Source organism: Euleptes europaea, chromosome 13 (genome assembly GCF_029931775.1).
Source record: "Euleptes europaea isolate rEulEur1 chromosome 13, rEulEur1.hap1, whole genome shotgun sequence".
Lineage (NCBI taxonomy): Eukaryota > Metazoa > Chordata > Lepidosauria > Squamata > Sphaerodactylidae > Euleptes > Euleptes europaea.
The window spans coordinates 43757860-43902038 of NC_079324.1; the positions used below are offsets into that span (position 1 = coordinate 43757860).

Below are 144179 nucleotides of genomic sequence, written 5' to 3' on the forward strand. Positions count from 1 at the left end.
TGGCACAAGGGTGACCTTCGCTTGTTAACTCAGATGTCTTAAGAACATAAGAAAGGCCATGCTGGGTCAGACCAAGGCCCATCAAGTCCAGCAGTCTGCTCAAACAGTGGCCAGAAGGTGCCTCTAGGAAGCCCACAAACAAGATAACTGCGCCATCAATACCCCTCTTCTCCATGAACATGTCCACTCCCCTCTTAAAGCCTTCCAAGTTGGCAGCCATCACCACATCTTGGGGCAGGGAGTTCCACAATTTAACTATGTCCCTAAAATGCACATCACATTTGAGCCTCCGCTCCCACAAGTGACACAACGTTTGCAATGTACTTCGAAGCATTTCAAAAGATAAACCCTAACAACAACAAACACCCTGTTCTCAGTTTAGTGCCAATGCTTGGGCGGGGGGAAAGTAGCTACAATTAGGGAGGGAGGGGGCCACATATGACATCTATGTACAATTTGGCTTCTGTTTCAGAGGCATGGTGCCAAGGCCCTCCTGCACAAGTTGGCAAGAGAGGAGAGCCCTCTGAGCACTCCGGAGCTTGCCTTTCCTGTGCTGTGGTCACCACAGCCAAAGAGTCCCGCCTGGGGGTTGGAAGCAGGACTTGGGCCGCAATGTCCTGCTCCAGATTAAGCGGCACGCATGCAGCTGGGGGCAAGACAGCAACCCTGGACTCTTGGGAGTCAGCAGAGCCCACACAGCTGTCAAGAGGATGAAAGCCGGAAGCCTCGAGATGGTCGTGCACGGCCAGTTCTCTTGTGGTAGAGCAGCTCTGCCATGCTGGGGGGAGAAGGGGGCATTGTGCAGGCTACGAAAAAAGAGACTTCTTAAAAGGAATAACTTACACAGTAAACAACCACGATAAGATAAAAAAAAGCACGTGTGAACAAGGGGAGGCCGAGCCCTTTTGTGTTCTCAGAACAGTGCAGGCCTGGGCCGGCATTTGCCAGCTAGCTTGAATTGCCAACTGCCCAGCCTGCTACTGAGGGGGGCGGGAAGGCTGCTGCTGGCCCCCACCACTCTGAAGACAGAGTGTGTGTGTGTGGAGGGGGAGCTGGCTGCAGGAACGCATCAGGGCGGGTGGAGCCTTCCTCTGCTCCCCACAGCCCTCCTGTGGGGCCAGGCTAGGCTGGATGCTTCGGGGGCAGGGCGGCTCCCAGGAAGAGGTGAGTGTGATGGGTGGGTTGGGGACAAGGGGGGGCTAGAAGTGTTGCTGCCGCATCCGGAGCTCATGGCGCCGCAGGTGGTTGTAGAGGGACTGCACGTACGTGAACACGCATTTCGCATCTGGACGCTTCCCCATGATCATCATGTCTTCTACGTCCACCAAGGGCACGCAGTCCACGAACATCCTGCAGAGGGAGAGCACGGTCAAGGCCCAGCCGCAGGCGAGAAAGAGGGGGAGCCTGCCCAGGGTGCCATTCGTGGCAGCCAATCTGATCTGTGGGGCACTATCCACTAGGATGTTCCGCTGTGCTCTTGGCCGTGCCTCCTGTTCATTTCAACGTGGTTCACGGCAAGATTTCTCAGTGGCCCTCATTTTCCAGCATTTGGGGTGGGGGGTGGGGACAGGAATTGCCTTTGGATTCTTGACCTCACGTAAACACATGAAGCTGCCTTATACTGAATCAGACCCTTGGTCCATCAAAGTCAGTATTGTCTACTCAGACCGGCAGCGGTTCTCCAGGGTCTCAGGCTGAGGTCTTTCACATCACCTGCTTGCCTAGTCCCTTTAACTGGAGATGCCAGGGATTGAACCTGAGACCTTCTGCATGCCAAGCAGATGTTCTGCCACTGAGCCACGGCCTCTCACCTGCAGGACCTCAGGCAATGAGGCCAGGCCTGAAGGAGACACTGTGGGGGTCTTGTGCCTCTCCCATCATCTTATGGTGTATCAGTATAGGGCTCAGTACTTTCCTGCACGGCTGCTTTTTGTACCACTAAAAAAACACTGGTGTATGCCCTGACCTGGATAGCCCGATCTCATCAGATCCCAGATGCTAAGCCCTGGTTTGTGCTTGGATGGGAGACCACTAGAGATGTCCAGGGTCACTATGCCAAGGAAGGCAGTGGCAAATCACCATTGTACGTCTCTCGCCTTGAAAACCCTATGGGGTTGCCGTAAGTCAGCTGTGACTTGACGGCGAAGGAAAAAAGGAATATGGGGGGGTTTAGTGAATTAGTGCTGGATGAACCCTGACTCATGTTTGGCCACAGAGCTCATTGGGGAGCCATGCATGAGAAATTATTCCGCCCAGCCTACTTTGCAGGGCTGATGTGAGGATATGTGAATTAAGCAGTTTGTTTGCTCAACATATGCTATTAAAATAGATTCTGGCAGGGTATGAGTTTTCGTGAGCCACAGCTCACTTCTTCAGATACAGCTAGAATGTGAATTCATCTGTCTCATACCCTGCCAGAAAATATTTGTGTTAGTCTTTAATGTTTTACTGGACTCTTGCTCTTTTCTACTACTGCAGACAGACTAAAACGGCTACCCACTGTGAATTATTAAAATAGATGTACATTTAAAAGCAATCTTTCACTCCCCACACCCCAATCTGGTTTTACACTCTGGAGCCACAAGACACCAACAGCAGCTGAGAAACAGCCAATTCTGTTGTGTCCCCCGTCCCCCCCGGCTGGTGTGAAAATTACTTTAAGTAGAAACACTGTATTTATGCCATGTATTTGTGTGAAAATTATCTTCTTGCCCTAGGTTAGGGTGACAACTCAATTAGGGTTTTAAACCTCTCTGCCTCTTCGAGAACCATTTTATAGGGCACTGGAAAAAGCCCCCCCCCCAAACTTCTTCCAAAGAATTGCTGCAGGGAGCACAAGCTTCCAAGTCAACTGCTGCAAAACGGACCACAAAACAATTGCTCAAGGCTCCGGCTGGGAGAACTCTGAGCAGGCACACAGCTGGGTGGGGGAAGAGAGGTTGCGGATGTTTGGCCGAGTTTTAAAAGCCGCCCTTGTCCAGCTGCACGATGGCGGATGTTTACGTGGAATGCTGCTGCTTAGAAATACAATCTTTTGCTAAAGCCAACTGGATGTTTTTTTTAAAAAATGGAACAGTATTATCCTTAGGGATTAACCTGTTAGAGCAGCAACCTGTTTAACGTCTTTGCCTCTAAATCTGAAATCAATCACAAGACTCTTCCAGGAAAAAACAACATCCCAAGCCCCCCTCCTTTCCCCCCGTCAAGTCTTGAAACAAAATGGCAGAAGAAGAATTGATTGGAAGCTATCTTCACCCCACTCCCCTTAAGAAAAGATAGTGAACCACATATGGCTGGGCCACTGAGGGTGCAAAGTTCCCCTCCATCCCCCATCAATCACATTGCAGTCATTTAGAAGTGGGCAGAAAGCATCTGAAAGCCACACCTTTGCCCAATCATGGTGCACTTAGCCCCAAAGGATGGGTGCATTTAGCCGCAACTATCCAGGATAGCTAAACAGACTTTACAGGTCTGGAAGCAATATACCTGTATCGCAAAGCCCATCAAAGCTAATTTTCACTTCCCTTTAAATCCAGTGCTGCCCTCTGAAGAGTCTCCCCCGACCCCCAGGACCCTTTTCCTTCAACCAAGTACAATTTCCCAGCCTTCCCCAATGCTTAGCCTCAAGTCAAGCCCATGCAAAGTAGGGCAGAGAGGTCATTTTGGAGGCCCGGCACAGCCTTGGTGATGGAAAAACCTGGGCAAGCCCCCAAGAGCCAACCACACTGCCCTTATAAAGCCTTTGTTTAGCCTGCTCAGTATGCTGTGTACCCAGCGTCCCAGGAGAACGAGGCCCCAAGGAAGCAGAGATGCTCTCGAGACAAGCGGAGACATTAACAAGCAGGGACTGAGTCACATTTTCCAAGCTCTCGGTTCCTCCAAGACTTATATGGTCAGAGCCAAAAAGAAGAGGAGAAAAAATCCCACCCAAATCACTCCATCACCTGGGTCTGCTTCTTTCTCTGCACCTCAGCCAGCTGAAGCAGGGGATTCTGGAAACACAGGCTGTTGCTAGAAAGCCTAGCCACCAATACTGGCATTGTAAAACAAAAACAGCTGGTGCCTCGAAATGAGGGTTGTATGCAAGAACCTGCTGAGCCAGTAACACACTACACACACCTTAGAAATCAATAAATATGGGAATGCCTTCAAGCAGCGGTCTTCAAGCCAGGGACTGGGACCCCCTGGTGGGTTGTGGTACCCCACCTGCAGGGTCACTACCTCCCAGCTGGCTTCATGTGGCGGAGTGGGGAAACAAACCCAGTTCACCAGATTAGTCTCCGCCGCTCATGTGGAGGAGCGGGGAATCAAACCCAGTTCTCCAGATCAGAGCCCACCGCTCCAAACCACCGCTCTTAACCACCACACCACGCTGGCTCCCAACGCCAAAGCCAATGTGCACCTGGCCCGCTCAAAAGATGCAGAGCAGGCGTGCCTTTATGTGCCCTGCTGGCGTGGAAATGGCTCATAACTGAGTGTGGGCAATGGGAGGGGGGGAAATAAAAGGATTCTCACCATAGCTCCGCAGGTGGGGAGACTAGGACTTTTTGGTTTTTACCAGCCCCTTCTGGACCAGGCAGCGATAGAATTCCTGGATGTACGTATACACACACTTCCAATCCGGCTCCCGCATCCGGACCATGTCCTCCACATCCAGCAGCTGTGGGCATTCCGCGTGCTTCCTGGGGGGCGGGTTGTGAGGGAGGAGGGAAGCCAGTGATCACAGCCCACACGGGATGGGGGGGAGGGAGACAGAGAGAGAGAAACGGAAAGAGAACGAGAGAAAGAAAAACACAAGAGATACATAAATCCAATCGACATTCCCAGTGTCAAGACCCGCAGCAATGCATGCTCTGGGGTGCCAGGCACGGCTCTCCATCATGCAATGCAAACAAAGAGGGTTGGAGCCAACGGGGACTCATTCCTCGCACGGTGTGACCGGCAGGGCTGGGCTACGGAAGTGGTGCCAGGCCAGGGGGAGGAGAGGGGGGTGAACGGGCGTGGGCAGGTGCAGGGAACTCTTAACAGCAAAGACAGACCAGACAGACAGAAAAGGACAGGGCAGGGCAAGAGGTGCGGTGCTCTTGCGCCAATTCCAACCGGGAGAAGGCCTTCTATATGGGGGGCCATATAGAGAGCAGCCGGAGCCTCCCTTCCCCCTTTGGAATTGGGCCACGGCACAGCCGAGGTGCCTGAAAGTTCAGGGAAGACACGGAAGGGAGAGGAAAGCGGCAAAAGAAAGGCACCTGGAGTCCAGGACGTGGAAGGAGGGGGGGCTCAATGGCTCTCATGGTCCACGCACCAGGTCTCCCCCCCGGGGGGGGGCAGGCAGAGGCAGGCTAAGAGGAAGCCAGGAACCACCAGCGCACGCAGCCCTGCAGGCTAGAGAAACAGCTCCTCCCCCCCCCCCGCCCCCAGCTCTGCCTGGGCCTTTTGTCAGCTGGCACTCAGGAAGCCCTGCAGGCACAGAAGCGAGATGCGCCAGCCCCACCAGGGTTGCGCTCCCTGGAGCAGTGGTGGGCAAGCCCTCTGGGTAACGAGATTCTTCCAAAGCAAAATCTGCTACTCATAGGAAGGCATAGGAAGGTCTATAATGAAGGGGGAAGCTACCCGCAGATTGTCTACCTGCATAACTTTGCCCGTCTTCAGGGCCTTGCCACAATCTAGGAGGAGTTCAAAAGCGGGGCAAAATCCCTTTGGATTACAACCCAGCCTGCACTCACCCCCAACCAATGGCTCCTGTGGAGTAAGGGCAGATTGTACCGTCTCCACACGGCAGGGATTGCACAAGGAATGCATTACAGAGGTGCCCTCTTTGCCTCATGCACAGCACATGACTAGTAAAGCCAGAAAGCTCCAGCTGAATACCTCCCCCCGCCCAAAAAGAAACATTCTGATCATGGGATTGGACTCATAAGTGATTTTTCTGAGTGCAGGTGGGATAAATCCACAACTCCTTTCAAATCACAGTGACGTGTGTTCAGCTAGCCATGCGCCAAAAGGCTAATTTAGTTTTCCTGTTTTCTTCTTTGGTTCCCAGTGCTGACCCCTGGAAAGATCGTTCCTGGGGCTATAGGAACAGCCGTGTGGGTCAGTGAGCTGAACTGAAGAGGGACAACGGGGTAAAATTGCTCCCCTTTCCTAAGCAGAGCTGTGCTCATGGAATAGGGAGAAGGAGCAACATCACCCCCGTGTCCTTCCTCATTCCATCCTTCCCCAGCCAGTGCAGCAATTCCTCTGCGTGGCGTCCCAGGGAATGATATTTCTGGGGTCAGAAGGGGCTGCAGGAACAGAAAGGCAGAAACACTCTGAACACTCCACATTCCTCGCCAATGAGGGTCTGCCCAACACTGCTCCTAATCCAGCTCAGGAAAGGGGGGAGGCAGTTACCCCAGAGACAAAGGTAGGAAGCATCGGAGGAGAGAGAGCGAGAGAGAAAGCGGTAGACTTTTCTTCCAGGTGCCTCTGCTGGACCTGCTCCCAATGCAGAACCCCATAACTTCAAGCTACAAAAAGCCACCTAGCCCCCGCCTCCCCAGCTGCAAATGCACCCCAAGCCCCATAATGCGGCTCTTGCCCAGTGCTCCAGCCCCACCCCCACCCCTCCACCTCAAACACTCTCAGCATTCAAGCTCCCCACAGAGGCGAAATGCATCAAAGCAACCGCGAGTCACCCACACCAGAGAAAAAGATTCCGTATTCCACAGCTGCGCAAGCAATACCCCCTCCCACACTATCCCTTTGTGCACAAGAACACTTCAGTGGCCATATTTTTTGTGACATTCTTGCCCTGGAGGAAATGGAATGTTATCTGCCCCGCTTCTCCATGGCAAATACCAGCCCACTTAAGTCAGACAGCGGAGGGAGGGCAGGTGCCTGAGCTAAGAACGGTCACCATCCCAGGTTCGCACACGAAGGCTGGAAAATTAATGTAACTTAGGAAAACGTCTGAAATTTGTGGCTTATAAGAGGTTTCTCCTGGTTGTTGAATTGCTTTTCATGTTGCAAGCACAGAGCATTTGCACAGCCCTGTCCCTGACCGACTTCCTCTTCCTTGCTGAGATGCTTCCATCGACCCATTCCTAGTACAGAGTAGGGCAGATGGAGCTGAGCACACATGAAGCTGCCTTATACTGAATCAGACCCTCGGTCCATCAAAGTCAGTATTGTCTACTCAGACCGGCAGCAGCTCTCCAGGGTCTCAGACTGAGGTCTTTCACATCGCCTACTTGCCTTGTCCCTTTAACTGGAGATGCTGGGGATTGAACCTGGGACCTTCTGCATGCCAAGCAGATGCTCTACCACTGAGCCACGGCCCCTCTGGGGCTCAGCAGGGAATGAGGCAGGCGGGCCTGGTTAGGTCCCTGCCACAATGCAGTTCAGCAGAGCACTCGGCCTTGGAACAGAAAGCCCCCAACACACACACACCCGGCCAACAGAAGGAAATGCACCCTGCCTCCTAGGAAGCCCTGGAGGGATACGTACTCTGCTGCTGAGAAGGCCATCTCGAAGTTGCGCCGTCGGTCTTGTGGCGAGAGCTGCGCATAGTCAAAGGCCTCGGGGAAAAAATTGTGGACAAGTGCACAGAAGGCCATGCCGTCGCTCCAACTCGAGGAAAAGTTCTGGATGTCAACGTGCTACCGAAAAGAGGGGGTGGGAAAGAGGTAATCAATATACAGGAGGCCTGAAGAAGAAGAGTTGGTTTTTATATGCCAACCTTCTCTACTACTTAAGGAAGAATCAAACCAGCTTACAATCGCCTTCCCTTCCCCTCCCCACAATGGACACCCTGGGAGGTAAGTGGAGCGGAGAGAGTGTGACTAGCCCAAGGTCACCCAGCTGGCTTCATGTGTACGAGTGGGGAAACAAATCCAGTTCACCAGATTAACGTCTGCTGCTCATGTGGAGGAGTGGGGAATTAAACCCAGTTCTCCAGATCAGACTCCACCACTCCAAACCACCGCTCTTAACCACTACACCACACTGGCCTGGACAGAGAAGTGCAAGAAGGTCCTCTCCCCGGGGGCACACTCACCTCGTAGCCCCGGGTCTTGGCGCGGCACCAGTCCAGAAGCATTTGCTTGATGCTGCTGGCATTGGGGACCCCAAAGCTAGCGGAGCGCTGGACAGCCACACGGGAGACCGCCGGGTTGGCCGGGCTGAAGGGAGAACATGCGGTTTCATAAACCAGGCCACACAATTAGGTCATCGCATAAGTCAGGGGGGAGTGGTGGTCCTCAGCCCAAACGTGGCCCCAAAGGCGAGTTTACTTAGCTCCTGGCAAACCAGCCCCCTAAGTTTATCACTCTGCGGGCAAGCCATTTGCCTCCCAGTTTCACTTGGGAGGAAAAGAAAAACTGGTAAGAAATAAAAGTGGAAAGTAATAGCAAGATGGCTCACACTTTTGGGTTACACCTCTCACTTTACACCAGTGCTTCAACCACTGGAAAGTCTTTGATGCTGGGGGCAGGGAGTGGGGCAGGAAGAGAAGCCTCAGTATGGAGTTAGCCGTTCAAGAAGGGAGTTTGTGTCAATGATGTGGGACTCCAGGGGGAAAATATGAATTGGAAAATGTTCTGATTCAAATGTAAATAAATAACTTAAATATTTAAATATTAGCAATACTTAAATAATGTTAGCAAAGAAGGAAAATATGCCATGTAGAAGAAGAGTTGACTTTTATACCTTACTTTTCTCCACCCAAAGGACTCTCAAAGCAGCTCACAATCAACACTCCTTTTACCCTCCCCACAACAGGCAACTTGTGAGGTAGGTGGGGCTGAGAGAGTTCGGAGAGAACTGTGACTAGCCCAAGGTCACCCAGCAGGCTGCATGTGAAGGAGTGGGGAATCAAACCCGGTTGTCCAGATTAGAGTCCGCTGCTCTTAACCACTACACCACACTGGCTCCTGAGCACTGGAGTTTCTCCATGCTTCACATCCCACAATTAGCCCATCTAACACAAATGATTTGCAACTCTAGATAAACAACTCTAGATAAACAACTCCACAAACTAGATTCACATATATGGGGCAGAAAATTTTCCATGGAAAAAATACGGCACCATGAAAATGTTCTGGAAGTTTCCACATCACTGGTTTAAATACAAACTAGATTCACATATATGGAGCACAAAATTTTCCATGGAAAAAATATGGCACCATGAAAATGTTCTGGATGTTTCCACATCACTGGTTTAAATACAACCTCCCCAAACACACAGCAGGAAAAGGATCGTTTCAAACACTGAAAGTCATCTGCAGAAGGGGTTTCCTTCCACTGCGCCACCCCAAAGGCTAACCATTTCTGCCTTCAGTTGTGCCCCCCACCCCCAATTTGTGGTCCAGATCCTCACCTCCCGCCCTCCTTCTCCAGCTTCTCGATCATGGCTTTGCGCGCCTGCGAAGCTGACGTCTTGGGTAAGCTCTGAGACTTCATCAACTCCTTCTTCTTCTCAGCTTGGCGACGCTCCAGAGCGGCCAAGCTACCTGCGCGGCCGGGGCTCTCGTCCTCTCGCTCAAAAATGCTGAGAGGAGGAGGGGGAAGGGGAACAAAGCAAAACAGGGCAAAATGAAGGTAGGAAGCCCCACTTGGCCCAGGGGGAAGGTAGCAAGGGGTCCAACAAGAGTCCAAGACACCCATGGAGTATCTCATCATAACGCTTTTGACATTTGGGACTTTAATTTAATGGGCCTCAAGCAATGAGTGGTCTTTTCTAGGCTATCTGGTTGGAGGGGCTGAATACGGGGCCTACTACATGCACAGCGCATGTTCCACCACGGATCAACAGACTCAGACACACACTTGCACCTGATCTATCAAGCCATACAGAAAAGTACATCTAAAAAAAAAATCACACACAAATCACACTCTCTCAATTTTTAATAACTCTCGTCTCCTTCTTTACCCGCCATTAGGCAGAGGACCGGTGTACAGCTAGCATAGCACAGTGCTTAAGAAAATAGCCAGCGGTCCAGAAGATCCCTGGTTCAAAACTTGCCACTGCCACGAATCCAGCAGATGGCTCTTGGGCAAGTCACCCACTCTCGGTCCCCTCTGTAATGTGGGGACAATGGCACGAATCCAATCATGCAGTTCCTCCAACAGAACAGCATTACCATTTGTGGAAGGGGGGAAGGCAATTTTCACTCTCCCATTGCAGACCCCCACTTTATTTCTGGTGTGGTTTCTGAGGGTCTTTTGACCACCAGGAAGAAAATGGGGATGGGTTCAGTGGGCTGCTGCAGGAGGGAGAAATGGGAAAGTCCCATTCTGCTAAGTCCATGGGTGATTGCATACATGTCAGTAATAGTGGCCTACCTAACAGGGGTGTTGTAAAACATGCAGCACTTTGAGCACTGGAAACTCTACATAAAGTATTTATATAATTCATTTATAGCCTGCCTTTCTTCACAATGGGCACCCAAAGTGGCTTATATCATTCTCTTCTCCTCCATTTTATCCTCACAGCAAACCTGCGAGGTAGGTTAAGCTGAGAGATAGTGACTGGCCCAAGGTCACCCACTGAGTTTCCATGGCATGAGTGGGGATGCGAACCTGATACTAGTCAGATGTTTTTAACCATTACACCACACTGGCTCTCAGTGTCATTATTCATCCAACTAGGGCGCAACCACTAAGAACAGGAAGTACTGCTGCCAACTTCAAGCTGGGAAATTCCTGGAGATTTGGGGGCAGAGTTTGGGGAAGGAACTCAGCAGGGATGCGATGGCACAGAGTCCACCTTCCCAAACGGCCAATTTCTGATCTCTGTAGTCAGGAATTCAATTGGAATTCCAGAACTCCAGGCCCCACCTGGAAACAACATTAGCCCAAAGCAGGCTGCTGATCTGGGGTGCTAGTAAAATCAGTGCAGTGGGAGACCTGACTAGAATTGGGATCCACCAGAAAGTTCTTCCGCACAAGCCTTGCTAAAATGAAGGCAGCTGCATGCAAGAGTACCCGAGCCGAAAGAACATAAGAAAGGCCCTGCTGGATCAGACCAAGGCCCATCAAGTCCAGCAGTCTGTTCCCACAGTGGCCAGCCAGGTGCCTCTAGGAAGCCACAAACAAGACGACTGCAGCAGCACCATCCTGCCTGTGTTCCACCGCACCTAAAATAATAAGCATGCTCCTCTGATACTAGAGAGAATAGGTATGCAGCATGACTAATATCCATTCTAACTAACAGCCATGAATACCCCTCTCCTCCATGGATATGTCCACTCCCCTCTTAAAGCCCTCCAAGCTGGCAAGAAGAAGGCGATCGTTCTCACCTGCCCACTTTCTTGGAGGATGATGAGCTGAAGGACGACTTGGTCTGGACAAAGGTATTACCATCTGCAAGAAGGGGGAGAGAAGAAATTCATACGCAAAGAAGCCAGCTTGCCTTCCACACCAGGTGCTGCACCCACCAGGCCTGGCCAGCAGAGGGCAGCAGGAAAAGAACAGAGACAGAGAAGATCCCCCCCCCCCACCGGTGCCCCCCACGGCCCTCCCCACCATGAGCACCAAGAATCCCTGGCAAAGGCTGAGGGACCTTACGATGGGGACAGGAAAACAGGGTGGTTCACATGGCCTGAGGGATATTCTCTGAGCCCCGCCTCTGAACACTCTTTCTTTTAAAAGAAAGGAGGCTGCCTCTTGCCTTTTGCATACAGAGGCACCATGCAAAACACGCAGGCAGCATTTTGACCCTGTTGCTCAGCCAGTCTACCTGCTGTCACACCACGGAGCCCAAAGGCCCTCAGATGCATCACAGAAACGTGCAATCAAAGTCACCTACGTGCCTGAACTTTTATGGTTTACTCCCCATAGTGGCCCCGTTTAGCCACCTGAATCTTGACACTGGCATCTTTACCCCCGCCCCAATAATATTTTGTTCTCCAGGCCTATGCCTGCCTAGCGGAGGGCGTCCAGGAACACCAGGAAAAGGTAGGAAAGCCCCTTACTTTCGGATCTCTTCACGAAGCTCGACTCCATTGTTGTCATGCGCGAACTTTTGCTGCCATCATCTGGGAGAGAAAGGGGAGGGAGAAGAAGAAGAAGAGTTGGGTTTTATAGGTCAACTTTCTCTGCCACTTAAGGGAGAATCAAACCAGCTTACAATCACCTTCCCCTCCCCACAACAGACACCCTGTAAGGAAGGTGGGGCTAAGAGAACTGTGACTAGCCCAAGGTCACCCAGCTGGCTTCATATGTAGGAGTGGGGAAACAAATCCAGTTCACCAGATTAGCCTCCGCCGCTCATGTGGAAGAGTGGGGAATCAAACCCGGTTCTCCAGATCAGAGTCCACCGGTCTAAACCACTGCTCTTAACCACTCTACCACGCTGGCTCAGCATGGGAGGGAGGAAGATTACTTGGGAAATGCCCCCCCCCCCACACACACACACATCAATAATTCGTCCCAGGAGGCAGAGTTATTGGTGAAATGGAGGTGGGGTGGCTGTCATCAAGCCTGTCTGGACCTTGGACACTGCAATTGGAAAGCATTTCCCACAAAATCCCAGACACGGGTGGGCTGGCTTGTGGGTAGTCGCTGAGGAAAGGAAATGCACTCTGCACATGCTCATAAGCATCTGCTTCCTTGTCAGTTCTGACATTCCTGGGTTGAGCTATGGCTCTGGAAACAGATTCTGGGGCCTGAGTCCCGGCTCCCATTAAGCTCCCCCCCCCCACCCGCAAGAACTGTTCCAGTCCTCTCCCTCTTAAGAATGAAGGAAGAAAAGAGCAGAGGCTGGAGACTAATCCCCCGCCCACCAACAACAACTGCATCAGCATCGCCAGCACTTTCAGATCCATGCCACAACGATCAGGCATCCCTAACAGGTCTAATTGCTCCAGCGGAGCCCTAAACTCCTTTGTGCCTTGCCAATCAGCCGCACGGCAGCAGCAGGGAAGCCCAGAAGTGAAGCTCTGGTGAAGGCTGAAAGACGGCAGCTGCAATCAAGAGCTAGCAGGCACAGCAAAGCGGCCAACAAGAGGAGAGCCATGAGATGAGAAGCCACCTGTGTGCCCCAAGGAGCCGTTCACCCGCTGCGGCTGTCAGGACACAACGACAGACATGGCAGAGAGAATGAGAGGCAGAACTTCTGACTGGATGAACATCGGGCAGATCCGCAGGTGAATAGTAGCAAAGACGGGAGGGGCTAGGCAGCGCGGCGAGAACAAGGGGGCAGAAAACAATCTCCCCAGGTAGTGCAGAGGAGGCAGAAGAGATCCTGGCACAGAAAAGAAGATCTACTAAGAGAGGAGGGAGAGAAAAAAAGACCACTGTACATCTGAATGTAACAAATTATATAATTTTCCAAAAAAGGTGATATATAATTTTAAATATCAGCTTATAATTTCTGAAACACTTCTGTCAACACAAAACAAACCATACAAGGTTTCGAGATTTATCCTTGTTTTGCTTGTCAGCTCCATTAGAAGTCTGTTGCTCTATATCTTGCCATTACAGGAGAATCTTTTTTTTTGGAAAATTATATAATTCATTACATTCAGGTGTATAGTGGTATTTTCCCCCTCTTTATATATATATATGTGTGTGTGTGTGTGTGTGTGTGTGTGTGTGTGTGTGTGCGTGCGTGCTTTGGGTACCACTCCCCTATTGTTATTTTGCAAGAGAGGGCACCTCTCCCCGTGCAAAAGGAAGAACCGGCGTGGAAGAAGAGCGAGAAGAACTGGAATGCCTTCCAGAAGAGAAAGAGGAGAGCGCGTCTCCAAAGGCAGAGGAGCAGCGGAGTAAGAGCAGGGTTGGGTGTAAAACTGGGGGCAACCCAGAACGTAGAGAGCACCCCGGTGCAACCATGCAGTCAGAAGACCCATTGGAGCAGGATATAATACAGGCTGAGAGAAGCGCTGCCCCCCCCCCCCCGTAGCTGCCTGGGAACTCCCACAGGGCAGAGGGCAGCTCCTTACTGGACTGAATGAGGCGCTGAGTCTTGGTGACCGTACTGACGGCTGAGCCGTCGGCCGAGGTGGCGCTCTGCCGGGAGGTGGTCTCCGTGGTGTGGCTGGCCCCCTTGGCCTTGGACTCCTCCAGCCGCCGGTCCCGCTCCTTCTCCCGCTGCTCTGCAAAAATGCACATTCCGCAGGGGTCAGGCAGAACTGTGGGATGCGGGCACGGCCTGGCGCCACTGGTACCGATTGCATGGGTGGAAGCCGCTTTGCCCGAGCTCAGCTGAGATGAGTGGGAATGGCAGGGTTGGGAACAGGGCTGCCAATCGGCCAGGAGAAAAATGACCGGGCCCTTCAACGTGTGGAAATGGGTGGCTGAAGCTTCGCAAGGCATGGAGGTAAACAGCAACACCTGGTGTTTGCTGCAGATCACACAGATATTAAGAGAACAGCTAGAGGGGCCAGTTCAAAAGCTGACAACCCCGAGTGTGAACCAAAGAGATCTAAGAACCTGGTCGCCACATATCAGCACGCGGAATTTCTGCAGCTTGTTCTGTGTGTGCAGAATCCAGCTGCAAATTGGGCCTCTTTGGACAACCTAGTACCACTGGGCACTTGTCTGAGTCATTGCCTAGAGTAAAAAATTGGGTTGTCTGAATCCACAGCTCCCAATTCCTTGAGCACTGCTCTGTTTCCTTAATTTCATTATGTATCTACCTGCTTGCAAAGACAAGACCAACTCTGGAGAATAACTTAGGGAACTTAATATGTTCATCAAGAAATAAATGTGGTAGCAAATTAAAGCAGAGAACACATGGAATGACAAAAAAAATATTTTGGGAATTTACATCTGAAATCACATAAAGTTAACAAAAGCGAAAAAGGAGCCAATGCAAGGCTGCAGTTTCTATAAGTATATATCTAACTCCATACACGATTACAGAAACTAATGTTAATAGTACATTATTTTAGTCTCTGATTGTGCCTACTGGCTCTGGGAGTTAGGTTTTTTTTGTTTCAGTCAACTGAAACCACAACTACTGGCTCAGCTACTGAGGAGTTATGGAATGTTCAACAATATTCCAACAGTTTCAGTTCCAATTAAAACATCGCAGCGGTTTTCAGCATGGTAGAGGAGAGGTTCACTCTTCGCAGCTTCCCATCATTCATCTAAAGTGACGTATGACACGAACGCTCCATCCAGTTGCCTATAGGTTACTAGCGGGTGGGATTCAGCAGAAAAGGGAGTCGGTAACACTATTTGAGTGAATTTCAATATGAATGAGGTGTGTGTGTATATGAGATTACTGTGCGAATGAGCTCAGCCTTTGCCGGGGATTAAGGGAAGGATACAAATCGAAAATAAATAAAATACATAAATAAAATGGTGCTTGTGAGCAAGAGCTTGCTGCTCAGGGGTACTGAGAGCAGGTAGTATAAGTGGAGGGTCATAAGAAGAGGGGGACACATTCGTTAAACACCACCAATTTGCACACACCTTCACGCTGCAATACCTTGACTCGCTCGGTGCAGAATTCCCATTGCCCAGGGGAAAGGCTGCAGAAAGAAGAGCTTGCTGCTTAAACGGTTCCCCTCCCCAGCTCTGCTAGGATTAGTCCTTTCCAAATACCAGTGTGCCGGGGCACGATGCCCAAATGAGGAACCACTAGCTGCCCTGCAAGGTCACCTTTCCCACCTAGCCTTCTGCAGCTGTTCCGACAGCTTCTCACCTTGCAGGGAGGAAGAAAAGAGGGGAAAAATGTGATCCCAGCCCAAAATATGGTCTCACAGAGATCTGGGATTATCGGCAGCTAAGTATCCCATGTATGGTGCTGGGCTCTTTTGTTTGTTTGTAAACAGGGTTCTAGCTTTCTATTACTCCCCCCTCCAATCCTGACATGTTGTTATTTCTTCGAAAGATGCAGAAACAGAACTGGATGGGGCTTCCATGGACAGGGGACAATACGTGTGTGCCTACAACACGGTATCCTGTCTCGGTTTCCCTCTCCTCGGCGCAAGAGGTGGAAGGGAAATTACCAGTTCTACAAAGCACAACTGAGATCAATTTGAACAAAAGACCTGCCTGAAACAGGCCCAAGTTAGTTTATTCCCAACAATGTGGCCAGAAATAACAACTACCCAGCCTGGGCTTGGTGAGTAGAAAACAGCAGGTGAAGCTTTTCTCAGCATTTGTCACTCGCTAGTGTCTGCTGACCAGGCCACTGTGCAATGCATGGGAGCATCCAACTGCAGCCAGCCAGAGATTCCCACGTCCCCTTTTGTTTGCTGCCAGCACCTGGTATTTGAGGGTATATCGTCTCTGTGAATGCTGACAACTGACCGTTATCTAACCCTTAAAAAAAACATTTAAAGCAGCCTTTCTTGCTGCTTGCCACTCTTCCCTGAGACTCGGTTGTCTTTCACGATCCTCTAGAACATCAATTTTCTAATCTCAGAATTTAAGATTTTCAAGTACATTATTTTGAACTTCTCCAACCACCCGCCCGCCAGACCCAGGCGAGTACCTCGCTTCCGCTGACGCAGTTCCCGCATAGCTGCTCGGATCAACCGCCGCTCCTCGAAGTCTGTGGTCCGATCCAGCTGCAGGGATGGAGCGTAAGAGGCGATCTCACATAAACACACAGCTTTTTCTCTCTACATACCATCCCCCCCCAAGACATCCCATTCCCAACATCCACTGCAAATTATCCCCACCACTTGCAAAAGGGGAGGGAAATGCCCATTTGAATACAGTTCCTGTCGTCGTCTCATAGAATCATTGGAAGGGACCACCAGAGTCATCAAGCCCAACAGCCTGCACAATGCAGGAATTTCACAACTACCTCTCCCACACACCCCCAGTGACCCCTACTCCATGCCCAGATGATGGCCAAGGTGCCCTCCCTCTCATCATCTGCCTAAGGTCATAGAATCAGCATTGCCAACAGATGGCCATCTAGCCTCTGCTTAAAAACCTCCAGGGATTTGCAGGCCCACTGATTGTACACATTAACAAGCATGGCATAATAAAATGTGATCACGTGCAGCCAGGAAGCTGCTCGCCCCACAGGCAGAACCCACCCCCTCTTCCAGACTTTGCTTCCATGCAAGGAAGACGTGAGATCAGGTGGCCAGCGGATGCCCCACCTGCCACATACCATCTTATCCAGCACGTCCTCCTCCTCAATTTTGCTCAGCTCTTCGGCGCTCAGTCGGCCTCGCTGCTGAATCTCCTGAGGCTGGGCCTTCGCCTTCTCCGTGCCGTTGGACAACTCCGGCTCTGCCGCCTGGGGCTGCTCCAGCAGCTCGGCATCCATCTGAAACAAGATGGCAGCTGTATATGCTAAGCCAAGCCTGCGGCCCTAGGCTCGCTGCCCTGTGGACCCCCACAGCAGCTACCACTGTGTTCCTCTAACAGCTAAGGCAAGATCAGTTGCAGGGATGGCCCTACCGCAGGACGGGGCAAGGACGGCAGATTTTGCAGCGCTGCTGAAAGGCGGTACCTTGCCCTTTCTCCATGTGGCACTGCAGCTCTGCAGCCCTCACCTTGCCCAATGCCCTGAGACATCAGTGGGCGTGAACAGTAAAGTGAAAACGGAAGTGGATAAGTCAGGGATGGGTAGAAAGTTGAATGCAGCCCACTGACAGAGCACTACACAACAGCCAGCATCCCACTTAATACCTGCTGCTGCCTGAGGGCCGACCTTCACATCATGTTTTTAATAAGTTGGGTCCAGGGAAAATGCTTTCCTTGCAGCCGCTGCAGAGAATGACATTTTAAAGGTCCATGGGGCCAGAGCTGGCTCAGGAACTGTGGCATGGGGAGAGGAAAGGCTCCTACCTCCCCCCTGAGCCATTTTCCTGAAAATACCCCCCAGGCCCATTCCAGTTTGAGAACAGCATGGAGGGGGGGGGTGAAGGCAGGAGCCTCCCCCCTCTGTGCTCCAATCTTGAGCCTATTCTGGCCCCTGCAGATCTTTAAAACGCTGTTCCTGTTAAAAAAACGTAAGGAGCCGTTTGGCCATGAGATCTTTGCCAAGAATGCTGGACTAGGTGGATCTGGACTCAGTCAGGCACTTCCTATACATACTTGAGGTCTAGTGACTGGAGTCCCTGGAGGAGAGTCATGCAAGGCAGAGGCACTCCATCACTTGGAACAGTGGAGCCTCTGCAAAACGTGTGGCCACAAACACGAGAGCTAGAAACTCTTGCTTTAATTTTAAAAATTATATCCGCAGTATTATATATCCTGAGATTTGAAACACTGCATGGCAAATGAGCAGGTCTACCCATATTCAGGGCTGGGTATCTTCTACTTAAAAAAAAAATTTAAATTCTGCACCAACGTAAAACGAGAACGCTCAGCTTTGTAATCCATACACTTCCACGCATAGTAAGGAAATATGTCAAAAAAGACCAATTGTGCCAAACGCTGCAATTTTCCACTACTTTTCATAGTTCATTCTGTCCTTGCTGGTCTTGGGGCCGGGCAAGGAGGGGCACAGGGCAATCGAGAGATTTCAGCAGGCTTCATCCGCGCACTTACAAGCCACGCACTTATGCAGCCAGAAGGGCTAGAAACTGGCTTAAAAAAAAAAAGGACAAGATTCCCAGGAAACTGAATTCTGCATTTAAAACTGATTTCTGTATTCAATATCAAATGCCCCAGGCTTTCAGAAGAATTCCCACTCTGCTTATACCTATGGGCCTAGCAAGGGACGCCCACAGCGGTGTGGAGCGTCCCGATAAAGTGTGTCAGGGGATTTCTAGGAGAGATTAAAGAGCTTATTCGAAAGCAGCTTGCTGATCGGGGATCAGGGTGGACCTGGCATTGCTGCGCGGAGGCCAGGGCAACCTGATGCCAGATCCCTGTCAGCACGACCCCCACATAATGCAGCTTGAGAAGTCAGCCAGGTCAAAAATACACAACAGAGTCAGTGGCATTTCGGGGGAGGGGTGGCAAGCTGGAGGTTGTGGGGCAGCGAGGGCACAACACCCAGAAGCTATCTGCAGCCCTTCCTCCCACATCAAGCACAGCAAGGTGGCAGCCTCTGCTCTCCGGCAGGTCCTTCCGCACCAGGGCTGACTGGGTCAGGCAGGCGCTGCAGATGCAGAGAGACAGCAGAACGGCCCACGGAGAGAGGGCCACCCATTGCATCTCTGTACAACTCACTGCTCTGGTCTAGGCTTCCCCCCTTCCAGGCAGGAGGCATGCCCAGATCAGTGACTCACGCAGATACACTGTGTGTGTGTGGGGGGGGTGGCTTCTCTGAAGGGCAGGTTATTATTATTCTTACACATCCTAAAGTAATTTTGGTCAGTTTTAAAACAAAAGCGTGCCTTAGCTATCAGGCATGAGGGAAGAAGAGAGTTAAGAGGCCTGCTTTCTTTACACCACCATGATCCAGAGGCTATCGACTGCATGTGGCTATCCCCAAGATAACAGCTCGTGCCTAAAAGGAACCAAGATCTTCCAGGGCACCATAGTCACACTCCCCTGATGTCTATCCTGGATCCCTTTCCAGGCGACTCTCTCTCTCTGTCATTCATGCGCTAGTCTTCCAAGTGATGGGTTGGCACCAATAGCTGGGGCACAACCCCAACGTGGATCATGGCAGCAACAGCACTGCCAATCACTTTAGGATTTTTTTTCCCCTGAGAAAGAGACAGAGGAGAAAAGCCAAGGAGGAAAAAAAAGGGTTGTAAAAAAAGAAACTACAAACAAACAACGGGCAGAGATTGGCAGAGGCTGGAGCTATGCATTCAACAACAGCCTCAAGACTCGAGGGCCCTGAGAATTCAAGTCACCAAAGTAAAAGCAAAGTGGCTACTTCCGGCAAAGAAAGAACAGGCCAGGAATGGAAAGGGCACTTAATCCACCCCCACTTCCCCCTGCAACTCACTTTCCTACCAGCTAGTGCCCCATCTGTCCTGACCTGGATGGCCCAGGCTAGCCTGATCTCGGCAGATCTCAGAAGCTAAGCAGGGTCAGCCCCGGTTAGTATTTGGATGGGAGACCACCAAGGAAGTCCAGGGTTGCTGTGCAGAAGAAGGCACTGGCAAACCACCTCTGTTAGTCTCTTGCCTTGAAAACTGCAAAGAAGGGGTCGCCATAAGTTGGCTGCAACTTGACGGCACTTTACACACACAATGCCCCATCTAGCGTTGCCAGTCTGCAAATGGCAACCCCTGGGAGCAATTGGGAGGACAGGGCCTGGTGCGGATGTCATTTCTGATAAAAAGTGGAAGTGACATCATTAGATGCTCTAGTATTCACAAAGACTCTATGGTAAAACCATAGCATTTCTGTAAATTCTAGAGGGTCCATTATGTCACTTCTGGTTTTCACTGGAAGCGACAGCACACTGGTGCACACCCTACACGCACACAGACCATTTCCTCCCGCTGGCGCCTGAGACACTGGCTGACGATGGAACAAGACACCAGGCAGTGCAAGATGCATCTCTAGTCCCACCTCAGGCCATAACAATCATGTGACTAGGCCTCAGCTGCAGGAAAGGAGGTCACAGAGGAAAGGAGCAGGCAGGGGAAGGGTTCAGCCTCCCCCGCCCCTCGGCCACATCTGTTGTCTGCAGCAAGCAAATCAAGCCCCCCACCCTACCCCTTTGCATCAGCTGAGGACAAACCTACCCTCCAAATCTGGGCTTCCTACCAAACATTTAGCTCCAGACATTTACAATAAAAAAAATTAAAAGGATGGGCTGTGTACTACATGCCATTTGGCTAACTCGTCCCTTGCAACGGTTGTTCGTCCTCAGACCAGACAGAGAGCATCCCTGCATGTTCTAGGCCTGCTTTATTGTAAGAGTCAGTAAAGCATCTTGGCAAATCCCAGCACCCAACAACAACAGCCAACAAGACAGCTGCTACAAGCAGGCACAAATTCTGGGGTGCAACCCTAACCTCGGGCGCTCAGAAAAGGAACCTTCCTAACAAATCCAGGCTGGGAGGGATGCTTTCACTGGCTGCAGGGGCTGGACTTGGAGCCAGTATAAGAAGACCCCAGGCAGCTGTCCTGGCTGCCATCTCCCATCCCAGTGGTATGAGAACAATGCCGGAGGAAGAGGGGCCAGGGCTGGTACAGGTAAGGTGCCACGAGACAACCTCTGGGCCAGGCGCACCTGTCACTCTAGCAGGGAGCTGTGAGCCCCAAGCAGAGGAGGGCTCGGCAAAGCCATGGGCGCCCCCCCCCCTTCCCAGGCCTCTGGCCAGCAGCTTCTGAGGCAGGATGGACTGCTGTCCTCCCTTTGCCAGCCTGGAGCAATCCCTACGAGCAGAGTGTTCAAAGTAAGCAGGGGCGGTCTGGCTCAGTGTCGAGATTTGCTGCAATACAGAAACACCCCATAAGACACCAGTTTTAAAGCCTCACCCCACCCCCCAGACAGCTTGGACTGTCCTTCTAATTATGGTGCCATGGGGGTGAAAAGAGAGGTACAGGGATGCAGACAAGCATGGCCACTCTCCCAACCGTCCTGTACGGAAGCCCAGCTCCTTAATTCCAAGGTATGAACACATGAAGCTGCCTTACGCTGAATCAGACCATCAAAGTCAGAACTGTCTACTCAGACCGGCAGCGACTCTCCAGGGTCTCAGGCTGAGGTCTTTCACATCACCTACTTGCCTAGCCCCTTTAACTGGAGATGCCGGGGATTGAACCTGGGACCTTCTGCATGCCAAGCAGATGCTCTACCACTGAGCCACAGCCCCTCCCCCCAACACATGAAGCTGCCTTATACTGAATCAGACCCTTGGTCCATCAAAGTCAGCACTGTCTACTCAGACCAGCAGTGGCTCTCCAGGGTCTCAGGCAGAGGTCTTTCCCATCCCCTACCTTGCCTGGTCCCTTTAACTGGAGATGCCGCGGATTGAACCTGGGACCTTCTGCATGCCAAGCAGATGCTCTACCACCGAGCCACGGCCCCTCCCCGTGAGGGAAGATGTTGCAGTAGCTGAGTGTGGAACGGAGAGCACCCTGCACAGACTCAGAGGGACATTTCTTTATCATGTAACATCAATTCACAGCTGTTTCTTTGAGGAAGGGACGTGGGGATGTGAGAGACGCATGCACACAAGACAGCTGCGACTAAAGGAAGAAGTCAAGCCAGAAAACTGCGACCTGAAATGTAAAACTGGGCGCAGAGGTCAGCATCCAGAAAATCTCTCAGCTTTCGCTTAAGTTTCCAGCCCTCTTGGCTGTGACGATAGGCTTGGAAGCTGTATGTGCAGTGCCTACAAAAATCTCTTAACACTACAGAGAATCTGAGAGGCTCCCTAGTGATGCAAAGAGCTACAGGGCCCTGCACACAGGCAGAAGAAGTGCAATTAGAAGAAGAAGAGTTGGTTTTTATATGCCGACTTTCTCTACCACTTAAGGAAGACTCAAACCGGCTTACAATCACCTTCCCTTCCCCTCCCTACAATAGACACCCTGTGAGATAGGTGGGGCTGAGAGAGCTCTAAGAGAACTGTGACTAGCCCAAGGTCACCCAGCTGGCTTCATGTGAAGGAGGGGGAAACAAATCCAGTTCACCAGATTAGCCTCCACCACTCATGTGGAGGAGTAGGGGATCAAACCCAGTTCTCCAGATTAGAGTCCACTGCTCCAAACCACCACTCTCAACCACTACACCACGCTGGCTCCCTAAACTGAGCTTGTTCTACTTCGTTATTTGTGCCGCTCCCTCCTCTCCCACCCTGTCAAAATTCAGACTGCAATCTCCTCAGGGCAGGGCACTGGTCTTCATTCCATCATAGCATCAATGGAATAATACAGCACTATTACAGAATCCAGCTTTTCTAGGTGCACAATTCTGGCAGGGCATCTAACGCCATGTGGGACTTCAGTCAGACCAAGCAGCATGGGCCCTGGTCTCTTTCCCAGTTCCCAGCTCACCAAAAGCCAAAATCAGGAGCACTGCCCAACTGGCACCGGCTAACCAAGCAGGGCCCTTCTGCTGCTGCTGTGAAGGAAGAAGAGGCAATGCCCACCCTTTGCTATCTAAGAGACAGACCAATGGGAGACAAGGTGCAGGGCCATTTCCGCAAGCAAAAACCCCATCACCCTTCCCTTCTGATGCCCTGGAGCTGGGGGACTCACAAAGCTGCCACTCCGGGACAAGTGCGTTTCCGAGTGCCTCCGGGTGCTAGAGAAAGTGGGCGGGTGGGCCACCGGCTGACCAGGCTCCTCCGTGCCCGCGAAGTGAGCGCACGGATCCTCCGACTCCAGCAGCAGCGTGCTGGGGTCCTTCTCCTCCCCCAGGTAGAGGCCGAGCAGCTCCACATTTTGGCTCAGCTTGGCCTGCTTGGCCCACAGGGCAGCGGTTTCCTCCCGGAGGTCGCTGAGAGCGAGGGCCAGAGGGCGAACCAGGCCGAGGGCCTCCTCCACGCGCTGCTCCACGGCCTGGCGCCAGGTCTGCAGCTCCCGGCGCATCTCCTGCAGCGCCCGCTGCAAGGGCTCCTCCAGCGCTAACTCCGGCATGCGGTCCAGGCTGGGGACGGGCACCCCAGGCATGACAACGGAGCTGAGGGGGCAGGGGGGGAAGCAGGCTTCGCTAGAGACCGCTTGCCGGCGTAACATAAGCCCCAAAGCCGCGAGAGAGGCATGCACGGATCCTGCCTTGGAGGAGCCAGAAAGTCTTTTATAGCTGTGGCAAGACACCCACTCGGCCCCACAGGCGGAGAAGGGGGGTGGGGTCTTTGTGTTGCTAACCAGCTATTCTTATCGCAGAAGAGACACAAACTGGGGGGGGGCTGCAAGCAGCTCAGGAGGCTTCAGAGTGACAGACAAAGACAGAATGATGGAGCTGGGCCAGGTGGTCCGGCGGAGGGGGTGGGGCAGACATGGGCCCAGTGCAACGGAAGGCAGGGGTTGCGCTCTGCCAGGGGTAAGGGTGCCCCCTGGGGTCCACACGGAGCCTCTGCCTTTCCAAAGGCACTGCCTTCCAGCAGCCCCCAGCAGCCCAACACACCCAGGCCTCTAAAAAAGCTGGCCAGCACAATTTGCCACCCTGCAAGCCGGGGAAAATAAAAATGCAGCCCACCAACAATTAATGATGAGCCCGGGCGACTGAAGAAGCCTCCTCTACCTGCTGCCTGTCCTGGACTGCAGAAGCAATGGATGGCGCAGTTGAGGGCCTGGCCGGGTAGGCTGCTTTGGCTTGGGGGGTTCACTTAAGCTGCACTGGCCAGCCCCAGCCCTGACTGCCAATCCATTCCGAGCCCTCCATCAGCAGTTCTCCAACTGGGGCTGAGAAAGGAGCTAGTAAACCAGCTGACCTGGACAGCCCAGGCTAGCCTGATCTAGGAAAGCAAACAGGGTCAAGCCATGGTTAGTACTTGGATGGGAGACCACCAAGGAAATCCAGAGTTGCAACGCAGAGGCAGGCAGTGGCAAACCACCTCTGAGCATCTCTTGCCCTGAAAACCTTGCGGGGTTGTCATAATCAGCTGAAACTTGATGAGGTCTTTCCCTCATCAAGCCATTAGGGGCATCCCCCCACCTTGTAGCCTGTTCCTTGTAGTGATCGCTAGCAGCCCACTCCCATGTTTGATGTTTATCACAAAACCTTTGTTCACAGAAGAAGAGTTGGTTTTTATATGCCGACTTTCTCTACCACTTAAGGCAGAATTCAAACTGGCTTACAATCACCTTTCCTTCCCCTCCCCACAACAGACACCCTGTGAGGTAGGTGGGGCTGAGACAGTGTGACTAGTCCAAGATCACTCAGGTGACTTCATCTGTAGGAGTGGGGAAACAAATCCAGTCCACCAGATTAGCCTCCACCGCTCATGTGGAGGAGTGGGGAATCAAACCCGGTTCTCCAGATCAGAGTCCATCGCTCCAAACCACCACTCTTAAACACTACACCACGCTGGGTCAGGTGCATGAACACATGAAGCTGCCTTATACTAAATCAGAGCCTTGGTCCATCGAAGTCAGTATTGTCTACTCAGACCGGCAACAGCTCTCCAGGGTCTCAGGCTGAGGTCTTTCACATCACCTACTTGCCTAGCCCCTTTAACTGGAGATGCTGAAGATTGAACGTGGGACCTTCTGCATGCCAAGCAGATGCTCTACCACTGAGCCACGGCCCCTCACCTGCTGTTGCTGTGCAGTAGGCCAGCGAAATTCCAAGTCTGCTGGATTGGCACAAAAAAAAACCCGAGACACAGCAGCAAGGACAGTGTGGGAGGCCCACGTGGGGTTCCGCAGGCAATAGCTGCTGCTACTGGCCAAGTAGCCGTGGCATCCTCAGCTTTTGCCCCCCCCCCAGGCCCTAAAGGAAGGGGCAGGCAGGGGACAGCGCCTGGCATCCCTGCCCTCCCCTCTGCTCACCTGAGGAGCCGTTTCCAGACCGAGCTCCAGCCGAGAAAGCAGCTTTCCCTGCAGCTTCCTGAATAATGCACAGCTAAGGGAGATCGGGTTCCCCGGCCAGGCTGCCCATCTCATCCACTGCCGTCCCCTCTCGGCTTCGTTGCCCAAGTTCGTCCTGCCCTTAAGCAGCCTCTGTTCCTCATGCTGCAGACAGACACCCCCCCTCCCCTGGACCCCAACCGTCACTACAATAGCACCTGCACCAGTGCTTGCATTCCTGCCGTGCCCTCACCTGCCTGGGTCAGTGGTGTTGTCCCAAGACCCAATTGGTGCAAGCTGATGCTTCCCTGCTGGGCAGCCCAGCTCCTCCTGCAGCCCACCCGATGTTCTGTGCTTCGGCTAATACTTTAACAAGAACCGACAGGCTTGTACCGCCCGCGGCAGGGATGCCGGACGAGGCATTAGCCTAATTAGCCCGGGCAGGAGGGATTCCGCTTTCTCTGCGCCAGGCAGGGGGCTGAAGCCAGGGCTTGGCAAGGAGAGCCAGAAAGGGCAGGGGGCAGGCGGAGGGGCGATGCCAACAAAGAGTGTGGTGGATAGCCAGTGGGGTGTAGTGGTTAAGAGCGGTGGTTTGGAGCGGTGGACTCTAATCTGGTGAACCGGGTTTGATTCCCCACTCCTCCACGTGAGCAGCAGATGCTAATCTGGTGAACTGGGTTGGTTTCCCCACTCCTACACATGAAAAGCCAGCTGGGTGACCTTGGGCCAGTCACGCTCTCTCAGCCCCACCTACCTTACCTACCTCACAGGGTGTCTGTTGTGGGGAGGGGAAGGGAAGGTGATTGCAAGCCAGTTTGAGTCTCCCTTAAGTGGTAGAGAAAGTCGGCATATAAAAACCCAACTCTTCTTCTACAGGACAGGGAACCCCTGTCGACAGCACCTTCTCTCATTAAGCAGCCCTTGCTGTCTTGACCCAAGTGAACACCCCCGGCCAAACATATTAAGGGGGCTTCTCCCCCCAGGGCACCTGACCTTATGCCAAGTGCTGCAATCTGTCTCCATGCCTTTTGCACCAGCCTCAATGAGCAGAAACCGAGATGCCCAAGAGCACGAGCAACTGGCGGAGGCCCCTTAAGATAAACTGTGATGAGCTGCTTTGTCTCAACCATCTCAGCATCACCTCAAGCTGTCGGTGGGCCAGCTGGAGGAAAGAGTCGGAAGGAGGCGCAGAGAAATTCCTTCGAGGGGGACGGGGACAGCTGCTCAGGCACACGCCAGTATTGCTGGTGCCCGTCTCACCAAGCCGGGGGGGGGTGTTGTCTCCACATTTGCACTCCCAGAAGGATGCCACCTGCCTGGCAGGCAAGCATCACCTTAAATGGATGGACAAAACCCTCTACCAGACCATGAAGAAATACCCTGGGCCTGGTGGGGGTCCCCCTGCCTTCTATGCTTACCGGCCCTCTTCCCGCACTTCATAATATTGGGCACTTTGCTTGAAAGCAGCCTGTCCTGGACACCCTCTCCTTTTGCCCCAAGGAGACAGAAAGCTGGGGACCAGTCCAGAGAAGAGGGTGGGGGGGTCATCTCTAAGGGCACTTTCACACATCCTGAACAATGCACTTTCAATCCACTTTAACAATTGTTTGCCGGTGGATTTTGCCATTTCACACAGTAAAATCCAGATGCAAAGTGAATTGAAAGTGGATTGAAAGTAGATTATTGCGGATGTGTGAAAAGTGCCCCTAACACTTCACAGCACCTGAAGCTGAAAGGCAAGGGGGAGGATTCTTACGACATAAGGTCTTGAGGGTTTATCCACTGAGATGTGCCGGTGAAGATCACTGACATTCAGTGCCTTTTTGGTTGAACAGATCTGTATGCACGTCATGAGGAACCATTTATGTCTAATTGTTTTGTTTTGTTTTCTGCTGCTCCCTGACAACCTACAGTCCCCCCTAATCCCCCATCCCTTTCCTCCGTTCATTTCTTCAGCTTAAAAAAAAAAAAAAAAAACCTTCAAGAATCCAGTTCTGGGAAGTGCCAAATGAGCAAACGGGCAGAGTTCTCAGTACGTTCTGGCAACATCACGAATGGGGGAGAACTCTTCACTGGCAGGCAAACCGTCTGGCCCAGACAGGACTCCTTCGCCACCCCTGATCCAGCTCTAGAAGCCAGGGGGCTGCCTGGTTTCCCCATCTCAACATGTGGCTTTGGAGAAGGAAGGAAGACAGGGGAACGGGCACTCACCTTCTGATGGCTGCTGGCATGGCTGGCGCTACCAGCGTTGCTGGTGGTGGTGATGCGGATGGGGGCGCTTCTCAACCCCAGAGTGATCTCTGGAGGGCGGGGAGAAGACATGAGTGTTAGATCAGGTGCCCAAGAAACTTAGGAAGAGAAAGGCTGAACCCACTTGCACCTCGGGAGTTTGTCCGGATTTTCAGTTTGTAAATTTACATCCTCCCTTTTAGTTCAAACACAAGGCAGCTTTCACAAACAGAAAATACAGCTGATAAAAAAAACAAAAACAAAGAAAGAACAAATGCCTTGAATAAAATTTGAAACCACATAAGAATGACTGACAAAGATAGTAAGATCAACACCAGATTAAAACGTATAAGGGAGATTTTTTTAAAGAGAGAAAAATCAGAAGGCTTCAGAGAAGCACATACAACAGCCAAGTCGTCTCACGATGGCCCCACATTAAATCTATGAAAGATGCAAATTGGAAAATCTTTGGAAAAACAGGATTATTAATCTATAGAGACAGTGTTGCCAATGACCTCGAGAAAAAAATGTCCTGTTCCTTTAACAGAGGCTTAATGGGAAGTTATTTACCTCCATGCCATGAAGGCCTTCAGTTGCCCATTTCCAAACACTATCTATTAAAGGGACACAACATTTTTTTCTCCAGGCTTGTAGGCAACCCTACATGTAGATAACCCCTCAGGTTACTAGTCCACAGAAAATGCACTAGCCTCTGCTCTCTCTCTCTAACAGATTCAAGGCCCTTCCAAAAGCCTGGTCACCCGGAGGGAATTTTGCTCTCCACAGACCATCAGGCAATACATCGCCAACTCTGAGAAAGAGTGGACTAAAAAGGTAAACAGATTTTAAAACAAAAGCTTTGAGCTCTCCTAACAGAGCACTCCACAGTCCACATGCTCAGCCCCCTCCTCCTAGCACAAGACTTAGTGTCAACACACGCAAGTGGCAGAACACCACAAGCACTGTCCAAGATGAACCCCCCACCCACACACATACCAAATCCTCTGCATCAGCCCTAGCAGCAGTAGCCCAACCAATATCATCTGGAATGGTGAAGGGGACCAGCATCCTAGAGCAGTGGACTCTGATCTGGAGAACCGGGTTTGATTCCTCTCTCCTCCACATGAGCAGCGGAGGCTAATCTGGCGAACTGGATTTGTTTCCCCACTCCTACACTTGAAGCCAGCTGGATGACCTTGGGCTAGTCACAGCTCTCAGCCTCGCCTACCTCACAGGGTGTCTGCTGTGGGGAGGGGAAGGGAAGGTGATTGCAAGCCGGTTTGATTCTCCCTTAAGTGGTAGAGAAAGTCGGCATATAAAAACCAACTCTTCTTCTTCTATCAAAGCTGCCCAAGAGGGAATTTTTAAGAACTGCATATTCCCCAGAGAATCTGTCCTGCTCTAAAGAGTAGAACTTAAAAGGGTTCATTCCTGCTGCACGCACACGAAACTTTCCGCTCTATCCTTAAGAGGATAAATCACAGCCCATCCAGCCATGACAGCAGTTTATCCTTCCAGAAATAGGAAAGTTTCCAAACTTCAGGACCACAGGGCAGATGCGGGCTGCCAACACCGATCTTGGCATCGCCCCGAATGCCTCGGTCGCCCTGGAAATGTTTTCCTCCCCATAGCTGCTGCTTCAAACTGCCCAGGAGAAAGCAAAACAACTCCCCTCCCCAAAGTCTCTTTTGGGAGCCAGGGACAAATGCCTTTGTTGATACATGGGCAGAGGTGGCTACGGGGCAGCCCCAGACCACTAGGGAAACATCCCAAAGAAATGACACACCATGCAAGCACACCGGAGCGTTTCGGGGAGCCCTAAAACAAAGGCAGATGGCACCAGCTGGTACATAGATACACCCTCAAGAGAGGAGCAGGCAAGACACTGCCAGACAGGCAGAGATGTCCAATGCTCACTTCCACCCAAGATGTTTTGCCCTCCCTTCAGCAAAATTCATTTAAATTGTCCTCAAAATTCCTAAAGAAGCTTTGCCCACACATGCATTCTCCAGGGGTACAGGGCAGATGGAATTTTACTTGGCTGCCACAGTTTTATGGCAGAAGTACACCTTGTGCCTTTGTCCAGCTCTGTTGCAAGCAAAAATGTTACAAGTGAATGACGTCTAGAGATGAAGGGATGTGGGAAAACTGCCTCATAGGCACAGAGTTCCTGGTCCACTGAAAGGATGAAATCCTCAGTACACAACCCCCTGCCCTTCCTCCAAGAAATAACTTTCATGCGATCAAAATTCTTCTAACTTCTCTTTTAGGTATAGGCGTTTCTTGGCCTGTCCAAATCATCTTGGAATTCAGTGGCAGTTCTACCGAGAAGATGCCAGCCTCCTCCCCCAAAGTCCAAATGGAGAAGAACCAACCATTGTTTGCCCCCTTGAACCAGAAAAGAAAAAGAGACAGAAGAGGGGGCTTTCATGTATTCCCCGACCCAACACCATCCCGAGAACTCCAACTACGAATGCAAATTCATCCCAAGCAGGTTGCACCTTGTTACATCCCCCCGACTCACCTGCCCGCTGGTTACCCGGCGTGCCCACAACGTGGCTTTGGATGGGCTGATGGCGACCGTCCTTGATCTCGATGGTGAAAAGGGTTTTCATGGCGTCGTCGGTGCCGGGGTCGTGCGCTTGGGAAGGCAGGGGGTTGCGGGAGGAGGTGCTCAGCTGGGCACAGGGCTCCTCTGAGCCGGCAGACCTCCCCTTGGCATTTTCAATGGGCTGTCGGGCAGGTGTCAGCTTGCTGCCCTGCCATTGGTTGCTGTAGCTCCTCCCCTTGGGGCCACCAACCTCTTTAGGGCTGGCTGGGCCCTGAGCAGAAGGCCTGACTGTCCCGGCTTTTGCTTGAGAGGAGGTAGGCTTTGCTGCCTGGTCCATGCCAGGACGGCACTCCCCGGCTTGCCTGGTGCCATCCTGGAGCGTGCTGCCGCCACGGACTCCCCCAGGTAAGTCTGTCACACGCTGCGGGTGCAGGAACTGCTGCTGCTGCTGTAGGACACGAGAGCCCCTGCTGGCGCTCTCCCCTTTTTGGGGGGCCGGCGAAGAGCCCGTTTTGCTGGGGGGCTCCGAGCTGAACTTGCGAGCGCGTTCCCACACAGAGCCAGACCTCTGGAAGGGCTGCTCCCGTCGGGAATCTGTAGGAGAAGGGGAGAGAGAAGAGAGATGTGTTTGTTGGCTTGGGAACGGAGACCAGTTGTATCACAGCTGGGAACCCTGCCAAGCTTCTTGATAGAGATTTTGGACCCGGCAGAAGAAAATGCTTATGCTTCCCCACCTCCCCTGTCATTACAGCAACCCTCCCTCAATCAAAACAAACCACACAAAAAAAACCCTACTCAGCTAACTCCCATTGTAGGAGAGCCTTTCCCCTCTTCTGCTGAATTGCTCCAGGAAGAGAAAGAAAATCCACATCTGGGAAGGCAGGCTTCACTCCATTAACAATTTCCCTGGGAGGTGGAGGCCTCCTTGCATGTTCAATAGTGACCAGCTGTTGTCGCAACACACACTAAAATCCTCTCCTTCCTCCTTAGGGGCTCAGTGGTAGAGCATCTGCTTGGCATGCAGAAGGTCCCATGTTCAATCCCCGGCATCTCCAGTTAAAGGGACCAGGCAAGTAGGTGATGTGAAAGACCTCTGCCTGAGACCCTGGAGAGCCGCTGCCGGTCACAGTAGACAGTATTGACTTTGATGGACCAAGGGTCTGATTCAGTATAAGGCAGCTTCATATGTTCATACATATGGTCCCTGGGGCTCATACTCCCATCTATCACGTCCCTCCAAGCAATACCCAACACAGTTGAGCCGGATGGGCAAGCTCAGAGCTGGGCTGGCGGCACTAGGCAAAACTTAAAAGCACAAGACTTGCACAAGTACCACTCCCAGCACCACAGTTTTCTTGCCTGGCTAGGCAACAAAGCAACAGATACGCCAGAACAAGAGTGCACACCTGGCATATCGAAGAGGCCAGGGAGTTACCTGTGATGGCAATTGGTTGAGGGGTAGTCTGTGTGGTGTTGCAGCGGTGGTCAGGGACATCATGCAATGGAGCTGCCGGGAAGGAAGTCGGGAAAGGATTAGTGGAGAACGTCAAGGAGGAAGAAAAAGGGGGAATAAAGTCACATTAGACACAGGGATTCCCAAACTCCCGGCACCTTCAAACATTCGGGTTCAGAAGTGAGCCCCCAATCCTTATTCCATAGTTCAGAACACCCCACCATGTCTTGGGCCACTTAAGCAAAGCTACTAAAAGGCAGCATCTGTACAGTGTGTTTTGGAGCAGTCTGCACACTTCACATTCATAATTTAAAATATTTACATCCTGCTTTTCTCCCAACCAACAGGACTTAATAGCAGCTTGCCTCATTAAAACCAGCTAAAATTTCATTTTGCAGCAATACAAACATGAAGCAAAAGAGTACCCAGTCACTGAAACCGATCCCCATTCACAAGGCTCATCACACACCCACACACACGTGCACAAAAAGACCTTCCAAAAACTGCCAAGTTGAGGCCCTCCCCAAGTCCTCAGAACAGAAACAGTCCACAAGGAAGCCCGAGCAGAAAGAGTTCTCATTAGCCTGAGTACAGGAACTGTTGTTAATCCCCAGTTCATTACTTCCTACTACAGCCATGCAAGGTAGACCATACCACTATCGTCCATGCATTGCATACAGGGGATATGATAACCATGTTCAAGTACTTGAGGGGCTGTCATATTGAGGATGGTGCCGCGTTGTTTTCTGTTGCCCAAGAAGGTCGGACCAGAACCAACGGGTTGAAAGTAAATCAAGAGTTTCCGTCTAGACATTAGGAAGAATTTTCTAACAGTTAGAGCGGTTCCTCAGTAGAACAGGCTTCCCTGGAGGTTTTTAAGAAGAGGTTAGATGGCCATCTGTCAGCAATGCTGATTCTGTGACCTTAGGCAGATGATGAGAGGGAGGGCATCTTGGCCATCTTCTGGTCACTAGGTGTGGGGGGGAGGTAGTTGTGAATTTCCTGCATTGGGACTTGATGACCCTGGTGGTCCCTTCCAACTCTATGATTCTATTATTCTAGGGGGACTAAGACTGAGGGATAGCAGCTTGCCAAATACAAAAGGGGGCGACACATTAGCCTGCTACAGCAGATACGAAAGAGGAGTGGTGGTGGTGTCTGCCAACTCGGAAGGCTTTAAGAGGGGAGTGGACATGTTCATGGAGGAGAGGGGTATTCATGGCTACTAGTCAAAATAGATACTAGTCATGATGCATACCTATTCTCTCCAGGAGCAGAGGAGCATGCCTATTATCTTGGGTGCTGTGGAACACAGGCAGGATGGTGCTGCTGCAGTCGTCTTTTTTGTGGCTTCCTGGAGGCACCTGGTTGGCCACTGTGTGAACAGACTTGATGGGCCTTGATCTGATCCAGCAGGGCTTTTCTTATGTTCTTATGTACTACGGTTGGAGTGGCAGACTACGGACCAGGGTCGGGCAGGTTCAAATCCCAGTTCAACTATGAAGCTCACTGGGCGATCCTGGGCAGCCACACTCTTTCTTAGCCTAACCTACCTCGCAGTTTGTTCGTTTTTGTGAAGTTAAAATGGGAGAGGGGGACCCCGTCGGCCACCCCGAGAGTGAGTGGGACAAAGCCCTCATAAAACAAACAAAAAAACTCCCTTACAACTCTGTGAGGTAGGCCAACGCTAATATCCCCTCACTGAGAGAGAGCAGTTCTTCTGAGTGTTTCCAGTCAAGGAAACGTATGAACTCTGGACTTCCCAGCTTGGATTTTTAGCCACTGTGCCATGGCACTCCAGGGAACACTCCCTGTTCTTGAGCTTTGCCATCACAGTACACACACACACACACACACACACAAACACAGCTGAGCCCTCACACAATCCCTTACATACATATCCAGAAAAATATTCCCTTCCCCACCAGGCCATCTCTCCCACCTCCTTCTAAGGCCGTTGGTTGACTATGAAATTGTTACCAAGAGGAAAGATTCAGATAGAGCTGCACCTGGTCAAAGCCAGAAGCCCCTTGTAGGTGCATGGCTCCCAAAAGCAGAGGGAGAGCACAGGCTAGGCTGCCAGGGAACAGTGGAACAAAAGAACATTGACTGAGCAACAAAAACCTGCATTTAGGCGCCTTGGCTGGGGGGAGTTCCACAGGGAAAATAACAGGTGCAAGAATCATAGAACTACAGAGTTGGAAGGAACCACCAGGGTCATCTAGTCCAACCCCCTGCACAATGCAGGAAATTCACAACTACCTCCCCCCTCCACACCCCCAGTGACCCCTATTCCATGCCCAGAAGATGCCCAAGATGCCCTCCCTCTCATTAACTGCCTAAGGTCATAGAATCAGCACGGCTGACAGTTAGCCATCTAGCCTCTGCTACAGTATGGCATGGCATGGCTCCTCCTGCCTGCCCCCTACTTTGTTATGGCAAATTGCTCTTCCCGCCCCACTGTTTTGCAGCAGGGAACTGCGAAGCTAAGGACCGTCCAGACCCATGTTCACGAAGGGGGTATGCCCTTCTCCAGTTATTTATACCTAATAACTGCCATTCAGAGGTATACTGCCCTTATACAGGGAGGTTAATTTACCTATCCAGGCTAATAGCTGTAGTAGTCCTGTCCTTTGTTAATTCATCTAGTTTTCTTCAAAGCCATCCAGATTAGGGGCCATCCCCAGGTTTTGTTATTTGTGAATTCCATAACAACATTAGAGACTTGCCAGACCGCACCATCTACTGACGTAACTCACAGCGTTGTTGTAACAAGATGAAGGGCCCGAAAGCGCTTTGAGCACATGAACATTGTGTGCAACACCGCTTGGCTAGAAAACTGGGAAGTTCACAAGGAGGTCATGAAGCTGAGGGCCTTCCCCACTGGCCTGTCCTCTTCGGTGCAAGAGCCACAAGAGAGCTAAAGCAACGTCTTAGTGCCAAGTCAGCTCCGCTTCCAAAGGCACAACAGCTCCCAGCCTCCCATACACACCCGTGACTCAGGTTGTGGCATAGCAGCACACCACAAAGCAAAATATACAGCTCCAGCAAGTAAGCCAAGCCACGAGAAATTGTGACCTGAAGCAGAAAACATCAGGCCAACTTTAATTGTCCCAGAGGCCCCTGAACAGGCAGTGGATTCAGCCGGGAGGAAGAGGAAATTCTAAGCAGAGCCCACCCCCCCCCCAATGAATACCCTTCCACCCGCAAAGGAAAAGAAGACTCTCCCAACAATTCACCCCCAGCAAGACTGGGATAACGACAGAGATATGGAACGATCCTTGCTCCCTTGACAGCTGTAAGGCCACAGGGCAAAAGATCAAGAATTCCCCAGCTGCCTGCCTTGTGTTGTTGTTGCGGGTTTTTATATGCCGACTTTCTCTGCCACTTAAGGGAGACTCAAACTGGCTTACAATCACCTTTCCTTCCCGCCCCCCTCCTACAACAGACACCCTGTGAGGTAGGTGGGACTGAGAGAGCTCTAACAGAGCTGTGACTGGCCCAAGGTCACCCAGCTGGCTCTATGTGTAGGAGTGGGGAAACCAACCCAGTTCACCAGATTAGCCTCCACCGCTCATGTGGAGGAGTGGGGAATCAAACCCGGTTCTCCAGATCGGAGTCCACTGCTCCAAACCACTGCTCTTAACCACTACACCACGCTGGCCTCAAAGAACGCTCTACAGCAAAATCTCCCCATGTCCCTGAATTACAAGATGAGGCCGGGGTGGGTGGGGAGAAGAGACCCGACTACTGTCCTAGAATCACTACAGCTGAACTTGGAAAGCGTGTGTTTATGTGCAAGGCGCGCAATGATAAATGACAAGATTTCCTGAGATTTCCACAGTGTCCCAGCCCAAATCCCCTACAGCTGCCTCCTGGGGAAGTAGAAAGGGTCACTCAGGAGAATGGGAAATGTAACAACAGAAGGGGGGGAATAGAGAAGGGGGCAGAGCTTCAAAGGGGTGCCCAGGAGGCACCTTAACCGCAGGGGGAGTCAGCAGAGCAGAGCTGCCAGCCAAGCATCAGCATCAGGGGAGGGGAGGAGAGGGGCCCGGCCAAGGAAGGAGCGAGGAGCTGTTCCTGACCTTATTGGGCTAAAGAATGCAAAAGGTCCAACTCTGAGTAGCGCAGATTCCCTTTCATGGCCCTGCAAGAGCCTCCTGGACAGCACTGCCTCCACCCGTGCCGAGGGAAGGGGAAATGCAGGGAGAGGCCAAGCCCCACCGCACGGGGTGGGGGGGGCAGTGCATGCGAGGAGGCAGGAGCAGCCCCTGAGCGCCAGACAGCAAGACCTTTGAGCGCTCCACCTCGGCACAGAAGGGCCCTCGGTTCGGCCCTAGGGCTGCCTCTGCGCTCCCCTGGACTTGCTGACCACGCCAACAGAGGCTCTGGTTTTCCCTGGAAGCCCCGTTCCTTCCGGGATTTATGAAAACATGTACAGCTGGGGAGAAGAAGGGGTGCATCAATGATCCAAATGCCATTAAGTCCGGCAGGCGTCTGGTGGGGCAGGGAAAGCACAACTCTCGCAAGCGGCTTCCTTCAGACCAGGCAGTCCAGACTCTGCATGCCTCGGTCGGAGCTTCTGCTATGGAACAGCCCTCCCACACACACACACACACGCACAAACTAGTTGCAGGCTCAGTCCCCCAGCTGTGTGCAGAGATTTTCAACCGTCCCTCTCCTCTCTACTATGCCCGCCCCTTTCAAGTTATTCATCAGTATAGTGCAATGGTTAAGAGTTTCGGGCTACGATCTAGGAGATCCAGGTTCGAATCCCCACTCGGCCATGGAAGCTCGCTGGGTGACCCTGGGCCAGTCACACACTCTTCGCCTAACCTACCTTACAGGGTTCTTGTGAGGATAGAGGAGAATGATGTGAGCTGCCCAGGGTCCCCTTTAGGGGAAAATGAAGTAAAACAAACCAGTTTAAAATAATTATATTCCACTTTTCTACCAACCAACTGGGCTCAAAGCGGTTAAAAAAAATTGATCAAATCTCATTTTACACAAATACTATTAAACAAGATGAGAGCAGTCCATTTAACCCTGTCATAACAACAGATTTCTGCTCAGAACCCACGAGAAACAGGCCAGAAAAGCTCCGCCTTTATAAGCTCTGAAATCTCTGCAGGGTTGGAACCTTCCACACATCCTCCAGAATCCCCTTACTTAAAACAAAGAGTGGCCACCAAGAAAGCATGTGCAGAGAGGCAGTTCTCACTAACCTGACTGGAGGAACTGTTAATAATCCCCGTTAATAAGCAAGCGTGAGGATGCTCTTTCATATGGGTGGGCAGAGACGGAAGTACGACTGCTGAGAGATCGACAGCACAATCCTGATAGGGATTGCCAGGCGCAGCAAGCCAAAAAACCTACTTTGTAGAAAACCCTGTGAACCCACTCCATAGGGTTTCATGGGGCTGCACCAGCAATTTTGCAGGCACAAGCTGGTGCACGCAAAAGGGGGCATTCCCAGGGTGAAAGGGCTTAGGGGGAACCCCCCTTCGGCAACGGCATGAGCCCATGCGCTCGGGAAACACTGCTGGCGAGGCTGCGCCGGTGCCTGAGCCTCACGCTGCTGCGCTACTCCCCAGAGCCAGCATAAGTAGCCCTGCACCGGCATTAGTGCCAGTTTAGCCAGCGCAAGTGGCACTAACGCCGGCACAGGGGTCACACTGGTCAGCCTGCCTGCCAACATGGCTGGCATCTGGAGGAAAATTCCCTCTGCTGCATGCCCATGCCAACCTCAAGCACCCCTTACTGTACTGCTGTCTATATGTGCATCAAGATTTGAAAACAGCCTGGAATTTACTGCACTCAAATCTCAGTTTCAATATCTGGGGGCAGATTTGAGAGAAAGAACCATGGAAGAACAACAGGGAAGTAAACGGTCCCCAATGACAGATCCCATGAAAACTGATTGCCTAGATGGGAAGGTGCATGCTGCATCTCCACGAAGGCAAAGAAAGAAAGAAAGAAAGAAAGAAAGAAAGAAAGAAAGAAAGAAAGAAAGAAAGAAAGAAAGAAAGAAAGAAAGAAAGAAAGAAAGAAAGAAAGAAAGAAAGAAAGAAAGAAAGAAAGAAAGAAAGAAAGAAAGAAAAACAGGCGGGGCACTGGGTGCAGAATTCACCTTCCAGAAAATCTCAGCTTTCATTTCATTTTATTTCTTTAAAGCAGGCTTCCAGCCTCCCTCGGTTGGTTGTGCGATGCTGGCTGAAATCTCAGAACCCAGAGGGATGGCTGAACAAGACTGCATGGAAAGGGAGGGGAAAGGGGGGCGGTGGTTCAACAAAGCCAGAATAAATTATGCAGTATATTAAAAGCTGCCAGGCACATGCCATGCCTGTTCGATCCGTATAGTTCTACAGTTTACACTGGTCACAGAATCCAGGCTTTTAGCCTTTTAAAACTCGCGCTTAATTTGTGACAGGTCTTTGCAGAAAGGAATTTGAAAACTAATCCAGATGGCAGGCATTAGCTCCAGAAGGGACAGCAGTAAGAAGAAGGGGCTGGAGCACGTGCAGAGTGTTCCTTGTCACTAAGACACCACATCCAGCAGGTGCTTCCTAGGGTGATGACTCCTAGGTCAGATGGATGCTCCCAGGAATGCAAAACAGAACTTTCCAGGGATGCTTGAGCCCGAGCATCTCTCATCAATTAAGCACCGCAGGGCTTTTGTTTTTAAAAGGAAAACTTGGAACTGCACAACGGCATGCAATTGTAATGCATACGCAAACCACACGTTGCTATAGTACACGCTGCTACAGAACACCTGTGCATTTTCCTTGTGCATTTGCACACACGCTCTGCTGCTTAGGCCACATTCCATGACATTTAGAAGGCTGCAGAGAGTGGGAGAAAATCCTCAGAACTGGTAATTTGACACTACAAATGCAGAACGATTTTTGAGCTGCACAAATGTTCTTTTGGAACTGCACAGTGTGTGTGTCTGGCTGCACATTTTTTAAAAAGACCTTCTCTGGCAGGTGGCAGGAAGAGGGGGAATCGCCACCTCAGAACATACCAAACAGAACGTAATCACCTCTCTCTGCCACCTCCACAACTCCTTCACTCCTCTCTAACTCCTAGAAAGCTTTGCTAGCTTCTACATCTTGCCCCCCGCCCAAGTTGTACTGTTGCTTCCAGCATCCCAAGGAAGCACTCCCTAAATAGGCCCGGCTCCCTCACACAACCCAAGTCCCAAAACCGAAGCAGCAATTTTGGCCACACACACGCGTCCTCCATGGTTAACAGAGGAAGAAAATGGCTTGGCTTTCATGCTTACCATCCGTCATTTTGTGAGTTGCACTTGCTTCCTTCTCTGGGGCTTGGAGCACAACCTAGGGAAGAGAAAAGAGGGAGCACAATGGAAATACAGTCTCTTGCCTAACCATGTGTCTTAGTGGCTCTCAAAACCCAGAAGACGACAAAAACAACATAAGTTCTCTACCAAATGTATCACATCATTTTCACAGTCTTCACAGAATCATAGAATAGAATCATAGAGTTGGAAGGGACCACCAGGGTCATCTAATCCAACCCCCTGCACAATGCAGGAAATCCACAACTACCTCCCCCTCTTCATAGAGGTCTTCGTAGGGGACCTCACTTCTGACCCACAGTGAGCACAATTACATTGTAATGATAGGGATGCCAAGTACCCACTTATGGCAAGAGGGCTCCCGCTGGTGGGCTCACTCTCCCACCATGTTTACCTGACTACTGGGAGAAAGGTCCAGGCTGGAAGTGATGTTGTATGACACAAAGGGTCACACCTGGTCAAAAACCTGGATGAGATGTAATCGTCTCAGAAGATGTAGGAACGACCAGAGTGTCACCCAACGTGCTTACATCACATCCGTGTTTTTGGCCTAGCATGACATCATGCATTGTGCAAAGTCATTTCTGGGCCCCGCCCTAAAGTTCTCGAAGATGCCGTCCACTGGCATCTGTGAAGACAGATGTAATACTTTCAATGTAGTGGGGCCACTCTGGAAAGCATCCTCACCACTTCCAATGAAAACTTGGGGGGGGGGGGAACTGTTCTGCAAGTCTGCAGCATGGCTCAGCTTGAGCCAGCAAAACGTCAGCCGTGGCAGGTACTGAGTGGTTACTATCTGTGACACCGCCAACCACATCCACCCTCTTCCTCAATGCTAGAGAAGTTTTGCTGTTGTTTTTACAATATTTGCATTTTAAAAAAACATGAAAGGTTTAACCAATCAATGTACATGAGCCATTTTTACAAACAATGTCAAAGCATATATGAAGGGGCGGGGGAGAGAGCAATCCTGCAACCAACACACAATCCAAACCATACTAGAAAAAGGTTAAGGAGCAAAGATATAAATAAAAATCAAGTGCACTCTTCTAAATCAATACAATCTAAATTAATTAAACATCCTTTAAAAAATAAACAACATATCTGTAATCTGCAGATTGTTCCTATTGTAAACCATAAAAGACCAAATGCCTTTTGATGTATCATCTTTCTCAGTGATCCCTTTACGAAATTTTATAAATACAACTGCTGCACAATACATTGAATTAAAGTGTCATAACTGCAGAGAAAATGTCAATATGTTATTGAACCATGCCCAGCCAGCCATTCTTTACAGGCTTATTCCCAAGACACTGACTATCAGTGGTTAAAATGTCTTGATAAAAACTAATTTGCCATTTCTTTTAAAACTGACTCTGTGAGGTTACTGGTAAGAACTCCTTTCTCCACATTTATAAGAACCTTATGTTCTTATAAATGGTCTCACGTCTCTAAAAATCTATTTGTTGCTAAAAGTTAGCTTACTTGCATAAGCCAAATCAAGCAGGACATGGCCCCTGAAAATTCAAAGGCAGAGCGGCTTATATAAACTGCACTTTTGAAGGCAAAAAGATAGAAAGTTAAAAAATAAAGTAAAAAGATAAGCCTCTCTCCCTGAGCCAAACAGAATTCATAATCTCTCCGCCGCTGCTCTTCCATGCCATCCTGGCCAGATTTAATTTTTAATGCCACTCAGCTAACAGTGCAGTCCTAAGCAGAGTTACACCTTTCTGCCTTCAAAGGACTTAGAAGGGTTTAACTCTGCTTAGGATGGCCCGGTAAAACTAATAAGATTCCATGCCACATAGGCACAAACCAGGTTGCAACCGAAACCAGGGACTGCCTGAGGGTTTCTGATGACAGCTTCCCTCCCTCCAAGCAACCAGCCCAAGAGAGCCCCGTAAGCTGTGACTCTGCTGAAGAGGAAGTGACATGGGTTTCCTTCCTCAGACCTGTGAGGGAGAATGTGGCCATGTACCTCAGTGCTCTCGTTCTCACTATTCAGAAGACTCGGGTGGGGCTCTTCGGGAAGACCGGCATCTTTTTCAGTGCTTAGCATATCCGGCTGTTCTAGCATGGTATCGCCGGCGGTTTCTTCGGCTGATGACCTCAACGCCTCTCCGTCCTCCCCTCCTGAGGTGCCAAGAGGGCTCTCCTCCTTGGAAGGGGGCTGTGAGTCTGTGTCAGAATTGCCGTCATGGGAACTGGGCTCGGGGCCCTCTGCACTCGACTCGGGGTCTGACCCAGGCTCCGAGAAGGAGGAGGAGGATAGCTGTGGAGAAGGCCGGTTAGGAACTGGATCCAGGAGCAGAAGGGTCCCTGAGGAGATGTCTGCAGGAAGAGAACAAATAACAGGCCATCACTAGGACTGAGAAGTGGCCGAGCCAGGAAAACCCTGGTGCCAAATTTGCTTCTGCCAACAGGCCAAGTCACTCAGCTCCATAACCTGCAGTGTGGCGTCACAGTGCCAGCCTACTTTCTAGGGTTAGCAAACGGAAAACAGCAACAAACTGCAAAGAAATAGCAAACAATATTTCTTTTATGCTACACAGAGCATATAAAGATACAACCAGTATCTAGTACAGTGGTGGACAATGTCCAAAGTTACATGTATGGCCACAATAAGAAAAGAAATCCTAGAACATAAGCTAGGAACATTTCTTTCTTTTCCAAGAGGTAAGGTGATGGAACAATCCTACAGAAGTCCGGTTTCCTTTCTGTTTCGGCTTAAAGTGACAGCCAACGCGGAAGCATTGTAATTTACAGCTAGCGTTGGCCCCTGAGGAAGGCTGTCACTTTAAGCCGAAACAGAAAGCCGAAACACCACTGTACTAGATACTGGTTGTATCTTTATATGCTCTGTGTAGCATAAAAGAAATATTGTTTGCTATTTCTTTGCAGTTTGTTGCTGTTTTCCGTTTGCCAACTATCTAGAGCACGTTAACTTTGGTTTACCATACTTTCTAGGGTTGGCACAAGGATGACGGAAATAATATAAACGTTGACTAAAATTCTAAGTAGGGATTATATCATTAGAATGACTGAGAAGGACCCAATTCTTCATCGTGCTATCTGTCTTGCCACTGGCCTCCTATGCAGAAAACCTGCCTCCTCACACCAGAAGCACATACTTTGAACACGCCCTTGCGAGCGCGCACATGCACACACACAAGCAGTTGGTCACACCCCATGCTGCTGAGGTGCCTTCCATCCCCACTCCAACACCGTCCCCCTCTCCTCAGGTGACACTTCCCTGCCGGAAGAAGGAAGGGGTGTGGGAGGCAAAGTCTATGGAAATAAGCATTTGCATGGACTCACCGGGAATGTCGGTTGGCTTTGCGTCTCTGTGCTGCTCCTTCCTCAGCTCTCGTATCTGGGCTTTGATCAGCTCCCGCTCCGCTAACTCCTGCACCTGAGGAAAAAAGGCAGCTGAGAGGTCAGCCTGCGAGCCTCTAGATTCAGGGCAAGCAACTTTTCCAAGCCGCAACTGCTGGGCTTTGTTAGAAACAATCACACAAAAAGCTGATCCGTCCAGATGGCAGAGGGCGCATGACTCTCCTTTAGCTACCTTAGGGTGGGATTGGAGAAGTTTTTTAAAATATGTATTTAAAAGGGCAGACCTTTTATTCTTTTTAGGCATATAGTGTGGCAATACTGAATTAGTGACTGAGCGCAGAAGCGAAGGAGGTTAAATTAACCCTAATTAAAAGAACCCTTAGAGGGGGAAATAAAGCAAGTTCTGTCAGCCTGTGCCAAGGTGCATCTCAAATTACCACATGCACACTGGCCCATTTGGCAGGGTGTAGCATCCCGTATCAGCTGAGACAAAGGCCTGACTCCAGGCAGCCGGCAGAGGGCAGCATTGCACACCCAAAAAGCCTTCTCACATTTCCAAATCCATCCAGCCACACTCCTCCCGCCCCGCTCTCTGCAATCGGGAACACTCAGAACACCTTGAAAGGAGGGTTCGCCGCATCCCCTCACACCCAATAAGTACACAGAGAGACCCTTTGTACATTTCTGTGCAATGTGGGAGCAGTTGCCAGGCAACAAGAGGCAACCCCAAAACCGCTTTCAGGTTGACCAAGTTGCTAGGCAACCAAAATCGCGGGTCCCTTTTTCCCAAGGCCCAGCTGCTTCTAAGTGTGTTGAGGGGGGGGGGGGGAGGAAGGGTGCGCATACAAGGAAAAGCAACACAAAAGGCATCTGTGCCGTGATTTCACTGGGGTAAGTCCACGCAGACCTGAGCCACACCACTTCAGGCTGCAGCGCAGGCTTGCATGATTCCCTCCGTGCGCCAGCGTGGCAGAGCAGCTGGAGTGTCGGAGAAGGATGTGGGAGACCCAGGTTCAAATCCCTACTCTGCCATGTAAGCTGGCTGGGTGACCTTTATCTTTCACAAACTTGTTGTAAAGACAAAAACAGAGGAGAGGAGAAACGGTTGTATGCCGCTTTGGATTCCCGCTGGGAAGAAAGGCGAGGGTATAAACATAAGAACATAAGAAAAGCCATGCTGGATCAGACCAAGGCCCATCAAGTCCAGCAGTCTGTTCACACAGCGGCCAACCAGGTGCCTCTAGGCATCCTGCCTGTGTTCCTCAGCACCCAATATATACGGCATGCTCCTCTGCTCCTGGAGAGAATAGGTACGCATCATGACTAGTATCCATTTTGACTAGTAGCCATGAATACCCCTCTCCTCCATGGAAGTGTCCACTCCCCTCTTAAAGCCTTCCAAGCTGGTAGCCATCACCACATCCTGGGGCAGACAAACAAAGCAAATAAAACAAACAATTAAGCTTTCTACATGGAGGGTTTCCTTCTGCATGTGGAGGAACATTCCATCACACGGCAGAACTCCCCACAGTTGAAAGCGGTACATTACAGGCCCAGAGTTCTCTTCCTAGGGAGAACTATGTCTGGTGCTGATCTCATTCACAGCAAGCAGTTGCTCTTCCTTATGAAGCGCTTTTGGGATTCTGCCTCATGGCTTCTTTTTAGCAAGCTCTCAGGCACCAGATCCTTCCCCTTGATGGAAGCACTATACAATAGGGATAGGGCTGTGCAAAAAAAAAAACAAAATCCAGTAAATTTCGGGTTCGGGTTTATTGGGCCCGAAATAAGCCGAATACCCATACCAGTAAATATGGGAATTCGGCTTATTTCCCGGTTTACCAGAAGAATTCGGGCCCATTTATGGGGATTTTTTTAAAGCTCTGGGGGAGAGGCATTTTTGGAGGTAGAGCTCCCACATTCACAGCGTAGCTTGAAGGGACTCTTGTTGCATGACCCCCAAAGTTTGGTGAAGATTTGGTAAGAGGGTCCGATTTTATGGGGTCTGGAAGGGGTCGCCTTTTTTTCGGCTTGGGTTTACTGATATGCACAGCCCTACATAAGTAGGGATAGCCCACTGGAGGCCCTGGAGGCTTCCATATGGACCTAGTGGTGAAGAACCTCCCTCCCACATCAACCTCTTTTATCCAGAGCTGGGATACAGGCAAGGAGCTCTAACACCGTCCCTCCTTGTGTGAGCAGCAGCAGCAATTCCGTCACAGTCTTTGTGTGATGCTCCTCCACGTGAGCCAAGACAGAGGCTGAATGGGAATGCGCTGCTGAGATTTTCACAGAGGAAAGTGCTACTAAAGCCACTGCTGCTGGAGAAGAGGGGGCTCAAGGGGTCCTTTGAACCGGCCGCAAGGGGGCGTCATCAGCAGGCACAGTAAATGTTGACGGCACTTTTGAACCAAAAGTGTAGCCCTTGTTAAAACATAATTGCCAATCTGGGCTGTCCAGGACTGGAAATAGGAGATGCCACCAAAAATTTGCCTAAAGTGAAATTCAAAGCACAGATTTGAACACATGAAGTTGCCTTATACTAAATTAGACCACTAGTCCCGCTAGGTTAGCACTGTCTCCACAGACTGGCAGCGGCTTTCCAGGGCTTCAGGCGGAAGAAGGCCTCCCCCAGCACCTGCTACCTGCAGTCCTTTGAAAGGGAGATACAGGGGATTGAATCTGGGACCTCGGTGCAAGCGAAGCAAAGGAAGTGCCGCCAAACCACAGTGCTAGGAGTCCCTCCTCTGGCTAAACAGTGGAGGCATTTCAAATGAAGGCAGGGGTTTTGAAAACGATAAGCAAAATTCCCAAGGGGATATTTTTGCAAGAGCTTGCAAACAAGGGCAGACAGCAGAAGGGACTGGCTTCCTCTTCCTTGGAGGAGACTGCTACCTAGTGGAAGATCTGAGAAGTGCTTTCGCTCCAGAAGCCGCAATTCCTTGTTCGTTTTTTGCACCAAGGAGGGAAAACTACATATCGCAGAAGTCCTGCAGCAGAGCAAGCAGCAGGTCTGACCTCACCCATCTCTTTGCATCCTGGCCTAATGAACTACAACCAGAAGCAGCAGCAGCATCTGCACAGGATTCCATGGTGGTTACATCACTGGGGCCTTGCACTCAACTGATCAGCCACGGAAGATGAGCCCCTTTCTCCTCTCTAGCCATACCCAAGAAGGAACAATATAGAAATAGTGCTCAAAACAGGTGCCCAGCAAAGCATTTTGGAAAACAAATGCTGATTTTATCAAGACATGGACAGCCAGCGTCACTCCAAAGGACTGTCCCTGGGGATACCATATAGCTCAGTACATCTGGAATCTCCCAGAAGCCACCAGCTAATCTTACCTCAGAGATGCCTCCATCTGCAGAGTTTCCCTCCCGCTCCTTGGATTCCAGCGTCTCTTTCTTCTCCTTCCGGTTATAGAAATCCTTCCCAGCCAGGGCCGCAGCTGGGAAGAGGAAAAAGACAGGACATCAGGGAGTTGGTCCATGCTCAGGAGCACCAAAGTCAAGCTGGATTGAACAAATTCTCAGCTTTTCTCTTTCTCAGCCTCTTGATCGTAAAACACACACACACACACACCAGCGCACACACCTCCCAGGAGGCTCGGGGTCATCCCCTTTCACTCTTTTTGCACCGTACCTTCAATTTCTTCAGCTCGCAGTTTGCGGATAGCAGCCCGGATGAGTTTGCGCTCCTCGTACTCGCTGGCTCCTCGCAGCTGAAAGAGGGAAGAAAGACCGTAGCTCAGTGGTAGAGCATCTGCTTGGCATGCAGAAGGTCCCAGGTTCAATCCCCGGCATCTCCAGTTCAAAGGACTAGGCAAGTAGGTGATGTGAAAGACCCCTGCCTGAGACCCCAGAGAGCCGCTGCGGGTCTGAGTAGACAATACTGGCTTTGATGGACCAGGGATCTGATCCAGTATAAGGCAGCTTCATGTGACAATGTGACCTTGTAACCAGTGCCCTCTACCAACCAGCCCAAGGCCAATCAAGGGCTCCGTCGAAAGAGCCGAGTACTGGGTTTGCATGGTCACCCTGGCTTAGCAGAGGGGTTCTCTGTCCATCCCTATGCTAGAGATTTAGTTTTATTGCAGATAATTCTGTTCTTACAAAAATGACATGAAAAAACAAGAGACAGATCATACTCAGACCCGAGCATGCACACAGGGATTGGAACATGTTCATTTCATATTGCCCAAATCATATGCACAAAAGCATTTTTGCTTTCTACTTGTTTCAAGAAGACAACATGCGAACAATTCAGCATCCCCAAAAGTCACTTTTCACCAAAGTTTCAAAACTGGTAGCATCCAAGAAGTCTCTCTTCATAAACTTCCCCAACAGCAGACTTTCTATGGAATTCTGGTAAAGCTCTGCTTCGATTAAAGCTTGTTATCAGAATGTAAAAGTAAGATCGAACATAGGAGCACATTTTTTAATAACAGATGAACCACAGTCTGGAAATCTTGTAGGGACTTCAAAGCATGGAAAGCACTTTTTAGAGGCTTAACGTGACATTTAGGGCTGCTTGATCAGAATTTTCATTGTTAATTTTAGGATGAAAACACTTGAACTTCACTAGAAGCATGCAAAGAGAAGTACAGATTAGATTATGTTGTCATAGTGGTTCTATTTATTTTAAAGGAATATATGCACAAAACCACATAATTCATTTACAGAACTTATCTTTTCTAGCGGTTGAAATTATTTCAGAAGGCTCCGTCACTTGAAAATCAAGGAACGAAGCACCTTGATGGCTTTGGAAGTGGAATAATCTACTAGATGGTTAAAAGCACACACAAAAAAGCAGTTGTGTTTCTAAACCACCAGTCTCTGCTGAGGTTGAAGCCTGTCAAAATGTTTCCACTGAGGTTTCCACTGTCAAAATCATATCATTCATGACAGTATTCCTTATGAAGATGTAATCAAAACTGCACAAATACTGGAATTCTGTAGAAAGCGTGTTCAAGGGGAAGTTTGGGGGGGAAACTTCTTGGGTGCATTGATTCTGAAAGTTCGCTGAACTTTGTGAAAAGCAGGGTGCACCAAATTTTTAATATCTTGTATTTCTGTAACATTAAAAAGTTTTATCAATCTTATTTAGTCACTATGAGATGAGTGTATTATGAAGATGATCTCATGCAATGAACAGCAGCATCAGGGGCCTCCTAATTGGTAGCTCTGTCTCTTGGCCGCTCCGCTGTACTGGCTTTAGCATGCCTCAAGACAACTGGTGCAGGGCACACTCAGCCCTGAAGCACAACGCTACCAGCCACTCACCAAAGTTGTCAGCTCCTCCACATCTTGGATGGCCTCCAGTTTCCCAGAGAGGACATCCAGAGATTTCTGCCGCTGCTGCTCCTCCTCCAGCTGCCGGGACCTGAGGGAAACAAAGGCCATGAGACAAGAAGGACGACGAACAAGAAGAGTTGGTTTTTATATGCCAACTTTCTCTACCACTTCATGGAGAATCAAACCGGCTTACAATTACCTTCCCTTCCCTTCCCCCCCTCATCAGACACCCTGTGAGGTAGGTGGGGCTGAGAGAGCTCTGAGAGAGCTGTGACTAGCCCAAGGTCACCCAGCTGGCTTCATGTGGAGGCATGGGGAATCAAACCTGGTTCTCCAGATCAGAGTCCACCGCTCTTAACCACTACACCACACTGGCCAAGTGCCTCCAGACCATCTGTGGTGTGTAAAGAAGGGGCAAGAAAGTTCACAAATTGCAGCAGGGGGGAGCCCTGGCTGGCTGAGACCCCGGGGACAAAATCCTCTTCCCTTCAGCTGGAAGTCAAGGAAGCAGACACAGCAAGCCCAAGGAGATGCCACAGAAGAGCGGCAGTCTGTGCTCTTCTGTTCAGCTCATGATGCCAAACAAGCCACTCACCACTCAACAAGCCCTCCTGGTCTTGTGGCTTGGCTGGGAGAACAAAAACAAGGCTATCAATGCAGACCTCAATACTTAGGGTTGGGGGGGGGCTAAATTTGGCTCGATGGGTCACATGTTGGCCAGGCCCGGTGCAACTGGTCAGAAAAACACCCAGGAAGCAACTTACCCACAATCCTAGTTCACTGCATTTCCCCAGAAACTTTATAATCAAAGAAACTGGAGAAGGAGGAGTTACCAGAGAGTCCCAAGACCCTAATTTTCTTTGCTTTACATTCACTAGCCAACTCAAGGGTTCACCTCAGCCAGTTCTCCTTGTTCTCCTGCCGTTCCGTCCGGAAGCGCTTGGACGCCAGCGCCTCTTCATCGCGCTCCAACTCCTGCCGCCGTAACTCCCGGATAGCGGAGCGGATCTGCCGCCGTTCTGCCAGGTCCAGCGTGGCCTCCAGCTGTGAGGAAGACAGAGGAAAGGGCGGTCACGTTGGAACAGATAACGTGCATTATTGATGTTGACTCCACCCTGGGGAGTTGCATTCCAGCCCACCTCTTCTGACCACCCCAAAATTCCAAGCTGGCCACACAATGGACCCACTGTCCTGGCACACAGAATGCCCCACTGTCCCCTGACCCACCCACCCCCCTCTCAGTGGCACACAGCCCAATGACTCACACACACGACTGCCATCAAGCCTGAGTAGGGTCAGGAGAAACCCCCTCCCTCCAGATATAGCAAACGGCATGACACACGCCTGGCAGCAAAGAGGCCCCAGCACTCATTGTGTCAACTGGGGGTGACCAAACTGTGGGTCGAGAGCTGCACGCGACTCTTAGGGAGTGAGAGGGGAAGAGAGTCCCTTTCCCATCCCCTCTTGACCACAGGCTGGAACGAATAAGCACAGTCTTATCGTTAATTTATGGAGCCCGTTGGGAAAAGATGTGGTTCGTTTCCGATGGCACCGCTTAAGGACCAGACAAATTCATGAAGGACAAGCCAACTGGCGCCAACTGACAGCAGCACAGCCTTTATATGAAGAGGTTCCATTTAGCCAGGGCTCCAGAAACCTTGACTGGCCTCAATGGCAGCCACTGACCTTATCCCACCCCCTTTGGTTTTCTCAGCTCCTCTGTAACTTGGATGGTCTTGAGCTTCCCAGACAGGATACCCAGAGATTTGCTGCCTGCTACTCTTCCTCAAGCTGCAGGGACTTGAACACATGAAGCTGCCTTATACTGAATCAGACCCTTGGTCCATCAAAGTCAGTATTGCCTACTGAGACTGGCAGCAGCTTTCCAGAGTCTCAGGCAGAGGTCTTTCACATCACCTACTTGCCTAGTCCCTTTAACTGGAGGTACTGGGGGTTGAACCTGATACCTTCTGCATGCGAAGCAGAGGCTCTACCACTGAGCCACAGCCTAAATTCCCAGGGTATGCAAAATGGACCCTGATAGGGTCTCGGATTTTTTTTTACTGTGCTTCAGAAGTACTCAGAACCCCAAGCTATGAACTTCTGGAATGGGGAAAGGGTGTCACTCTGTGCACTAGTGATTTCAGGTCCATGGGAAGCATTGTGTTATGTCAGAGGGCAGGCATAATGGCCAGATAAGGGGAGCACACCACAGTGCCTGCTGCTGCAGTCCTATTCATGGATTCTTGCCTTTGCTACTGTGACTCTCAAGTGGAGAGGCATTTTAATAGCTGTCTTGAATCTTTGGGGAAGGCCAGGATATAAAATATTATAGATAAATAGAAGACACGAGAATCGCATTCCAAATGTGTGCACGTGTTAAGTGCTGCCAAGTTGCTTCTGACTTAATGGCAACCCTAAAAATTAACGTCCTCCAAAACGTCCTATCACTAACAGCCTTGCTCAGGTCTTGCATACTGAGGAACGTGGCTTCCTTTATAGAGTCACTCCATCTCATGCTGGGCCTTGCTCTTTTCCTGCTGCCTTCAACTTTTCCAAGCGTTATTGTCTTTTCCAGTGACTCTTATCTTCTCATAATGTGACCAAAGTACAGTAGCCTAATAGTCCCAGCTAAATGACAGGGAAATCCACTCTTATTTATCCATGCATCTACTGCATTTAAAATAGAGGGTACAGGGAACCTCTCCTTTTGACCACAAACAAGGGGACCTCGGCTGTCCATGTCTCCTGCCTTTCCTCATGCACTCCACAGGTTTCAGTATTTTTCATCCATCCCAGCTCAGGGCCATTCTATAAGACAAAGGCTGACTGCATCAGACCACAAGTCAGGAAAAACACAGAAAACGGGGGAAGCCCCCCCCCTCGCATGTGTTTTGCTTATGTTTTGAAAAATGGCCTCTCCCTTTGTAGATATAAATGAGTGGACAGATGGATACATATAGATGGCTCCACCCTCCACCCCATCCTGCTAGGCCATTTATCAGGACAGACAGTAAATTGCTTTTTTTCTTTTTAAAAGGGAGGGGACAGAGCTGCTTTCTCTGCCCAGAGGTGCAAGAGTGAGTGATCGATGCTCTCTGCTATTAAACAGGTCATTGGCATTTATTTTCTGTTGGCAGCAACACTGTTTAAACACCAGTTATGTATCCTCATCTTGAAGCCCTTTACATCTGACCTCCTTGCTATAAAGCTGATGAAAGTATATGTGGCATGGCCTGGGAACAATTCATTGATGTCTAATGTGCTCTAGGTCTGGGATCTTTGATACTTTTTTTTTTTGCAAGTCGGGGGGAGAGATAGAAAAAGCTTAGGATGAGAAAGAATCCTCCTTTAAGAGGGAATGGTGCAATAAACAGACTTTATATACGTGACATGTACACACCCCTTTGTTTTAAAAGCAAACAACTCTCAAAGAAATAGGGGTTAGCAACATTGTTAGACAATGTTAATCTGCTAGTTTTATAGTAAAATGTGTGTACACAGTACTGAGCACACCGGATAAAATGAACATTAAGAGCAAGTGGCGCATTTTGAGATGCAGCTTTGTGTTACAGCGTGCTTGGGGGAAACCAGCCATAAAACTCCAGAGGCAGGAGGAGGCTGAAGTTGGTTCCCAGTTCCGTATTCGCACTTCCTAGTGACAAATACTGAGGACAATTTAAAAGCTCTACACATCAAAATAAGGTTCGGACCACCACACACACCACACATTCGAGGGACTCTGCCCTCCAAGAGGACAGATACTTGTTCCTGCTCCAAAGCTCAGTTCTTGTGCCAGCTGCTCCAAAGTGGGGTGCCCCTGGGACAAATGCACATACATACACTACGGCCCAGCTGCACCCCAAAACAATCTTTGGACCACCCCAAATCACACAACCCTACACTCCAGAGACTCTCTCCTGCAAGAAGACATACAATGGTACCCAGTCCGAACACTGGTTCTGGCATCACAAGCTTCTATTTGGGTCGCTACCAATGCCTCATTATGAGAAAACATTCCTGGTGCTTTTCTCATTCTCAATCCTCTAGGGATAATTTTGTTCCTGCAATAGTTCCTAAGTGCTCCTGCATGGGTTTCCAGTTTCATTTTCTCAAGATTGCTTAAAAAAAAAATTATCCCTTCTTGCAGGGGACCGTCTCTGGAGTGTAGGGATGTGTGATTTGGGGTGGTCCAAAGATTTGGGGTGGGGGTGCAGCTGGGCCCCAGTGTCTGTGCATTTGTCCTGGGGGCATCCCACTTTGGAGCAGTTGGCACAAGAACTGGGCTTTGGTCCAGGAACCAGCATATGCCCCCTTGGAGGGCACAGTCCCCTGAATGTGGGGGTGTATGATGTGTGGCGGCCCAACCCTTATTTTGGGGTGCAGAGCTTTTAAATTGTCCTCAGGATTCAGGAACTAGGAAATGCGAATAAGGAACTGGGAACCGGGAATAAACTGGGAACCAACTTCAGCCTCAAAGAGGCAGGCCATTTTCTGACACACAACTCATCTTCAACCTTACAATTCCTTGATAGACCTTCCCTATGTGTGCTTAAAAAGGTGCAGCTCTCTCGTTGCCGGCTGCTGTCAGCGATACTGCATTAGACAGAGCTCGGTTTATTGTGGAATTAATTGTGCAAAACGGGCAGCATGCAAATCTACCCAATACGCATAATGTACACAGGTCACAGGAGGTCAGCTTTTGTTGCTGCAGAATTTATTGCCTGTGGCCAGAGTTTTTAATTTTAACTTTTTATAAAATGGTTTATTTAAAGCTCAGAGGCCACACAGCTCTTCAGAAGCAAGCCTTGGCAGCAGGAAACATTGGCCAGAATATAATCAAAAGCCCATCCCAGGGCAGGGCAGTCATTCCTGTTTTCCCAGGGGTGACCGTTGGCTGGCACTGCCGTTGGCGTCTGTTCACTGAGACCCCTTCATCAAAGAACCCCAGAGCCCACCAGCTGTGAAGAATCAGAAATGTGGCTACTGCCTGTCCCAGGCCAGCAATTTTCATTTTGGAGGCAGAAATACCGGGGCAGGAGAAATGGCACTGCCTCCCAAGAAGTCCAGCAGAAGTCGGTTTCAGGTAGCTGGCTCAAGGTTGACTCAGCCTTCCATCCTTCCGAGATCGGTAAAATGAGTACCCAGCTTGCTGGGGGTAAAGTGTAGACGACTGGGGAAGGCAACAGCAAACCACCCCGTAAACAGAATCTGCCTGGTAAACATAGGGATAGGACGTCACCCCATGGGTCAGGAATGACCCAGTGCTTGCACAGGGGACTACCTTTACCCCCAATAAGTCCAACAGGAGCTGCAGCCCCAATAATGTTCTTCCTATCAGGTTAGGAGAACTGCTGTGGTGGCATCAGGCTAGGACTTGGAAGACCCAGGTTCTGAGCCACAGTCAGTCCCGAAGCTCACTGGGCAGCCTTCTCTCTCTCTTAGCCTAACCCATAAAAGGGTTGTTGTGAGGATAAACTGGAAAAGGGGAGACTAATGTGTCCCCCTCGGAAGAAAAGAGAAATAAACATGGGACAGATGGAGAGGAGAATTTGGGGCTCTGACAAGGTAGCTTACTCTAAGTAACTTTTCAGAATGGGTAAGCCGCAGTGGGGTGACCACAACAGTCAGTAAACCATAAACCCCAATCAAAAGCATCCCCTTGTTCACAGCCCGGGGAGGAGAAGACAGAATTTCTGGCAGGCACTCCAGTACTGGGAGGGCAGCTTGCTGTAAAAGAGTGCATGGATGTGGTGCTTTCTCTGCAAGTTGTGGCCTGGCACACTTGGTAACCGTGCAGTTCCAAGCAGAATTATACCCTTCCAAATCCACTGATTTAGAAGGGTGCAACTCTGCTTAGGATTGCGCTGCCAGTCTTGTGAAACCACTCACTACACAGGCAACCTCGGTTTATGCACAGTTCTGAGATGGGGCTTCCACAGGAGAACTTCCCCACCATCATGTTAATCAAAGGGGGAGGATTCGCCTGCAGCACCAAAATGTCTCCAGGCAGCCCTCCATCTAAACGTTTATCAGGCTCAGGTATGAGCTACCTTACAAGATTCTTGTGTAAGCAGACTGTAAAGCACTTTGCACAATAAGAATGCTACATAACCATATGGACCATATTAGGGTGCAGAATGTGACCCATGTACAACCCACCAGAGATAATTCTGTTATTTAATTGTTTTATGGCAGGACAACAGAAACCTGTAAAGACAGGCTAGGCAAGAGCCTCTGACTTTGCACACAGTGGCTGAATCATCCTTCAATCGACCTCCAATTCCTCCTTTAACCCCTAAAACAAAAGTCCTGTGGAATCTTCAAGACTGACTAATTTATTGTATCTTAAACCTGCAGGGGCTTAAGCCTGGCTTATGCTATCCTTGTATTGCCAGAGGACTTTGCTTCTGCTTTGGCTGTAACAATAGCACGTCTAACTCACTGGAATCCCTTGAACCCAGAGCACCAATTCAAGTCAACTGTTGCAACCTGACATGCTTTCGTTCTCTCTCTTCAAAAACCTTCATGCTACCATTCTACCATCGGAACTACTTTTCCAGCTCCAGGAACATATTACTCCCCATTATTTATTCATAGGTCTGTACCCAGTTTTTGGGAAGGAAAGTGGCACTGTATAGCCCAATCTCAACAGATCGTGGAAGCTAAGCAGGGTAAGTATTTGGATGATACCAAGGAAGGTTCTGCAGAGGAAGGCAATGGCAAACCACCTCTGATTCTCACTTGCATTGAAAGCCCCTTGCTAGGTTTGCCTCAAGTCTGTTCCACCTTGAGGGCACATACATACCCCACTTTTCTTCCCTATGGAACATCAAAACAGATTACAATCTCCTTCTCCTCTATTTTACCCTCTCAGCACCAATCCTGTGAGGTAGGCTAGGTTGAGCGACTGGGCACAAGGTTACCCCAGCAGGTTTCCATGCCAGATCAGAACCTGGGTCTCCCAGATCCTACTCCGACACTCCATCACACTGGTATACTTATGCCTTCAGCAGAATTTCAGAGCTTCACATATATTGTGTCAGCAATCTCTACAACAGTCCTGTAAAGGAAGTCCGTGTTATAGATTATTTCCCACAGTACAGTTGGGGACAGTGCAGGGGTGGGGGGCTGCTGAAGCAGAGAGATTGTGAGTTTTCCTAGGGCCACCCAGCCAGGGCATGGCTGAGGCAGGATTTGAAGGGGAAGCTTCCTGTTTCACAGATTAACTTCTTCACCACTACAGCTGCCAACATGGCCTGGGTATTTTGGCAGCCTAGATGGCCCAGTAGCTCCTGACAGCCAGAAACAGAACACAGCCCATTGAAACCAATCCACAAGCACTTTCCTAGCAAGCTCCTGCGGTGAGTGCTCTGCAGAGTTCTGGTTTGTTCGTTCAGTGAAGCACTTTTAATCACCACCATTCCAAATCGATTTGGCTAAACAATCAAAAAAACCATTAAAAATGCAATCCGCTAAAATTAAAAACCAACTATAACAACAACCAACCATGATATGTTGCAACCAAACAGTATGAGTCCTCCTGGTCTTCTGGAACAGAGACCACAGAGAGAGAGTGTGTGTGTTATGGTGTCTCTGCAGGGTTTAAGGAAAGATGTCTGGTGGTTTGCCATTGCCTGCCTCTGCCTGGGCAGAGAGAGTTCTGAAAGAACTGTGACTGGCCAAAGGTCACCCAGCAGGCTTCATGTGGAGGAGCGGGGAATTGAACCCGGCTCTCCAGATTAGGGTCCGCTGCTCTTAACCACTACACCATGCTGGCTGTGGAACAGTAAAGTCTTGCAATCCTTCCAAAACAGCTAGCAAAAATGGAACCTTCCTCTGTCAACAGGCAGCAGCAGTGGGAAGTCACCTGCAAAGAGCACACTGTGAGCAATAACTGCCACGTGAAAGGTTTTTCTGCAGCCTCATTCCTTACAGCAGCTGGGCTGGGCACCATTTCCTGTATAAGGAGTGTGTGGGGTGACACTTCCCAGCATTCAGTGTGGTCAGCGGTACTTCCTGCCCACTTTTGTATGGGCCAGGAAGGGTTTTCCGGGCACGCTGTGGGTTGCATTTGAGAGCAGCTGAGTTAAAAGACCACACAGTGAGAATGCATACCAACAGCAGCAGAAAATGCGCCTCTCCCAGCAACCTGGTCTTCTGGAGATACCACCAGAATACACATACCTTATTCTCAACAATGTCGGGGACAGGGGGGAGTGACCATGAGCCCATTTTTTTTTTTATATAACAGATGAACCATAGGCTGGAAATCTTGTAGGGACTTCAGAGCTGTACTTTATAAATGGGTGAACGGGAAGGAAGGAGTCACAGAAGAACGCTTTACAGGGAAGCATCAAAAGTACTTTTTAGAGGCTTAATGTGAAGCTTATATGGCTGCTTGATTTGAATTTTCACTGGGTTACTTTTAGGATGAAAACATTTGGACTTCAGTATGCGCCATTTGGGTTCTTCTTGTGAACATAAGAAAGGCCCTGCTGGATCAGACCAAGGTGCATCAAGTCCAGCAGTCTGTTCACACAGGGGCCAACCTGATGCCTCTAGGAAGCCCCCAAACTCATTGTACTCCTTGCTTGCTCTGGCAAACTGTCCCATTCTTCACTGGCCCCGATTTCCTCGGGCTAGAGAGCACAGCGTGGTGTAGTGGTTAAGAGCGGCGGACTCCAATCTGGAGAACTGAGTTCAATTCCCCACTCCTCCACATGAAGCCTGCTGGGCCAGTCCCAGTTCTCTCAGGACTCTCAGCCCACGCTGAGGCAGGCAGGGGTGCCTCAGGGATCTGTGTTGGGACCGGTGCTTTTCAACCTGTTCATCAATGACCTGGAGTTGGGGTTAAACAGTGAAGTAGCCAAGTGTGCAGATGACACCAAATTATTTAGGGTGGTTAAAACAAAATCGGACTGTGAAGAGCTCCAGAAGGATCTCTGCATACTGGAAGAATGGGCATTGAAATGGCAAATGAGATTCAATGTGAGTAAGTGTAAAGTGATGCATATTGGGACAAAAAATCCCAACTTCACATATACACTGATGGGATCTGTGCTGGCAGCGACAGACCAAGGAAGGGATCTTGGGGTGGTAGTGGATAGCTCAATGAAGATGTCAACCCAGTGTGCAGCTGCTGTAAAAAAGGCAAATTCCATGCTGGCTATAATTAGACGAGGAATAGAGAATAAAACTGCTGATATCATACTGCCCTTGTACAAATCTATGGCGAGACCACACTTGGAATACTGTGTACAGTTCTGGTCACCACACCTAAAAAAGGATATTACAGAGCTTGAGAAGGTGCAGAAAAGAGCAACCAAAATGATTAGGGGACTAGAGCAACTGTCCTATGGGGAGCGGTTAAGACGCTTAGGGCTGTTTAGCTTGGAAAGAAGACGGCTGAGGGGAGACATAATGAGGTCTATAAAATTATGCATGGTTTGGAGAGAGTGGACAGGGAGAAGTTTTTCTCCCTCTCCCATAATACTAGAACACGGGGTCATCTGCTAAAGCTGGAGGGTGAGAGATTCAAAACAGATAAAAGGAAGTATTTTTTCACACAACACATAGTTAAATTGTGGAACTCCCTGTCCCAGGATGTGGTGATGGCTGCCAGCCTGGAGGGCTTTAAGAGGGGAGTGGACATATTCATGGAGGAGAGGGGTATTCATGGCTGTTAGTTAGAATGGATACTAGTCATGCTGCATACCTATTCTCTCTAGTATCAGAGGAGCATGCCTATTATTTTGGGTGCGGAGGAACACAGGCAGGATGGTGCTGCTGCACTCGTCTTGTTAGTGGCTTCCTAGAGGCACCTGGTTGACCACTGTGTGAACAGACTGCTGGACTTGATGGGCCTTGGTCTGATCCAGCAGGGCCTTTCTTATGTTCTTATGACAAACCACCTCTGAACATCTCTTGCCTTGAAAACCCTATAGGGTCACCATAAGTCAGCTGTGACTTGACTGAGCGCGCGTACACACACAGTACAGGGAAAGCCAAGCTCAAGCTCTACACCAGAAGTTCCTTTTAGTCCTACAGCCTTGAGGATTCGACAGCAGCTGCACTTGCCATATGAGCAACAAATAAGGCTGGAATTTGTACTGACTTTCAAAAATGCCAGAGATTGAAACACATTCATACATCTCCTCCTTGTAGAGAAGCCACACATGTAGCTTGCTGCTCAGGTGTTTGCATGGATACAACAGCTACTCGCCCTAGGCAAGCGAGTGAGCCACTGTAAGGCTTGGACCCAAACCCAGGGACTTGTTCTCAGTTGTGTGGTAAAAGGGCCTGCCAGCAGCCCCCTTTATTGACTTTCCAGAAGCTTTATAAGGCAGAGTTGTTATAGGCGCGCCTTTTCTAAAAGTGTCCATTTTGTTAGATTGGGTTGATCATTATGTTTTATTGCTTTTACTGTGGGTGGTTTGTAATTGTACGGTTTTTAATGGTGGTGTTCCATCTTGAATACCTGAATGGGGGAGAAAGCCAGAATAAAAATCCATTAAATAATTCCAGCCCTTCCCAATGCCTCTCAACAGGGTGGTGCCATCGTGACGCCAGCCTGCAGTTCAAAATCACTCTGGTACCATGCGGGCATGAAATGCTAGGAGTACACACCCCTCCTTTCCCCTAGCCCCGAAAGGCCTAGCTCATGTTGGAAAAATGGAGTCTGGCCAGAAGGCTTAACTGTGCTCAGAAACCAGCAGAAAGAGGGCTAGAGAAGGAAGACAGACGGTCAAGACTGCCTCAGCTTCCAGGGTCTAATGCGGGCTGACAGGATATGAAATGCCTGGAAAGTCTCCTCGCTGTAGGGGAGCAATCGTCACTTGGGGGAGGGAGGGGAAAGGAAGCGGGAGGTCATCTCGCTTAGCCCACGTCAGCAACCCTGAGGAGTGAGAACGAGAGAAGGAGCTGGGACTGCAAAAAAAAAAAAAGGAAGAAGAAGAAAACAGGCCAGCCCAGCTCTGCGGCCGGCAACGGAGGGGAGCCAGATGTGCTGGAAGCCACAGGACGTTTCCAGCAGCAGCGCTGACAGAACTGGATGTCCCAGGCTGCCCTGCACCCTGGGAAGAACAGGATGTGCCACAGCCCTGCTCACACTTGCCCGCCAGGCAGGAAATTAACGGATACAAGAGGCTGCCTGGCCTAGTGGAAAATGGACCATGCGGGCTCAAACAGATGGGAGGCCTGGCCAGGCAGGGCAAGCCCCAGATCACAGGGAAATCTCGCAAGCCCTCTGCTGCAGCCCCAACCAGAGAGGCTGTCCCAAGGGACAGCTTCTTGAAAACATGCTCAGAAGCCGAGGGTGGGCTACACTTTTAAGGCTTGAGTAGTAGCTGGAGACTGCAGCCAAGAAATCAGAAGGAGATTGAGACTGGGAAGGGCAGCCATGAAGGAGCTAGAAAAGATTCTGAAGTGTAAGGACATGTCACTGGCCACCAAGATCAAGTTAATTCATGCCATCGTATTCCCTATTACTATGTTATGGGTGTGAAAGATGAACATTGAAGAAGGCTGATAGGAAGAAAGTAGATTCCTTTGAAATGTGGTGTTGGAGGAGAGTGTTATGGATACCGTGGACTGCCAAAAAAAAAAAATTAGTGGGTTATAGATCAAATCAAGCCTGAACTGACCCTAGAAGCTAAAATGACTAAACTGACGCTATCGTATTTTGGTCACATTATGAGAAGGCAAGAGTGACTAGGAAAAGTTGAGGGCAGCAGGAAAAGAGGAAGACCCAACAAGAGATGGGTTGACTCAATAAAGGAAGCCACGGCCCTCAATTTGCAAGAGCGACTTTATGGCACTTAACACACAAACCGTTGCTGGAGCAATTTGGGTGATGTGATGAACCCCATTTGCCTACTTGGCTAACGTCCTTAGCCAACACACTCTCTGAAAATGGCCACCTCATAACACCATTTGCTTAGGAACTATCGTGTTTACATTCTACCCTTCCCTCCAAGGAGCTCCAGCTTGAGGATAAAGTGGAGCTAATCCCAGTTTTATCCTCACATCAACCAAAGCTGAGAAAACAGCAAGCGGCCAAATGTGAATTCAGTAGCGATCTGGGTCCCACTTTCTTTTGTACCGGAGGGTGTCAGGCACCCCTCTATCAAAAGCCAGCTCAAGTGCTGAACTCTCTTTCCCCACCCTCCAACCAACCTAACAAGGACAGGTCACACAAAGACTCCCCTTGTAACTGACCGGCAGGGAGAGGACAAATTTCTTCCTATTATATTGCTGCAGTTCTGATCTTTTTTGGACCGAATCGTGCAGATTCAAAAGCCCAGGACCGGCCCAACTTAATATAGCTGCTTAGGGCAGGCCTGGACCAATTTTCTCTGGGTTACAGAGCCAGCCCCAAAATTGAGAAGCCAGACTCATTTTTTAGCCTCCATGGTTTCGGAGTGTAATGACCACATTGTTCTAATTATTGCTACCACAACACCTAATCCTACTCTCTTCACATTATCTTCTGTTGTAATATATAAAAGAGTATGCAAGTGACACCAGTTGTCATCAACAAAAAACTAGCCCTAACCTAAACCCCAGTGTCTCATAATTTCTTTATTGCTTTAAAAAACTCCATTTAACTGACTATTGGAGCCAGTACAGAAAGCAGCTGGTTCAGAAATAAATGCATACACCACTTTAGAAGGGCATGAAGTCAGCATACAAACGAAGTCATAACAAGAACTTCCTGGACATGCAATACAACAAATCGTATTCTGGTAGTAAATGATTGATCAGCTTGGCACTTCTACTAGGGATAACCAAGAGACACCACAATAAAATTACTGCTGGAAATACTGGGCGCCACAATGAAATTTCTATGCCCCATGGCTACCTGGTGCCTGGGATTTGTCAAACCCTAGTTTAGGGTACCAGAACCCCAGGGGCTTCAGGGTACAGACATAAAACCTTGTGGGGGGAGAAGAACACAGTTCTCTCCCTGACACAGACCAAGGACAGTGGGATGGATCTTACACATGGGTACCTTCCACACAAGTAAATGGATGAAAAGTACCTTCCTTTCTCTCCACTCACTTCCATGCAACGGAGGGGAGAGAGAGAGTTGCGATAAGAAAGGCCTCTGATGAGGACACACACGCATACACACACCCACACACACCCCTGTGGCTTTATACAAGATGGGGGGGCCAGAATTAATTTTTGCTTAGGGCTGCAAAACAGCTCAAGTTGGCCTTTGCTTGCCCCTGTTCCCACACTTTTCCCACAGACATGCCTTCCCCAACCACCACCCAGGAAGAAGGCAAGTTCTGCAAGCCAGTTTCCCCAGCTTCCATACAGTTTCATTTGAGATAAACTCAAAAGTATCGGCCTTTCCTCCCTACACACACAGTCTTGGGTTTGGGAAGGCTTGCCCCAAGGAATACGACAAGGTTTTCAGTAAAGGAACATCGCTTGGATTTGGGGGAGTGCCTAAAAATACATATGGGGGAGCAGGAACACCAACACCACCCCGGGGAACAAGAAGGGAAGGAGAAGTAAAGTATCCCACTTGTTCATCCCTCCCCCCACTGCTCATTCAATTGGGGGGGGGGCTGGCATTTTATTCCAATGCTCTAATGAGCCAGGATGGAATTCAGAAGGGGAAAAGAGGGCAGTGGGAGATGGGTGGGAGAGGGCATTCCTGGCATCGTGCCTGGAGGGGCCGGGGACAGCTGAATGTGCCAGGAAGGGGGCTCACGGCCCATGCAAACACATGCCTTAGAATGAAGGGACGAACGAGCACCCCAGCCAGCAACTCTGGGACAGACAGATCTCCTCTCAACGAACCACAGAAGAGGTCCATCTACCCCAACAAACCCTTATGTGGCACCTGTGGGCACCATGGTGTCTGCCAATAGTTTCCTGGCATACCCACTTGTTTCTTTCCCAAAGCAAAAGGCAATCCTTAGCTTTCCTCCACCTCAGTGGAAAAAGAGGAGGTGCTTCAGAAGAGCCCAGGATGCATCCCCTTTGCGCCTGCAGGGAGCACCCACCCATTCAAAGACAGTTGCCTCCACATCGAAGGTAGACGCTCAGCTTGCCACCTCCCAATATTTGGTGATTGTCTGCAGTATGCAACCACAGCGATTGTATGGTGATGCCCACTCCCCCGGGGCTCGAAATTCCAAAAACTGCCCTCTGGCTCAATGGGATTGGAGACGGTTGATCTAGCCCTGCGTTGTGCAGCCAACACCTCTGCAAAACTCACAAGCAGAGCATGACTGCCAGTGCTTTCCAGTGTGGTGTGGTGGTTAAGAGCGGTGGTTTGGAGCAGTGGATTCTGATCTGGAGAACCGGGTTTGATTCCCCAGTCCTCCACATGAGCGGCGGAGGCTAATCTGATGAACTGGATTTGTTTCCCCACGCCTACATACGAAGCCAGCTGGGTGACCTTGGGCAAGTCACAGCTCTGTTAGAGCTCTCTCATCCCCACCTACCTCACAGGGTGTCTGTAGAGGGGAGGAGAAGGGAAGTTAATTGTAAGCCAGTTTGGTTCTTCCTTAAGTGGTAGAGAAAGTCGGCATATAAAAACCAACTCTTCTTTTTCTCTGTTGCTGCTGCCCTGAACATGGGGGCATAAAAGCCCCCAGATGTATTCTGCCCCCATCGATTTGTCTAATCCCATTTTAAAGCCACCCAAACTAAGCAGCCACAGCTTATGTTAACAGGCCCCACGGGTGCACTTATGTGAAGAAGTTCTTCCACTCGGCATTCCCAAACCTAGTACTGTTAAGTCAGTTTTAACTGAGATGACCCTCCTCTGGCTCTCCCAGATGCCTCGTAAATCACCACCACCCCAGAGGGTGGGGACCGCAATGCCCTCTGTGGGGAGCCCATTGGCCCCACGCCACCTTTCCCTAAGCGCTGCCGCTCCAAGGTCTGAGTCAGCCACAATAACCAGCCAGACTCTCTATTCAAAGGAAAACTGCAGACAGAGGAATTCAAACCAGCCAATCCCAGGAAAGGTGGCATGAGGCCAGCAGCTTCTCGCCTGTGCCAGCAGAAAGAAAACCAAAATTGCATGGGAGCCAGTGCCCCCCTTCCTCCCCCACCTAGCCAGGTGAGCCTCAAGGGCCACGGACCGGAGCTGGAGAACAACTAAGCCGATCCTTCTGCGGGACCCTAAGGGGGAACCTCCACATTCCTTCCCCCCCACCCATTAAACTCCCTCCATACCCAGCCCTCAGGAATGCACTGGCAGAAGAGAGAAACCAGAGGAAAAGAGAAAAAAAGTCTTCTTGCTGTAATGGGGGGTGGGGGGGAGAAAAGGGGTAATGGGACAGAGGAATGTAAGCAGAGGATGGTAAGAAAAGGAAGCGGAGAGAAGGGAAACCTGGTTGAAGGGAGGGAGGAGCTAAGAAGATAAACATTTCTCCTTATTTGGGCTAATCCCCTCTTAGTTTGGGCAGGGGGGGAGTCACGAGAGCCAAATATCAAATCTACACTAGAGCCTAAGCTAGTCCACGAAGAGCAAAAGCAAGCCTCCAGTGCTCATGGCTCCAAAAATGTGCACGAGCATCCTTTCTGATTTTGGGATAGAATCAGATTTGGAAGGGACCACCACGGTCATCTAATCCAACCCTCTGCATAATCCAGGAAACTCACAAGTACCTCCCCCCACACACTCCCAGGGATGGGGGGGGGAGGAAATAAGGAGATATTCTCAGCAGAGTCCAACGGCGCATTCTGTTCCAGATTAAATAGCAAAACAGCTGGTTAAACATAGAAACTAAGAAACTGAGCCTCGAAACAAGAAATCTTTGGTCTGAATTTCAATCCTGCTGTGAGCAAGCCACCCTCTCTTGGCCTCAAACACACACCCATCTGAAATATAAATAATAATAGTCACCTATATCACAAGGCTGGCCACCGAACTTATACGGGTGTTTGTAGGGATTCCAACAAAGTAATGTATAAGAAGTGCTTTGATCACTTGAAAATTCTATACAACTACATTGAATTTGGTGTGATCTGACAGGCTTGGGGAGTAAGCCAACAAAAGCTGTTAGCTGACCGTTGTTGTTTTTTTACTGGTTTATCTGCCCACAGTATACATGAGCAAGCCTTTAGTAGGGTTTTTCTTCCGAGTCACCCAAAGGCATCTATCTCCTTGTCACCAGAGACGACCAGGCAAGTGTTTCAATTTTCATTTTTATCTCTCAGAACCCTTGCATCCTCATAACAACCTTGTGAGGCAGAGTATGATGAAAGATAGTGTCCTGCCCTCAGTCATTTAGTGTGCGTGAGTTAAGCGGGGATGGCAGCCTTCCCACGTATAATCTTAGCTTTTCCGGCCGCTACACCATCCTGGCTCACTGCTGACTTATCATGGGATAGTTGAGGCTCAGAAGAAAACAGAAACTGAACGACACAGGGCTATAAACAGTTCTGGGCCAAAACTTCACTGCCATTCCAAACCCAGATGGTTCTGTTTCGATTCTTTCTCGGTACAAAACTGCAGACAACACAGACCTAAGAGAAGGAGAGAGTCAGCCCAGATGGGGCAGACAGCTGTGCCCAACAAACAACAGGGTTTGTTTCTTTCCCTGCATGGTGTCTAATGAGGACTAGGCCATGGTTTGCAATGTAAGTGAAACTCAAACCAGATATCACATTCTGTGTACAATTTCACATATGGAGAAATCACGGGAAATGAGCAAGGTGTTATTGTGTCTGTGTGGACACAGTTCACCAGGCTGAATTAGTCAGTTAAAGTTCAAAACAGAAACTTCCTAAAGCCTAGAAAGGCAAGGACAGCATGACCGGTCAGGGAACCAGGACTAAGAGTGGTGGACTTGTGAAAAAGCCAAAAAAAAGTTGGGAGATGATATATGATGAAATAAGGTTGATTCTTCAACAAAATATTTCTAAATCTTCTGAAATGAGGCTACTAAGTATGATACCAGACAATATTTTTACTCATTGAACCTTTTTGATATATGCCACCACGGCTGCACGTGTGACTTATGCAACTAAATGGAAGCCTGGAGAGATACCGGACAAGAAAGATTGGATATATAAGATGCTGGAATTGACTGAGATGGCAAAACTTACAGCTTTGATAAATCACGATGATAATGTACAATTTTGGGGGGAATGGGAGGTGTGGAGAACTTACTGTGAAAATCAATTTTTAATGGGATCATTTAAAAGATATTCGTTGATTATTTTTTTAATAAATTTTATTGATTTTTTTAAAACTATAAATTCTCCATAATTTTGACAACAATGTAAAAATAATATCACAATCACAATTATATTGATTGTTGTCTTAATTACCATTAAACACAAAAGTATAACAACTTCCCCATCACCTCCATCTACCTCTTAATAAAGTATTATTATCCTTCGTTAGCATGTACTGATCCTAGCATTAATTTCATTCTAAAGTTGCATATTTTATAAAGTTTTACATTCTGGATCAGAATAAAAAGTAACCTTCTATTATTCCCAGATCTTGTACATTATCACAATGATTCCTTCGTTTCTCCAACTCCACCAGTTCTAACATTAAAATAATTTAATCCCTTTATTCTGAAACCTTTGTCCCTTTCCATTTGGCTGCATCAAATTGCAGCCATTATAACATAAATTTAATCATACTAAACAACATTCTTTCCAGTATTTTGGGGATATTTCCTGTATAATCAATCTTATTTCAGTGTAAATCATATCCCAGATCCATATCAAAAGTCTACCCATTCCAGTATACCTTTATATCAATTGATAATCTATATTAGGAGGACTTATTTATATAATCCAAAAGTGATGTCTTAATCTTAATTCTACTACTTCATTAATAGCCATGCCACCCATCCACACTGTCAAAACCTTCCAATCCAGCAATCATATTTAAGTCAATCCTTTAACCATGGTCTAATACTTCCTTCTGTAACTGAAATAAGCCAGTCAGGTATGGGAACAGGATTTTTTTGTTCTCTCTCATTTCCTCAGACAAGGTGCGTATCCAAAAATAATTCTTTCTGGGCTTCATCTTCATCGTGGCTTCAATCTGTATTCCTTGACCTGCTCTCTTCTTCCTTATATCCACACGTCCTTCCATGACTTTTTTAGATGAAAAGTCCATTTCATGTATGTCTGATCTCTTTGTCGCCGGCTGGTTACTTTCTTGAACTTCTGTCTTCTTCTTTATATCCTTGTGTTCTTCCGAACTTTTTGGGCAGAAGGATCCATTGCTTGTATGTCTGTATTTGTAGTCATCATTTGAATTTTGGGGGGAATGGGAGGTGTGGAGAACTTACTGTGAAAATCAATTTTTAATGGGATCATTTAAAGGATATTCGTTGATCTAATCCCTTATTTACAGTTTGTTTGAAGTAAGAAATGTATTTTCAACAATAGTGGGATTAGTTCTGTTAGCAAAAGATTACACAATTTATTTTAAAATGGAATTGTATTAGTATATGTTTTTTATTATTATTATTACTGCTACTAATTTTATAGTACTGGATATTGTCATAGAAGATGATATAATTGAAAAAATAAAAATTATTTTTTTAAAAAAAGGGGGAACCAGGACTAGATGACCCTGGTGGTCCCTTTCAACGCTATGATTCTATGGCTGCCATGTTACTTTTCCTCCCGTCGGATCTCTCACCTCTTGCACAGCTTGTTGGAAACCACCTTCACCATTTAACTGACCATATTTATTAGCTGTCTTCATTTGCTTCTCCCTCAGAGCACCCTGAGGTATAGCACCAGAGCAGGGGTCCCTAACCTTTTGGAGACTTGTGGGCGCATTAGGAATTCTGACATGGCATGGTGGGGGCACACCTGCAAAACGGCTGCCGCAGGAGGCGGAACAAGCCACAAAACGATGGCCACAGCTCAACTTCAGTAACACAGTGCAGATCCTTGTGCTGTGGTGGCAGCTGCAACATCAAAAAAAATCTGCATCGCCAATCCAATCTACAATAGTCAATCAGAAGCCTTGCTGGGCACAAGCCCTACCTGGCCTCGCCCACTTCCTAAAAACACTTGGCGGGCACCAGAAAACGTGTTGGCGGGCACTATGGTGCCCACAGGCACCATGTTGGGGGGGGCCGCACTACAGAGTGCCCCTCATCTTCGCTGGGGGAGGCCAGGGTATAAATTGAATAAAATAAAAAATAGAAAGGAAAACTGAGGATGAGATGCAACAACACGGCAAGAGCCAGCCTTCAAGTCCGCAAGGCAAGTGTCCTCACCCCTAAGATCCAACCTCCTGGCCACTGACCACAAAAACTCAAGGCTCCCTATAACACAGCATTTTCCCCAATTTTCAAGATTTGGGGAGATGCTTTCCGTATTGGACCTTCCGTCACAGAAAAATGGAGTGCTGCAGAGAATTCTGGGAACTATATGAAGGCACTCGGTACACAGGAGCGTATGTGAAGCCTGTTGGGGCAATGTTGAGGCCGAGCGAGGCCCAAGAGAACAGGCCCTGAGGCACAGCATCTACCTGCAAGTGGAGGGGAAATACTGGGATGGCAGGTGAGCCCCACCATTACTGATCCTCTTATTTGAACTGGATTTGTTTCCCCACTCCTCCACATGAAGCCAGCTGGGTGACCTTGGGCAAGTCACAGCTCTGTTAGACCTCTCTCCGCTCCACCTACCTAGAATCATAGAGTTGGAAGGGACCACCAGGGTCATCTAGACCAACCCCCTGCACAATGCAGGAAATTCACAACTACCTCCCCCACACACCCCCAGTGACCCCTAGTCCATGCCCAGAAGATGGCCAGGACACCTCCCAGGGTGTCTGTTGTGGGGAGGGGAAAGGAAGGTGATTGGAAGCCGGTTTGATTCTCCCTTAAGTGGTAGAGAAAGTCGGCATATAAAAACCAACTCTTCTCCTTTTATTTGGCGCTTCTGAGAAACTCTCAAGGTTGGCAGTCTGAAAACTACAGCTTTAGTGTGTGTTTTGCCTTTAAAGCATGAGGGGAAACATAGGAGAATCAGAAAGACCCTCGTGCTCAGACAGACTTCAGACTCCACTGAAGATTTCCCCCCCACCACCACCACCAAGCCATTCCTTCCAGGAGCGACTTCTCAGGTCACGGAGGATTGTGCATTCTTTCCAAGCCGACTCAGCCTCCGGGCGCGCACCAGCATAACCCCTCCACCGCTTCACTGTTTAACCCTGCAAAGCCAGCTGGGAGCCATTAACAAGGGGCTGTCCTCACCCTCTCTTAGGTCTGAGTCTGCTGGAAATTCACACCCAGGAACGCTTAAGAATTGTCTGGGACCGCAGGGAAGTTGTCAAGAACTGTGCCATAGCTTCCTGTTAATCAACCATAAAGCATCCAGCTGCACACACACCCCAATTCCCTCTTGGCCAGGCTGAGCTGAAGAAACCAAAGCCTTCCCAGAGAGGCGTTTGAGCATATTCCGCTACAGCCCAGAAAGGGGAGGCACAACCAGATGGGAGCTGTCCAATCACAGGCAAAGAGCAGCCCTCCCTACCTGCCTGATCTTAATGGGGTGATCCAGAACTTTCCAGGGTGCAGAACAGCAGGGTACTCAAAAATAAATAAATATAGGCTTTCCTGTGGCATCTGCTGGGCCACTGCAAGAAACAGGCTGCTGGACTAGATGGACGACCGATCTGGACCAGCATGGCTGTTCTTACGAGCCATTCCAACCAACATACCACATTCCAGCTACCCATGCCCTGCCAACCCTATGCATGATTATTCCAAAGCACGGCACACTGCATTCGATAGGACTTGTTCACAAGTCAGCGTGTGCGGGATTGCAGCCTCGGTCTCTTAGCCACTGTAACGCACCAGCTCTTAAGGCTCAACCCACACACGTGGATCCAGAATGCTCCAGATCTGTGCATCGAACAGCAACAGCATTACATATTTATTTCTATCCATACTTTTTTCCACCTTGGAACTCCAGTTGCATACCTGGGAGATCCCCAAGCAACCTGCAGGCCAGGCACTGTCCAGACCCAGATCTGCTTAGCTACAGCAAGACTGCCGCATCCTGCGGTGTAGTGGTTAAGAGCGGTGGGCTCTGATCTAGAGAACAAGGTTTGATTTCCCCACTCTTCCACATGAGTGGCAGAGGCTCATCTGGTGAACTGGATTTGTTTCCCCACTCCTACACATGAAGCCAGCTGGGTGACCTTGGGCTAGTCACACTCTCTCAGCCCCACCTACCTCACGGAGTGTCTGTTGCGGGATGGGGAAAGTGATTATAAGCCAGTTTGATTCTTCCTTAAGTGGTAGAGAAAGTCGGCAGATAAAAACCAACTCTTTTTCTTCTGTGCCCTCAAACGATCCCATGGATCGAAGCAGAGAAGCGGGGGAGGAATGGAGAGAAGCACCTGGTCAGCGGCAGGCAGTCTTGTGGCTAGCTAAGCTGCCAGCTTCAAGGCCCGAGGGAGGAAATTTCCACTGGAGCCTGCCAGCTTTAGAGCCCCATTGTCTTCTTTTGCAAACATGCCGAGTGATAGTGTGTGCTTCCCAGGAAGGGCGCTGCAGCAGGTGGGAAGCACCAGCTCTTGGGCTGGACTCTGTCCAGCTTGCACCAAACAAGTCCACCCCACCCCTGCACGCCGGCATTGCGCAGTCAAGCAGGTGCAGCACCCGTTAGGCCTGCGCAGCATGTAAGGGACCACACCAAACCCAACCCTCAGGGCACAGTCTACTAACTGGTTTAACACCCACTTGCCCTGTTTTGCTCAATCCCAAGGGAAAAGCAAGAACGGGAAATTAAGTGAGCCCGTGGACATAGCTAGAGGTTGCGTATAGGTTGGGGGCTCACAGGTTAGAGAAAACAGTCAATAGAAAATGTGATGTGAGAGCCCTGGATTCGTTAAGAAGAACTGGTTTTTATATTCCAACTTTCTCTACCTTTTAAGGAGAATCAAACCGGCTTACAATCGCCTTCCCCTCCCCACAACAGACACCTTGTGAGGTAGGCGGGGCCGAGAGAGTTCGGATATAACTGACTAGCCCAAGGTCACCCAGCAGGCTTCATGTGGACGAGTAGGGAAACCAACCCGGTTCACCAGGTTGGAGACCACCGCTCATGTGAAGGAGTGGGGAATCAAACCCGGTTCTCCAGATTAGAGACCACAGCTTTTAACCACTACGCCACGCTGGCTCAGTTCACACATCTGCAAAGCGGGAGTAAGGACTCCCTTTCACGCAATCTTATTAAGATGACAAAGGAAGGACTGGAGTGCGGTAGCATGACAAAACTTAAAGGCTGCCTCACACTCCAGCCTTAGACGTCAGAAAATGAAGGGCAAAGAGATGGCCCCGGCAGGGAACTGTCTGCCCTTCACCCCCATAGGTGTAGTTGAAAGAAAGCCTGTCAAATTCATTCCCTCCTCCCCTCAGAATAAGCTTCCCTGGTTCTTCCACTGAACAAGAAGCCATGAGTATGTCCGGCCAGCAGAAAGGCCTTGGAAGTCGGGATGTGGTGTGCGGATCACATGGAGCAGGCAAATCTTCATGCAATCTGCATTCCAAACAGCCCTCGGCTTACGCAGTAATGTTTGTCCGGTTGCTTCACGCTCACGGGTCTCTTCTGCACAACTGACCGTGCCATCCTTGCAGACGACAGTACATGGTTTACAAGATGGCTGATTAGAGAAGACAGCCGAATTAGCACAGGGGCAAGGAGCATACTGGGCACTCAACTTGAGGCAAGCTAATCCCTGGGAAGAGTTAATTGAAACCTGGCATAAAGCATATTTGGACACACTTTAAAGGAACCTGTAAACCAAGGCTGTGGGGGGGGGGAAGGGTTTTCTGGACCCTGCCTTGAAGGATAAACTGAACTAACTATTCTACTACATACTTTCCACAAAGCAGGCTCATGCTGGCGATGTCAGGACACCAGTTAACTTAAGAGGCCCTGCCGTCCTCTGCAGCAACAGAAGGACACAATGCAGCTACTCTTGGGCAAACAAACAGAAGAACTACAGATAACAGGAAAGCTTTGTGGATTAAAGGTGCTATGTAAATTTTGTCCACCACCTGCCTCAGGCAACAGGAGATCTTGGCAAGACACTGAGGGGGAGCTGGAAGACTGAGGGGGGGAGTGGGAAGAGGATGGCTGCTAAAACACGTAGCACTTACGAGGGTGTTCTCAATGTTTAAAGTGTTTCAAATAGCCTCTTTCAAGGCCAGTCCGTACAGAAGTCTTCATGGCCGTCGCAAAGCCTTTGTAAAGGGTAAACTTCTCCTTTGGTAATCCTTACAAACAGCTCTGTAAGGTACATCAATATTTTGTGTCTGTGTGCCGTCAAGTCACAGCTGACTTATGGAGACCCCACAGGGTTTTTCAAGGCTAGAGACGTTCAAAGGTGGCTTGCCATTGCCTGCCCCTGTGCGGGCTGAGAGAGTCCTGAGAGAACCGTGACTGGCTCAAGGTCACCCAGCAGGCTTCATGTGGAGGAGTGGGGAATCGAACCCAGTTCTCCAGATTAGAGACTGCTGCTCTCAACCACTACGCCATGCTGGCTCTCTACATCAATATTACAACTCTCTAATTAAAGACAGGATGTTAAGGCTGAGAAAGAGAGAGAGAGAGACAGCTGGTGAATTCATGACAGAGGCAAAATCTGAAGTGGGATTTCCTGGGTCAAAATTCATACTCAGCCATTACACTACTTTACATCCAGTTGCGTGAAGAGTGAGGCCCCAGCATACCCTTAAGGCGACCACCCAGGGAAACTTTATGGATGATGGCCCCTTCCAACTCTATGATTCTATTATAGTTCATAGGGAGCATTTCCGGTCTATTAAGATTCTTTTTCAGGCTACTAACTTTTGTAGGCTTCTTTTCAAGAATGGGGAAACACCAAGACAGTCACTTACCACATGCACCCTAGAACCGCTTGGGGATATCCTCCTGGTAAACAATTGAGCCCAGCATTAATGTGCCTAATGAGATTCAGCTAATAATATTTAGAGAGTTCAAAGCACTTTGTTATATCAATCACGTGAGCCAATATTCTTATCCCCATATTATAGGCGGGGGATGAGAGAGAAATGCTTAGCCTAAGGCAATCTAGTGAGTTCATGACTGCAACAAGATCTGGATCCCAAGCCAAACAAAATCTATTCTTTAAGCATTACAGTTTTTTTAGTTAGTTTTTAAGGTTCTCCTTTGTAGTTTTGCTGCTGCAGACCAGCATAACAGCCCATATGGAAGTATTGTGGCAAGTCTGAACCAGAGACTTCATGCCTCCATGCTACATGAACTTTGCAATCTTTCTCTCCCATGTGCCACACAAGCTGCCAAGCAGCCGCTCGCTTGAATCGACCCTTCCGCATGCTCATCCTCAGTGCCACCTTCTTCGATCTCCACGCACTTTCATCCAAGAGGAGGAAAGGAAGGTCTGGACCTTTCCTGGCAGAGAAAGAGCACCAGCTATTTCACCCACCGTCACCAAGTTTGAATGATGCACTCCTCTTTCGGGAAGGGCACAGCAGCAGCAAACAGATTTTGGCTCTCTCCACTTCTCCAAGCAGCCAAAAAATAATAACAACCTGGGAAGCCACACAAAGAGTTCTTGTGCAAAGCCATGGCCCACTCTCAACGGCCAAAAGCTCTGGTGCCCAGCAGCAGGTGAGCTGGTCTTCCTTTCAGCTCATTTTCAAAGTACTGGTATTTCATTGGTTCGGCAGACATTAAGGAATGCAACTAAATGGAAAACAGCAGCCTCTCCAAGATCTGAAGACCCAAACTGGCCAAGTTTTAGCAGACATCTCAGTGCAGGGACTTCCAAGCAACACAAGCTTAACCCACAAGATTAATACGAAAGAGGGAGCAGTTTTCCTACAGACTGAGGGCAAAGGCAGCATTTTAGCCATGCTCCTAAAAAGGCCCGGAGGCAATCAGATAGAGCATGCAAGGTCCTGAAATTAGGACCTGAATCCCATTTCTCCATCACTTCTTGCTCCTGGCCTGGCAGCAGGCTTCCACCAATTCTTCCACTAAGGGCTCTTCACAGCAGCCAAATGCAAACAACCACCAGTCACTGACCGGCGCCATTAAAGGCAACTGTCTCACAGACAGCATGGTCAGGATTCTAGACATTTGCCACACAAAGCAGACAGACCAGTTTTCACAGAACTCAGCACTGTGAAAGTCTCTCCTTTGTTGGAAAAGCAGAGCTTCAGTTCCTCCTGGCGAAAAGCTTCTCTGTGATCTTCTCTGCCCTCCATTCCTCCCAAATACATACTTCCTTTCCAGAAATAATTCCAAAGACATTTTCAAACACACCGTTTATTACCCTTTTTATAGCACTAATCTATGAATGCGGAACTTTGTAGTGTAGTGCAAGCAGAGACAATAGGCCGCTGTGTCTGCAATCTAAATTTTGACACTGAAGAGACAAGAAAAAGGGGAGGTATTAGAAAACCTGATTCATGGAGGTAGAATTATGCAGGGTGAGGGCACATATGTAAAGGGACCAATTAACATAATCCATTCTGTTCATGTAAATTAGATTTCTTTTTCTAATTTGATGCATGCACAATATACAGAGGCCTCTACACAAGCAGGGACTTCAGATACAGATAACCGAGGCTTCCACTCAGCATAAAGAACAGATTCTGGTTTAGCCCTGAACATACTAGTGTCTCCATCTAGAGAGAAAGTAAACAGAAATGATATATAAACACTGAGTTTGCAGCAGCAAAGTTCCACGCCTGGGTAGCCACCCAAAAGAAATGTTTGCAGTGCCCCCTGGAATATGCACACAGACACACAAAACAGAGGCCTGATTCCAACTCTAGCTTACAAAATGGGAAGCCATTTGGGAACAGTGAAGATGTACATGAGCAGTACACCCTCAGCTTGTCTGCTAAACCAAACCGTGTCACCAAAATACAGCACACTCTTTTCGGCAGGACGCAGATGCACGCCATCAGACCTAGCCCGTACTCTTCTAACTATGCAAAGCTATTATACACACAATAGATGGCAGAACTTTAGCCTGCAGTGTGTCAGCCTATAGGGGCATTTTCTAAAGACAAGAATAAGAAATGTCCCTGTGTACAGTAAAGCAGTATATCGGGGAAAGGGCTACGCCAAAGCTTTTCCCCCCCGATGTACACCTTTTCTAAATTCAGGGAGGAGGGTTAGGATGGGGCTTCCCCCCCCAACACAGAGAAGACAGGTGGTACAGTACTTCAAGCATCTGCCTAGCAACTGAGAGATCTGGGTTCAAATTCCTACTTAGCTGTGAAACTCAGGTTACCCTGGACCCATCACCACTCTCGGCTTAGCCCACCTCACAGAGTTGCTGTGAGGACAAAATAGGGTAAGGACACTCTTGTGCATTGCCATGAACTACTTGGAAGAAGGACCAGAACAAAAATGCATAGGAAGATTCATTTTTTTAAATGACCCATCGCAGATGGGGTGAACCAGAAACCGGGCAGACCCAGATTTTACCACCTCGGTGTACCGTCTGATTCTGCATAATATGTGGAACAAGTCTGAAAACTGGCTAAGCAGTCATTCCCTCTCCTCAGGGTACCACGCTTTGCAAGGACAGCTAGGGATTACTAACCAAGATTTCCTTTTTAGAAACTGAAGTTCCTAGGCTGCTTCAGGGGGGGAAAGAATCACTGATGTTTAACCGCACATAAAACTGCCATTCGCTTGTAGTGGCACTGCCCTTAACGGACCAGTTTCTGTGGTTGCCTGTTGAATGGGTACTCTTTGAAGACATTCCGCTTGGCAGCTCTAACTGCTTTGAGCAAGCAGAGAGCACCCTTGCATTTCTGCATCTGCCAGGAAGGAGAATGCTCTGCTTGGATGGCAGGTGACCAGCTCCCGATTAAAACCAACACATAGGACATTTTCAAGGAAACCAAAAAGCAAGAGCCTGTCTTCGTGGACAGACGGACATTACAGCAAGCTGGACATGCCTGTAAATAGTTGGGAGTGGGAGGAAGCATTGCAAGTACCTTTTGAGACATTTAAATGGTGTCTAATAGGTTTAAAGTAACTGAATAATTTTGCTAAAAAAATTAAATTTTGAGGGGAAAAACAACAACAACCTCTTGTGTGCTTGTCAATCTTTCCAGCGTCTTTGCAATCAATGGCCGGAATACCGGAAGGCAGAAACAAGGACTTGCTTCATAAAAGCAAATCCAAGCTGAAAATGCAGGGAAGGGCTTGAAATCCCTGGCTCTGCAGGGCCCCTATGGCTTGGGAGCTTTTCTCATTGCAAGCCAGAGGCAATGCACTCTATTCCTTACCCCAACACAACCTTTTGTGGCTCTTGCTTACTTCCAACAGCTAACGGTTGAGAAGCAAAAGAAACCCCGGAGGCAGCCTGGACGGCCCTCCTCTCGTTTCTCAGAGTGGAGATCCCAAGCCAGACACAGTCAGCAATAGCCAGAAGCTCCACATTTCTCTGTGGTTAAAGCGCCTGTAATTCCACAGGACAGCATCTCAGGACAAGCTCACCAGTTTCCGCAGCGCTCCCTCATCCATGCTCAAAAGCGTCTCGTCAGACATCCTTCTGGCCTCCTCTTCTGCTTGAAAGAAGCCTGCAGATGTGCGTAAGCTCCAGGCGGGTGGCTAGTTCAGCAGCAGGACAGCAGGATCACCAGAGAAATTCTGAAAAAGAACAGATCGCAGGCCGGTCAGGGGGGAAATCAGAAGATCTTCTCCCGGGGCTCATTAAAGGCGTGTTGAAAAGTAAATGAGATCCCAGCAGCTGCTTCACTGGCTGCTAATCCTGGAGCTGGAACATGGAGCCCTTCCGAACGCCAGCAGCAGTTGGGGCCAAATTTGTTGCATGATACTTCCAGGAAACTCGGATCTGCTATGCCGAAGCAACCCAAACACACAGCCCTGGACTTAGCAGGATTCCATCTCTAGTCATTTTTTAAAAAATGTTTTGTCAGATCGCAAGCCTTAAATGCAGTCTCAGCTTCTCAAAACAACAGGAAGAAAACTTTCGGCCAACTCACATGTGCGTAGATTGCTACGCATCAGAAAGGCATGCCAGGAAGATACTCCCTCGCCCCAAATGTTGCAACCAAAAGCACTACATCAAAAATCAAACCTGAGTAAATTCAGGAAGCTTGTTCATGAGTAAAAGCATCAGGCAACAGTCTCAGTTGAAAGAGATCAGTGCCAGGATGCTGACACGTGCTATTGTTGCCCCACACATACTCATATACAAAGTCAGATGGATAAGAACTAGATGGATACCAACACCTATCAGAAGGCTAGTGTGAGGTCATGGACAGAACGCTAGATTCAGACCAGAAGGACAAACTTCAAACCCCAGTTCAACCACAAAACTTGATCCAGCCAACATCTTTTCAGCCCACCTCACGGCAGAGCAAGATCCCATTTGATCCTCCTTAGGTAAAGGTAAAGGTCCCCTGTGCAAGCACCGGGTCATTCCTGACCCATGGGGTGACGTCACATCCCTACGTTTCCAAGGCAGACTTTGTTTGCGGGGTGGTTTGCCAGTGCCTTCCCCTATCATCTTTCCTTTACCCCCAGCAAGCTGGGTCCTCATTTCACCGACCTCTGAAGGATGGAAGGCTGAGTCAACCTTGAGCCGGCTACCTGAAACAGACTTCCGTCGGGATCGAACTCAGGTCGTGAGTAGAGCTTTTGACTGCAGTACTGCAGCTTAACACTCTGTGCCACGGGGCTCCTGTGATCCTCCTTAGGCAAGGATAAAATGGGATAACCCCACCTAGGCTGCCCCATGTTCCTGGAACAAAGGTTCAGACAGAAACATGAAATAGCAGCTTGCCCTTCGCTTCTCTTCCAAATTAAGTTACCATTAGAAATCCACCCCAGGCTAGTAAGCTGTAGTTCCCTGATGGTTTTAGACCCAATCTGAACACAAGAAAATCAGGAAGACCAAAGTGGACCATCACTTCCAGAGATAGAGAGACTACAGGGCTATACTTCCAGGAGACCAAAAGCAGGAGCTCTCCTCTTATTGAGCCCTTCCACATCTTCCAACCATCAGTATCAATAACTGAGTCCAGCCACACATACAAGCTCAACAGCCACCAGGGCACCCAACCCCCTCAGATGTGTCATAAATTCATACATGGAAAAGTGTGTAAAACACGCAGGAGGGCACACACTATCCAACTTCAGGCAAGCAGAGAGTTTGGCAGGGCAGCAGAATGTTAGTTTGAACTTCTTCCTTATTTGGGAGCATTTGTTAAAAATCCCCTTTTATCCACGTTGGGCCCTGACCTGGATGGCCCAGGCTAGCCTGATCTCGTCCGATCTCAGAAGCTAAGCAGGGTCAGCCCTGGTTAGTATTTGGATGGGAGACCACCAAGGAAGTCCAGGGTTGCTGTGCAGAGGAAGGCACTGGCAAACCACCTCTGTTAGTCTCTTGCCATGAAAACCCCAAAAAAGGGGCCGCCATAAGTCAGCGGCGACTTGCCGGCACTTTACACACACACACAATCCACATTGGGGAACCACACACTCAGACACAAGCCACGCAACTTCAGCAGCTCTGAAAGGCAAGTCTGGGAGTCGGTGATCAAGCAGAGACAATGCATCACCGACCTACCACACACCGTTACACGTCAGGGTGTGAACAGAGGGCAAATCCAAAACTGCTCCCACGAAAACTCGCTTTTGGTCCACAGCCCAGAATACACGATAAAGAGCATCCCACTTTGGACTGACCATCACGAGAACACCCGTTCCCAGTAGTAGAAAAGGGCAAGAGTCCAGTAGCACCTTAAAGACTAACAAAAATATTTTCTGGTAGGGTATGAGCTTTTGTGAGCCACAGCTCACTTCTTCAGCTACAGTATCTGAAGAAGTATCAGATACAGTATCTGAAGAAGTATCAGATACAGTATCTGAAGAAGTGAGCTGTGGCTCACGAAAGCTCATACCCTACCAGAAAATATTTTTGTTAGTCTTTAAGGCGCTACTGGATTCTTGCCCTTTTCTACTGCTGCAGACAGACTAACACGGCTACCCACTGTGACCCCTTCCCAGTTTAGCCTGGTAAATTCATCTACTCCATCCCTATCCCCGCCCAAATCCGGAGTGGCCATGCCTTTCACTTTGTTAGTCCGGATCGAGGTACACACCTCCGCAGAGCCTGGACGGGCCATCCATGAATCCTGTCCCGCTGAGTCTTTCGGGATTAGATCAAGACCCGCTCCGCCCGACTCCCGAGACTGCTCCGAGCGCACCGCCAGCGCCTCTCTGCCAGGTTTCAGCCCTCGCGCCTCAGGTTGACGCCCACGATTGCTGCAGTAGCCAATCCAAAGGCCAGCCTCCCTCCGAACACTCTTTGCCCTCCGAGATTGGCTCGATTCAATTAGTTGGCCGCGCCCCCCGTCGGTTGTCGGCGGTCTCCTTGCCGTGGGCGTGATGGGGATTGTAGTTTCTGACGACACCCAAGTTGTAGGCTGGTTTTGTAGATATGTTAATTCGACATTAAGACGGGAGTTCTTAAACCAACGACACTTGTAAGGGCGAAAACGCATGGGAGGTTTTGCCGCTCTCTAGATGCACATTTTATCCATCTGCATTCTCTTCTTTGTAAAAAAAAAATTTTATTATTATTTTTGAAACTAATTTACAGTCTATTATATCATTCCATACAGTATATACTGTAAACAATTTCTATCTTATCATTACACAAATATATATAGTTGATTTCCCCTCTCCCCCCCTCTGTCCATTTGATATTTTTATTTGATATTTTTATTTTCAAACTAATTTACATTCTATTATATCATTCCATACAGTATATACTGTAAACAATTTCTATCTTATCATTAAACAAATATATATAGTTGACTTCCCCTCTCCCCCCTGTCCATTTGATATTTTTATTTGATATTTTTATTTTCTAACTAATTTACATTTATTATATCATTCCATACAGTATATACTGTAAACAATTTCTATCTTATCATTAAACAAATATATATGGTTGACTTCCCCTCTCCCCGCCTCTGTCCATTTGATATTTTTATTTGATATTTTTATTTTCAAACTAATTTACATTTATTATATCATTCCATACAGTATATACTGTAAACAATTTCTATCTTATCATTAAACAAATATATATAGTTGACTTCCCCTCTCCCCCCCTCTGTCCATTTGATATTTTTATTTGATATTTTTATTTTCAAACTAATTTACATTCTACTATATCATTCCATACAGTATATACTGTAAACAATTTCTATCTTATCATTAAACAAATATATATAGTTGACTTCCCCTCTCCCCCCCTCTGTCCATTTGATATTTTTATTTATCACTTTGTATTTAATGTCTAATTCATTGTAATAAACCACCTTTATCATTATCTTAAACTCTACTTTTTAATGTTAGTATCTTAATTACTTCAAAAAATTTGAATTAGATCAGAACATATCCCTTAATGTGTCCCAAATTAAGTTCATTTACACAGTATGTTGTCTATGCCTCCCATTCTGCCACAAATTCAGAATTTTCTTTTTGATTTATTAATGCGGTAACTTTTGCCATTTCAGCCAGTTCCATCATTTTATCTATCCAAACGGTCTTATCTGGTATTTCAGATGTTTTCCATTTCATTGCATAGACCAATCTTGCAGCAATAGTGGCCCATCTGAATTCTCAAAACTCTGCATGGGGGCTTATTTTTGAGTTTTGAGAATTTGGCTGGGGAAAACGTACATGTGTGTGTGTGTGTAAAACGTGCATTTAGAGAGGTAAATCCAAGGGAGACCACCAAGGAATACCAGGGTTGCTGTACAGAGGAAGGCACTGGTAAACCACCTCTGTTAGTCTCTTGCCATGAAAACCCCAAAAGGGGTCGCCATAAATCGGCTGCGACTTGACGGCACTTCACACACACACAAATCCAAGGCAAAACCTCCTATGTGTTTTCGCCCCTAGTGCTTATATAGCACATTTTCAGACGTTCACATGGATTATTTAATTGATCCTCACATTAGATCAGTACTGTTCGATTTGGGGGCTGAACTAACTCCACACATAGGGTCGCCAGGTCCCTCGTCGCCACCTGCGGGGTTTTTGGGGGGCGGAGTCTAGGAGGGTGGGGTTTGGGGAGGGGAGGGGAGGGACTTCAATGCTATAGAGTCCAGTTGCCAAAGCGGCTATTTTCTCCAGGTATACTGATCTCTATCGGCTGGAGATCAGTTGTAACAGCAGGAGACCTCCAGGTCGTACCTGGAGGTTGGTAACCCTATCCACACACCACTGGAAAATGTGGGGAAATGGAGGTACAACTGAACACCTCCTCTCCTGCCCTACCCCTGTGCAGTGTAGGGTTGCCAACCTCAAGGTGGGACTTGGAGTTTTGCTAAGGATTTTAGAAGAAATCAAAGTCCTGTAGTGGCTATAGAAGGTGGAGGATGGTCTAGAAATTATCTTTCTTTTATGGAAGAAACATCCCAGCTAAACTGTCTCTCCTGACCACCCCCCCCAAGCTACCATCCCCAAATCTCCAGGAATTTCCCTAGCCAAAATTGGCAACTCTAGAACAGAATCGTCTTCAGGTTGCCAACCTCCAGATGGTAACTGGAGATCTCCTGATATTACAATTGATCTCCAGACGACCACGATCAAGTCCCTTGGAGAAAAGGACTGCTTTGGAGGGTGACATTATACCCTGCTAGAACCTTCTGGCATGGGGAAGGCACTGGCAAACCACCCCGCAAACAAAGTCTGCCTAGAAAACGTCGGGATATGACGTCACCCCATGGGTCAGGAATGACCCGGTGCTTGCACAGGGGACTACCTTTACCTTTAGAACCTTCTGCATGCAAACCAGATGTCCGGCCCATTGAGCTTCTGCCCATCCCGCAAGTAATTATTCTGATTTAATACATCTGGAATAAGGACCATTCTTTTGATTTGTATTCACAGTCACCAATATGGAACACAAGAATCATTTTGTATGTATAAACACCTGTTGAAAGTATACATTGAAAGGAATTATTTTTCTACTCTTTATCAACCCTGGATGTATATTTAAAAAATGGGAAGAAGGTAGCTGAAGTGTGTTAAAGGTAAAGGTGCAAGCACCAGGTCATTACTGACCCATGGGGTGACGTCACATCATAATGTTTACTAGGCAGACTGTTTACAGGGTGGTTTGTCATTGCCTCCCCCAGTCATTTACACTTTACTGGGTACTCATGAGCTGGGTACTCATTTCACTGACCTCGAAAAGGATGGAAGGCTCAGTCAACCTTGAGCCGGCTACTTGAAACCGATTTCCATTGGGATCGAACTGAGGTCGTAAGCAGAGCTTTGACTGCAGTGTGTTAGGGGGAGTAATTAATCCACATTCAATGATCTCTATATCTGGGCTCTTAAGGCAGAACAAAGCCACCAGAATTCAATTGGCTCCCAGGCAAAGTGATAGAGGAGGTCTGTGTACAATCTCAGGGAAGTTCTATCACACACACACACAAACACACACACGTACAGCAGCAGCAGCAGGCCCACAGTGTTCAATTGGCTGAAAGCACTTTACCGTGCACTCATATCTTCAGTATGCACTCTGTAAATCCAGTTTCCTCTGAAGCAGATCTAAAATCTGAGTTTGGAAGTAAGGTTGCTAGGTCAGGCTTTGGCCCTAAGTTTTGGGTTTGAGGGCTCAGAGTTTCAAGATGTAATATGAGAGCCATCAGCCCCCCCCCCCCACACACACACAGGATGGCTTCTTCTAAGGCCACATCCATCCAGCAATGATTCCTGGTCACAAAGACAGAGCTTCCACAGGGGGTATTCTCCATAATTTCCTCCGTCATCCTCCTGTACCTGCCTTCCCCCTCCTCCAAACCAGTGGAGGGCTTTTTGTTGGCTTAAAAAGAAATCAGTAGTTGCTGTAGCCCACTAGTAGCGCAGGGGAGGACATGGTGTTCATGAGGGGATGATAGCAGTAAAGTGGTGCCAGTGTGCTTGGGAAGTTTGCAGGTGTGCACTTTCTCATCCAGACAGTGCTCTAGCCCGCTTTCCAGTCTTTCAGGAAAGATTGTAGCAAAACAGGTTTGGGAAAGATCAGAGCAAAGCAGGGGAAACCCCAGAAAATGGATGACTGAAGGATGACATTATGTGGCTCCTCGAAAAACATCATTTCAGTTTGGAAACTGAGGCATAGGAAAAGAGCCATGTGGATGCATCCTAAGACTTCTCTGCGGGCCTGCCTGGGGAAATAACTGCATGGGAAAACTGGAGATGGGAAGCAACATTCTGACACTAACAGCTTAAGCCTCTTTGGAATCCCCATTGGTAGGGATGTCAAAATGCAGGTGAGGGCTTACAACTCATCTCCAGACTACAGAGATCAGTTCCCTTGGGGAAAATGGCTGCTTTGGAGGGTGGAATCGATGGCATTGAACCCCACTGGAGTCTCTCTCCTCCCCAAACCCTGCCCTCCCCAGGCTCCACCCTCAAAATCTCCACGAATTTCCCATCCCAGAGTTGGCAACCCTGCCCATTGAGGAGAAAAGTGGTGTATAAAAGAAGAAAATAAATCAAATACATTTAATGTACAATTGATTTCCATATTGTTCTTGTGTGTGGCGAATAGTCTCTCTTCAAAGCTACCTGACTGTGATGATACATATTCATTGATACCATGTGGTACAATTTCCAGTGGTGTGTGTAAGTACTACTATTAGTGTTCAGTACATCTGGATGAAGTGAGTTCTGACTCAAGAAACCTATGCTGGAATAAATTTTGTTAGTAATTAAGGTTTCCACTGGACTTCAGAAGATACACCGCTAGACCTTGCCCCATGAATCTCTGAGTTTAGTATGATGGGTAACTGGCAACTATTGGAAGGGAAGGGGTGACAAGAATTCAGGCCTCCTCTAGGATCTGCTTATATCATCACAATAAAAGGTATTACATGATTTTGTTTCTTTTTCTGGATCTTCACAGGGAGATTTTGGAGAAGATCCTGGTTGAAGAAGATGGCATGACTTTAATACCCACATAATATAAAAGCTATTTATATTATTTAAGCTTATTTGTGTGTTTGCTTATGCTTCAGTTTGAAGTTATATATTAGCAGAGCCCCCGTGCTGTTTGTTCCCTTCAGTCAGTACCCGGAGGTTGGCAACCCTATGTATTGGAGGAGGTTAGATTTCTTTCTTTCTTTACTTTATTTGTAGTCTGCCTTTCTCACCAATACAGGTGAGGGTGACAAGGACTTTCTCAGCTGTGGAATTCCCTCCACTGAGAGCTGGGAGAGGTAGCATCTTAGCAGGCCTTGTGGAGAAATTTGCCATCTATTTTCACCCATAATGCCTTTGAACATGGACTAACACCATCTCCTCTTTTAGTGATATTTAAAGATATTTTAAATAATTTTTATGATGTTTTATTCTTCTTTTGGGTCACCTTATGGACCCTGCTTAGGCCCCAAAAGTAGTACAAAAATCTACTACATGATTAAATGTTAGTAGTTATTCTCTTTAGTTCTTGGAGGTATTCTTTCACCATAAGGCAAGATGAGGCAGCCATCTCCAGTGCCAGATTTTAGACAGACAGATCCAGCTCAAATCCAGTAGAGAGTTCTCCTGTACAAGTCCCACAGAACTGAGTGTGAGCTGAGCACAAGCTAGATAGACATGTCAGTGGGGCTTCAGTATGAGATCTTCTACTGGCACCATTTGTATTTTCTTCCTGAGGCACCAAAGGTTTTACAACACCCCCTGCTACACTTGCTGACAATACATTATGAGGATTTCTGGGCCCCGGGCATGTTGATTTGCCATTCCTCAGTTAACCTGCAATCTCTCCCCTCCCCTTCACAAAGGCCGATGCCTGCCACCTTCTCTCAAGCAGCTGACCACTTACGTCAACAAAATCTCTAAATCTACTCAAAATGGACTCAGCAGGAGAGGAGCAACCATTGTGGAACAATCAGATAAGGGCAACAAATGTTTGTGTTGGGGAAGAAAAGCTGCAGTTGTCAAGGCAGGAAGTAGTCAGCGTCCTGGCAAATGTCCTGTTGTGACAGAGAAGAGACTGGCTGTCCAGATAGGACCAACAATAGGCATTTCTATGGAGCTTGAGTAAGAGAGCTTCCTGCGGTTTGTGCCACCGAGAGTCAGGTCTTTCTGTCACTCGTAATGCACCCAGAATTCACAGTGCCTTATGGCTACATCCGAGGGTCACATTACATACGAAGATGGAAGATCTGTGAAGGGATTTCGTTGCTCTTTTTAACTGTGCAAACCATTTTTGCTAAGAGGAAATAGCCACAGACACACACCTCCAATTTGGATCAGCACTCTGATATGGAGAAAGTTAATTAACTCCATCCACTGTTTCTATTAGCTGCTATTTTCCTAGCAAAGAAACTTAGAGACACCATGCAAGAGATAACGGGCCCCATCTTTCCATTGTAAACATAGGAAAGGGCATTGCAATGTACAGTGATTGTACAAGCATACAAATACCCAGTCTTTTCAGTTGAAGAACATCCATCACTGTCTTTTTCTAGTGGCTGACAATCATACTAGTGCATGTCAGCTGTCTCTCTGTGGGCCAAGCTAGACATGACATGTGACATGTGTGTCTTTTTCTCTACAAGTTTTTAAAATTGAAGTGCCTGGACATCTGCAATCAAGGAGTGAAAGAGAGAAATTCAGAGGAAGCCATTTCTGCATGGAGCTCTGTTGGAGAACTAGATGTGCTCACCAGGCATACAAACTGAACTCCCATTGGCACACATTCATCCCTGCTCCCCTAACCCTCTTTACTGTCCCTGCTCCCCACCCCGCTTGTTTTCTCTATGTTAAATTTTAAATTGGAAACTCTTTGGGTAAGAGCTCTTTTCTTTTATTTCTGTTTGTTGTTACATTCTCATGTCAGCACTATTATGGTGATGCGCATGGTGACCATGGTAAATAGATGTTTGCACAAAACAACTTGCTAATACACTGTGCCCTGTGTTAATTACCATGTGTATATGGGAGGGCCAGTCCTGAAACAGCAAATGATGCCAACAGTGGGGTCCCTGCCTCCTCTTCTTGAGGAGCAAACATGAGATCAGGGCTTTTGCCCATACCAGTTTTGCCACATCAGAAGCATCCCGAATGCCTAACCATCTTATTGCAAACCCCTCTGGTCACTTTCCTTTATCTATGGTAGATAGGGTTGCCAGGTCCATCTTCGCAACCGGCAGAAGGATTTTGGGGCAGAGCCTGAGGAGGGCGGGGTTTGGGAGAGGAGGGGCTTCAATGCCGTAGAGTCCAATTGCCAAAGTGGCCATGTTCTCCAGGTGAACTGATCCCTATCAGCTGCTGATCAGTTGTAATAGCAGGAGATCTCCAGCTGGTATCTGGAGGTTGGCAACCCTAAAGAGTGGCAGGTGATGTAAAGTGTGGGGGGATTGCTAGTTCATCTTGACCCCCCAGGTTAAGGTGCCCTTGCTCAGTTTTTGAAATGTTAGACTAGCCCTGCTGAGGTACAGGACTTCTCTGTGCGACTCACAAATACTTCCTTGTGATTCATTTGAGTTACTGGTCTAGCAAATGGAACGTTTTGTATTCTTGATTGTTTCACCACTCAACAGTTCATTTTATCCAGACAATGACAAAAAGAATGGGTGTCCCCCCCTTGTTTTGTTAGCCCTGTGACTTCAACCTTTAAAAATATTTCATTTTCAAAATATATAATTTTCAGAATGACAGAATAATTCACATCATCGTTTCAATGTTTCATACTTATTTACATCACAATTTTAAACTCGTTTAGGACAGTCTTTGTCCCTAGAGAATCCTGAGAACTGTAGGTCTATGAGAGGTAAGGGGGTAGAAGGGATATCTAACACAGACTTCTCCTCAGCACCCTCCCTTTTTTGGGGGGGGGGATGGAGTAAAGCCATGACAATTAAACTGGCTTAAAATCAATATATATTTGTGATGTAAATAAGAGAGCCAGTGTGGTGTAGTGGTTAAGGTGGGAAACCCAGGTTCAAATCCCCACTCGTGCCACGGAAGCTTGCTGGGTGACCTTGGGCCAGTCACATGCTTTCAGCCCTGACTCTGGCTAGAATTTTAATAGAACTCCAAGGGATACCAGAGTCATGGCGTGGAGGTAGGCAATGGCAAACCACCTCTGAACATCTCTTACCTAGAAAACCATATGGGGTTGCTATAAGTCAGCTGTGACTTGATGGCGGGGAATGTAGATAAATGCCATTAGAGATAGGGAGAGATCAATCAGTTCTTGGGACAGAAAATGTCCTCTCTGAATATGTTAAAACTAGATTCCAAACTTCTTGATAAGTTCTTTCCCAGTTGTAACCTTAGCTCAAATTATTTTTAAGACCAATTTTATTTTCTTCTTCCATTATCCAGACCTTATTAAGTCACATCCTTGATGATGGAGTAGCTGCACCTTTCCATTTTTCAATATGATACTCTTAGCATCAACAGATTTCTTACAATAATCAAACAATTTTAAGAAACCGTTTTCTTTGACATGTCCTTATAAGGATTCTTTGAGGAAAAACACAACAGTAAAAGTGACATGTGGCCATTGTGGGTAGGCCCAGACAGCATATGCTACCCATTGAAATAAATCAGAATTATGGAAGAGCACACTCTTGCATAATACACTTTCAGTTTGCTAGGCTTGTGCAGGAGAACTTCCTGGTGGATTGTGCCCATGTAAAATTAGGGGAGAAGAGAGTCTACCGTTTGGATTTTTGGCACCATAAAAACTTAGGCTGGCTGTGATTCCAGTTAATTCCAGAATCTCTGAGACTAGACAGGGTTGGAAGCCCTAAATGTCCAGAGCCAAAGGTATGTCTCATGTCCAAAATAAGGGCTGAGTTTCCACTTTTAAGCCAAGTAAACACAGACAGGGCTGGGAGAAAAGAAAACTGCCAGGTCAAATACTCCATCTGCTACCCAGCTTTGCTGTCTGATGGAATTCCACTCAGCCTGGTAAGCAGCAGGGCAAAAACACACACACCCCACACAGCTGAAACAGCCATTGAGTCTCATCCCACCCCAAGGCACCACCCACCCATCAAGCCCTGACCTATCAGTCCATATAATCCATGTCACAGAATGCTCAGAGAGGGAAAGAGAAGGTTAATACTGTGTAGAGCTTAGATGGCCATCAGTATTCCTTATGAACAGCAGCTGGCTCTCTGGTGCCTCCCAACCCTTAAATGGGCCAGCCTCACATCAAGCTTAATTAACATTTGGATCCAGCAAGATTCTGGTGCTTTAACTCCGGGTACAATAACAGTGTATTCCTAAGGAGAGTTATTCCCGTCTAAGCTCATTCATTTCAATGGGCTTAGACTGGAGTAACTCTCCTTAGGAATGCACTGTAAATTTATTCTTTCTGAAACGATTGTAACAAATCAGGCTTGGAAAACATCAGAACAAAGCAAGGGAAAACCTGGAAAATGGACAATTAGAGGACAATGTCATGTGGATGCTTAAAAAAAAAACACAGTTTGGAAGCAAAGGTGGAACAAAATGCGAAAGCCACTGATCGGGATAATATTTATTTATTTATTGTTTGTTTGTTTATGAATTAATTATAAAAGGAGGCCTCACATACTCATCCCTCAGCCATGGGATGAGCCCAGCGTCCTCCATCTTTATATCTGGAATGACAGACTCACATTTCAGTGAATTGGATATAGTCTTGGCCATGAGTCTTGCTTTCCTCTCCTCAGTGCTGGCCACCTTTTTATTTTTAAAAGCACTGCATGGTTCATCATACCTTCTCTAGCTTAGCACTCACACCTCTGACTGGCCGTGGATGTTCAAAACCCCAGAACAAGAAAAAAATTTCCTACTGCCTGCGACCTGAGATCCTTTTAACTGTAGATGCTAAGGATTACACCTGGGACCTTCTACATGCAAAGCAGGAACTCTACCACTGAACTAAGGCCCCTTTGTTGCATTAATTTTAAAAATGGAACTTTTTTTTCTTGAAGTACAAAACTGTTCAGGGAACAGAGGGGTTTCCTAGCAACACCACAGGGGCTGGCCAGTTAGCACACCTTGCTTTTGCAGCAATCATACAGAACAGGGTTGCCGGCTGTGGGTTGAGAAATACCTGGAGATTTTAGGGGTGAAGCCTGAGTAGGGTAAGGTTTGGGGACGGGAGGGACTTCAATGGGATATAATGCCATAGAGTTCACCTTCCAAAGCAGCCATTTTCTTGAGGTGAACTGATCTCTGTCGCCCAGAAATCAGTTCTAATCCCAGGAGATCTCCAGCTACCACCGGGATATTAGCAACCCTAGTACAGAATCATGGTCTGTTTTTCAGCGCTCAGCCCTAAGGATAAATCTAAAAATGCCCACCTTGGTACTGAGTACAGGGCAGGTTCTTCCAAACCAGGCCTGCTTTTCTGCAAATGTTATGTCTTTCTTCAACTGGGGCTCTGAAGATTGAGACTTGTCTTCTGTGTGAGTTTGGGTTGTTTTTTAAGGGTTATTTGATCATCAGCTAGGGTTGCCAACTCTGGCTTGGACCAGGAGGATGGCAACCCTACTTACAATGTTGTGCCTCAAGTATCTACTTGGATTGCTTGTGCAGTCCGGCTGCTGATGCACACTGGATATTTTTTCAACAGTTCCCATCGTGCTCTTCATTTGAGTAGTGCGAAGCCCTTGCAGCAGGCACAGGCAACCAAGAGGAGGCCCATCGCATGCAAGCCATTTCCCTGCTCTCTCTTGCTGCTGCCCTGTCCGCAGACGCTCAGCTGCCAAGCTCAGGAGGCCCCTCCAACTTGTGGCCTCAACCCAAACCCAGAAATGACCTTCTAATTTTCCTGCGGTTTCCCACTCCTATCTCCTTTTTGTGAACCAGGCACTATGATATGCCGGTTCTCTTTACTGTGGGTTAGGAAGGGGAAGAAAGAGAGAGAGAGAGAGAGAGAGAGAGAGAGAGAGAGAGAGAGAGAGAGAGAGAGAGAGAGAGAGAGAGAAGGCATGTTTGTTTAAAGAGGAAAGTTGTTTCCACTGGAATGAAAAACAAAAATGAAACACATCATGGAAATTGCTCTCTCTTTCTCTCTCTCTTGGGTTTAGTTCAGCATAAAATCCCAAATTTGGGTGTAAACTTGACCTAGCAATGTCCTCTGAAGTTGTGGGCCTCAACTATTTCTGGACTGATTTGGGTGCTGGAACCATCCATGAAAGTTTTCCCCCTCCTATCTTAGTGTCCGCCCTGACCTGGATGGCCCAGGCTAGCCTGATCGCATCAGATCTCGGAAGCTAAGCAGGGTCAGCCCTGGTTAGTATTTGGATGGGAGACCACCAAGGAATACCAGGGTTGCTGTGCAGAGGAAGGCACTGGCAAACCACCTCTGTTAGTCTCTTGCCATGAAATCCCCAAAAAGGGGTCGCCATAAGTTGGCTGCGACTTGATGGCACTTTTCACACACACACATGTGAGTGTCCACAAGAGAAGCTGATGGAAGATGGGAAATCTCCCAGTTTTCCTTTCCTCCCTTTAGTCATCTTCTCCTCAGGACTGGCCCAAGGGCCTTCGGATGCTATAGGCCAGGCACTAGTGGTGTCCATAACAATGGGACAGGTTAGCCAATTGCTGCCAGAGGTTTCATCGCCACTAGAAAAACTGGCAATCCATTGGGGAATGTAGAGTGGCAGGATGGAGGAAACTCAAGTTGCTGCTATCCATTTTCAGGAACACCAATGGTGGTTCATAGGTTTCTATCGTCTGTTCCTATTTTAGGAGTTCCAGCCATCGCAAGTTGAATGCTGACTGTGGACTGTGTTTGCTCATAATCATTGGGAGGATGGGAAAGAATTTCAATCCCTTCCACCTTCAGTTTCAAAAATATGAATTGGATGGGCAAGGGGGCTTCTGAACGCAGCACAGGGCAGCAAATCTGCTTGAAAAGGGAAAACAAACAAGGGTCAGCTGATGTGTAGGACTGGGACATATTGCATAGTGTTATTTTGTTTGTGTCCCCATCCTCCCCCGCACTTGTGTGTGTGTGTGTGTGTGTAAAGTGCCGTGAAGTCGCAGCCGACTTATGACAACCCCTTATGGGGTTTTCAAGGCAAGAGACTAACAGAGGTGGTTTGCCAGTGCCTTCCTCTTCACAGCAACCCTGGACTTCCTTGGTGGTCTCCCATCCAAATACTAACCAGGGCGGACCCTGCTTAGCTTCTGAGATCTGACGAGATCAGGCTAGCCTGGGCCATCCAGGTCAGGGCCGCACTTGGAACATGGAAATTGCTGGGCAGGATGCAAAGTGGCTAAAAGGACCATCAGAAGAAGAGCTGGTTTTTATATGCTGACTGTCTCTACCACTTAAGGGAGACTCAAACCGGCTTACAATCACCTTCCCTTCCCCTCCCCACAACAGACACCCTGTGAGGTGGGTGGGGCTGAGAGAGTGTGACTAGCCCAAGGTCACCCTGGCTTTGTGTGTAGGAGTGGGGAAACAAACCCAGTTCACCAGATTAGCCTCCGCCACTCACGTGGAAGAGTGGGGAATCAAACCTGGTTCTCCAGTTCAGAATCCACTGCTTCAAACCACCGCTCTTAACCACTACATCACGCTGGCATTACTGACCTCTTTTGCAGCTCTGTATTTAATCATTAAAAGGATTACAATGATGTGACCAAGTGCTTGTGATTATGCAGTGGTGGCAATAAACCGCTCGATGTCCTCATTTTGTTCCACTGATGCAGAGATGTACGGTCTTTTGCTAAAACAATAATCCATTAAAGTGATGAGGGAGTTCCTTGAGTGACACCAGAATAGCCGCCTCTTAGCTATGCCAAGGCCCTAATTGTTAAAACTAATCTTTGTGTCAAAACACGGCTGTTATAAATCCTTCCAAAGGGCATTGCCCGGGGAAGAGGGGAACGAGTGTATACAATTCCAAATGATGTGGAAAGAGTAGATAGAAATCTTTGTCCCTTTCTCCTTTGTGAGAAGCTGTAGCTCAGTGGTAGAGCACCTGCTTTGCACACAGGAAGTCCCAGGTTCGGTCAGCAGCATCTCCAGTTAAGGGATCTCAGGCAGCAGATGCTGGAAAAGTCATTTCTTTGCACCAAACCCTGGCGAGACGCCGCCTGTCAGCGTGGAGCTGAATGAACCGATGGCATGATTTTGTGTTGGGCAGCTCACTTTGTGTGTTTGTTAGAACTGAGGACATTCAATGAGCCTGTTCGTCAGTAGGTGCAGAACTGACAAAAAAAAAAAAGTAGATCCACTGCATACAGCGTTTAATTCATTTACAGGATTCAAAGACGTGTGCATAACCACTAGATCAAGTGGCTTTGAAAAAGAAAAGCAGCCCAGTCCTATGGGCATTTCCTCATTCCACTCTGTTCAAAGGGTTTCATTCACAAGTAAGTGTGTTTAGGATGGCTATTTTAAGATGTGTTTAGGGAGGCTGTATCAATCAAAAATGGTTAGGCATAACAGCTAAATGACCTCCAAGTTCCAGGTGGTGGGCAAACCTTTATGCTGTTCTTGCAAGCTTCCAGAGGCATCTGGCGGCTGTTGGAAACAGAATGCCAGACTACATGGGTCTTTGGCCTGATCCATCTGGTAGGGCAATTGTTAACACAGCACTTTTCCTATGCATTGCCAGTTAGCATTGCCCTGACTTCAGGATAACAAACATGAAGAAAAGACTCATAAGAATAGGGTTGCCAACCTCCAGATGGTACCTGGAGATCTCGCAGAATTACAACTGATCTCAAGATTACAGAAATCAGTTCTCCTGCAGAAAGTGGCCGTTTTGCATGGTGGGCTGTGTTGAATAATATCCCACTTCGATCCCTCCCCTCCCCAAACCCTGCCCTCCCCTGGCTTCATCCCCAAAATCTCCAGGAATTTCCCAACCCAGAGTTGGCAACCCTACATAAGGGTGAGAGGCATGCAGGAAGAATCCATTCGATGTTTAGGGTTGCCAACCTCCAGGTAATAGCTGGAGATCTCCTGCTGTTACAACTGATCTCCAGCCAATAGAGACCAGTTCACCTGGAGAAAATGGCCGCATTGGCAATTGGACTCTATGGCATTGAAGTCCCTCTCCTCCCCAAACCCCACCCTCCTCAGCCTTTGCCCCCAAAACCTCCCACTGGTGGTGAAGAGGGACCTGGGAACACTATTGATGTTGCTAGAGCAGAAAGAGGAGATGCAAGCAACCGCTGACTTCCAGTTGTGGCTGAGCTGATCTCTTTTTGCTGGCATTCTTACTGGCATGGAGTTAGTGCGATCCCAGGGGGTCCTCTGTCCGAAGACGGGCACCAGACAGTTGTTCTGCTGGGCTCAGCAACCGCAGGCCAATAGACCCTTTCTGGCAGGAAAGGGGAAGCACACGCCCTGCATAGGGTTGCCAGGTCCCTCTTTGCCACCAGCGGGAGGTTTTTTGGGAGGAGCCTGAGGAGGGTGGGGTTTGGAGAGGGGAGGGACTTCAATGCCATAGAGACTAATTGCCAAAGCGGCCATTTTCTCCAGGGGAACTGATGTCTATCGGCTGGAGATCAGTTGTACTAGCAGGAGATCTCCAGCTACTACCTGGAGGTTGGCAACCCTAGCCCTGCAGTCGCTTGTCCCCTGGCCAGTGATTGAGGTCAGGCTGGTGCTCCCATTGCCATGATGTTGTTCTGATTAACACTGTATTTCTAAGTCACATGTGCACGTGCATTTAATTGCCGTCAATAAATCCCACCACTGAAGACTGCCAATCCACATTTTTGTAGCCAGCCCTCCTTCCAGGTGGCACGGCTCCCATCCGCTCGAGTGCCTGACATCTCCCACCCACTGCATTCCCCCTTGTCCCTGGATTGCAAATTCTACCAAAAAAAGCAATCTTTTCCTGTCTGGCAAGCAGGCGTAATCTTTCAGCAAGCAAAGCCAGCCCTCTGCAAATGGAGATGTCAGCCCATTGCTCATGGCTCTGGTATCCTTTGGGCGCTCAATGATTCACCTCAGTTAATGTTTCTTTAGGGGTCAACAATGCTCTTTGTCCTTGCAAAGCCTTGTACTAAATGCCATTAAGCGCCTGCTGTTTTTGTGGACCGAGGCAGGTTTTAGCTAAAATTAGTTTTCCTAAGAAAAATACTGTTACACTAGAACATTGCAGAGAGCTTGATATTTAAGTCAAAACATAAGCAGTGAGAGATTTACAAGGTTTTTGGGGGCAAGCTGAGGCCCTGCATACTTTGGCTCAGGAGAGAGAGGGAGAGCGTAAGGAAGGGCCTCAGGTCTAGGAGATGTTCAGTGCAATCTTAAGCAGACTTAGATCTTTCTAAACCCATTGACTTCAATGGACTTCCAAAGGCGTAACTCTCCTTAAGGCTTGCGCCGGTACCCGGCGGTGTCTGAGATATTACAAGATGATGTCACTCCATAAAACAGCAACAGTACCTCTGTCAGCAGGAAATAAAACCCAAACTGTTGGGCGGCCTGTACAAACACAACCTACCTGTCTCCAGAGCCAAGCAAAAAGGGGGATGGAGGTATCTTTACTGCAGATGGAAGAATGGCATCAAATAGCAGCTGAACTGCCAGGGCTTCTGAAAGACAGGCTCTGCTTGCCAGGTAGGGTTGCCAGGTCCCTCTTCACCATTGGCGGGAGGTTTTTGGGGCGGAGCCTGAGGAGGGTGGGGTTTGGGGAGGGGAGGGAGTTCAATGCCATAGAGTCCAATGGCCAAAGCGGCCATTTTCTCCAGGTGAACTGACCTCTGTTGGCTGAAGATCAGTTGTAATAACAGGATATCTCCAGCGAGTACCTGGAGCTTGGCAACCCTATTGCCAGCCATTATGAAAAGGGTGCATATTTACAAGCACAGGCTCTGTGCCTTCAACAGCAGTCAAACTGGCTGAAATCAACAGCTGGGGCCTTGGGCAAGCTACCCTTTCTCAGCCTCCACCCCATATCTACTAATGTTATTCATTTGTTTGTTTTGCCATCAGGGATCTCAGCGGGGTACAATGCCACAGAGTCCACCCTTCAAATCAACAATTTTCTCCAGGGGAATTTATCTCAGCAGCCTGGAGATAAGCTGGGGGTTCCCAGGTCCCACCTGAAGGCTGGCATCCTTATTCCTGCATTTAAAAAGGCAAAAATCTTGTGGTGAGGGAAGGACCTACCAGAGAGACAGGATGTAGTCCAGCCTGATTCTCACTGCTCCTCTTGCATGAAGTTTTACTACAGGCGAGCATCCTGAAATGTGATCCCCCACCTGTAACTTGGAGGAGTGCTGTCCACTCACCTCAGATTACCAAAAGGTCAGGAAAAATGGCTGCCATATGGCAAACTTTCCCTCTCACATGTCAGCTGTCCAGGTTATTCTGTGATCTTTCCAAAAAATGCAAAGCCAAGCGGATTTGAGAAAGATTCGACAAAGGTTTTTGACAAAGGATTTAACAAAGATTCAACTTCAATGCCATAGAGTCCAATTGCCAAAGCGGCCATTTTCTCCAGGTGAACTGATCTTTATCGGCTGGAGATAAGTTGTAATAGCGGGAGATCTCCTGCTACCACCTGGAGGTTGGCAACCCGAATCATCAACCAGACCAGCAATGGGGCAACCACGCGAGCCGGTTCCCGTGTGGAAACCACTGATGAAAGCAGAAAGAGGGCAGAACATCGCAACAGCTAATATTGTGAAGTGTTGAAGAAAATCAGCGGGAAACTGCCTTTGTGTAAAAGTGGGCCTTGCTGGATCTTGCCCCTTCCCCGAGCTGTGGCTTCTAATCTCCTGCCCGATCAAAAGATTGCCTAGTTGGGCTGTTGCATCAAAAGGCTGGCTTCCCCCCTCATTTCACGGGCCTGACTCATTACAGCCTTCCTCTGGGGTGTGACTCATTTCTCACCAGCGCTGGCACACCTCCGTGAAATCTCAGGCCCTGGCAAATGTCGCCAGGGCTCCTCTTGATAGACACAACGAGGGGAGAGAAGCTACACAAGAGAGAATCTGGTTAGCATATCACAGGGAGTCCCAGCAAGCACACCCAGCAGCTGAAGATACGGAGGGACAGGAAAGTCAAGCCAGGGCTGCTCTGCTTTCCTCTATTCAGCGTGAGAACGGCTGGCTCTGAGACCAGCTCCTTCAGTGTGGCTCACCCCTAGGGTTGCCGGCTCTGGGTTGGGAAATACCTGGAGATTTTTGGAGGTGGAGTCTGAGGAGGGTGGGGTTTGGAAAGGGGTGGGGCTTCAGTGCCATAGAGTCCAATTGCTAAAGCAGCCGTTTTCTCCGGGGGAACTGATCTCTGTCGCCTGGAGATCAGGTGTAATAGTGGGAGTTCTCCAGCCACTGCCTGGAGGCTGTCAACCCTACTCACCCCACTAAGCTGGGGATATCCTGGCCCTTGAACAGGCTAGATGAGGGTGCCGGTGGAGACTGACTTTGTAACATGTGGCATCTATACAGGGCTTTGGAGCGTAATTTTGTTGTATTTTTTTAACCTGTATAATAGGACAGTATCCCCTACTGGGGGGGGGGGGGTTGAGAGAAGAGTGAAGGGACTAAGGCCAGTGTCAGTTATGCAGGGAGCCAGCGAGCCAACTGGGTACCCTGCTGCCGGATCAGAACCTCTACCCGGGATCTCTGTCTCCTCTGCTCCAGGGGCTCTGGGGACACTTGCAGGATATTTGGCTATGGGCAGGTTTCACTGATGGGTTCCTCTGTGGGCCCCATGTCTGGCTCCTCTTCAGGAGCCCTTTTGGTTTCTGGTGCTGTGGTCTCAGCAGGTGGCCCAGAGTCCAGGGTGTCCAGAAAATGCAGGTTCTTGTTTAGGGTTGCCAGGTCCCTCTTTTCCACCGGTGGGAGGTTTTTGGGGTGGAGCTGAAGGAGGGCAGCATTTGGGGAGGGGAGGGACTTCAACGCCATAAAGTACAATCGCCAAAGCGGCTATTTTCTCCAGGTGTCCCTAGTCTTGTGGGATCTTGAATTTGGAAGGGTTAGTCACCACAACCGCCTCATCTTCTGAAGAGGAATTGTCAGGTCAAACAAAGTGTGTGTCTAAAGTGCCGTCAAGTGGCAGCCAACGTATGGTGACCCCATGGGGTTTTCAAGGCAAGTGAGTAAAAACAGGTGGTTTGTCATTGCCTGCCTCTTCTGAGTCTTCCTAGGTGGTCTCCCATTAGTGTTGCCAACCTCCAGGAGGCACCTGGAGATCGCCCGCTATTAGAATTGATCTCCAGATGACCCAGATCAGTTCTCCTTACAGTTGCCAATCTCCAAGTGGTGGCTGGGGATCTCCCACGATTACAACTGATCTCCAGGCGACAGAGATCAGTTCCTCCAAAGAAAATGGCTGCTTTGGCAATTGGACTGTGTGGCATTGAAGTCCCTCCCCTCTCTAAACCCCGTCCTCCTCAGGCTCCACCCCCAAAATCTCCAGGTATTTCACAACTTGGAGCTAGCAACCCTAGTTCTCCTGGAGAAAAAGGCTGCTTTGGGGGATAGACCTTATGGCATTAAACACTGTTAATATCCCTCCTCAAACCACACCCTTGCCAGGCTCCACCCCCCAAATCTCCAGGTATTTCCCAACCCAGAGCTGGCAACCCTGTTTCCTACCCAAGTACTGGCCCTGCTTAACTTCCAAGATCTTATGAGATTGAGATATACAATTCCATTCTGCACTCCCAAAAACAAGGTACACCAGTACAAGAAAGTATATCAAAAACAGGGGTGTATTGTAAACTGCAAATTGAAAACACCACTTGAATTCACAATATGAGAAAAGTGAGACAAGAATACAATTGTAATCAATGCTCAATGTGTCAATAACAAGTGCGTAAATACACAGAAAAATAAACAGTATAAAGGTATAATTACGATACATCAAAAAGGAGTTAACATGCAAGGCAAACTACAGATTGCCTGCTAAACTCCATTCCGAGATCTCCAGCAGACCTTTTCCTGGGTTATCATGTTTATTCAATTTTAAAACAGCCACCAGTTCTAAACCGGAAGGGGGTTTGGAGATCTCCTGGAATTACAAATGATCTTCAGACCACGGAGATCAGTTCCCCTGGGGAAAGTGGCTGATTTGGAGGGTGAGCACTAGGGCATCATATCCTGCTGAAGTCAAACCCCAGCCTCCATCCCTAAATCTCCAGGAATTTCCCGACCCGGAGTTGATAAACCTAGCGCAGAATCCCAAGCTACCCAGTTCCCTCAGTTCTCCTGAGACACTCAAAGGAAGCTTGTCTGATATCAGCTTTTGTCAGGTCTTCCCCATTTCCTGTTCAAACACTGGACTTCCTGCCTGTATGTGAGCTCCCTCTTTAGCAAAGAGCCCAGTCCTCCTACAATGACGATGTGGCTCAGTGTGCAGAGAAGCGATGCTCTCTGCCTCACATCCTGATTGCCCTGCCACATCATTGCCTATTCACATGCCCAGTCACGCAGGCTTCCAAGCGTCACCACTGCCTGTCCTTACCTGCCCGCACCCCCCAGGCCTAGTTCATTCTCTCCAGAGTGGGAACCTGGCTCAGCTGAGTTTCCAGGGAATTCTCCAGCTTTTCACCCTCCAAATGCAGTTCAAAGTTGCCGATTGGGCTCTGGCTGGAAAAGAGATACCAACTAAGATAAAACAAACAAAAAATTGCCATCAAGTTGCAGCTGACTTTCGGCGACTCCGTAGGGTTTTCAAGGCAAGAGACGTCCAGAGGTGGTTTGCCGTTGCCTGCCTCTGTGTCACGACCCTGGTATTACTTGGAGTTCACCCATCCAAATACTTGCCAGGGCTGAGGCTGAGAGTCTGTGACTGGCCCAAGGTCACCCAGCAAGTTTTCATGGCAGAGTGGGGATTTGAACCAGGGTTTCTCAGATCCTGGTCTGATACTTTAATGCTACACCTAGGGTTGCCAGGTCCCTCTTTGCTACCGACAGGAAGTTTTTGGGGCGGAGACTGAGGAGGGCAGGGTTTGGGGAGGGACTTCAATGCCATAGAGTCCAATTGCCAAAGCGGCCATTTTCTCCAGGTGAACTGATCTCTATCAGCTGGAAATCAGTTGTAACAGCAGGAGATCTCCAGGTACTACCTGGAGGTTGGCAACCCTAACTACACCACACTGGCTTTCCAGATAAAAAAAATACCCATTATTAAAGTCCACAAATCTCTTAATCTCTCTTCTTGTGCCCCTCACTCAGTTTGCTGTGGATACTGATTGACACACAAGGTCAATCTAAGATAGTTTGGTGCCTGAGGCAGAAAATCCAAATGGTTCCCGATGGCCCAGGCTAGCCTGATCTTGTCAGATCTCAGAAGCTAAGCAGGGTCCGCCCTGGTTAGTATTTGGATGGGAGACCACCAAGGAAGTCCAGGGTTGCTGTGCAGAGGAAGGCACTGGCAAACCACCTCTGTTAGTCTCTTGCCATGAAAACCCCAAAAAGGGGTCGCCGTAAGTCGGCTGTGACTTGACAGCACTTTACACACACTAATTAACACCAGGCAATTCTCCTGCACAGCCCCCCTTGAAATGGATGAGAGCTGCACAAAAGCATTCAATGGGCTTGGCACAGGAGATTTACTCCAAGGAATGGATTCCCCTGCCACCCTTAATGGCATCCAAAACCTACTACCTGCGGAGGCCACCGCCTTGTGGTAGGGCAAACTTTCTTGTCGCAGTTTTGTGAACTAGTTAGGTTCCTCTAACCAGTATTGCTTTGTGGTACCCCCTCCCCAGAGGATATGATTCTTCTAGAACCCACACCTTCTTGGTTGCACCACCGCTGTTGTGGATGGTCTGCTGGATGAGGTAAAAAGGGTTTATCTTGATTGCTAACCTTTTCGAAGAGGTGTAAGGCTGTGTTGTTTGGTAGGGCTTCTCTGCGGTGTTTTTGAGTAGGTGGCTAGATAACTAGAGCATGGGTGTAGGGTAGAGTCCTTTGCTTTTTTTAAAAAAAAGGATAGATTAAAATGTATGTTTTGGTAACCAATATTTTCATCAGTGTTTTTATTGCTCTTATGGATACCAGCAGACATTCTTATGTGAGACACCTTCAGCCCTTAGAGGGAAAAGGAGGCAACTATTTTAAATTTTAAAATATCTGTTTATTTTCAGATATACATGTAAAGAATCTGGCAGGCAACTAGTTACACAGAGAGGGCAAGCAGCATCAGTCACTCAAACCATCCACTGGGAGTATGTGCACGTGCCAGCATCCTGGTTCTCAGCCGCCTATAAAGTTCCAATCTGTAATTTTCTTGCTGACTACATTGTACTTATCCAGCCCTTACCTCTCCACCACACCCATGTGTAACACTCACTACTGTGGCTCTTGCCACTGTAGAAACCGTTCCAGAGATTAGTGCCCATTAAGGAAGCATCAGCTGAGTCTTAGCAAGCAATCAGTGCAAATGATAGTCAACAGTTAAGTCAGGGCTTATCAAATTATACTGCGACTCAGTCAGGATGCCTCATCCCTCTCCACTCTTCTAGCATTTCTGGATCACCTCCTCAACCAACATTATCATTCCTTGCCTTCCCTTGACCTGAAGGGCTCAGGGTCCCAGCAGTCATGGCTAAGAGCTCACTTCCTGCAACCTCGGGATGCCGGATGGTGCCCCAGGGAAACAACCTACCAGGCAACCTAGTGACCGAATCTTCCTGCTTTGGGGTTGAGGGCAGGAAAGGTCAGAAGGAGAGTATAAGGAATCTCATCATCCAAACATGGAGGGGAAAATGGAACTGCTGGAGAGCTAGGGTTGCCAACCTCCAGGTACTAGCTGGAGATCTCCTGTTGTTACAACTGATCTCCAGCCAATAGAGCAATTCACCTGGAGAAAATGGCCGCTTTGGCAATTGGACTCTATGGCATTGAAGTCCCTCCCCTCCCCCAAACCCCACCCTCCTCAAGCTCTGCCCCCAAAATTTCCCGCCAGTGGTGAAGAGGGACCTGGCAACCCTAAGGAGAGCTTAATGAACCGTACACATCATAGGGCTGTATTTGTGAAATGTGGCTTCGTAGTATGGTATAGTAGTTGGGAGTGTTTGCCTAGAACCAGGAATACCCAAGGTCAGATTAATGCCAGAGACTCCACTATCCTTTAACAATTATTTATTGCAAATATAAAATGGAATGGCTTATCCTCCTTTGGGTTCCTTTCCTTTGAGTTGTTTCTGCCTCCCTTTACCCTTTCAAGACTCCTGGCTCCTCCCCTGTCCCTTGGCCCTAGCAGAGGATCAGGTTTCACTAAATCCAGGTTCAAATCCTCCATCAGGCATGAAACTTTACTTGGTGACTATGGGGACTATGAAGGGGGAGAGGGGGGAAGACTCTGAGGCAACTCCCTTCTGGACTGAAGAATGTCCAGTCCCCCACTCTGGCCTCTCCCAGTCTCCAGGAATTTCCAAACCAGAAATGGCAACCCTATCTTAGGCCAACACTCTAACCACTTCATTAACAGGCTGCCGTTCACTTCTTTGGGCAAAAGAAAACGGCATTAACTAGGGCGAGTGTTGCTATGTGTAGAACAAAACGTGGAGACCTGTGGAATAAAACTTTGCCAAGAGGGACCCATGGGAGTAGAATTAGTTTTGGGAAGCCGAGCACAAAGAGATGCCTTGCACTTCTCTAGGGCTCCCTGCAAAAGGCAGGCCCTTCTTCCACAACCACACTCCACCTGTCAAGGCAAGTATTTTGCCAGTTAAACAGTACAATCCTAAACAGAGTCACACCCTTCTAAATCCATGGGTTTAGCATAGTAGAATTCTGTTTAGGATTACATTGAAATTGATTTGGGATAGAGTTGGAAGCATTTGCTCTAGAACGGCCTGCCCATCACCTCCTGTGATCCAGAGTGAAGAGCGCCACCTGCTGGGTCACCAGGCATTGTGCCGTTTGCTATTTGGCCCGCATGCCATGCATCCAACAAAAGCCCCATAGCTGCCTTGGTGGAGGGACCAGCAGCTTTGGGAGGAGGGTTAGGAATGGAGAAATGGCAGAAAGGGAATGCTTAATCCTTTCCCAACCTCACTTCAACCTCTTCCCAAATCACTTTCCCCCCGCATACGTTTCTGGAAATGTTTACCCTCATAAACATGTATTGGGGAAAAGCAGCTGTGTGTGAGAGAGAGATTTGGAATGGAGAAGTAGCAAGTGGGGAAAGTGTTAAGCAACAGCTCCTCCCTGCTGCCTCTCTTATCCAACCCTTTTTGCCACTCCAGAGACCCTCCCAAGCCTGCTTTACCTATCCATCCATTTCTTGCTATGCTATGCTAGCAAGAATAACTAACAAGAAGGTGGGTCCCTGCCCCAGGGAGTTTACAATCTAAAATGTGGTGCAGATACAAAAGGACAAGGAAAAAACATGAGTTCGGTTCAACTGAGTACACTTGGGCTTCCTTATCTGGGCTTATTTCTAATAAGAGTTTTTCCTAGGGAAAGCAGGTGTGAAGACTTTTGTTACTCATATGTAGGAGCATAACGTGTAGTTCTCCCATGAGTCAAAGCATCTCAAATGAAATAGTAATTTGGGAGCAGCCTTGTTGGAGAGCATGAAGAAACGGAGTGGTGAGATTCATGTGGACAAACAGTTCAGGATCGCCTAATGGAAGTCACACGGCCTGGTGATACTGGCTGTGCTAACTGAGCTGGCTGTGCCAGAAAGACACATTCATGGAGAGTAGGTCTACTAATGACTATTAGCCATGAGAGCTAAATGGATAGGGTTGCCAGCTCCAGGTTGGGAAATACCTGGAGATTTTTGGGGTGGAGCCTGAGGAAGGTGGGGTTTGGGGAGGGACTTCAATGCCATAGAGTCCAATTGCCAAAGCAGCCATTTTCTCCAGGGGAACTGATCTCTATTGGCTGGAGATCAGTTGTAATAGCGGGAGATCTCCAGCTACTACATGGAGGTTGGCCACCCTATAAATGGAACCTCCATGTTCAGGAGTTCTACGTTCCTGAGCCTCTGTGTATTCCAGATAGTGCCAGGGAGAGATCTGGTTAATGGTTGGCCTTTAAATTCTCAAAGAGACAGTGGGCATTTTTTTGCTTCTCTATCCTAGAAAATCTGGTACATTTTAAAATATTTTTTCCACCCTGCAGTATCTAATCTAATTAAGTCTGCAACAGCTCTTTGTCTCCATTTCAAGAAGGCTGCCAACTGCAGACTTTGGATTTTCCCATCATGTCTTGAAACAACCCTCCTCCTCTTTTGGCATTGAACCTCTAACCTTATGAAGAGTTCTGGGTACATTCAAAAACTTGCTCATTGCTTTGTGACAGTTTGGTTGGTTTTCATAAAAAGGGTGTCTGGGGAGTTCCTAGGGGAACAAAATTGCTACCCTATCGTCTGGCTTCATGTTCAGAGGCAGTATGTAAGAATTTGGGGATGAACCAAAAGGGGAACATCATACCATTCCTGTTCTGCATAAGAACTTCCCAGAAACATCAAAACAAAGGATCTGGCTGGCCACTTTTGGAAACAGGATGCTGGAATAGATGGCCTTTAGTTTGACCCAGCAAAGCAATTCCTACGGTTTGGCATTCAGCTATCAGCCCTGTGCTGTTCTGCCAGCCATCCCACAGCCTTTGATTGGCAGAAACACCTCCTCCTCCTTTCCAAACAGACTGTGAAGACACAGCTGATAAAAAGATGAATGATCAGCACTGTTCAGCTGTTGAACATTCTCTTCCTTTTCTGGTCCCCTTCGATCGCCCCTGTCTCCAGGCTCATAAATTGGCGGGCTGGAGACCTAACTGTGCCCAAGAAAGGAAGGGCAGTTTGGTGGTTAAAGAGGGGCAGGAAATGAATGGTTTCAAGGGAAACGCCACCCCTGCTGGCTAATGTAGCAAAAGCAGGGCAGTCCAGATGTTGAGATGGTGAGGATTTGACAAACACTTCAAAATCCCCCACCCCACCCAAGACATACGCCTGCCTGTTGATGATTCAGGCTGCTTTGAGACTTCCCAGCTCTCTGTCGAGGTCCCATTTTCTCACTGCCTTTTTGTTGTTTTCAGGAAGCTGGTGTGGAGCCAGAGGGATAATCCCTTTAGACAGAACTTGAAGTCTGCGCCAAACATATATCTGGCCTCATTTTGAGAGGAGGGAGGATGGTGGTACTCTTAGAGTTGTGTGGACTTGATAATGATAAATGCACCATAATGTTACAAAAAGTAATGACTACAGGACAAAAGACAAAAGTAATGACTACAGGAGAATTACACAACTTTAAGGTTGACAATGAGGAAACTGAAATTGTTTTTTTTTTAGATATTGTATTAACATTTTCAAGAAAAAACAAACAAATTATATACACATACATTCACGCAGTTTGAACTCCTTCAGGGAGTCTATTTCATCTTACATTTCAAATATCTTATACATTGTTCTTATATTCTACATTTTGGATAATAAATTCCTTCTATACTATATAGTAAATTGTATAAACTGATCCTTATATCTAACAGTCTATCCTTTTCATTTAACATAATCAAAATAACATTCCCATTTCTTTTGGGATTCTTCAGTCATCTTCTGTTTCATCAAGCTGGTCAGTCTGGCCATCACCGCAAATTCGTCCATCTTTTGTTGCCACTTGTCCAAATCTGGAATGTCCTCCTGTTTCCAGGATGCTGCCAGTCTAGCCGCCGCTGTCAGATAGCCAAATATTTCTCTATGGTTTCTGTCCAAATTATCTGGCTCAATTCCTAGCAACATAGTTTCTGGGTTCAGAGGAAATTTGATTCTTAAAACTTTCTGCATTTCTTGATGAATTTGTGTCCAAAATTTCTTAACATTCTTGCATGTCCACCACAAATGAAAATATGTTCCATCTTTGTCTTTACATTTCCAGCACCAGCAGTCATATGATTAATTCATTTTTTTAATGTCCACTGGTGTGATGTACCATCGAAAAAATTGCTTGTACCAGTTCTCATGTAGATTATTACTGGCCATGAATTTAATCGACTTTGTCCAAAGTCTTTCCCATTGCTGCAATGTTATCTCCTTTTTAAAAATTTCCATCCATTTTATCATACATTTCTTGACTTGTTCTTGCTGTGTTTCAAATTTAAGTAAGAGTTTATAAATGTCCCCCAAAATAGGATCCATATCTTTACTAATTAGATCTTCAAACTCAGTGTTCTTTCTTATCTTCCCCTGTTGAAAACAATCTTGTCGCATTTTCATAATCATTTGATTATAAGTCAGCCAGCCAATTTTTCTATTCTTCTTAATCTCATTCCACGGTTTTATTTCTTCTTGCTCATTTAACATATCTTGATATCTTACCATATCTATATTTTTCTTTTCTCCCTTGGTTAGATATGTATCTGTAGGGGACATTATTCGTGGAGGTACCGGGCTTAACCTGTTTTTGTTTCTAAGCCATGTCTTCATCAATCCATCTTTAATGACATGTTTCTCTCAAAAAATTTCTGAATTCTTTGCTTTCCATAAATAATAGTGAAATCCCTTATTCCGTGTGCTCTTTTCAATCTTCAAGTTTGTTTGATCCGGGTTCTTTATCTACTCCACAATCTATGATAATCCTGCTGCTTGGTAATAAAGCTTGATATTTGGTAGGGCAAGTCCACCTCTTTTCTTTTCGTCTTGCATAATTCTGAAGTTAATTCTTGGTTTCTTTCCTGCCCAAACGAATGTATTGATTTTTCTCTGCCACTCCCTCAGCATCTTATCCTCGATTTGTATTGGGAGCATTTGAAAGAGAAATATCAGCCTTGGTAGTAAGTTCATCTTTATAAATGCGATTCTCCCATCCACGATAAGTTGAGTTTTGCCCACCTTTTTAAATCTTGCTGTAATGTCGACCATATTTTTAGGTAATTATCTCTTAGCAAAGTATGATTTTTCCCAGTAACGTATATTCCTAGGTATCTAACCAGTTCTTCTGTAATCTTACATCCTGTTAGGATCTGTATATTCTGCTTTTCCAAGTTGTCCAGATTCTCTAAAATGATCTTTGTTTTATTTTTGTTTATTCTATATCCAGATACTCGACCGTATTTCTCTATTTCTTCCATAAGATGTTCTACTGACTCTGTAGGGTTCTCCAATGTTAAAACTACGTCATCGGCATAGCATTTTAGTTTATATTACTCTCCATCAACTTTCAGTCCACCAATTTTCTCATCTTGTCTTATTCTGGTTGCTGATACTTCCAAAGCCACATTAAATAACAATGGTGATAGTGGGCATCCTTGTCTAGTGCCTTTCTTGATTTCAAATTTTTCTGAAAATTTCCCATTGAGAACCAATCTTGCTGATTGTTGCTGATAAATGCTCTGGATCCATTTAAAATATTTGTTACCGCAGTTTAATGTTTGAAAAGTCTTTAATAAAAAGTCCCATTGAATATTATCAAAAGCTTTTTGAGCATCCAGAAACACAAAAGCCGCTTTTCTTTTCTTCTGTTTTACATGTTCTATAGCATTAATGATAATGCGTACATTATCGCGCATAAATCTATTCGGGATAAAACCAGTCTGATCTGGATGCATTACTTGTCCTATTTTCTTCTTTAGTCTGTCGGCCAAAATAGAAGCAAAAATTTTATAATTCACATTTAACAAAGATATGGGTGTGTAAGAAGCTGGTCTTTGAGGATCAAACCCTCCTAACTACTTGTAGGATGAGGCAAAGGATGATGCTCACCCAGGGCAGTTTATGTGGGCTCCATGTGTGAATGATATGGCTCAAAACCATGGAATTAGTAAAAACATGCAGTTGGTGAACTTTTGCAGTGGGCCTGGCCAAGCTCTGGGCTCTGCCCAGGTGCTCTCCCCAGGTGCTAGGACTTTTTATTCTGATCCTAGTGCAGGCATGTTTTTAGAGAGGGGAGACTTCAAGCTTGCAGTATGTCCAGAAAGGTTTTTATCAGTTGGGGCTGAATGGTGTAGAAGAATTTTGCTGAGGACAGAGTCATTGCAAAGAGGCCATGTCCTGGCTATTGGGTCTGTACACAAGCTGTGTGTACAGAACCAACCAGAAATCTGCTGACCTGTCTTGCTGGGTTTCCATCTTCTTTTGTTCAAGTCTTTCCTTTGCTCTCCAAATAAGAGTTAGCTTGAGGCTCATTGCTTGAAGCCAAAGTGTAACAGGCAAAGGATCACAGCCAGGGTCACCAGCTTTCTGAAGAAAAGGAAAAGCCCTGTCCCTTTAACAGAAGCTTAATTGGATCTTATTTACAAGGTCATGTTGTTTGCCTCCATGCCATGCGAAGCTTCAGCTGCCCAATTCCACACTTCAGTCTTCTATTAAAACGGACAGGATATTTTTTCTCCAGGCCAGCTGGCAACCCGACTAGCCCTCTTCATTCTGAAATTCTGATGGATCAGCAGTGACACTGAGCTCAAGAGGCCAGTGGAGGCCAAACTACATCACTGCCAGTGAAGGGACCTCAAAGAGCACCTCCCCCACCCAATGCCATCACTGTCTTGGTCTCAGCATGCATAAGGAGCAACCACCACTGGGTTTGCTTGCAGGACTTAACTGGGACCAGTCTCAGCTGCAGCACTTCTTTCCACTGCCAGGGCTCAATCACAGAACAGGATAGTTGCAGCTTCATAAGTTAAGCTCTGTCAGAGACTGTCCTGGAAAACAATTTAGAAACTTGGTGCAAAATGCAGCTTCCTCCCTTGTTTTCAGGGTGCAGGGTTGGGATTCAGTCCATTTTACAGCAGCTGCACTGCCTACTCATCCACTTTTTGGCTGAGTTTAAGACACTGGTGTCAGCCTTTAAACCTTTTCACCACCTAGGACCCACATACCTGAAGAACTGCCTCTCTCCATAGCAGCCCATGTGTGAGAATTGCCAAGTCCTGGAGATTTGGGGGGAGTTTCCCCCAAAACTCACAGCAACCAAGCAGCCAGGCAGTAAACTCATCTCTTTTACATGAATGGAGAGTCAGGAAAAAAAAAACCAAAGAAGGGTACGGTTTAAAGGGACAGAATATCACATTCCTGTAAGTTGCCAAGTCAAATTTTTGCCTTTAAGAAACAGGGCCTTTTCAGAGGTTGCACCTGCCTTATTGGAATCAGGACCCCTTATTGGAATCAGACAGGCAACTCTGCTATTTATCCAGAAAATTTATTGTATATGGCCATTGGCCATCACAAATAGCTAAAACACAGTAATACAGCAAACAGTAATACATAACTCTGCTATTTCGTATTCTTAAAGGTTGTAAGGCCTTACTTTTTAAGCAAACTTTTAATATGTGGAGAGATGTAATACTTATTGCAGGTGGTTCTGTACTGTTTTTGGCATTGCTTTTGGAAATATCAATGTTTACTTATTATACTGTTGAACTTTTATTGGAATGTATTGCTTATTTGGCTGTCAGCTGCCCCGAGTGCACAGTTAATACAAGAGACAAATCCCTGCACAAATACATGCAAAAGGGTAGCTCCTTTCCAGAAAACACTTGCTGCGAGAACATGAACAACTTGCTGCCCGGCAGTTCTTGTACACTGCAGAGGATTCTGAGACATGAGCTATAGTGCGCACATTTCTCAAGGGCCTCCAGCCAGACTTGCTTGGCTTTACTGCCAACCCATGCCTGCTGAGAACACCAGTCAGAACACACCCAAAGCTCACCGGCACCTGTAGAGAAGATTGGGTGTGGTGAGCCAGCTGTTTTTCAGGGAAGCCCAACGTTCTTCCCAACGTGCAAACCCCTACTAAGTTTCCAAATAACTGTGGTTACCCAGAACACGGTTGAAAAAACCACTGGAATAGAGCCAAGTAGCCCTGAGCAAGGGCAAAATATATTTTCCTTACCACTGAGTAACCAGGGAGGTTCCCTGCAAACCAGAAACTAGGAGGAAACACTTCTGGATCAGCAGGTAGAGTTTCCAGGCGGGCTTGCCTTATCTAGAAATTAAGTGCTGATTTTCCTGAGATTAATGGTACAGCTGCACACAGCGTTGATGCCAAAAAAAATAATCATGTGAAATTTTCCAAAAAGGAACACAAGAGTGCTGAATGGGATGGATGCATTTCTGAGCACTCTAATCCAATGATGATATAGAATTCGTGACTCTGACCCCCCCCAAGCAAAAAAGCTGCTCATGTTGCAGAGTAAATGAGCCTCACGTCATTACATCATCTGATGAACCTTCCAGGAACACCTCCAAAAAACAGCACTCAGCCCAGGCAAAGAAGGACCTACTCCCACCACAATGATCTCTGCTCCCTCTTTTCAGGCTGTAGAACAGTCCCAAGGTTTCCTTCTAAGGCAGGGGTGGGGAACGTCAGGCCCGGGGGTCGTATAAGGCCCGTGGAATCATTTGTTCTGGCCCTTCATGGGTCCTGGCAGATCTCTAGCTCAGAAGGATGCTGCCCTGCCTGAATCTCTTGGGCCCAGCTGGGAACAGCAGAGCTCAAAAGTGAGTCGCTCTGTGTGGCAGACACTCGGAGCCGTCTCCAGTCGTGCCTCTTGGCTAAATGTTAGACCAAATATAGCAGGCTAATTTTTAAGTTGATAATTTTGTATGGCCCGTGAATGCTGTTATAAATATCCAGATGGTCCTTGGCAGAAAAAAGGTCCCCCACCCCTGTTCTAAGGAGAGGGAACAAAAATTCACAATGTTCATAGACTGTCAAGCAGGAGTAAGAAAGTATGAGGAAACAACACTCCATTCGGCTTGCTTTGCTCTCATGGATTACATATGTGCAGCTCCCATAAAGGATCTTGGATCAGATCCTGAAAAGTAATTTAGTTATTGCAGGAAAAAATATTGTTGCAGCTGCTGACTGACCATTCCTTGGTTAGGTTAATGACTTAGAATGGTCAGCTGACATCTCCTCAATGGGTGCTAATTGTTAGAACAGGGGTCCCCAATCTTGCTGAGCAGGTGGGCACTTTTAGGATTTTGTACACAAGGAATGGGTGCCACCACAGAATGGCTTCCATGGAGGGGCTGGGGGACAATCAGAAAACAAGCCATACTGGGCCCCATCACAAGCTGCAAGTCAAGCATCCTCCTATTATGAAGTTAGTTGTTCTTGGCTTCTCGTGCTCCTGGGATACGTTCTTTGTTTTGTGGAAGAAGCATATTGGCACCAGGAAACCCATTGGTGGGCACCATGGTACACATGGGTGCCACACTGGAGATCCCCTCGCAGTTAGGTGATAGTCCCGATAGCTTTGTTCAATATTCATAAGAGTTTGTAGAAAGAGACCCCTCCCAGATGAAACAAAGGGGCCTATGTGCATGGTGAAACAGTAGTTTTTGAGTCTGAAACAGAGAAGCACAAAGAGAGCAGTGAGTTGGCTGGAGCACCTGGAAAGCAAGTTATCTCTCTCCCTGGGGATCTGATCTGGGGCAGCAGATGTGTTATCTTATTGGAGTGCCTCTTTTCTACTAGTATAATTGCAAATGAAGCAAATATTCCAAAATGTCCTCTGTCTCCAATGCTCTCCTCTCCAAAGGGAATCAACGAAGACCGTGCTGGCCCTGGAAATTCTCACCGTTCAGAAAAGTGGAGAGTCCATAACAATACAAAGCTGCCTTATGCCAAGCCAGGCTACTCATCCACCTAGCACAGTAAGGTCACAAAGCAAAGGGAGTCCAGTGGCACCTTGAAGACTAACATTTTATTCCAGCACAAGCTTTTGTGGACAAGACTCCACTTTTTCTTCAGAAACTAGAACTGGATCCTTAGAACAGAAAGCAATATCTGCTTTAATGGGAGATGCCAGGGACTGGACTTGAGCTATGCATGTGTGCCACTGCCTGTGCACACGAGAAGTTTAACATTATCCATAGCATGTCTTATGCACTTAGAGAATCTCATCCTCAAGAGCACCTATTCAGTAGTGATGGGTCCAACATTTCACAGCCCAATGCTGAATATATGAGCTGCAGCAGTTCCCTGACCTGATCACCATGAGAACTGCAAGATCTTCAGAGGGATATGAACTGCGCTGCCACCAAGGAGAACTGTAAGGTGTACTGAAGTGATGGGGCGTAGTGATGCTTAGTGTTGCTGCCCTCTGGTGGTTAATCTTCATTATTTTTTTAAAACGCTAGCTCAAATTGCTTTTTGCACAATCAAGGAAAGCATCTCCCATATTTTACCCTCACAGGCCCTGATTCAGGCCTAATGGTGTAATATTCTTGGAATCTAAAAGAGATCACTAATGGTGGAGCAAATTCCATGGAACAATCACCTAGAAATTCTGAGAGCTGAATGTGTGTCCTAGAATGTCTCCCAGGATCTTTGTAACACATGAAGTCCGCCTAGCAACAGCAGAACCCTATGGAACCTTAAAGAGTTCCACAGAGCTTGTAAAACAGAGCTGTTCCCCTGGGCCTACATCTGAGGGCAGCCGCGGATGTCATCTATGCTGGCCTCCTTACCTCCCCACCTCCAATTTGTAGTTGAGTTATGATCCATGGAGGAATGTCTGGCTGCAAGATTCCTCAGCGGAAACTACTTTTATTGCGCCATCTGTTGTTTTTAGCATGATTTATGATTGTTTTTATCATTTTAATGGAATGATTCGTTATTATGCCTGTAGGCTAGCTTTAAATGTTGTTACCCGCCCTGAGCCTGGCTTCAGCTGCGGAGGGCGAGATATATAAATCTAAGAAGAAGAAGATGATGAATATACTGAGTAATGCCATTGGTCAAGCAAGGTCAGTATTGTTTACTCTGATTGGATGCGGCTCTCCAGGATCTCAGGGATCCTTTCACATGACCTACTACCTGTTCTTTTTAAACAGGAGATGCCAGGACTGAAACTGGGAACCTGGTAGTAAGTGAAGCCTCCACACAGGAATCAAAGCATTTCTACATAAAATTGTTCAATTGGGATATTCTGCCTGAGAAAAAAGGCATTGGATGAATTTTAGGCCATAGACAAATGAGAGACAAATGGACACCTGGAGTTACCTCATACCCTCACTGTCCCAAGTGGTGTTGAATGGCTCTGGGGTTCTTTCACTGAGCCATTTCTTTAGGCAGTTCTGATACAAGTTGGTATCTGTGAGTGCCACCTCTTTCTGCTAGGGCACTGTACTTTTAACAACTGCAGAAGCTCATCAGGTGAACTTTCCATCACCGCATCTCAATTTCTGGGGAAAAGCTTCTCCTGTCAATTTTCTGTCAAAGGCCAACTTTCCCACTTGAATAAGATCTGCTTCTACTAGACTGATCTAGGGGGGTTTCAGTGATTTGTATTTTAACCAGAAAGAACACTTGCCCTTTTAGCCATGCCTAAAGTCTACAACTTAAAATATTTACAGAAATAAATAAATGCTTACATTAGAATTTGAATGATGGCTGTGGTGTGCTTTTTCAGTGTAAATCTTACAGAACTCAGTGTTCCTTCCTTCTGAATAAATATGTTCATCATTCCCCAAATATTTTTGTTCTGGTTCCATGGTAGTTATCTTGGTTGTGGGGAACAAGACACTGGACTAGATAGCTCTTTGGTCTTATCTTTCAGGGCTGTTCTCATGATCTTTCCATTAAAAGACTTTGCCGATGGAACGATTATGAACCAGTGAAGTTTTCAAACCGACAGTAAAAAACAAAATAGAACTCTATAGTCTCACCTCACAAACCTATCCTTATGTTTAGGATATGGACAGCCTGACTCCAACCATCTTTATCAGAAGCAAGCAGATTTGCCAACAGCCTGGGGAGTGGTAAAAGTCCTGTCCCTTTAATAGAAGATCATCAACAGATAATGCCATTTACCTCCACACCATTTCCACACATTAGCCTCTGTTAAAGGGACATTTTTTTCAGGCCTACTGACAACCCTAGAAGTAAGTCCCACTATGCTTACTGAAGCCGATTCCTTGATAAGCATGCATCGCCAGAATCTTGCAACTTTTAATTTTTAGTTGAAACTAATATTCATTTGGTTGGTTTTTATTTTATGAGGACTAAAAATGAAGCAAGTGTAAGTTGACATTTAAAATATCAACATAAATAATTTGGAACAGCTCTGTTCTGCAGCCTTTCTTTTGGACAGAATGTAAATCTCCCACAGTCTCTCTAATTAAAACTATTTTTAATTTCTTTACTTTTATGAGGAGAAAAAGGATCATAAGCCTTTCTGAACCGGCAAGCTCAAGAGCAATAGGGCTTGAACATATCAGGCCAAAATCCTTTACAAGATAATCTCTGGACTTTTTTCTGGCAATGCTTTTCAGATGTGCATATTGGGAAGATTCACCTGCAGCATTGTATTTTTGGCATGAAGCTCTAAAGACGCAAGCAAAGTTGCACTTCAACAAAGCTTAATGGGATATTATTTTCAAGGTGATGTTATTTATCTCCATGTCATGAAAAGTTTCAGCTGCTCATTTCCACAATTAGGATAGGACCTTTTCCTCCAGACCTCTTGGATACCACAGATCCAAGTCCCGTCTATGAAAAGGTGGCAAATGCAGCCCTTTGTCAGAGACTAGGATGTGGGGGAGGGGCACTTGCCACATGTAGAAGATAGAGATGAAGTCTTTATGGAAAGGGCCAAATTTGCTGAGTCTTCATAGGTCCAAGGCCAAGCGTGCAGGGTGAAAGTAACCCAACATCCCGGAGGGATAGGATTGCTAAGCTGGGGTGGTGGTGGGGAATTCAGGCAGCTCCGAAACAATGAACTCTATCCAAGTTAGTCAGGAAGGAAAAGATATCAAAAGCATCATTCCAAAAGTGTCTGGGAACAGTAATGGGGAGAGCCACATTATAAATGCACAAAATGTTGGAGAGGATGATGAAATTGGTAGATAAAGAAGTTGGAAAGAGGTGCCATGATGCAAATACACCAGTGGTTGGAAATTCTTCCAGACCTGTGACTCACATTTTATTTCAGTGTTCAGCATGGAAGCTGGTATTACTTTCTTCCCTATCTCTTTTTTCCTTTGAAGCTTTCCATTGTTTTTGTTCTCATGCAACCACATCAGATCTTTTGCGCCAGCTGCTGGTGTGCAGGCGCCCAAGGGCAACAATGTTGGATTTCTTCACTTCTATCCAAGGCCAGCTGTTTCATCTGGCAGGGTGAGACAACCCACCTCTGTCAGCAGATTTGGGGATGACAATAAAATGGCAACAAATTGTCAGGGTTTTTTTTTTAGTTTAGTGCTCTATATTTATTATCCTAGGATTCTCTGCTTGGATTTTCTGCTTCAGGCACTAAATAGTTTGGGTTACCTTTACCCTGTATGTGCTACTACCACATTCTTAGTTAAACACTCTCATGGTGGCTGTTATGACATGTTAGGACATCATAGGCTGTGTATTCTGTGTTGTTGTTTCCAACAAAGGTTAATGCCAGTCACTAGCCTGAGCATCTTGTGCTGGTAGGGCTACTCTGGAACATTTAGCATGATGTCTGGGGCCTTACTTCTTTCATATCCAAATGGACACTCACATCTTCTAGAAAGGATTGTTGGCTGCCATCATTTTGTAAACCTTTCTCCATTTGCTTTCTTGCTTGGTTTGCTCTTTCTAAAGACCCAACCAATCAAGAAAACCTCATAGGGCTCAACTGGAACTTGGGCTATGGAACTTGGCAGGGTCTACACAAACCTCTCTAGATTTCCAAAGCTGGAACAAACTGCTTAAGTTCCTTGGAATAATGAGCAACTATGTTTGCATTTTAAACAAAACATTTACAAGCATATAAAAACTAAATATTTGAGGTTGCAATATGCCAAAACTCTGAGTCACTGGAAGACTGCAAGATTTCTCCCAAACCCTAAATGGGGAAATGGTTTGGGCAGAAGATAGAAGGTGGCATTTGCTATTAAGAGCCTGTTTGTCTGTGATTAACTGCAGAGTTCAAATGGCCACACATAGTTGTTCTGCTGGTGTGTGTATCACGTACAAGTATACAGGGATCTTGGCTGTTATAACCAAGCATTCATGTGCAAGAGGGCAAAGGACAGCCATAGACTGAACATCACAGGGATCAGAAGTGACCCAAGTGTTTTGCGTGATCCAATCTAGGTCCATGAGACCCAAATCCTTTTGCAAAGGTTTAGACCACTTGGAAAGGCACCTGATTTATCGTGATGGAATGTATGCTGGATATGATTAATTTCAAGAGTCCTGCATCAGAGCACACGCTTTGCCCCGGGCTCTCACAACCAGAGGAAAGATCAATAGATTAAGACTCCCCAGATGCTCGTCATAAATCCTCCTCTTCACTCAACACCCTTCCTTTCCCAATTCTTATCCAGCACCTTGCATGAGGAAAGGCTCATTTCAAGGACTGTGCTGGCAGCAGTGATTGAGTTGACTTGCTAAGAGGCGCATGGGAGGAAACTTCCCCCTTTCCCCCATATATTAAGGCTCTACGCGTAGTGATAGTAAATGTCCCAGTCAGATCTTCCACTTCTTGTTTCAGCACTGTGAAACACTGACATGCAGTACAGCAGCTAAAAGCGCATGAAAGATATCTTCTGTTTTCTACCCCGAGATTTCTCACAGATCATTACTTCCAAGGGTAGTGGTGGTGAGAGTGTTTTAGCATTGCAGCACATCCAGGTTGGTACTTTTCTTCTATAATTTTTAGGGGAGTAGACTAATAGAATATCATAAATTGTGGTGGAATTAAGCAGTTGTTATGGGCTCAGTATTGGGTGTTGAACTATTAAGGGACTTTAGATTGAGTCAGATCATTTGTCTACCAGAGTCAAGATTGTATACTCTGATCAGCAGCAACAATACAAGGTTTCAGATAGAAGTACTTCATATCACCAGCTCCCCAGTCCTTTTAGAAGTGATTTTATTATTTAACTAGAAGCTATTTTGTTAATATAAATGTAAAATTGTTGTTGAATTGAGTTTTCTGTGATTGTATAAGCAGCCCTGAGCCCAGCTTTTACCAGGGGAGGGTGGGGTATAATTTGAATCAAATAAATTAATTAACTGGAGATGCAAGGGATTGAAGCTGGGAACTTTTGAATGCAAAGCAGATGCTCTACCCTTGAACCACACCTCCTCCTCGTGTTTAGTCTGGAATGCACATAATTTGTCCACTCAGTTTTAACAGAGAATTCAGATGAAGTTGCTGTTCCATAGCATGCCTGTATCTTCCCTGTTATCATCTCATCCTACCTCAGCTGAATTTTTTAAAAAAATGCAAATGCAGCACCAGCCTATCCCACGCCAATAATCAACGTGCTTTTGAGAATTCTGTTTTGGTGGCACTGCTGCTGGATGAACACAGGGTCTGACTCCCCGACATCTCCAGTTAAAGGGACAAGACAAGTAGGTGATGTGAAAGAGCCCTGCCTGAGCCCTGGAGAGCCACTGCTGGTCTGAGTAGGCAATACTGACTTTGATGGAGCAAGGGTCTGATTCAGTATAAGGCAGCTTCATATGTTCATGTATGCATCAGTGCAAGCACAAGCTCCTGTTACGACTATCTTCGTCAGTTAAAATAAAGTATATGTTGTCACATATAAAGATAATTAGGCGTAAAATTAGTCTGCTGCTGTGTAATGCGGCACGGTCTCTCAACAAGGACTCTTGCAGCAGAACCTTGGTCTCTTACTCTTTGTGCCACCAGAGGAGGGAGCTACTCCCTCTCTGAGGGCTGCCTACCAGCCTGGAGAAGAAAACATCCTGTCCTTTTAATAGAAGTGTAATATATGAAAATGGGCAGTTGAAAGCTTTTCAGGGCCTGAAGTAAATAATGTGTGTGTGTGTAAAGTGCCGTCAAGTCGCAGCCGACTTATGGCGACCCCATTTTAGGGTTTTCATGGCAAGACACTAACAGAGGTGGTTTACCAGTGCCTTCCTCTGCACAGCAACCCTGGTATTCCTTGGGCTGACCCTGCTTAGTTTCTGAGATCTGACGGCTAGCCTGGGCCATCCAGGTCAGGGTGAAGTAAATAACATCACCTAGTAAACAGCATCCCATTAAACCTCTATTAAAGGGCAAAGACGTTTTTCCCCAGTCTAGTTGGTAACCCTTGCTCTGATATGCAAGCAACTTGTGCCAGTCATCACTAGAACCCTTCAATTCATAAAAAGTCCCCCAAGATTTCTAAGGTTGAGTGAAGTTTAAGTAGCGCCTGTGTGGAAGCCATCCATGGAAAGGAATGTGCTGGACTAGTTAACTAGGCATTGCCCCTCAAAGTGATATACAGCTTTGAGTAATATGTCTTGAAAGATTAAGGTCCATTAAACTAAACAACAGTGAAGCAAGAGTAGTTCCCTTGGCTGACAATCATCCTAGCTGGGGTAGTTGCTGGTAGAACAGTCTCAGCACACCACACTTTGCCTTGAGCATAGTGCTGCTATTGGTCTCTGCTTCCCTTGGTGATAGGGTCCTCTGACCTTTTCCTGTTATCTGGTTTGCATGATCTCTCTCCTAGATCCAGGAGCACATAGGAAGTTTTTGGGAGATTGTTTCCTTGAGCACAACACCGCAGCACATTTCAGAATGTACTACTGGAGGACTGCAGCTTGGCCCCTTGGCCTCTGGCATCCCACAAGGTTCCATCTTGTCTCCCAAGCTTTTTAACATCTACATGAAGGCATCCCGATTTGGGTTGAGTTAGCACCATTATGTGGCTCCATCTCACGGGAAACAAAAAAAAATGGTCCTGAAAAATCCTCAAAATATTCGGGATTTATCAGAAAGTTTGGGAGCAAGCATTTGCAGGCTCACGGGGATTGTTTTTTCTTTTCTGTTTTTCCATGGGGGGGGTGTTCTATGGGCTTGCTAGGATGCTTGTGTCAGTTTCAAGGTGTGTTTTTTCCCGCTTTGCCAGAGCTGCTTTGTGTTCCCTTTGCAGTTTTCACAGTGTTGCTCAGTGTTTGGATTTTTTCTGCTGTGAATTCACAATGGTCTGTTGATCTTGCACTGCCACAGTGGCACTGGGTTCTGCTGGGAACTGGGTTCTGTTGGGCTTGCAAAATCCCCCTTTGCTTGGATTTGTTCTGCTGTCTCTGATTCTCTGGATTCACATTAGTCAAATACAAATACAAAAACCTTTAATGGCATAAATACGGTATTTCTATTTAAAATTCCTAAAACAGTAGGTAGTAAAGCTAAAATATATCTACATCCAGTGCAGCATGTAAATTGCAGGGTACCATTTAGTGCGGCATGCTTAGCGAGGTTACAAGGAATCTAGCTACCACCCAAGTTACATGCGGGTTGCCATCGTTTAGTAGATATTGTACAAGCCCTGTGTCAGTTTGAGCTCGGCTGTTGATTAAGAGGGGTACTATATATTTCTCTCTGGCTGAGGTATGGAGTTTGCAGTGCAGGAGGATGTGGACAGCTGATTCTGGTTGTTTTTTGGCACATGAACAAAGTCTCTCTTCATAGGGGATGTTTGAGTACCTGCCTCTTGTAACTGCAGACGGTAACAGGTTTAGCCAACTTAAACTGTCGTCTTAGAGGGGGGGAGATAAGGGAGGAAAAATAATTTGGCAAGCTGCCTCTTTCTGGGTTAATCCCAAAGTGTAGTGGGGAGTATATTCTCCGGGCCATAGACCGTAACTTCTGTCCTTCAATATCAACGATCCTTTGTTCAAGCAATCTATAAGCTTGCTGTTCATTTAGAAGGAGCAGAGATTCGACTTCCGGATTGGGGGGGAATCGCCGTGGCTGCGCAACAGATCGCACGCCGGCTTGAATGCTGCCAGGGGCAGGGAAACCGCCCCCCCAACACCTGGCAAGCGGCACCCCTTGAATAAGAGGGGATGCTGGACAGGACGCCAGTGAGCTCCCCGTCCTAGGAGCGGCCGTTGCTGCAGAAGCGGCAGCGATCGCTCAGACGGGTGAGCCGAGGAGCGGGCGCCATTACAGTTCAGGCAGCCAGGAAGAGCGGTGGGGAGACCCCGATTTAAAAACAGCAAGTGTCTTTTTTCATTATATTAAAGCTTACCAAATATCATGACTGAGGTGTCTGACAGCTATTGACTTAAAGAAAAAAGTACTCTGGACTTATCTATAACTCTCTAATGTGCTTTAAATTGAAATTTGGCTTTTTGCCAGCTGTGGCGCACTTGAATTTCAATCTTGCCAGCTTAAGCAACCATCTTACCACTTTAACTGAGCCTTTTGTAGTGAATAATAGCTGGCAAGAGGCAGCAAACTAAAGAAGATGTTGTGCTAAAGTGCTCTCTAAGGTCTGGATTACAAACCAAGTCTGATTTCCAGTTTTTATGTAAACTTTAAACTGATGTTCTAAGCAACAAGTGCCACACACCCCCTGTGGATTACAAACTACAGCCAACACAGGCCTTTTGGAATGGGAGACAAAGATAAAGATACAGAAAAACACCCGAAAGGACTCATTAAAGATCCTAAACAGCTTCAGATTCAGCAAACTTTGCCATTCCAGAGAAGAGCATCTGTATCCAGTATACCTGCTCCACTAACCACCTCACCAGTTCTGACAGGGACATCTGTGGCTGCAAAGATGAATCCTAAAAAAAAACCTGAGGTCACCCTGAACTCTTTACACGAACTGATGACCAAAACACTTCAGGAGGTGACAGCAGTAAAACAAGAATTGGCTCAAAATACAGTGGCTATTTGACAAAATACAGTGGCTACTGGACAAAATACAGCTGCCATCTCTGCTTTGAAAGATAGTATCTCAGCTTTGACAGTCTGACAGGACAAGATGGAGGCCAAACTCCAGAAACACTCACAGGATAATAAAGACACCAGAAAAAGGGTTGATGCTTTGGAAATGTCAATGAAAGCAAGCCAAAAGAGAGAGGAAAACGTGATGACTACTCTGAAATGCTGGAACTAAAAATAAAGGAAAACTGCATTCGTATACGCGGCCTCAAAGAAAAATCAGAAGGGAAAGATTTAAAAAACTTTTTTAAAGTATTGCTGGCTGATTTTCTCCAGGAAGATGAAACAATTGTGGAAGGAATGATCATAACAGCTTACAGGATTAACTCTGCTTATGCAACAAAAAATAGTGTTCCAAGGGACTGTTTAATCCAACTTTTTTCCAGAAGCTACCGGGATCTGATCCTGAATAAACATTACTCAAATCCACTCACAATAGAAGGTACACCGGTGAGGTTAATGAAAGAGATTCCTGGAAGACTACTCAGGAAAAGAAAGGATTTTTCAGAAATTGTGGAACGGTTGAGATTCAATGGGATTCAACATAGATGGGAATTTCCACAAGGTATATCTTTTCTCTTCAAGACCAAAAGATTCAAGATCACAGATACGACCAAGGCTGAACAATTGTTAAGAAGATATGACAGAGATCTTCCTAAACCAGCACGTCGTCCATCCAAAGATATTCCTGAAGAACACAAGGCGGCAGAAGCAAGCGGAGGGCTAAAGCTACCAGAAACAACTGAGGAGGACTCACAGTCAGATGATGGCTGAACTATTAAAAATGATACCAAAAGTGGTAATGGGGGGGTGGGAGGGGGGTTACAGTTAAACAAGGGTTAATGACATGGGATTAATTGAACGTTAATATGTTACAAGTACTGTCATGGAATGTTAATGGTTTGAATTCTCCCAACAAAAGGAAGAAGATATTTTACCATTTACAAAAATCTAAGGCCAATATCTTTTGTTTACAGGAAACTCATATTTTACGAAAGGACATTATAAGATTGGAACAATCAAAATTGGGTAAACTTTTTACCTCATGTAATGAAAAGAAAAAAATTAATGGAATTGCTATGTATGTTCCTTTGATATTAGAACCTAAGATTATATACAAAGATAAAGAAGGGAGGATCCTGTTGATAGAAATTGTAAGTGGTTTTCAAAAGATATTGTTAGTGGGTATTTATGCACCTAATACAAACCAAAAAATATTCTATAATAATTTGGCATCAATATTAGCTGAATATGCTAAAGAAAAAATGATTTGGATGGGAGATTTTAACAGAGTGATGGAACCAGAGTTGGACAGATCCACAAAAAAAGGGGGGGGGAATTGTGAGGGTAAATTACCTGGTAATTTTAATTATCTTATAGATCGATGGGAAATGTTTGATATATGGAGATTGGTAAACGGTAATAAAAAGGGATATACTTATTTTTCATCTAGATATCTCACTCATTCAAGAATAGATATCTTATGGCTCTCTAAAGGAATTATAAACCTATCTGAAAATCCGGAGATCCTACCCAAGGTATTATCAGATCATAATACTGTTTCAATTAGAATTAAGATAGGCGACAAGAGAAATAAACCATAGTCTATAAATGAATTTTTATTAAAAAATAAAAAATAGTAGATAAATTAAAAATAGACTTACAAAATTATTTTTCAGAGAATGTAGATAAGGAAATTTCAGATGAAGTAGTATGGGATGCCGGTAAAGCAGTATTCAGAGGACTTTTGATTCAGCAAAATACAAGATGGTATAAAGAGAGGGAGGCACAAAAGAGAAGGATGTTAGAAGAAATTAAATTGAGAGAAAGACAGCTAAGAAAATTACAAGATAAATCACTCAAACAAGAACAGATAGATAAGTTTAAAAAGTTACAATATCAATATGAATTTTTAATAACTTCAGAAATTGAGAAAAAAATATTGTTTAACAGACAGATTTTTTGGACATGTCAATAAACCGAGTAAACTATTAGCTTGGCAGCTGAAAAGTAAAGAGAAGAAATTGCCAATATTAAAAATTAAGAAAGAGGGTAAAATAACAACAGACAAACAAAAATTATGGAAACTTTTATAGATTATTATTCAAGTTTATATAGTCAAAATTTTGTTTCAGAAAAGGAAATGGATGTTTATTTGAATCGATTTGATTGGGAGGGAATATCGCAAGAGAATAGGGAATTATTGGATTTTACAATAACTATGGAGGAATTAAAAAACGCTGTAGGTAAAAGTAAATTAAATAAATCTCCAGGAGCGGATGGATTCAAAGCATTTTATTACAAAACATTTATAGAACAACTATCTCCACATTTACTGAAGGTGAAGAACAATTGCTTGCAGAATGGATCCATACCACAAACCTGGAAATAAGCAAATATAGTATTAATACCAAAACCAAACTCGGATTTATTGGATGTCAAAAATTACAGGCCTATCTCATTATTGAATAACGATTATAAACCTTTTGTAACTAAACTATTATAAACTTTTTGTAACTATTATAGCAACTAGATTAAAAATAGCATTAAACCAGATTATACATGAGGATCAAACTGGATTTCTCCCAGGTAGACTGATTAGCCAAAATGTTAGAATGCAGAATCTGTCACTACTCCTATAGCAATGATATTTTTAGATGCAGAAAAAGCGTTTGATAATGTAAATTGGAAATTTATGAAAAAAATATTAGAGTATATGGGTTTTGGAGAAAACTTTAAGTCAACTATTGGAAATATTTACACTTATCAATAAGCTAGGTTGTTGATCAATGGTATTTTAACATCACAATTTGAAATTCAAAAGGGCACCAGACAAGGTTGCCCTCTTTCACCGCTGTTGTTTATTTTAGTGTTAGAGGTTTTACTGAAAAAGATTAGATATACTCCAGATATAATAGGATTTCAATTTAGGAGAAATCATATTAAAGTTAAAGCTTATGCAGATGATCTAGTGTGCTTTTTGACTGATCCTATTAATCAAATTTATAACTGGAATAAAACGGTGGAGGTTTATGGAAAACTGGCATGATTTAAGATAAATAAAAATAAAACTAAATTATTGGTTAAAATATGACTCTTTTGCAGCAGCAAGACATAAAAAAGCTGGCTTTTCTATTGAACATAAAATAAAATATTTGGGTATATGGTTAACCTCAAACAATCTTAATTTATTTAAAAACAATTATATTAAGCTATGGCAACAAATTATTATAGACTTAAAAAATTGGGGAAAATACCCTTATCGCTATGGGGTAGAATTTCAGTAATTAAAATGATAGTATTACCTAAGATTCTTTTTTTGTTTCAAAATTTACCATTTATAAAGGGGGTTCAAATATTTAAAATTTGGAAAAAAGATATCTTAAATTTCCTATGGGGTAAAGAAAGACACAGAATGTCATATAATAATTTAATTAAATTAAAAGAAACAGGAGGTCTGGGGTTACCAGATTTGAGAATGTATTATGAAGCATCCTGTTTTGTATGGTTAAAGACCTGGATTTTGTTAGAAAACCCCAAAATATTAGAAATAGAAGGTTTTAACTTATGTTTTGGATGGCATGCATATTTATGGTATGAAAAAGATAAGGTAAACAAAGATTTTAATTTTCATATTATTAGATTTGGCTTATTTCAAATATGGAAAAAATATAAAAGGTTTTGGAAAATAAAACACCGGGATGGATTAATCCAGTAGAAGCATTTATGAAGAGAGGGACACAACTAAATTTAGATATAGATATTTATAGAGAAATTATGGACTGTAAAGAAGGAGATTGGGTTCTAAGAAGTAGAGAAGAACTTAAAATTAAAGACTGGTTTATGTATTATAAACTAAAAGATATTTTTAATAAAGATAAGTTAGTTGGATTTAATAAAAATAAATCTAAATTAGAAAATATATTAATTAGGGGTAATAAAGGATTGATAGGTAGGATATATAGATTATTAATTGAAGCAAATTTAGAGCAAGAAAGGATTAAACCAGTAATGGTGAAATGGATGAAAGAGCTAGAATATAATATTGATTTGGAGATATGGGAAAATTTATGGAAGAAAGAATTTAAATTTACAATCACTAACGAAATTAGAGAGAACCTATATAAAATGTTTTATAGATGGTATATAACTCCTGTGATGATAAGTAAAATGAAAAAAGGATATATGGATTTATGCTGGAAATGTGGTAAGGAAAGAGGAACATTTATGCATGCATGGTGGATATGTAAAAAAAATAATTTTGGGGGGGGAAAAGTAATAAGAGAAACTAATAATTTGATTAATATTAGAGTAAAAAGGAATCCCGCATTTTGCTTATTGGGGATTCCGCAAGAAAAAATGGATAAAAATGATAGCGTCATATGTCAATACAGTTTTGCTGCTGCAAGAATTATAATAGCTAAAGTTTGGAAGCAAGTAAATAAACCTTCAATTATTGACTGGAGAAATTATGGATGTATATGAGGGTGGCCAAACTAACAGAATTCCTACATGGAAAAGGTATGGAAGAATTTAAAATACATGGGCGAAGGCCATCACATATTGGGATAAACTGGCGAAAATTGACTTTACTATTTTAGTTAATGAGTTATAGTAACAAGATTTATACTTTTATGTTAATGTCAACATTGTAATCTTTAAACTGTTCAGACACTTCTCCGGAAGTCTGGTGATGGGTCACTTTTTATGGTGGGTGGTGGGGTGAAAGGGTATTTTTGAACTTTGACTGTATTAAGTAGTTTAAATAATTGATACTCTTTTGCATTTTTTCTTTTTTATTATTGTATATGTTTGTCTTATTTTATGTTTTATATTTTATGTTATAAAAATAAAAAAATTATAAAAAAAGAAGGAGCAGAGATTCAAAGGGTACTCCCATGGACTTAATTTTTGTTAGGATTCCTTCTCTCCAGGTAGAGTGGTAACTGTCGGAGAGGAGACACCAAATCAGCCCTAATTCTGAGGCTCGGAAATGTAATTGCAACCCAAACTTGACTGTGCATAGCCATATTCTGGTTTCCAGAAGATTTAAGCCCAGCTCAAGACAGAGGGTATGATATGCCACACAGTTGGAAATGCCTAATAGGAGTCTTGCAAAGGTTGCTTGGCATTTTTCGATGCTTTGGGCGCTGTCACCCATACAGGTGCTCCGTATAGGAACTGAGGAAGTAGTTTGGCCTTTAGAATACGGATGGCTGCTGGGACAAATTGTCCTCCACGTGCGTAAAATTTTTTTTAACACTGCCCCCATCTTACATGTAATTGTGTTAGTGGCTTGCTTTCTTTGGGTGGTCCAGTTTAAATTATAGTGGAAGTTTAATCCCAGATATTTAAAGGCCTTAACTTGCTCAAGTTGGTTCCCGTTTAGTCTCCAAGGCGTCAGGTGCCATGACCTCGCAAAAACTAGTACTTTGGTTTTCTCATAGTTTCTAGATAGGTGGTTTTTGATGCAGAAGGTTGTGAATCTGTGCAGGTTAGGCCTATTTTGGTGAATGAGTGTTGAACCCAGTGCCACAGTGTTGCTCGGTACTTGGATTTTTTCTGCTGTGAATTCACAATAGTCTGTTAATCTTGCACTGCCACAGTGGCACTGGGTTCTGCTGGGCATTGTGTACACTGCCATTTGTTCTGTTGGGCTTGCAATATCCCCCCTTGCTTGGATTTGTTCTGCTGTCTCTGATTCTCTGGATTCACATTAGTCATGTTATCTTGCAGTGCTGCAGTAGCACTGGGTTCAGCTGGGCATTGTGTACACTGCCATTTATGTTCTGCAGAGGATGTTTTAAGCGCCTGCACATGTATAGTTGGCATTACCTTGAGAGATGCAAAACATCACGGAAGAAGGATATGTTACTGTACACTGTTCAAGAAGAATTGGCTACATAAGCAGTATCATTAAAGTAGGTAGGTATGTTACAGTGGTGGTAATTTTGAGCCTGTGTGAATGCATTTTTCTTTTTATGCATTGTTGATGCTTTCAGATTTTTTTATATGCATATGTCATCAAGAGGTAGTTTTTATATTCCCTTCCCTAGAAAAACTAAGCAGACATGAAGCTGAGATCCTGACAGAGGTGACCCAGCTTCAGACAGGCTGTGGCACCCTTTTGTTGATGTTGTGTTTATTTAAAACACTTATAAGGCTACTTTCTCCCAGATAATAAGCCTCCAATTGTGTAATGATACTTTCATGTAACAGATAAGTTTGGTGATTGCTAGGAAGGGCCGTATGAGTTATAAAAAAACATACAAAGGGCTATAATATTCATGGAATATATCGTGTTACAAGGATACAACTTCTTCCTTGGAAGTTGCCAAAAGGAGCATCTTTTGAATTCTTCTGTACAGTAGGAATCCATAGTAAATGATCCACTGGCTGTCCTCCATTTTTACTGTCATATTAACAAAAAATGTTCATTCCAGTTCTTAAAGACCAACAGGGCTTGTTGGTTGTCAGGCAAGAAACAAATTTTCAAGGAAACGATGCAATCTCAAAGGGTAGGAAATATTACAAGGAGCCACTAAAAGCACTTGTAGAATTCTGTGCCACAATGTGGTAGGGTAACTGAAAGGAAGATTTCTTCTTCAGCACGTAAGTGGAATAATCCTTAGTCAAAACCAGAGAGCAGAATTTCTCCTTGAATGTACCCATTCCCTACCTTTATTTGGATGGGCCCTGATCTGAAAATGATGTCTAATATCTTGTGATGGTAAATAAATAAGGTTTGGAGAGAAATGTGATTCTTCCCTGAAGGTGCCAGCTTTCCATTCCTTTTTACTTCTTCCAGAAAAGCACAAATATTTTCTAAGGTAAAAATTGCAGCTACTGCGAGCCAGTATAATTCTGAAAACAGACAGACTTGTAGAGCACTTCCAGCTCTGTTTGTCATAGATTCACTCTGCAGTCTTAAGTTGCTACGAGAATTGCTTCCAGTACAAGCAAAATGCACTAAAATGCCATTGACAAGGTGTAGATGTAGAATAATCAATTATCTCAGGTCCTGGTCTGTTGTAGTGCTCCAAATATATTTTGGGAGTTTAGTATATAAAGCATTTGTGTAGATGAGCATTATCAGTGGGAGGCAGAACCTGCCACTGTATGCCTCTTTGGACATGTAGAGATACGGCTGGCTCCAGAAGTACAGATTTCGTCTAATGGTGTAGACTACAATATATGCACAGGCAAAAGCAGAAACTGCAGAGCTGTCTAATCCAGCTATTGCAACTACAGCATCCAACCATCTGAAGCAGCCAAAAGGTGAGGCTTCCACTATTTAGTAAGTCATTCCACTTGTTGAGGCTCTCAACTCTTTGATGTTAACCTTCACCAGAGAATTTCAGAAGACAGGGTTTTAATTTGCTAATCTCCTATTATTCTTTTCACCATCTATTTTTTCCTGCTATCTTATTTCTTTTTCCTGGGTATTAAATTCTTTGCTTTTGCTGTCCCTGTTTCTTTCCATGGCCCTTTTTCTTTCCTAAATATTTCTCTTCTTAATATAAGTAAACTTTGACGAGATTCTAATGATTGCCCACTCTTATGAACATATGCAACACTCCATAAAGTTTATACAAAGGATGAAAGTAACTTAAATTTCTTATTAGCGCTCTCTCTCAATGAAGCTCAAAGCAGAAGATGGGCAACGCCACTTTAGCCACATCCTTAGCAGTATTCCATAACCAGCTTACTTTCACCACTGTACATATCTAATTATACTAGATTTCTCCCTTTTCTCTTTCTGATCCCTTCCCTCAGTCTTTAGTTAATAAATGAAATGCAACGGTAGGGCATCTGTGAAAAGACATTCCTGCATTTTCTTTGGCCTTAATAGCAGCTGCTGGGCCCTGCTAATTTGGGCAGTTGCTACAGCATGGAAGGGGGACTTTTCTTTTCAAGACATTTCCTAACTCCAGTCCCATCTCACCCCACCAGTTTTATAGAGGAAACGTAGTACATTTCTGCAATAGGAAATATAGCTCCTCTGGAGATGCAAATCAAATCAGCAAAACAGCATGGAGGAAACTGTTAAAATCTCCCTTCCTGTGTCCCATTGCCTGTTTGTTAAGGCTGGAAGACAGAAACATGTTCCACATTGCACCTGGTTTGATTCTTCGATTGCGAGCCTTTGGGCAAGGTCCACTTTGGGAACCCTGGCTGCGTTGGGTACCTTGATTGGGTGGATAGGTGGAATAAAAACAATTTAAATAAATAAAATGGGTTTACTTTTTAAATTCCCTGTGCAAGTTTAATTTAAATGCTATATGAATAGGTGTGAATGCACCCAGTAAGTCGGCAATTGTGGAATCACAAGGCTGATCAGGATCAGATTAGTGCACACTTTAAAACATGCTTATGTGCATATGTGGTCCACTGCACACATGAACTGTGGCTCCCCAGTCCTCCCCTGCAACACACTCCAAAATGTAGGCTTTTGGGAGCATGGAAATTGAGGGGCTGCTTCTTCCCATATGAACCTACCTGGCAACTTCAATCTTTTTTTTAATGCCTCCACCTTCTGAAGTACGCAGACATTAGAGTTCCTAACTACTTTTCAACAACAGTCCCAGGCAGAACACTTAAAGAATATAGCAATCTCTAGTAGTAAGTATAGGTATAAGTAGGTTTGCCCTTTCCAGAAAAAGGCAGTAAACAGGCAACTACAGCTGGAAAGAAAAGCTTCTACCTGCTTCTGCCACCCAACTTTTCAGGAGGAGGGCTGGATCACAGATAATGCAAGTGTAATTATTTGAGGGAGTGGAACCCTGTCCAAAATAGGCTGTATAGCTTCTAGATGTTTTATCTTCAGGCAACAGTGCTTGTCTTGACAGGATTTTCTGATTATTTGTCCAAATCCATATTTTCACCAGTTAAAAGATACTAATTCAGGACTTCCAATATACATCCCTGGCATCTAACATCAAGAGAACTCTGTGCCATCAGCATATGGATAGTTCTGTATTTCAAATCTCTATATGACCTTCCCCAGTAGTTTATGTAGGTATTTAATAGCATGGTGAAAGAAAGAATGCAGAACTGCTTGACACCCATTTTACCTCTGTCTTCTCAAAAAAGAGGTACTGGGTGCAATCATCCAAAAGGTACCACTTCTGACTTATGGTGAACCTATGAATTAATTACCGCCAAATCATCCTGTGCATAATAGCCTTGCTCATGTCCTGCAAACGGAGAGCTGTGGTTTCTTTCCTTGGTTGAGTTAACCCATCTCATGTTGGGTCTTCCATTTTTCCTGCTGCCTTCAAGTTTTCCTAGAATTATTATCTTTTCTAGAGACTGAAGTATGATAGCCTCAGTTTAGTCATTTTAGCTTCTAGGGCAAGTTCAAGCTTTATTTGATATAGAGCCCACTGATTTGTCTTTTGGGCAGTCCATGGTATCCATAAAACTCTCTTCCAACAATACATTTCAAAAAAAATGAACTTTCTTCCTGTCAGCTTCCTTCATTGTCCAACTTTTACACACCCTTACACAGTAATGGGGAATTGTATGAATTATGTTCTTCTTGGTTACCAGCAAAACATCCTTACACTTAAGAATCTTTTCCAGCTCCTTCATGGCTGCCTTTCCCAGTCTCAGTCTCCTTCTGATTTCTTGGTTGAAGTTTCTCTTTTGGATGATGATGGAGCCAAGGAACAGAAAATCTTTAACAATATCAATTTCTTAATCGTCAACCTTAAAGTTAAAAATAATTACTTTTACTTCATGTTCAACTGTAATCCTGCTTTGGCACTTTCTGCCTTAACCTTCATCAGGATTCATTCCAAGTCTTCACTGTACTGTCATTAATGTTGTTTCATCTGTGTATCTCAAACGTTGTATCTCAAACTTGGAATAGCTCTATTGTTATCCCATCTAGGCCTGGTGATTTGTTATCCCACCTAGGCCTGGTGATTTGTTTCTCCCAATTTCTCTCAGTGCAGCTTTCATCCCACTTTCTAAAACTGTAGGTTCTTCTTCAAAACATTCTTCTTTGAAGGAATGTAATCCTATTATCTCTTCTGGATAGTTCTTCACTGTATTAATGCCATTTTTTCTTTATTTTGTCCTGTTCAGTTAATGTATTTCCATGTTGATCTTTCAGCATGCCTAACCATGCTTCAAATTTCCCTTTGATTTCTTGGATCTTGTGGAACAGATCTCTTCTCCTGTCTTTTTGTTGCTCTTTTCTATTTCTTTATACTGAGTATTATAATAGTTCTTTTTTATCTATGTGCAAGTTGCTGGAATGCTGCATTTAAACTTTTGATTCTATTTCTGTCATCTTTTACTTTTGCTTCTCATCCATCTTTAGTAATTTTAAGAGTTTCCTCAGTAATCCATCAAGGCATTTCATTTCTTTTGGCTATAGGAATAGTCCGCACATTCCTCCTTGATAATATCTCTGGTTTCAACCCATAGTTTTTCCATTTCCTGTTTCCTTGAACTTAGTAATGCAAATATGTCCTCTACATGGTCTTTGAACACTTCAGGAATGTTGTTTAGATTGTATTTTGGTTTTATGAATGTTTTGTTGTTCTTCTTCAGCTTTATTCTAATTTTCAATATTAACAATTCATGGTCTGTACCACAATCAGCCCCTAATCTCATTTTAGCAGAGAAAATAGAGCTTCTCCAACTACTGCTTCCGATTATGTAATCTGTTTGATTTCTGTATTGGCCATCCGGTGATGTCTGTCTATACAATCAGCTGTCTGAAATGTGTGGTCACAATGAACAACTTGTTGTCTTCACAGAATTCTATGAGTCGCTCTCCTGCTTCATTTTGTGCTCCTAGCACAAATCTTCCAACAATATTTGATTCCGCTTTGTTTCCTAGAAACTGAAAATAAGTTCAAGCCTTCTAGGCCAAATTAATTCCATCCTAGAGGGTTGTACTTGCTGATTTACTCTTTTATCTTTGAAAATCCTGGAGGACTGATGAGGGGCCACAAGAATGGAGATAGGCAAATATTGTCACAATCTTCAAAAAGGAGGATAAGTCTGATTTGGATGCCAGAGAAGACACTAGAACAGATTATAGTGCAATCTAAGCATCTTGAAAACAATGCAGTCAGTAGAAGCAATAAAAGTGGATTTGCTGGAAATACATCCTTTAAAAAGAATTGAAACTTTTAAACAACTGAGTTACTAGCTTGGTGGAATATTGGAATGCAATGAATGTAATAATTTCAGCTAAGTGTTTCACAAAGTTCCCCGTGATATTTTATCAATAAATTGGTTAAATACGAACAAAATGATGGTGGTATTACATGGACTAAAATCTGGATAGGGAACCATACTCAGTGTTCATCAATAGCATATAATCAATCTGGAAGGCAGTTTTAAGTGAGGTGCTGCAGGGTTCCGACTCTAGGGGAAACAAGTTTGAACATTATGGAACCCCATGTATCAGAGACCATGAGGAGCCACAGTAGTTTCCCAGCACTCTTTCTAGGTCATATCCACCAGCAATCACCAGAGCTGATGAAGAATATTGCCTGCACATCTTGCCCTGGCCAAGCAGTCCAGAAAACATTGATAGTAGGGATACAGCCGAATTTTAAAAAAGGCGGGAAAACAAGTAGCCGGATTCGGCAAATTCGGGCAAATGCCGAATAAATTCGGCAAATTCAGGAGCTCCGAATCAGCAGCGTGTCAGTTACTAAGCAACTAGCAGCATTCTCCCGCGGCCAATGGTGGTCAAGCCGGGTCTTCTTCTGGCCAATCAGTCGAGGTTGACTGCATGAGCCCAGCTGCTGCGTGCACCGGGGAGAGAAAGAGTGTCTGTTTGTGTGAGAGATCCACGGGGGGGGGGGGGTGCGTGTGCACATTCGCGCCTTCCCGCGGCTCTGGGGGGGCTTGTTTGGAGGTAGAGGTCCCGAGTTGGGCCGTACCATTACCCCGGCCCGGGGGTCTGGTTGCCTCTACAGTTGGGCTGTACCATTACCCCAGCCCAGGGATCTGACTAAAAGGTAATTAATCCCGAATTATGGGGTCCCCCCATCTACCCATTGGAATGAATGGGAGCAGGCAATCCTTAATGTGCATCTAGAGAGCGGCAAATCCAAGGCAAAACCTCCCGTGCATAAATGGCCAGAGAGTATGTGTGTGCGTGAGTCTGCTAGAATCGTACTGGATTACTCCTGAGTCCTGACTCCCAGTCCCTGCTTCTGATGGAAGAGAAGAAGACATCCACAGTAAGACCCATTTGGGGACTTTTCTCTACAATGTTTTTCCTGTGTGTGTGTATGTGGGGGGGGGAGATTCTGTGTGTGTGTATGAGGGGGGAGCCAAAGGGGGTGGGTTCTGCTGGGGCGTGGGCTTGATTGCCTCTGTGTGGGACTGTGCTTTCTACTGTTTTCACCGGTTGCCAACTTCATGTGGAGTTAACTGTGGATCAGTGAGTCTCTCTCAGGCTGGTTCCTATTGTTTCCAATGGGCTGTGCAGCCGCTCCTGTTGTTTCAAATGGGCTAGCCTGTCATTCGTTTTAGTACATCCCCTGTAATGTATTTCAGTGGAGTCAATGCAAGTCAACTGACATTCCCCTCTCCCATTATCTTCAATGGGCAGGGCAGCCTCTCCCATTGCTTCCAATGGGCTGACTTGTCATTCGTTTTAGTACATCCCTTTTAATGGCTCTATTCCAATGGGCAGATGGGGGGACCCTTTCCGGGCCCCATAACTCGGGGGCCCCTGACCCAATTTTCACAAAACCTGGGGGTTCTTGCAAGAAGGGTCCCCTCAAGCTACACTGAAAGTTTGGGCCTCTACCACCAAAAATGCCCCCCGAGCCATGGAAAGCCTTGAATGTTTTTAATGGCTTTATTCCAATGGGCAGATGGGGGGACCCCCTTCCGGGCCCCATAACTCGGGGGCCCCTGACCCAATCTTCAAAAAACGTGGGGGTTCTTACAAGAAGGGTCCCCTCAAGCTACACTGAAAGTTTGGGACCTCTACCTCCAAACATGCCCACGTGGAGCTGCAGAAAATCATGGATGTGCTTTAAATGGCTTTATTTGGCCGAATTTTTTCCCGAACTTCGAATCTCGCACCGAATTCCATAGATTTGAATTGGAGGAGTTCGGACTTCGGCATTTCCCGAATCAAAATGGGCCAAATTTTGCCGAACCCGAATTTTACCAAAAAAAAATTTCAGCAGCCCTAGTTGATAGTGAATAGTACTGAAAGCCATCAAGACGTCCAGAACTGGTAGGCACATACTCCACGAATATGACAAATGGAAACTCAAAATAACTTATAAAGACAAGAAAATACAATGTTTTTTTTTCTGTGAAGTGCTTTGTAAATTGATTAGTGAGTCAATGAGGAGTCCTCAGACTTCCCCAGAAGCCCGTATTAATACACCTCCTAACAGTGGCAGAAAAATAACTCATGACATAGGTTCTATATTGGGTCTATTGGCTGCAGCACTATTTTTCCATTGTTGCTGATGCTGTTAACTTTGCCATTTCATTACCAATAGTTGTCCAGAAAACCAGGGACCCAAGGAAAATCTTAAATAGATGACGGCAATCATGAGCAATTGTGCATCATTTTTCCAAGTAGGTTTTTGAAAATATACAAGTGTTGAGCTACATAAACAATTTTGGAAAAACATTCATTCACTCTAGTTGTTGGGATATATATCTTGCTTTCCTTTTTCTGCTGCTATAAAACTGTTCAGTCGCACATAGGTGTGTGATTCAGCAGTTTGCCATATGCAGACATTGGATTAATATCTTCAACAGATGAACAAAATTAGGTAACAAATGATATGCTGAAGCATTGCTTAACAATGTTCTGAACCTCCCCCTGCTCCACAAGACACAGAATAGGCACTCTTACAGAGTGCCTATGAAAGAAAAGGATACAGTTAATGGTTTACAATATGTTTTCATTTAGATGCTTAAAAAGAAAGATTGGTAGTGATAGGTTAAGTACTCATTTGTGCAGCAACACATCTGATCCATAAAAATCCATCCTATCAGGTCTCTATGTTACTCTAAGTAGGTAGTCTCCACTTTAGTTGGGGGAAATAGCTGGAGAAAGAGAGCAAGAGGGGGGTAACTGGGATCGATAACCTATGTATACCAGAATAGTCCAAAGTGAAAACTCTCAAATGAGCAGGCATATATAATTAAAATATGGTTTTATTAAAGAATAAAAATAGTAAAGGAATATATTTTAAGCAGTGAGCATGTGCACACAAAGCCTACAAGAGCTGACTAAGAGAAGAGAGGAAGTTGGATAGGGTTTCAGGAATGGGTGATAGTTACCAGTCTTCAAGGAACGTCCAGGGAAAGCCGTGCTGATGAGGAAAATGACCAGCATTTCTACAAGCCAAGAGCCCACACACAAGTGGGTGTGCATTAATGGATTTAGAACACGCACACATACTATGACTGGCCAAAGGACCAATATTTATACCCCAAAATGGGTCCTGGGGTGGCATGAGGTAAGCTAGCAGGAAAGTCAGAGACAAAGAATTGTTTCTCGGGGGGTTCCAGCAAAAAGATAGGAGAGGCTTGATGAGCTGTCAGGATCCAAGAGAATGCCTGAATACTGACTGAGTGCTGGGATGGTGCAGATACTGTAAGTAATGGTCTGCTCAGCATGCTGATTAAGGTGTTTTATGCACAGTTTAGCCTCCTTCATTCCCTGTTTCAGCCAGGATCAAGTTTTTGAAAATGCATGTTACCTCATTCCTTTTCGGCTCAACCCCGTTTCAACCTTAAACGAACTCGGCTTTTCCCATTCCTCTTCTTGCCCGAGTCAAACGGTCTTTCCTGGCTCATACCAGATTCAAAGAGTGAGCATACACCTTCCTCGCTTTGAGCTTCCTCCCCCCGCCTTTCCAAACCCCTCTTCTGTTCGGTTTGCTGATAGCCATACCGGGGAAGCAGCGAAGATTGGCTTCTCTCACAGCCAATCACGAAGAAGTGTGTAAAGAGGCAGGGATTCAAGTTCTTCCTGCTTCCTGGGAGCTCTTTCTGAGAGGCTTTTTTAAAACGAGGCTTGGATTTCACCTTCTTTCAAATGGCTACATTTTTTGTTCTTAAAATGCTTTTTTATGCGGCAGTTGGGTCTGGGGGGGAAGGAAATGTTCTCTCATGAGGTGAGCCAATTACAGAGCAGCAATTAAAAAGGTGGGACTTGATTTGAACTTGGGAGACTGCTTTTCTGTATTCATGCCCCCGATTTGCACAGTTTATTCCCTGATCATTCAAGCCAATGCATACAGTTTTTCCCAACCCAGGTTACTTTGATCCTGGCTGAAACAGGGAATAAAGAAGGGTAAAGTGAGCATGCATAAAACACCTAAATCACCTTAGGATGACACATTGTCCATCCAGGCACACCTTAGGGCCAGGGGGAAAGTTCAGTGGCCAGCCACCTTCCTGCCCAGGCTTGACATACAAGATGGATCCGAAAATCCTGAGAGGAATCCATTTTGTCTTACTTTTATGCCAGTTTTTGGTCCCCGTGCCTTTGTGGCACCCCTTAGCAGGAGGAGGGGTCTGACTGCTTATATCTGTACACTTTCACCGAGAGGAACCAGTTATCGAAACATGAACCATTTTTTCAGCTTCCCAGAATTTAATTGCTTTCTGGTATTCAAACACAAATCCCTGGGCAACTAATGAATGGATTATTACATCCATTAACTACAAGGAAAATAAAACACTCCACACACTTTGAAATGATCTCTTCAGTAAGAGAGGCAATGGTGCTGGGTTTAATAATATATGACATCATCTGTCCCGATCTTCAGCATAATATACAAGTTGATCATATATCTCCAAAGAACTGGCTATATTGTTTCTGCAATTTCACAGGACAAATTTCCTAATCAGGTATACTGAACCAGTCTCAGGTGGTTTATGATTAAAGTAGAATAAATGATTAAAGTAGAATAACTCAGAACAGGATTGTACTCTTAACCACATGCACTTGTGTTCATGTAGTTTCCTCCATGAAAATGATTTCAACATACAATATTTCATGCAAAGCAACCCTAAGAGAAGCATGGGGGGGGGGGGAAATCAAGTGGTTTCATAAATAAGGTCTTCTCCATTTTGAATACTAATGAAATCCATCACCTGCAGCAGAAGTTCACTTTTGAAGGACATAAAGCTATTCAGTGTGCTCATGCAGTACTTCATTACTTTCTTCAATGTCTATTGAGGCCCTGTTAATTTAAATACAACTGAACAATATATTTCACAGTGGGTAGGCGTGTTAGTTTGTCTGCAGTAGTAGAAAAGGGCAAGAGTCCAGTAGCACCTTAAAGACTAACAAAAATATTTTCTGTTAGGATATGAGCTTTCGTGAGCCACAGCTCACTTCTTCAGATACAGCTAGAATGAACAATATATTGAAATTGAAGCACGGGGCCAAAACATGAAAGTCTTCAGGGCTGATCTTACATCAAAGGTCTTAATTGTCATGACATCAATGAAAGCAGCTATAAAATATTGAAATGTTATGCAAACACGACCATATTGAATTGGAATGATTTCATTTGTCTATTTATTACAGCAGTAGGCAAAGAAAGATGGATCAATTCCAAGATATTTTCCACAATGAAGCTTGAATGCTGCTGTTGCCAGCCAAACGTTGTCCTCAATTCTGTAATCCTACTTTGAAATAAAATCCCTTTCACAGATAAACTCTTGTCAAGAAGTCAGAAGTCCTTGTTCTGTAATCTTTCTCAAAGATAAATTCTTGGCAATGACATGATGGCTTACTGCCAGCTCTCTCTTCGTTTCAAAGTTGTCTTCCTCAGAATAATTCTGTATATCAAAAATCAAGTATATTGCCAAATAACAACTCATCCAATATGCATCACTAATTATATATGACTAAAGATATCAACCTTGCTTATCCATAGTAGAATACCTCAATGCATTATCAATATTCAAATAAACAATCATAAAATCCTCCCAATCTGAGAACTTATATGCATTGTAAATCCAATAATAGTTCATATGAATCAGCTGCATCCCTCTAACATTTCCAATAAGTCTCCTACCTCTTAAAGAAACAGTGGGTCTTAATGCCAATATCTCAAATAAAAGCACTCACATCATATTTCTCATTTAAACCATTTGGAATGGATGTTTTAAAGTATGTATCCAATAAGACTCTCATTGTGGCAAACATTTAGTTATGTTCAATTAATTATAAGGATATTTAATCAATTTTTCTATCATAAATTTTTGGAAGTCAGTTGGTCCATGTCCCTTACCTTTGAAATGCATGACCAAAGGAACAGCCAAAGACCCCTCTTTATAGTACAATGATGTTCTGCAGCATGTACACGTACTGCACTAGTAGTCCTAGCAACGTATAAAAAATTACATGGCCAGCTTTGGACCTCTCTTCTGAAGCATACTTGGAACGGAGCCTTGATTACTTACCGTGAGGGCTCCTTCTGTCTGAGGCGACGGGCATCTTGAAGCAGTGGGTGTTTACCAATGCTCTCCAGGGAGGCAGGACCAATTTTACTTCCTGTCTCCTCTGGCGGGAAACAGCCCTCAGCTTCCCACTTTCAGACTTGTCAAGATAAAAAACTCCAGCAGAAAGGAAAAGAGGAAAAGCTTCTAACAGTGTAATTAGTATTAAGAAAAAACTGGGTAACATCAGGATAAGAACAGAGCCTGATACATTCTAAACTCCCGTTAGTAATAAGAAAAAACTGGGTAAAGCCAGGATAAGAACAGAGCCTGATACATTCTGAACTCCCCATAAGTAGAAACTAAGGGAACTAGGTAGTATAATCAACGGAGTGTGTCCCACAACTCCTATTGTGTAATGTACGTTTGACCGGGTGGGCAAGATGCCCGTTGCCTCAGAACAGAAGGAGCCCTCACAGTAAGTAATCAAGGCTCCGTTCTCTTTTGAGGCTAGGGCATCTTGAAGCTGTGGGACGTGCAAGAGCTTCGACCCGGGTGGGAAAGGAAAACTGTTTATTTAACTACGTGTTGTAGTACCCTGCGGCCAAAGGCCGCATGGGCTGATGCCCAAGTGTTGATTGTATAATGTTTAATAAAGGTAGAAACATTGGACCAGGTTTCAGCCCTGCAAATCTTGTCTACTGGTGCTTGTTTATCGAATACTGCTGTGGTGGCGGCACTGCGCAAGGAATGAGCGGTGATACCGTCTGGAATCGGTGTGTCACTGGCCTTGTATGCCTCGGTGATGCATAGTTTCAGGGTGTAGCTGACGGCAGCAGCTGACATCTTCTGACCTTTATTTGAATTGGAGATGGAAATGAACATGGCGTCCAGTTTTCTGAACTCCGCGGTTCTATTGATGAAGATGCGCAGAGCTCTGCGCATATCAAGGGTGTGCCATTGTTGTTCTTTCTGACAGGAGGGATTGGGACAGAAAGAGGGTAAATTGAGCTCCTGTGCCCGGTGAAAAGAGGAATTCACCTTAGGAAGGAAAGTGGGATCTGGTCTTAGCACAACTTTGTCCTTGTGAAAGGTACACAGTCCTTTGCGGATAGAAAGGGCTCTCAGTTTGGATACTCTTTGGGCAGAAGTAATAGCTGTTAAAAATAGAACCTTCATTCTCAGATACTTCAGAGGGACTGACCTGAGGGGTTCAAAAGGCAACTTAGTAAGGGCCCTAAGGACCAGGTTCAGATTCCACATAGGAAAACGATAGTCGGAGATTTCAGTTGTGCCACACCTTTTAGAAAGGCTAGTATATCGCGGTGTCTAGATGTAGGCCAACCTTCGATTGTCGGAATGACCGTGGTAATGGCTGCAATTTGTCGTCTCAACGAGGCAGCTGAGAGATTCATTTTAACCCCGTCTTGTAGGAATTCCAGAAGTTTCCCAACTCCAGGGTTGAGTGGAGACACCTTCTTTCTACGGCACCATCGAACGAAAGCCTTCCAGGAGGTGTCGTATATGCGCCTTATTGCTGGCCTTCTAGCCTCAATGATGGTATTTATGACTTCCGAGGAGTAGCCGCAATCTAAAAGACGTCCCCGTTCAAGTTCCATACAGTTAAGCAGAACCAACGGGGGTCTTGGTGGAAGAATGGACCCTGTTGAAGGGAGGTCAGTTCCGGTGGTATCCTCCTCTGGGCCCACTGGAAGATCAGTTCGGTCTCTTTGTGGAGGGATGGAGGATTTTGAGCCCCCCTGTTTGTTTAAATAAGCCTTTGTGGCTATATTGTCTGTTCGGACCAGAACATGATGGTCCTGCAAAGTCGAGCTGAAGTGGAACCGAGCCAGTTTGATGGCTCTGATTTCCAGCAGGTTGATGTGAGATATCTTGTCTTGTGGGGACCAACGTCCCTGCGCTATTTGGTCTTGCAGGGTGGCCCCCCCACCTTTCCAGGCTGGCATCCGTGAACAGTTGGACTGGATCTTTGTGCAGGTATTGTGTCGCATGACGTAGGTTGCTGGAGCAATACCACCAGGTTAGGCTGAGTCTCACCTTCGCTGAAATCAGTATAGGCCTGTCCTGCTTTCGGGTTATATCATTCTGATACGGGCGCAGGAGCCACTGAAGGGGTCTGGAGTGAAATCGGGCCCATGGTACTATGGCTATACAGGATACCATGAGCCCCATTAGTTTTGCAAGGCTCATGATTCGGGCTGACCTGGTCCTTGAGATGGCCTTGGCTATTCTGGAGATTTTGTCTATCCTCTCCTGTGGTAGTGAGAGGGAATTTGTGTTCGAATTTATGACTACCCCAAAATGTAACATTACCTTTGAGGGGACCAAGGAACTTTTGGCTGTGTTTACCAGGTAGCCATGTTCCTCCAGGACCTGAATGACCCTCTCTGTGTGTCATGCAGACTGGTCCTGAGATGGTGCGCATATGAGGATGTCGTCCAGGTACGAGTGTACCTGGCCTCCCTCCTGTCTTAAAGTGGCCATGACGGTCACCAAGACCTTGGTGAAAATGCGCAGGGCGGAAGCCAGTCCAAAGGGGAGGGCCCTGAATTGGTAGTGCTTGTGTACCTCCTGTGTGCAGGGTCTATGGGAATATGCAAATAGGCCTCTTGAGATCGACAGAGGTCATGTATGTGTGTGGCCTGAGAGACTCTACTATAGACCGGAGGGTCTCCATGCAGAAATGCTTTTGGACTATTCTTCTGTTGACATATTTTAAGTCTAAAATAGCCCTCCAGTCTCCGTTTCGTTTTGGGACTGTGGAAAAAATTGAATACACGCCCTGACTGGTCTCCTCTGGAGGCACGTGTTCTATGGCTTTGATGTTGTAAAGGTGTTGGATGGCCCTTATGGTTCTTAGATATTTTTCCTTCCTCAGTGACATGGGGGAATGAAGAAAACGATCTAGAGGGGTCCTGGAAAACTCTATGAGATACCCGGTGGAGACAACCCTGAGCACCCAATTGTATGGGTTTGAGGCTAGCCATCGGTGTAGAAAATGTTGCAGCCTCCCCACCCCCACCTGTAACGCACTGGTGTCATTGGGGATTGGTTTTGGGGAACTTGTCCCCTTTCTCCGTTCTGAACTGTTGGTTTTGCCTCTGAAACTTCCCCCCTCTGCGAAAGGAGTTTCTATTGTTAGACCAGCAGCTCCTTCTATAGTCAGACCTATATCTGGGAGTTGGTCTGTAAGGCCGAAAGAAAGGGTACGAGGGTCCCTAGTGTCCTTCCTTGTTTAGGGAGTGCCTTTTTCTTAACCCTAGTCTCCACTAATATGTTGTCTAATTTTTCGCCAAACAGGCGGCCGCCCTGTAAGGGATAAGCCATTAAAATAGCCTTAGACCTGAAATGGGCCTGCCACAGCCTTAGCCATAGAGCCCTTCTGACGGCAGAGAGGGATGCAATAGACCTGGCGGAAAAAGACATGGAATCAAGGGAGGCATCTGCCATGAAGGAGATTGCCTTGAAAACTCGGCCCAAACCGACTTAACCCTGCGGTTGTCCTCCGGGATCAGTTGGATGAGCTTCCTCATCCATATCATGGATGCTCTGGCAAATACTGAGGTAGTGCCCTGAATGGCCAAAGCCGCAGCCTCATGGGCCTTACGAGTGAGGAACTCTGTTTTCCTGTCTAGGTGATCCCTAATGGACCCGCCCCGGTCTTCTGAGACTAAGCTGGGATTTTGAACGTCCACCACTGGAGCTTCGACTAAAGGGATCTTTAACAGATCCATGGCATGAGGAGCCAATCTATAAAGCTTTCTTAGGTTAACAAGGAATTGCCTTTTAGAGGCAGGGCTCTCCCATTCTGATTTAACAGCTTTTTGGAAGAATTCAGGGAAGGGAACAGTGTTATTCTGAGCCTGACTCCTGGGAAAGCATTCTTTTACCCCTTTCTTTACTTTAGGCTGTGGTTCCTCTATTAATTCTGCCTCTTCATTAAGATCCAGAAGGCCCTGGAAATCCTCGGTGGCAAAAAGTCTGGGCTGTTGCTCCTCAACTATAGGGAAATCTTCATCAGAATCTCTCTCTCCTTCCTCTGATTCCTAGTCATCTGAGTCCAGATGAGGGGAGGGAGGATCCTGCTGTGGGCTGGAAACCTTAGCAGAACGTGAATTCATAGCTGCTTTAGTGGGCCATGGTCTAGGGGCAGCCTGGGAAGAACTAGCTCCCCCCACTGCATCCTCATCAAGCCTGGGAATTTGGGGGGAGGAGGGAGAACTGCCCGCAGAACTCCATTGTTCCCCTACATTGGGATATTGGAAGCAAGGTAGCATGAACTGCATAAATTGTTATTGTCTCTCTAAAGCGGTGTTAAACAACACAGAGACTTGTTTGAGGGTAGCTGGGTTCCCAACTCCTGACAGCCCCGGAAGAGAGGGACTCAAAATGGCTGCCTCCACATTCATGTTAATCTGTGTCCCTGCAGCCAACTCTGGTAGCGGGGGAGGTACCTTATTCTGTGGGAAAGGAGGCTTTGGCACGGAGAAGGGGACTGCCGAACCAGAGAGTTTTACTTTACCCTTCCCACTGGTAATCACTTGGAGCGATTTCCCGGTTTTGCAAGAGAAAGCAGACTTTGGGGCTTAACGCACGGCCAATTTGTCTCGCTTTTGTGCCTTAATAGTAGCGAATCTCTGTGGTCCACACGCACGACCGTCCAAGTGCTGCGCATCGGACCCACCTTAGTCGCGAATTAAGGCAAAAAAAACCGGGTTAAGCAATCCCTGTTTTCTAGCGATCTTTTCAGTGCTAAACCGCTACTTTTTAAAATTTCGCTACATTACTGGAACGCCGGCGTGCGTGTAATCACATGACTAGCTCGCTACTAACCTCCTTTCGTTCAAGGACACGCCCCTTACTGGTCTCCCTCACATAGGCGTAAACTTGGGGGGGGCTCAAGCCCTCGAGCCCCCCCCGAACTTGCGAGGGGGGACTGAGCCCCCACCCCAAGGCAAATGGCAGCTGAAGCACAGTCCTGTCCTACCTTCCTTTTGTATAGGCTGACCCGTTTTTTGTCACATTTCCTGGCCGTCCCGTCTTTTTAATTAAAATGCCCATTTTGTCCTGTTTTGAATAAGCCCAGCCAGTTTTGTTGCCTCGCCCTCACAACACAGCTTTATTTACACTCGGAAGGAAAAGGCACAACTTTCCAGCTTTGGGTGGAAGCAAAACGTGGTCCGTCAATCTGATCAACGCGTTCCCATCCGCTGTGCTGTTGCGAGCCTCTGAAGTGGCACGCTGAAAAATGTACAAGGCTTTCCTTCCCCTCTCCTCTGGGCTGGCCACGAAGCAAAGAGGTGAAGTCGGGATGCACTAAAATGAATGACAGGCTAGCCAATTAGAAACAATGGGAGAGGATGCATAGCCTATTGAAGGAGCCTGGATTGCCAATTGCCTTGCATGAGCTCCATTGAAATACATTACAGCACAAACAGAGTTGCAAAGAAAATGTGGAATGGATTTTCCAGTAAGATCTCTAAACCCAGAGCTCTGGGACTGGAATGACAGCCCATGGGACTAGCACAATCCATCCTGTCATCCACACCAGCTTCTACTAGTGAGTTCGTTTGCAATGCCTGTAAACTTCTGAGGTATGCTAGCTTCACCAGATTGCCGGTTTTCTAACATCTCAGCAAAAAAATACCCACATCTTTTTTTCAGTAGCACCAACGCACCTCCCTCACTCTAGTATGCATTCCACTGCCCCACTCCAAAAAGCCATTTTATGCCTGAGAAGATCAATGCTTAACAGGTTGAGACGATGGTATACCGGAACGCTGGTGTTCCAAGAAAAAAAGGGGAGAATCGCCCTTTGATTGGATAACTCCTCAGCCAATCCTTGGGCGATGTCACTCCCCTGCTATCCCGCACTGCGAACTATCCCACATTATATGGTTGGTTCAAACGCACGGGGAGCCTCCAGCAGCTACTTGTTTCAGACTTAATGTGGGATAGGCTGGCGTCATGCGTTTGATTATCCAGACTTAAATATTGTGGGATTAAAATATTGTGGGATAACAGAGGAGTGAACCAGGAACATTCTGCCCATGCGTTAATGCCCTTTGAAGCGCACTTTCTCTTTTTCGTGGCTCCTGGCAGCGGCGTGGTCTTTCGCCTTTTTTCCCTTGCCATTTGCCGCGGCCCCCTCCTTGCCCGTCTTAAAAGGCTCTTGCGGGCTTCTTTCAACCAAGGGTCCGTGAGAGCGGCCGTTGGGAGCCTCGGTGTCCATGCGGGCGGATTGGACCAGCCCGCTTTCACAGTCCTTGACAGAGAGATCATCCTCTCTCGCCTTTTCCCCGTCCGCCATTTTCCCTGCCTGAAAAATGAGGGGGGGGATGGGGTCAGAGATCTAGAAGGCGAAGGAAGGAAGCTGAAAGATAGTAGGAAGAACAGAATAAGGGTAAGAAGAAGGGACAGGTAAGTTTTTAAAAAAGAAATAAGAGTTAAATCTAAGACTTAGCACAGAGCTGTGCAAACTCACTGCTCTCCCCTCTAAGGCAGGCCGGAAAGTGGGAAGCCGAGGGCTGTTTCCCGCCAGAGGAGACAGGAAGTAAAGTTTGGTCCTGCCTCCCTGGAGAGCATTGGTAAACACCCACAGCTTCAAGATGCCCTAGCCTCAGAAGAGAATGCTGATTCACCTTTATGAACTTTTTGAAATTGAACAGCAGATAGCAAATGTGACCGGAAAATCTGTTTTCTTAGTCTATGAATTCTTCATATGTCTTGATCGTGCTGGGTAGAAAGACTGAAACTTCCATTTAACCTTGATGATATGTAATGCTGGATCTTTAACAAAGAAGTGTACTGCTGTGTGAATTTTTGAGATACAGTAGATTTGGCATACATGACCAAAACATAATTCTATGACTGGATGCAGTAGATTTGGCATACATGATTCTATGACTGGATGCAGCTGACAATCTCTTTCCCTTGTGACTCTTGCTAGTTTTGCAGTTCTGCAAGATGGGACAAGGTGGTGCCATGATTTTCTGAGTCTCTCCTTCCGCAGAATCCCAATGCAAATGGCTGCCAGCCTCCTGCTGAGGTCCAGGAACAGAATGGAAATCTTGCTGGGTACCACTACCTGGCACCCCTCTGGGTGCCATGCTTGAGCTGCTATTAACTGTAATGTTGTTATACCATTCCTTCCTGAAAAATCTCTCAGATCCACTTTGACTGTGGCATTAGGCAGTAGGTGTCTGAAGGAGTGTCTTTTAATTTATATTTACAGGCTGGTATTCTTGCATTATGCAGACAAGGTCCTAGGTATTGTGAAGGCCACATGGGCTTAGATCCTTGTCCATTGTGGTTGCTAAAATTATGCAGGAAGAAGAATTGGTTTTTATATGCCGACTTTCTCTACCACTTACGGAAAAATCAAACCGGCTTACAATCACCTTCCCTTTCCCACAAGAGATACCCTGTGAGGTAGATAGGGATGAGAGAGTGTGACTAACCCAAGGTGTTCATGTGTAGGAGTGGGGAAACAAAACCAGTTCACCAGATTAGCCTCCACCACTCATATGGAGGTGTGGGGAATCAAACCCAGTTCTCCAGATCAGTCCACTGCTCCAAACCACTGCTCTTAACCACCACTCCACGCTGGAAGGAGGTGAGGGACTCATTAACAAAATTATTAATGCATCTTACTGGGTGACTTTCCAAAGTCTTTGAAAGATTTTGGTCCTCTTATTTTAAAACCCTTCTCTAGATAAAAAGGTTGTAGCTACCTCTTGCATGGTTTCAAACTTACCTTGCTTATGGAGATCACTGAGAGAGTGGTGACAGACCAACTCCACGGTATCCTGGATAACTTACCTGCTCTTGGCCCTTTTCAATCCAGCTTTAGAACAGAGTCTACCTTGGTTGCTCTGATAGAAGGCTTTCATGTGCTGAATCTTAAATTTTGAAGACTAAAGATTATTATTTTTGGCAACAGATCTACAAAGCATGCAGAGGAGGTGGGAGATGGCAATTATGATATTTATAATTCGGTCCGTGTCCTTGTTTTTGCCAATGCAGGCATTAAAGTCACATAGTACAATTAAAACACTTTGGGGTATGAAAGTACATATCTTCTACTACTGTTTTCCATTTTTCCTGGATTAACTACAATATTTTTAGTGGAATATTTTGAACACAGAGAAAATATACATATTGCGACAGAACTCCATTATTAAACCTGATTGATCTGGACAGTCAAAAAGTTTGCAATTTAACTTCAAGTTTACAAATATAACCAAATATACCCTTGTTCACCAATTTATATGCTGGAGTGTAGGTGCTCTCTACCCAGCTAAGGATATTTTCCCAACACCAACAACTCAAATGTCTTCTGGCCATGCAAAACCACATTTTAATAGTTAATAAAATGACTTACATTTTGGAGAACCAGACAAGTCTTTTCAAGGTAACTAAGGCCGCAATCTTAAAGGGGGGGGGGAGCTCCATAAGAGTCGGCGTGATCCTGCACTGGCGTCTGTGCCACTTTACCACAGGCAAAGTGGCACAGATGCTAGGGAGCCACATAGCTGCACCAGCCTCCGCTGCTATTGCTGCCACGATGGCAGCGGAGGCTGTTATTTTTTTCTAGCATACATTACAGCAGGCTGACCGTTTTGTGCTGTCATCGCTGCCATGTCAGCAGAGAAATCCTGGAAGGGAAATCCTGCACCAGTGTGGGAAAGCGTTCCCAAGGGCGTAGCTGACGTTAGTCAGCTTCCAGAC

General features: G+C 46.7%; 1 protein-coding gene across 1 annotated transcript; it reads right to left on the reverse strand.

Annotated features, from left to right (window-relative positions):
• Positions 1–1122: 1122 nt before the first annotated feature.
• Positions 1123–75091, reverse strand: SMTN (smoothelin). Its single transcript, XM_056859215.1, has 21 exons — positions 74943–75091; positions 48355–48503; positions 47448–47547; positions 45808–45886; positions 45510–45613; positions 42148–42241; positions 40808–41160; positions 38794–38848; positions 31491–31562; positions 30029–30649; positions 27487–27575; positions 17060–17218; positions 16427–16502; positions 13923–14075; positions 11952–12014; positions 11277–11340; positions 9356–9526; positions 8036–8159; positions 7486–7637; positions 4516–4682; positions 1123–1350 (listed from the first exon to the last, which is right to left on the reverse strand). Exons 1-20 carry the CDS (start codon positions 74991–74993, stop codon positions 4538–4540), a joined length of 2874 nt encoding a protein of 957 aa, XP_056715193.1. The 5' UTR covers positions 74994–75091; the 3' UTR covers positions 1123–1350; positions 4516–4537.
• Positions 75092–144179: the final 69088 nt, after the last annotated feature.

Excerpts from the sequence above, each read along its gene's own strand:
- SMTN (XM_056859215.1), bottom strand. The coding sequence starts at position 74,993 with ATGTCTGACGAGACGCTTTTGAGCATGGATGAGGGAGCGCTGCGGAAA. Across the intron at positions 45,614-45,807 it reads GCGAGCTGAAGAAATTGAAG|CTGCGGCCCTGGCTGGGAAG; the intron begins GTACGGTGCAAA and ends TCCTCTTCCCAG. Across the intron at positions 16,503-17,059 it reads AGGACGTGCTGGATAAGATG|CTGGATCGGACCACAGACTT; the intron begins GTATGTGGCAGG and ends CCATCCCTGCAG.